Genomic DNA, 134720 nt, shown 5'->3' on the forward strand with positions numbered 1-134720 from the left:
AAATTCCTTCTTCAAAAAATCTGATGAAATCCGAGTCTGTCTGACTGCTGTGTGCAGTATGCACCACTGTCCACTGTATTGTATTGCTTAATTTATAACTTCATCGGCCCCCCCAAAAAAAGAACAGATCTATAAGGTGACAACGTGTCGCGACGCGACGCGTTGCTGGATCTGTAGATCTGTTCTTTTTTAGGCGAGCGACGCCTTCGTACCGACGAAGTACAACTCGGGCTGATCCTCTCTGCTACTGTACTGTAGAATGCATACAAGGCGAGCCCGTGCACGGGTGTCCAAGAAACCCCATCGACGAGACAAAACTCGCGGCGTGAACGTGGCAGCCATTTTACATCCTCAAGAGTGAATGACTGAAGCCGGACCAGTGCCGGGAGTTTTTACCACTTTTCTCTTATTAATTATCACATTTATCTTCCGAAATTATCAACACCATACGAGTTGGTGATCCATCGGCAGGTATGACGGAACGCTATTAATTGGTCACGTGATTGTCGCTTGATTGTTCGGTAAAAAGTGTTTGGGGAAAGACCGACCGTGTGCGGTGCTTGTTTCAAACAATGTGGTGAAACTGGTGGTTCATCCACACCGGCTTTTTGAAAATGGACTCTTCCTATGTGGCGGCACGTTGACAAAACCAACCGTCTTGCGAGCTGGACATGCAGCATTCAAAGGCCTACCGTTCATCAAATTAAAGTTTAGGAGCGTTATTGACGCCCATTGTCGACAAAACGACGTTATAACAACAATGGCCTCGGCTGAGGAGGGGGAAAAAATCCCAATCGAATTAGCATGCTAACGCGAGCTAGCCTATTTTGACAGATCGAGAAATTGACACGCTCATTGTCATTGTATGTGTGCTAACCCGTTAGCCCAGTTAGCTTAGCAAGGATTTTCCCCAGCCTTTCAGACATGTTTTAGTTTGACGTGTGAATAGCAAAAAAATACGAACACGTTGATGGAAAACGCAAACAGGTCAGGTTTGTTATTGTCCTTCTGGATGGCATTGGTTTGTTTGGTGCAGCGTTAGCCATGCAAACTAGCCAGCTAGCTAGCAGTCACTCCTTAACTTACATTTCGTTAGTTTAATTCTCGCAAATCTTTCAAATCCAATGTGTTAAGTGGTGTTGGTGTTACATTTGACTGTATTTCTCAAACAACCATTCAAACATTTTCTTTTGACCATAATATTAAACACGTGCTGTCTTGGGAATTTATATTGATTAGCAAACAGTAATGTTAAGTAAGTTCCGAGGGCTCGTTTGCATGTTATGTAGCGTTAGCCAACAGTTAGTAGCAGAGTTAGGCCAAAACCTTCCACGTTTTGTAAAGGCTAACGCGCTGTCAGCTTTAGATGAATGGAAAGCGATCGGATCCATGCTTTTCTGAACGCCCCAGTTTATGCATCGTGGTCTGAATGACTACCGGTTTGCTGTTGATCGGCGTGAAGCCTAGCTATTGAAGATTTACTTAAGAGTATACTATTTTGCAACTGTGTCAGAGCAGATAATAGTTCGGCATACATGCTTGATAGCTGGTCAGCCACCGGAAACTGGGGACACGTGTATGTGCTATCTAGCCAGTGCTGAAGTCAGCAATGAGAAGGTAAGCTAACATGTAATTTGGAGACCAGGCCAGGCCCCATGCTACCCCAGCAGAAAGGGTTTACATAGTGAATAGTCAGTGATCTCGAGTTTCTCGACTCGGTCTGTGCGAACTTCTTAACCAAAAACACAGGAGCGGGAGGAAATGCCACATGTGCAAGTGTAGTTTCAGTTTTGACAGTTGAATCGAGGATTAAATGCAAAATGTGTGTATTTGTTATGCGTGTATTGACAGTGCCTTGACCAAACTGAGAGCTGCAAACAGTGAAAAGTCACCTGATTGCAATGTACCACATGGAGTCGCTTGTCTTCTGCACATGCACATCATACCAATCATTTTACAGATATGTTTCGTATTCAGGATGACATACTGTCAAAGCATCTTTTCCACTGAGCACACAACTTTATTGCTTGACAAGTCTGAGACTGAACTCTCCTGAACGCATCCCAAGTCTCGCCCTTGACACAGGATTAATTTGGCTCATTGCATCTATACAGATTTCTGGAGACATGGCCACAGAACATATTAATGGAAATGGTCCAGAAGAACCAATGGACACCTCGGCTGCAGTTACCCATTCTGAGCACTTCCAGACTTTATTAGAAGCTGGTTTACCACAGAAAGTTGCTGAAAAACTAGATGAAATTTACATAGCAGGTAAGGCACAATGAATATCCCAGCATATTCATATACACAAATCTTTATTTCAAAGTATTGCATGTGCTGTCATTTTTTATCACCTTTATTATGAATGTGGGAATTGGGATCACCAAGCAACTTTTTGTGGTTTCCTACCAAAATGGGTACTTGCAGTGCAAGAAAAAAATACATAATATAAAATTTGTTTGAAAATGTGTATTTTTTCCCCTCACAAACTACTATGAAACCTTTGCTTGCATCCTCTTGTAGAGAGATAATGCTTGTATGCTCAACCGTACGCTCTGAGGGCAGGTGGAATTTCAACTCCATTTTCACTTGGGCCTACTTTCCCATCGACCTCGATGTCTATAAGTATTAACATGGGCGGGTTACAGTGGGACTTGTTTAGATTGTTATATGTAGAAAAGTACCGGTCTGGTCTATTTAGCCAGATGGGACCAAACCAGAAACAATGGCAGCAGCTGTCTGGTGTGTGCCTGCCTGGGACAGGTGACGGCCCCTCCATAGAGCAGAATGCAGACAGGCTCATTAGAAGACACAGTACAGAGGAGCACAAGCATATCAACTTACACCATCACATCTGTTGTGATTAGTTCTGCAAAAAAGTGTCTTGTTTGAGAATAAAATGCAGCCCGATTTACTGAATACATTCATATTTGAGGAGTTTATCGTCATTTTTGCTTTCCTTATGTTTTTCTATTTTTCTGTGTTCTCAATCCCCTTCCCACCTCCAGGTTTGGTGTCACACAGTGACTTAGATGACCGAGCAATTGAGGCTCTGAAGGAGTTCAACGAGGAAGGGGCTCTGCATGTCCTGTTGCAGTTCAAGGACAGCGACCTCTCACATGTTCAGGTATGACCTCTCACATGTTCAGGTATGACCTCTCACATGTTCAGGTATGACCTCTCACATGTTCAGGTATGTGACCTCTCACATGTTCAGGTATGTGCAACTCAAGGATTTAGGAAAAATCATTCTACATTTGATAAAATTCATACTGCATTCTACTATTATACTGTTTGATATTCTTCTTCAAAAGTTACTACACTATGGATTTGCTGGAATCACTCATACATGTTCTTTTAATTATATTCATAACCGTCAACAATTTGTTATGATCAACGGTAAATCATCAGAGAGTGCCACCTTAAAATGTGGGGTCCCCCAGGGGTCTATACTAGGACCACTCTTATTTCTGATTTATATGAATGATTTGGCCGCAGCTTTGTCCTTGTTTCCTGTACTTTTTGCAGATGATACCAATTTATTTATTTCACATACTGATTTCTCAGCTCTAATGGCAAAGGCTAATCACGATCTTGACAATATTTCAAAACACCTGTCTGTCTATAGGAGATGATCCAATTTCTCAGGTTACATCAACAACCTTCCTTGGTGTAATTATCCATGAAAGACTAAGCTGGACAAACCACATTAGCCATGTCTGTAAGAAAATATCAAAATCCATTGGCATTATTGGCACTGGTTATTTAAAACTGTCTCCCAACTCTTTATTATAGCTTAATTTATATATTGCAATATCATTTGGGGAGCTACTTATAATACACATCTTCACAAACTCCACATGTTGCAAAAAAGATTCTGCAGGATTGCCACATACAGTGATTGGTCTGCTCATTCTGCCTCTCTTTTCAAACAACTCAATATTTTACCAATCTTTAATTTAAATACATACCAAACCTGCAACTTTATTTTCAAAGTATTGTTCCAGCCAGTTTCATTTTCTTTGCCATGTAAAGACTTTTTCCAGTTCAACAGTGATGTGCACCACTTCAATACGAGACAGGCAAATAATTTACATCTCCCAAAGTTCCGTACTGGGCTGTGTCAGTTCTCCATCAGATACAGGGGTGCCCAGCTATGGAACACCTATACAGCAATCTCATCAAATTCTTCTTCATTAAAATATTTCTAACATAAGTTTAGGACCCACTTAATTGACCAGATCACTTAATTATTATTTCTTTGTATCATCTATTATTTTCTCTAATCATGTAGATAACCAAAAATTATAATCATGTTCTTGTGTTTTTGTTTTGATCATGTTTTATATACTGCAATCATGTTTTCTATATATGTTTTATAATGTTTCATTATAATTTATATAGGTAGAGGCCTCGTATAAGCCCATTGGGTTTCTTTTGCCTCAGCCTAGCACTTTACCCTTCTTATATTTATGATCTAAAAAAATGTGTTGTTTTTTACAGAACAAAAGTGCCTTTCTTTGTGGAGTTATGAAGACGTACAGACAGCGCGAAAAACAAGGGACCAAAGTGTCAGACTCCAATAAAGGACCAGATGAGGCCAAAATCAAAGTACGGTTTGACGCCACAGTGACGCGACAGAAATGTGATTGAAAACATAGCATTTAAGTTGTTATTTTACTTTCATATCACATTCTCTGTTCAGGCCCTGCTGGAGAGGACTGGTTACACACTTGATGTGACAACAGGTCAGAGGAAGTATGGAGGCCCCCCACCGGAATCTGCCCACTCAGGGGCACAGCCCACCATCGGGACAGAGGTACGAGTGATCGCACCTGTATGTTCAGTCCTGTAATTTATTTAAGGGACATCTTCATCGACTTGTGTCTTTCTATTGTGCGGATGCAAAACACGCAATAAGTCAGACATTTAACATTCTTCTCTCAATCTGGCAGATATTCGTTGGCAAAATCCCTAGAGACCTTTTTGAAGATGAGCTGGTTCCCCTCTTTGAGAAAGCAGGGCCCATCTGGGACCTCCGCCTGATGATGGACCCTCTGAGTGGCCTCAACAGAGGCTACGCCTTTGTCACCTTCTGCACCAAAGAAGCTGCCCAGGAAGCTGTCAAGCTGGTATGTGATCTCCTTGAAACCTGGGCTTTACAAATATTGTTTAGTGACCATAATTGTTCAATTCTGAGGTACATTAGTTTGCCTTTTTATATGGGATAGTAGAGGAAGAGGATATTATGCAACACAGGTCTCTATCCAGAATCAAGCCGGTGACGTTGCAAATATGTTGTCAACAGCCTATCCTGTCGTCAGCGTCCCTCTGAAAATACCTGACATTTTCTAATGTATGCTTACTATGCTAGTACTTGTGGCTAAACGGCAAGTTCAATGTAACATGGCTTTCTTTGAGAGCCGTGACATTCCCTCTGTTCCTTCTCTCGTCCTCCCACAGTGCAACAACAATGAAATTCGACCGGGCAAACACATCGGCGTGTGCATCTCTGTGGCCAATAATAGACTCTTTGTTGGCTCCATCCCCAAGAGCAAAACAAAAGAGCAAATTGTGGAAGAATTTGCAAAAGTTACAGGTAAGGGAACATCGACCTTTTCCTTGCACTGTAACAGCATTACAATTATGACTTGTCAGTTATATTTAACCCATTTTGACCTGAGATCAGATTCTAAAAATGTCTTCTGCATCCTGACAGTTTTCAGAAAAAGCTATGTTTCTATGTCAGTGGTTCTTTGATTTTTCAAAAATAGCAGACCTACAAGCTTGTGCCCTATGAGCTTGTAGATCTGCTATTTTTCAATAGCTAAAGCATAACATAATGCTAACACCAAAAGGGGTTCCCGCGCAAAATGGGGTTTAAGAGAGTGCTGGAAGTAGTAGACTAACTATAATACTATTTATTAACTGAAACAACATTTCCCCTTCGTGTCCAAATGATGACAACATAACTATCCTGGAGTAACTAGTTACAATGGCGGCTTTACCACTAAGATCTGACAGGACACTATAGTCTGAAAGCTTGGGTGACTGGCAGTTTGGAACGTCACCTGTGATCCAATTCAAAATAACTGTCTGGTTTTCATCAGGTTTTTTTTTCTCCCTGAATTGTAAATTAATGTCATACCCAATGTTCTTTTTACCCAATGTTTTTCTTCGGTCTGAGCAAACACTCAAACCTCCTGAGCAGACAACAGCAACTACTGAGCAAACATTACGTCACCTTGACACCAACTATCCAAACGTTAGATAACGCGAAGTGAGAGCCCCTCACTTCACACAGGTGTGACCTTTTTGGGTATACGAGTGAATCAATGAATAGTTATAAGGTTACGCAAGTTACAACACTTTTATTTATCAAGGTGGTAGGCTAGCAATTTTAGGAATATTCAGTTAGTCTTACTCTATATCAGTGGTTCTCAACCTTTTCAGGCTGTGACCCCCCCAAAGTAATCACATTTGAACTGGGGACCCCCCACCCAGACAAGCAACAGAATGGTTACACAGATAAATATTGTGAAAATAGCCGATCTACAAGCTCGTTGTGAACTTGTAGATTGGCTATTTTCACAATTGTTGCCTCTTTCTTGATTATTTAATAATCTGGCCAATGTTTGTCCAGTTTTTAACTTTGTATAGCATGGTTTGCTGATTACTTTTGATGCAGTAGTGGTATTCTTTTCTTTTAGAGCCTTTGAGGTATTACAAAAGTCTTAAAAGTCCTTAAATTGTCACTTCACTGTCATCTGGGGCCCCCCCCCACCCCCAATCATGTGGGGACCCACAGGTTGAGAACGACTTGTATATATATATACTCAATATTGCTTTACATGGGGGGCATGCGAAAACAGAAATAATTTATTGGCACACACACACACACACACACACATACTCTAAGACGAGTTTGTTGGTGTGTCTTTGAACTCCTAGTTTCTCAGATTGGCGAATGTCAGCAGCCCCTTTTGAATAAAGCTGTATTAACAGATTGGAGAATGACAGAGAGAGGTTCCATATGGGGCTAGACCGCTAGAGATTAACGTTATCTTCCACGTGTTTCATTCACAAGTACACAGGACTGGAGGCTTGTTGTGCTGTAGTGATAACCGTGTTAGCTAACGCGAAGCAAACGTTAGTCCCCCTCTCGTTGTTGCGCACAGCCGTGCTTTTCTCCACACTTCCATCCGTTCGCCTTTTAAATCTAAATGTCCCATCAACGCACGGGTCCAAGGCAACGCGATCTGATCTGGTTCTTGGGGTTTCATTAACACTGACTTTTGCCTTTCCTGTTTCTGCAGAGGGTCTAAATGATGTCATATTGTACCACCAGCCAGACGACAAGAAAAAGAACCGGGGGTTCTGCTTCCTGGAGTACGAAGACCACAAGACTGCAGCTCAGGCACGCCGTCGCCTGATGAGCGGCAAAGTGAAGGTGTGGGGAAATGTGGTCACTGTGGAGTGGGCCGACCCCATAGAAGACCCTGATCCAGAAGTCATGGCCAAGGTGAGATCAGAACAATTTGTATATCCTCGGTCCCAGGCTTACTTGTCTGCGAAAAGAAAAGCCTGGTCACAACGTAAGGCGGAGAAGCTATCGGCGGATGTATCCTCCGGAACAACCGTCGGATGTATTTCCCCCAGATACGATATTTTCCCGACCAATCGCAACACACGTTTCATTCGCGGAGAATGTAAACTGATTTTTTAAAGCATTTCCTTGGGCGATACTTGCGCTAAAATCCCGCAACTTCCGCCCAAACAAATAATAGTCTTTACAGTGTAGGTCTTGCCCAGGGTGGCAAGTATTTTACCTAGAACCCCTCTTTTACAGCTGACCTCTATAACATTGAATTTCCTTTCTCAGGTTAAGGTGCTGTTTGTGAGGAACCTAGCAAGTACTGTTACAGAGGAGATACTTGAAAAGGCCTTCAGTCAGTTTGGCAAGTTGGAGCGAGTGAAGAAATTGAAAGACTATGCCTTCATTCACTTTGAGGAAAGGGACGGTGCTGTGAAGGTACAGAGAAAAGAATGGTTGAACACTGACTGGTGCTGATATTACAGTACTGTCCTTGAGCTTCTGAATGTCTCATTTATATTAATCTTTTACAGGCTCTAGCCGATTTGAACGGCAAAGACCTGGAGGGAGAGCACATTGAAATAGTTTTTGCCAAGCCACCTGACCAGAAGAGGAAAGAGCGCAAAGCCCAGAGGCAAGCCGCTAAAACACAAATGTAAGCAAACGTTGTAACTAAGCTAAATGAGGCTTCAATGAATTCTAAAAGGCACCATGTTGATGTTGTTTCTCTCTTCCAGGTATGATGATTACTATTACTACGGTCCTCCACACATGCCTCCACCTGCTAGAGGCAGAGGACGGGGTGGACGGGGGGGCTACAGCTCCTACGCTCCTGATTATTATGGCTATGAAGACTATTACGATTACTATGGATACGATTACCATAACTACCGGGGCGGCTACGATGACCCTTACTATGGTTATGAGGACTTCCAGACCGCTGGGAGAGGACGGGGCGGAGCCAGGGGGGCTGTCCGTGGAGGTGCCACCCAGAACAGGGGCCGCGGTGCTGCCACCCCGAGGGGCCGAGTTGGCTTTTCCCAGCGAGGAGGAGGCCCTGCCAGCAGCAGAGGTATACACGGTGAATAGAAAAACATTTTACAACTAGAACTGCACTCTGTCGAGTGCATACTTGCTTGTTGCTGGCAAGCAGAGCGAGCAAGTACTTTCGACCGCTACAAACTGTCAATTCTCAGTAATGACTACTTGTGCCTGATACGGCAGTGGTGCCAGAATGAAACAATGGTAATTGTTTTTATACACTTCAGAAACATAATGTTGTACTATGTATATATGTATATGTAAGTTGATTAGTGGTATACTGTGGTTACTTTGTGCCGTACGCAGTCCCAGCCAACCCTCCACTTTTGATGCGTATGCACCGTCCCAGCAAACTGTGCCTGATACGGCAGTGATGCCAGATTACATACATGTATACACAGGAGCATTACCTTTAATCCTCCCAACACTAAAACATTACGTCACCATCGAAAACCAATTACACTCTGGCATTGGGTCCTTTAATCCACATTTCTTACGTCATCATTGAGAGCTAGTTATACATATACACACCATGTAATCTGGTCCCAGCAAATCGGGCACAATTTGCTGGGACAGTGCATACGCATTAAAGGTGGCGGGTTGGCTGGGACGGTGCATACGAGCCGGGCGAAACTATTACTTGCGCGCTCTGCTTGCGCAAGTAATGAAAATTTGCGTCAATGTGTAATTGCGTCAAGGTGTAATTAATCAAAAACTTCAGTGCTATGTCAGCTTATTAATTATGTATACACTCTGAGCTTTAAATATGAAAAGGTACACCTGCCTATTGGCTTCATGACTAATCCCTGACAGGTGTCGTCTTTCAGAGCTAGTACTCCAGTTGGCAGTTTGTCGGCACAGTAAACATTATAAAGAAGCCTGCTGAGATTGACACTTTAACAGTTTAAAATATTGGTTTTGTTGTCGATACGATAGAATTTGATTAAACCGTCTTATCGTAGAATACGTTCCGACTGATGAGAGAATGGCAGACCGGTGTCTGATTGATAGAATTCAGTTCTAATTTTAATTTGATCTGTCTTCTGATTGGTCCAGCAGGGAAACGCGGTCGAGGGCGGTCCTGACCTGTCACAGTGAAGACTGACTTGCTGTGTGGGGTTACACCGTAAGCTGCAATGGATGTTGACAAAAAAAACTCGACGAAAAGGTCCAATGATATTCCAGCCTTACAGAAGCATCTCCCCCCCCCCCCTTCTTTTTTTTTTATTATCAACTGCCACCTTAAAAAGATGACCGGAGGATTCTGAATACTTGCCACCGTTCCCTGCCCCAAGCCTCTGTACCTAGCCCCTGCACAATGTGCTACATATTGCCCCAACAATCTACCCCTGCCCTGTACCCCCAACATGCCATTTTTAAATAATTATTGAAGAATTTGCACTTTTTAAGTTTCTTAGGTTTGAAGTGGCTCAAAGGAGCTTGATGCTATTGTATATTTTTGTGCTAATCGCAATTTTTATTGTCGGAATATCCATGTTAATCTTAATCGTTTGATTTGGATGTTTGAAAGAGAACATTTGCAGGTTTTTAGGGTGTACCCACCTGGCATGGATAAGTCAGGCATTCCAGGAAAGTGGTTCTTTTCAGAACTTGTCTTTAAAGGGTTGGTTGACTACCTCAGTACAGAGGACTAAACTACCCGGCCTGTACTGTAAATAGGGAAACTATATTGATGAAAGCAGGGCTTGTTTTCATACAAAATATGCACAAGGGCAGCGGCTGTAAAAAACGATGTACTTAATGTAATATAGTCATTTTAGCCGCGGCTCTGACACTGCAAACAGTCAAACTGGGCATGCAACACAAAATCTCATATGATGAGCCTGAACAAGCCCTGCTTTTATCCTATTTTGAACTGAATTAGCCGCCTTGCTTCTTCAGATTATGTAGTTACTGGTTGTATAGTTTTTCGGAAAATGTTACTTTTGTAAAGGCTTCAACATCACAGGGGCATCCAACTGCCTTTGATTAAAAAAAAGCCCTGCAGTGTCCCTACTTGCCACGTAATTCCAGTGGATTTGTGTTTTATATATTAATACCAATAGAGCATTTTTTGAACGATGTCAGTAGAATTATGTAAAACACCCATCATAATCCATTAACTGTCCCGATCATGTGTTATCTTTGAATGATCCCTTACCAGTTCTGTGTGGACAGCAAATGTAATACTTCTATTGAGTATGATGATTGATTACCGAAATGCCATATTGCCCAGCCAGCGCATGTGTGCCTATTAGCTGTTAAGATCTGGTCTGGGATCAGTCATTTAGTGGTAGAAGGGCTACTATTAGCTGTTAAGATCTGGTCTGGGATCAGTCATTTAGTGGTAGGAAGGGATGCTGCAGAGAATGATTTGTATTTCCATGTATAGCAAAAGGAAACTGTGCTATTCAATCCCCGGTTTTGTATACAGTTAACTCCCTCTTCAATAAAATCATTACAACCACCTTTTGAAAAAAAGATGTTAGCAGTTTTAAAATATTGTTGGTGGCCAACAACATTTTTTGCATTCCTGCAAATAAATTGTTTTATACTGTAAAATGGAGGTGAGTGTAACTTATTTTTGTAATAAAGTTTTTGATTTCTATCTGTGTCTTATGTTTGGATGACATCTTACTGAGAAACGAATACTTGAAACTTCCATTTTACAATGTCTGGTTTAGAAATAATTTATTAATTGAAGACACTAATACACTACTTATGCTACTAAAGGGATTCCTTTTGATTGAAAAAATAAATACATTAAGGCGGCTTGATTCTAACGAGCCCACCCCCATCCAAAACGGTTGAGAAATGGCCGAGTGACCGACCGTCAGACTTGCTGACTGACTGTCGGACTTGCCGAACGACCGTCAGACTTACGACCGACCGACTTACCTGCCTAACAGCCGCCCGGTCGGACTACTGACCGACCGGGCGGTCGGGTCAAAGGTAACAAGACAACTCACCCTTTTTGCACCTCCAAGTGAGTTGTCCAGACATCTCACCCCGAAAGTCCGGACAACTCACCAATGCAATTGCAATTTTTGTCTCATAGGAGGGCTGTGGGCAGTTCAAATGGAAGCCATCGTTCTCACAATAATGAAAAACTAAATATTTTTGTAAACAAATGTGTTTAAAAAGATCTGCCTAATGATGTGATTGATGTCACTGGAAGACTGTTTCTAAACTGGCCACAGCCGTCCTATGAGACACAGACTGAGTAGAAAAAACAGATGCTCTACTCCTTACTTAAAACAGTGTTTCACCGGATTTTACTGTTAAGTAAATAAATAATTAGCTTGTGACTGCGCACAACTGTAGGAACCGATAGTTGGATCCGAAATTTATTTATTGTAGTGGGTGACAACTCACCCCGAAATGTCAGAAATTCACCGGGGTGAGTTGTCTGGACTTTCGGGGTGAGCTGTCCGTCCTTTCCCTTTACCAACTCGCCCCAGCGGAAAATACAGACAACTCACCCCGCCATGTCAGAAAGTGAAGACAACGGGGTGAGTTGTCCAGTATTCTTCATCAGACGTGTATGACCAATGTGTAGTTTAACAGCAGGTGTATTTTAGACTTGATATAATTCCAGTAAGGGCGAAATCCATTTGACCCGAATACTGGACAAGTTACAACTCACCAGTATTCGGGTCAAATGGATTTGTTAAACTACACATTGGTCATACACGTCTGAGGAAGGATTCTGTTGGGAGGGATTCCTGTTACCGTCTGGGTTTGAGAGCATCGTATTGCTGTGTGGAGCGGAGGTGACATCATGCGTAGCCTATCTAACGCCGAAAACTAGATCAAGCACGCATTGCTTCAGATCGCAGACAGTGACACATGACGGAGCACTAGTGGCCATCGTAGGCTACACAATAGTCGAATGAACATAAAGACTATGTTGGATAATTTCCACTAATCCGGTTTTGTCGACAGCAGCTGTATCATGTATCCATCATCGACTGTCCGGCTTGTTGGCTACAACCAATGAGTCTGCGTGATTAATTAGAAATGGCACTGCGTGCTAGGCTACATAAACAGTGAAATGACCTAACATATCGGCGAATGTGTCCACCGGTCATGGTAAGTGCTGGAGTAGATTAATTTAAATGAACGTACCGTCTAGTCTACTGGCTAAATATTACCTCTGGAAATTTCAAGACGGCAGCTGTATATCGTAGGCTATTATGTCGCACTCGCAGACAGACGGTGACAGTAGCCTGCTATAGCTGTCAGCTGTGTGTGCCTTTATTGATGGATGGTGGAACGGTTCACTCTTCGTTGTACTCTGCAGTAATAGATGAGTGCACTGCACACACAGAGCCGCAACAATGGGATCCGTCCGAGTTCACCTGCAGAAAATGAGACATAGACTGAAGCTGGACCTGCTGAGAGAGCTGGGCCGCCAATACCCGCTGTTCTGCTTTCTGTTACTGCTACTGCTGCTGTCCACTGTCCTGTTAAACAGGTAGGCTACGTGCACACGTGTGCCTGTCCCACACAAAATACTAATACTAATATCTTTAAGACGTGACCTATTAGCATCTTATTCTTAACTGTAGCCTTAATGTTAATTGCTAGTTTTTTTTTTAGACAACTGCAGCATACAGTAATTCCATGTGTTCACAGATATATACACATCATTATGGTATTTTGGTCCTTTCTGGCTGGCGTTGTGACTTTCTACTGCAACTTGGGAACCGAGTCACTGCTGCCCAATATTTTAGTGTCCATCAAGCCAAAGATTAAGGTGGGTCAAAGGTCATTGATGGAGGTATTATTTAGTGAATGTCAATGAGTAGCTAAACCTTCCAGTAATATATAATGTCATTACAATGAATGCTGGTGGTGTAATGGTGATGATAACTAAGGATGACTGTGATGATGTGATCTTAGGATCCCGTAAATGCAGGCAACTGCAGCCATTGGGTGTTGTTTTTCAAGTTTAAGGTATACTTTATTGCCACATGGCCTAGGTAGGGTGCAGCAATGTGGCAGGCAATTACATTGTTGTACTCCAAGGTCTAGTGTGCAAAATACAGATACACAAAACTTCATACAAATGGATAAAACAATGGCAAGAATAGCCTTGAACACTAATGTGGATATCTGAATGACTATATCTTCGGAGCTGGGTTATTTTGACTTAATTTACCTTCTCTTTTATCAGACATACCAGCAGGAGCTGTTTCCACTCGGTCACAGTTGTGCTGTTTGTGGAAAAATCAAATGCAAAAGGCACAGGTAAGTCACCTGTCTGTTACAGTACATGTACAGTACACAGGTAAGTCACCTGTCTGTTACAGTACATGTACAGTACACAGGTAAGTCACCTGTCTGTTACAGTACATGCTGGGAGGACGGTATAGTTCAGGGGTGGGCAACATTTTCAGGCACAAGTACTAGGCAAGGCAAAGCAACTTTATTTATATAGCACCTTTCATACTCCAGGTCAAAAATGCTCAACAGAATAAAACATTAACCAAATTAACCCTATTTCAAGTCGTACAATTAAAATTTGCAATGGTAAAAATCAGATTAAAATTTAAATCGGCCTACAGCAAATACAAATATATAATACATTAGAGATTAGACAGTGTAAAATAGATATGTTTTTCTTTGTCTTAAAAAGGCTCTAGTGGGGGCTTGTTTAATAATATTATGCCTGGGACAACCAGTCCCAGATGTCCTATAAGGGTCCTAATTCATATGGCACAAGCATTTCAGGTAACACACCTGGGCCATTTATATTATGCATATTAACCCAGGATTAAGCTCTCCAGTGTCTTTCTGGAGCTGATTCCAGGACCATGGATGCTAAAAACCAAAAGCCATCCCAAATTCTTGATGTTACACTCCCCTCTAGTGTTAAGAAAATATATTATTTTCTGTTACACAGTATATTACACACATATAATTTTTCTATTATGTTTTAACAGACCAACTTTATTGCTGGAGAATTATCAGCCATGGCTTGATCTGAAAGTTCCCTCCAAGGTGGATGCCTCTCTTTCAGAGGTAGTAGGTCACATCAAATCATTATTCTTATAAATATATATTGTGCACATATGTAGGTCTACTCTAGATATATTTTTCAATTATGATAAAATAATCAGATTTAAAGGTTGTTTCTGCTTTTGTTTTCTTGTAAAGATTCTGGAGCTGGTTTTGGAAAACTTTGTTTATCCTTGGTATAGGTAAGTATGGTCCTGCATTTCTTTGTAATTATTATTATAATTATTATAATAATAATAATTATTATTATATATTTCCCATACATGCTAGAAACAACTAATTTAGGCAGTATTTATTTGAAGGGACATGACAGATGATGAGGCCTTCGTTGATGAGTTAAGAGTGACTTTGCGTTTTGTTGCGGCTGTCTTGGTCCGTCGTACCCAAAAGGTAACAAACATCTATATGTCGGATTTACGTTGCTGACTGACCAAAAACACGGAGGCTTCTTAATGGAGAACATTATTTTCCTTTCAGGTTGATGTGGCCTCTCTCATCACACAAAAGCTACTTAAAGTTTCCATGAAACACATTGAAATAATCAGCAAAGCAAGGCAAAAAGGTAAAACAATTGTGCATCTTTAACTCTAACTCTATTTATTTATTTATTGCAAAAATAGTGAATTGCCTACTGTCGTTCTCTCTGCAGTAAAAAATGCAGAGTATCTTCAGCAAGCTGCTCTGGAGGAATATGGTCCTGATCTCCATGTCGCTCTCCGCAGTCGCAGGGATGAGCTGCTCTACCTCAGGAAGCTGACAGAGTTGCTGTTCCCGTACATTCTGCCACCCAAGGCTTCAGACTGCAGGTAGTGGTGTAGCGGTTTCACCAATTAAAAGTTTGAGGCAAGGAGACACCCAACAAAGGTCCCTGTAAAGTATAATATATATATAATAAATCAGTACATTTCAATACACATAGGAAATGAATGTCAACAACCCAAAACACTCAATCACAGTCAATAAATGCACACGACACAACAAGTCAGTTTAAGGATTGTATTATAATTGTAAATGTTAATGTAAATGATCGGATTGTTCAGTTCATGTCACAATTCACAACACCATATTTGAATCCCCTTCAAGGTTTTACCAAGAAAACTAAATTAACTCGGTCTAGGAAAAGAAAGAAAATAAAACAGCGTCCTGGCGCTTGTGTATGGATGTGTGTGCGCGCGTGCACTCTGGCACTCTGGCTCTGCAGCTAGCCTCCGTTTTCTGCTTTATCCTATTCTTAGATCTCTCACTCTGCTGATAAGAGAAGTCTTGGCTGGTTCTGTCTTCCTTCCCGCCATGGATTACTTGGCTGATCCTGTGAGTGTATACTATAGTCCCAAACGGATATCAACTGAGGTTCTCGGTTGATATCGCTTCTCTCAGCCCAACTTTTAAAATCAGCCCTTTGGTAGTTTGCACCATGTTAGTAGAAAGAACCCAAATGCACTATCCCAGTCACTAGTGACTGTGGATGTGTTTTTACTGACCCTCCGTGATTTTACATGATTTAATATTGTTTGTTGGTCTTATACAATTTCAGGACACAGCAAATCATTTGATTCATCTATTCATCGACAACTCACCTGTAAGTTATTATGTTGGAACAGTATATGGATGAATATATTCTCTACATGTAGATTATTAATTACATGTATGTACATGTAGATATCGCCGCTGTCAGGTGGAAACCATGTATGTCCAAAAGTACATTTCTACACTCCTTATCTTCAGGAGATGGAAAAAAAAATAACCTGTGTTATGAACCTGTGTTAAATGAATCCAATGTAGTTAGTTATTATTATTCACAAGCTCTTATTAATACTTTTCATTGGTTAAATATTTATCAAACACACAGAATCACATAACCACTTTCACTTTCAAAGCATTTCAAAAATAGTGAAAATAATTAGCAGGTCTACAAGGTCACAATGATTGTACTGATCAGCTATCTTTGCAACCTTTGCACAACATGACAAAGTATCAAAGTATGGCATTAATTTATAATTAAAACGAGTTCAAATTTGTTTTAGGTTTCTGCTCGACAGCAACAATAATTATGTTACTATAATTTCTAATATTTCTGTTGCCAGATTCAAAACTTCCACGTTTCCCCTCATTTGCTGTGTTTTCAGCCTGAGGAAGCCACAGAGCCAACTTCAACGTGGGTGCCTTTCCTGCAAAAGTACGCTGATGCTCGCTACAACAAACCCTCTGTGAGTAGAGTACCTCCTCCAGTCAGTGCACCGGGTTGAACTAACCACACACCTGAATGGACTTATAGGAAAGATTTGGATGAACAGACCCAGATGTCTTTCTCTTCCACTCTTCACCTTCGCTCTCTCACAGGTGCTGAAGTTGGAGTTGAAGGAGATCAGAGAGCAGCAAGATCTGCTCTTCCGTTTCATGAACTTCCTGAAACAGGAGGGGGCCGTCCATGTGCTCCAGTTCTGCCTCGCTGTCGGTATAAGAAATCCTCTGTTTCCCTAAAAAACACAATGATTTGTACTTTCTTTTGCTCTCTTGACAAGGAGGTATTTTAGATCTAGATCTCCATATATGGAGCTGGCCTGTTCTGACATCACAACATGTTCTGACATCTGCATAGACTCCATATTTGGGATTGCCTGACAAATAACTCGGGCGCCAGTCTAGTGTGTTTAAAGGACACCTTTGCTAATTTTGTTCCAACACATACGCTCTCAACACAGATGAAGTTGAGAACACTGATTTGAAGTTTTGCTGTTCTTAGAACAACGAGCTTGAGTAGTCTGATGATCCTGCCCTGTCCTTCACAGAGGAATTCAACGATAAGATACTGTGTCCTGAGCTAACGGACTCTGAGAAGCTGATGCTTCATGAGGAGGTGAAGAAGATCTATGAGACCTATTGTTTGGACGAGAGCATCGACAAGATCCGCTTTGACCCCTTCATAGTGGAAGAAATACGCAACAGTATGTATAAAGATCAGCTTTGACCCCTTCATAGTGGTTGAAATACGCAACAGTATGTAGAAACCTGTTAATGTTTTTGCAATAAAATAAGCAGATCATTAAAGATAAGTATGACACACTGTACCCCCTGTGTGATGTTTAATGATCTGCTTTACTTCTGTGAAGAGCTGTTGTCATTGTTAAATTCCTTAGAACATAAATGTATAGTAATAAAGCAATATCTGTGTTTCCCAAATTCTGATGTTGTGTGCCCAGTTGCTGAGGGCCCGTATGAAGAAGTGGTGAAACTCCAAACCATGAGGTGTTTATTTGAGGCCTATGAGCATGTCCTGTCTCTCCTGGAGAATGTGTTCACGCCCATGTTCTGCCACAGTGATGAGGTCAGCATCTATGCTTAATGACAACTTATTTGCTTCACACGTTTCCCCCCCATAGAGCACCGACGAAGACGTCACTGTCAGTAGAGGGCGTCAGTCCCCAGGTTCAGTACAACAGAAACTGAATGTTAATTACGTTTATTTTTATTTTTATTTTATTGATATTTAATGTTTCGTGGTTAGTACGAGTCGAGTCACCACCAGCTGAGCTTACGTCAACGAGGAATCTCAGGAACGCAATGTGTTGACAGCTGGGCGTGACGTATATTAGCAGCGACATTTCCTTCATATGTAGTTTCAAGGCTTTTGCGGCCACATTTTCTCCAGAAACTGGCTTTATCGAATATGAATGGACATCATAAACACAGTTCTTATATGAAGCGACCTAAAATCGCCCTATGGGGATTACATTGCAAATAATAAAATACATGAACCTGTGTATTGGCGCCCTCTACTGAAAGTGACGTCAGACTTCGGCGCTCTATTGAAGGCATCTAGTGTCATGGACACTGAACTCAAAATAAAATCCATTTACATTTTGTCTAGTTGGCTTTACCAAATGTGTTTAACCACTTATGCCCTATTTAATACTTTCAATATTTATTTAAACTAGCCAATATACCAGGTCACAACGCATCATGACGTGACACGTTATGTTGAACTCTTGCCATTTTTTGAAAACCTTTGAAAGTTTTGGCCTTAGAGTGCCCAAAATAGGGACACCAGGTTGAAAGTGGTTAAAATGTATTTTGTATTCTCCACTATCACTTTATTTTCATTGTGACACTTTTAAACCATAAGACTCTACTTGGTAAACAGGCATTAAAGGGGTGATTTGGATTTCAGGCTCTCTTGCACAATTGTCCTCTGATCTCTCCGCCACCAACTGCTTCCAACCATGTCATCAATACCGGTCACACACTACTGGCCAATGGCCTTGCCCTGGCATCATGCCAAGCTGCCAACCTGAATTTCACCCCTCACAAGTTCCCTCATTGAATACAGCTGGGCAGCCCAGTGAACGGCCATTGTCCACTGCGAGCCGCCGCCTTGCATGAATAGTGTCTGGAAAGTAGTGATATTCTGGATTGCATTGTTTCTGTGGTTTATTTATCAGTGCTGATGCGGCTTAGCTTTGATGTGTTCTAAATAAGGTTGACCTAACTAAGCCTCTCTGCGGGGTCCTATACCAAACTGCCCGCATTGCCTCTACTAAAACCCTTTCCTGTTGACACAGTTATGAGATGAGATGCTGTTCTTTTGACCAATTGCACATAACACCTGCCATCATTAGGCCTTGAACCCTACAGTATATAAAACCTCCACCAAAGATGAATGGAATAAATACATGGATGTTAAAGTAAAATAACTTTGAATTTGTCTTTAATTCATAGGTCACAATATAATGCGGACAAGAAAATGCATATCAGGCAGGGTTGTCTGCATTTCATATAAAACTAGGAGATTAACCCAGTACCTAGTACCTACCTATTGGGAGAATAGCGGAAGAAAGTGTTAGAAATAGCGAGGCTCCTGTTGGCAGGTACAGTATGTTGCTACTATGGGTGATGTTCTCTTTCCATGTTCTTCTGCAGTACTTCCGCCAACTTCTGCGAGGTGCTGAGTCTCCCGCAAGGAACTCCAGGATGAGCAGGTGGGTGCCATTGTAGTTTGTGGGTGTGTGTGTGTGTGTGTGTGTGTGTGCACACACGTGTGTGTGTGCACTGTGCATACATGCATGCGTGCATGTGTGTACAGTGTGTGTCTGACCATTTTGAAAAGAAACATCCCTAAAGGTGTTATATTCACCAGTGTGTTTGTGTAGTGTACTGACAAGGTACAGCTAAGCTTTGTGATTGTCCATTAAGCTCTGTTTTATAGATAACATTTAAAAAAATAGGGTAACCCCATAATCGGTCATAATGTGACAGGTGCCTACCGTATATGACCAAAATAGGGATGCCAAGTTGAAAGTGGTTTAAGGGCCTGTAAGTGATTCTAATTTGTTAAAATAAGTGTCAACTATATATTCCCATAATAATCAGTCCTAAGATATGTTTGTTCAGTATCAGGGGTCTCTCCACATCTCTCCAACATTTAAGTATACAGAAAATGCATTTTCAGGTCGGGATACCAGTTTCATTCAATCAGGAGAGACGGCTCATACAGGATACAGGTTAAACAAGTGAAATTGGAAGTGATGAAACCAAAAATGTTCAGTTTTAATTGGAATTGGAGCACTATAAAATTGAAGCTGCTGAATGGGTTCTTTCCCGATTGGTTGAAATTTTTCCTCGGTCCCAGGCTTACTCATCTGCGAAGAGAAAAGCCTGGTCACAACTTAAGGCAGAGACGCTATCGGAAAGTGAATTGTGCGGCCCCTGTGTCAGGATGGGCAACTTTGACGATGGGGAGGGCCACTATTTTTATACACTCACTCCAGAGGGACACGTTGCATATTTCTGTCGTAGCAAAAATAGCTGATCTACAAGCTCAAAACGTGGCACACCATGAAGCTATTTTTGCTATATTTAAATTGAAATACTGAATTATTCTTTGCTATTTCAAGAATTTCAAGTGCATAGTTATAGTTATGTTAACTTTATGAACTAAATATGTGGCCTGCAGTGGTGTCTGTGCGGGTTGTAATCATGGGGTGTGTGTGTCTGAAGCGGCCAAGGAGCCCAGCCACTAACTCCCTGTGCATGTTGTTCCAGAAATAGCCTCAGTATGGATGACATTCGGTGAGTACATGTCATCAGTACGGCCAGGGTTCGATTTGTAAAGAATAAAAGAAAAATACAAATAGAAATTAAAACAGAGGGGGCCATTTTTCTTTTACCACTTAAGCTCTATACTTCTTCGTATGACCGATAGTGTAAATGGACGATCTACAAGCTCATAACGCATCGCAACACTTTATGAGCTTGTAGATGGGCTATTTGTGCTATTCTTGAACTGACAATTATTATTATTTTGGACACATTTTGACAAACCGTGTCACAATTATGACTAAATTGTGACAAATTTAGAAAATGTCCCCAAAATAGTTACATCAGTGTTAATATGGTTATCGTAAATGTTTTATTACATCGTTAAAATGTGATATCAAACAGACTGTACATATCAAACATCAGTCTAAATTTCCCCACATTTATTTAATTCAGTCTGACCAGAAGCAGGGATTAAAACATATCCCTACCGCCGGGGAATATCAAATCATGGAGCCTCCCCCCCCCTCAGCAAATCGAACCCTTTGTACTGTGGTCCAAACAGTGACTGGCCAGGCAGCACTGCTGCACGCAAGATACAAAAGGCAGTGGTCAAGGCAGCATGAACTGTGGCTCTCAGATGAGGAAGACGAGACGGCAGAGAATGGCTCTTTCATCTGCGCCCCATACATGAACACAGTCCAGTCATCAGCCTTTCTAGCAAACCTATCTCCATGATTGTTGTCTCTGTTTGACCCCCCTTTACATTCTGCTCCGTCTGTCCCCTCTCCATCACCCTACCTATCGTTGCTGTGGACTGTCGTGCTTTGTCTGTGACTGTCTGTCCACCTTTCCCCATCTCCTGTCTGGCCCCGGCATCATTTTTCCGCTGCCAACCACCACCCTACTGCCTGCCCTGATATGATCCACGGTCCTCTCCTCCCCTCATGGGGACATTGGCCCTGCGCTGCCAGTACCTCCTGGGACTGGAGCCCAGAGTCTCCATCGTCCCTGTTCACCGCCTCCGGCAGCTCTTCACCTGCATCTTTTAATTCCCTCCATGCCCCGTCCACGTTCACAGCCCTCCCATATGGCTCGCTAACCCACCGCCACTCCTCACCGAAGTAAGTGAGGGTCCATCCGTCCGTAGCAGGGCACACCTAATTTACACACCGTTGCACGATGGTGCCATCCATGGCTGTCTGCGTTATATAGAATTATATTCTGTCTGCGTGCGACAGAATACAATTTAGGTGTCAGTGTGATGTTATGTACCCCACAGATCCTAGTCCCAGCCTGCCGCCTGCATGGAGGGACCTGTGCATGAAGCGCTTTAAAAAAAAAATATATATATGTGATGAATAAGCCTTTGTATTGAATCAGGAACTGAGTTGTGTCTTATCAAAATGAGATTGTGTCCAGTATGTTAACTATGCCATAAGTTGAACAGAACTGTATTTGCAGTGGTGGAAAGTAGTACAATCTTTACTGTACAATTTTGAGATACTTTTACTTGACTATATCTTTATACTTTACTTTATGCTTTACTCCACTACTATCTCAGAGGCAAATATTTTTTTACTAGAGATGTCCTGATACCGATACCAGTATCGGAACACTGCCCAGTACCCATATGCCCTTAGTTGGTCATATCGGGATCAGTGAATATGCCAGTCTAACCACCGATCCATCCACAGGGCATGTGGAGTTCGCTTTCGAATTGCCCAAACTGTAAGTGCATGTTTGAGTGAGGAGTCTGCTATAAACACAACACGAGATATATATATATATATATAGCTAGATAGTTACTATATAAACATAACACGAGATATATCTCTAAACAAACACCCCCGCTATGCTCCGTCTCCCCTTCTCTTTCCCTCTCCCCACACACAGTATAACACAGCACACACACACACACGTGCACGCAACACATACTCTCAAAAAGTTCATTAACTCTACTATGATATTCAAGTCTCTGTGTGTGTGTACTCTTGTAATCCACATAACTTGAGAACCGTTCGCCCCACCGACTTCAAATTCGACACACACGTTCCACACCACCACAGGGAGTGCGGTGCCCGGTGTCGAGTAGGTCGGACCCACAGTTGTCCAGAACCGCCCCAAAAAGGCCTCTGCCCGGGCTCTGGACAGGGCCCCTGCCCAGTGTCCATATATGGAGCTGGCCTGTTCTGACATCATTCTGACATTCTGACTCTGACATATTTGGGCATGCCTGACAAAGAACTCCATGGGCATAAAAGGGGCACAGACATAATATCTGGCTGCCGGTGGGGCATTCATTTCCGACTTGCATCGTTCCAAGTAGGCCAGTGCCCAACAGGCACCGCTGTAGAGGCTCCAATGTATCTAGTATTGCTCTAGTATCTTTTTAAAGGAAACACCCGCAGACTTTTGTTGCATGTTCCGCGCGGTTCTCTACTAGTCCAACGTGTGAAGAATGCAACACAGCTACACGGTCAAAAGCTTAGCATAGCATATGTGTCAAGTTAGACGAATGTCAACCCTTGACTTCCAGTTGGTGGACTTCAAAATACGATTTTCTTTTTCTTTTTTTATTGTTATTATAAATATTATTCTCTGGTATCGGTATTGGCTAACACAGAAATTGTGGTATCGGATCGGGAACGAACATCCCTACTTTTACTCCACTACAGTAATTTGAAAACTTAAGTCACTAGTTTCTTTCATGATAGATTCTTAAACCATACATTAACCACTAAAGCCCTATTTTATACTTTTTATATATATATATATATATATATATATATATATATATATATTTATACTTTTTTGCGATGCAATACTTTGTGATCTTGTAGATCTATTTTCAAAAGATTTAGAGCACTTGTACATGTATATTTTGATGTCAATACTTCCACCACTGTATATATTTACTCAATCTGACAGGCAGTCATGCAGAACACCTTTGACTTTGTGCTTTTGTGTTACAACTGGTTTTCTGGTTTCTGTTATTTATCACATGTTGAGTTTAAAATCTTTAACCATATAGACATTTCAGTATCTATTCATCAAACCACAAGCTTACTATATGTGCTGTGTATAATTAGTCAGATTTCTTTGCCTGATTAGTTACGCACTGGTGTTGCACACCTAAAATAGCAGATCTATGAGCTCACAATGAGTCACAATACGACTCATTGTGAGCTTGTAAATCGGCTATTTTCAGTGCATGACACTTGCGTGTAACTAAATATAACAAAAGATTTAGCCTGTTAGGCATTTGTCCGAGATGGCTGTGAAGTGGTGTTTCCGTTTGGCTAGCAATCCGCTTTTACCCCCTCGTGATACCTGGCTGCAGCCTCTTCCCTGCGCACCCATCCTTTTTCTCTCTCTCTTTCTCCCTATGCCTCCGTCTTCTTTGGATTCATTGTCCCTAAATTGCATATGCTGTGCTGAAGCCATGCGCTGCTCTTCTGTCGCATACATGTCTGTCTGTCTGAGCTGTTCTTTGTGTGACCTTACAGGAGCACGTCGAAGAGGGGCGAGTCCTTTGGGATTAGCCGCATTGGCAGCAAGATCAAAGGAGTGTTCAAGAGCACCACCATGGAGGGGGCCATGCTGCCATCCTACGGGCTGGTGGAGGGGGAGGACGATATGGTGAGACTGACCTAGAAACTACCCGTTTTCACACAGAGGTAGCTGACTATCACTAATTCTCAGGCTCTGTGGGAAGTATTATGTCGTAAATTCAAGAGTGGTAGACAAAACTGGAAAGGGCGCACACCAGTGTTGGTGAGGTGCTGGCCTAAGGCAGTAAATAAGTACAAATTAGAAAAAGGCCACACACGTAGCCACGATGCTGTACATTTATTATCATCCAACGTTTCGACCTAGGAGGTCTTCTTCAGGGAATTAATTCAAGAGTGAGCAGCACTAATGTAAAAACCTTGCATAGATGTTTGACGAAAAGTACAGATATGAGAGGAGCAGGTTTATCAAGTAAACGCCTCCCATCATGTTGATGAATTCGAATGAAGGCATATGACCACTACAGGGCTTTGTTGTATGTATTCATGTACGTTGTATGTTAGTCCTTTCTGTATGTATGTATTTACTGTATGTTAGTCCTTTTCATATTTCATCATGAAAAAAACTACTTTCTGGCCTTGACAGCCCATGCATCAAAACAATCATCACTATCTGATTGCATTAAACAACATTAAACTCACTTTGCCTGTTGATGTGCCACTGGATGTGCCATTCACTTTAAGCATGCGCATACCCTCTATACATGTTGGGTTACAGGTGCATAACATGTAGTGTTAGATGTGAGTGCGCCAACTAAGGCACACAAACTTCTAGTAAAGGTGGCTTTACACTAGCCTGAAATCTGAAATCTGCTAGCACCACACACTACAGGATAACCGGGCCCGAATATTTTATCCAATTATTTTATGCAGCACACACAACACGGTTTTAAAACCCGGGCGCAGCGCACCCAAGGATTCTCGGCCCCGAGGGAGTGGAGAGGAGAGGGGGAGAGGAGGCGGAGAGGAGAGGGGACGAGGAGAGGAGAGGGGGCTTGCGGGGGCAGAGCAAATATCAAACAACAGATCGGAGGGATTACGATTGGATCTTTTATACACTCACACTATAGACGATAATTTATGGCCGAGAATCGCTCCCGATTGAGTTGGGCACCCCCCGAGCGTCAAAAATGTCCGATTATCGGCTAGTGTACAGCCACCTTAAGTCACATATCACTAAAGTGCTCTACATACGGTGCAGCGTCCTCACATACAGAGAGAGATTCAGTTATTTTATTTCACAGACTGTGTAATACTGGTAGCCATGAATGATCTGCCAGCCCGATTGTTTTGGAGGTTGAGCACCCTAAACCTTCTGTCTGACTGACAGGTCGTATATACGTTAAATAGGGAATGTTTTACAGCAATCTTACTGGCCATATTGGACGTATGTATACCATATGTGAGCTTGTTGATCTGCTTAAATAATTGTTTTTTATATATAATTTCGGAAGAAGTTGGCCTATACTATTCCACTTCTATGGGGTCCCTGGCACAAAATATTTTCTGAGGGATATCCGTGGACATATATACATAAACATTTGGGGGTCCTTAACAACGCAATGTTTTAGAACCTCAATCATCATAATCACAACTAACATTTCTTCATACTCAAACAAAGCTTCTTCGTACCACCTTGATCTAGCTTCTCCCAGCGCTAACATGAACACTGAAAATGATTATTTACATTCCTGCTGCTGTCAGTAGTACCAGGCAGGAACTCTTTATGAGTAAGTACTTTCTTGAACCACAAGCTCTGCGCCAGTCAGATATAATGTACAGGAGAGAAAATATCATATATACATATCATCTGCTGATATGTGTGTAATGTCCCATTGATTTCAGTAGCTGTGAATTTTGTTAGCTGCATGTGTTTGAGTTTCTGGCTCCTCGATAGCTGATAGATCCCCGATTTTCTCTGTAAAGACTGGCAGTCCAACGGATGCAAAAGCAGCAACAGCTAGGCTGGTGACGTCACCTGTGACTTCTCCTCCAGTGCGGATGGTGGTGGTGGTGAGCCTATAGCAGGGCCGGTAGAGATACTGCTGGCGTGATTGCTGCTGGTGTAAGCGATGCGGTGCTGTGGTGGTAGCCTTTGGGTTCAGGCGTCCTCACGTGGACAAACCTTGTATTTCTTCCGGTGGTGCCATTGCTGTGTCTCTGCTCTCTCAAGAATCAATTGAAGACATTGTGTGTGTGTGGTGTTTATATGCCATGACGTGAAAACCGGTCCTGTGAATGGGGATGCAGGCTACACATTTCACACAAGAGAATACACATTTGGCACAAAAGACTCCAGACACACAGGAGGACATTGAGAGAGAATAGATAGTGTAATGGCTTGAGGGGAGGCACAGCGTAACCGGGGGGAGGCTTTTGCCTCTCTGTGCCTACTGTGCGTCCGCGCCTGAGTAGAACAGTATGTCAAAAATGTTAGAATTACAATTTATGTTTTCTTTATGGACTCAGCAGAGGTTCTTAGAAGAACAAAGATTGGTGATAGTTGTGGCTGGTTCCCACACGGTGGCAGTGCTGGGTAAGGAAACGATAGCCACACTGATGGTCAGCGCACACAATCATTTGGCCAGTCTTCCTTTGATAGTCAAAGTGCTAGTACTTAAGAAACAGTGAGAGGAAAAGGGCTCCCAAAAGTATTATATCAACATTATTATATCTGTAATAATATATTTATATATATCTGTTTTGAGAGGAACTTGCTAATGCATATTTAATTGCTCAAATGACAACTTTAGTTTGAACCTCATCCCCTTTGTAGATTGCATCTTGAGCCTATTCAATGTCCTCTGCACTTTAATGCATTTAAAATCTGTGTGCTATTTGAGCAATTAAACAGTTAACATTGTACTAAAGTACTTTTCCTTTTTTTAATATATAGTTTTTGCCACAGATGTGTTTGCCCTTTCTAGCTTTGAAAGAGTTGTTCACAACATTGACAAGAAGTGTTTGTACTCTACCAGACTTATACGTATATCTTAAACTTAGTCACTGAGGCTCTGTTTAAAAAACAAAAGGTGACTCGTTTCCTCCAGCTCAGGAACCACATGGCTGAGGGGACATCTCTCAACGGTGTTTGGTGTTTATCCCATTTTTCAAGTTCTTGATAGGCAAGTCTCTCCCTCTCTCTTCCGCTATGTTATTTACATTAGCGTTAGTTCGTTACGAGCCAGAGTGGAGACTTAGAAAGGGGTCTCTTGATTCAAGTTTATTGTCTGGTTCTAAAAAATGTGTCTGGACTGCTGTGAAACTCCTTGCGCGAGAACCTCAGTCAGTATCATCTGATACTGATGAAACTGACCCAGGTTGTCTATTATTTATTTGTTTATTTATTTACTTTTGACAGTTCTTAATCTCCATTTATTTACACCTTATAGTTGTGACTTTACATCAGTACTGCAACTTGTGAGTTTTTATCCTTCTTTAAAGCAATTTGTAACAGGGTTTTGAATCTTGAGGAGAAAGTATTTGCTATGAAAACACAAGACGGGCTCAAATAACAATGATTTAAACTTTGCCTCTTCCCATTGGGAGGCAGTGGCCAGTAAGAGTCTGGCAGTGTTTTTTTATTCTTGCAGTGTAGATCAGTTTGTGTTTTTCCTACATCCTGTGTTTCCTGCACAGCCATGCAGCTGTCTCACTTTTGATTATCCATACAGTTCTGCAAGGTCTCCAAGAGCAGGCTTCCATATCCGGCTCAGTGGACATTATCATTACTTAACTTGCTAGAAAGTGTGCCTCACTCTGCACGCAGTGCTTTATCTAAGCGCACACTTCCTTTGTTTGTGTTCCAGTTTCCCGTGTTTGTTGCTCAATCTCAGCAGACCGACCTTTCATTGATTCGATCATTTCCTCCAAGTTGCTGTACAAACTTTGTTTATGCACAATCTTAATGTTCAGTGTTGTTGCACGTTCTAATGTCGTTCTAGGAGTCGCTTTTGATGGCTGGTGCTAGGGCAGCCCACATTTTGGTGTCATCTGTCTGTCTGTCTGTCTGTCTGTCTGTGTGTACGCGCTTAAGGGCCAGTTTCAGCATGGCGAGAGTATTAATTTCAAGGCCTATTCAAGCTAGGAGTCAGTGTGAGCTGGCAAATGTGATTGTGGTACCAAGCTTGATATCTAAGCTTAATAAAAGAATAGATAAGATGTAGGGGTTCATTAGGGTCATTAGTAACTGCAGGGTTTTCACCTTGTCTCTGTCTGTCTGTCTGTCTGTCCCTGGAAATAAAAACGTCGGTTTCCGTCCGAGGCTAGTCTCTCTCTCTCTCTCTCTCTCTCTCTCTCTCTCTCTCTCTCTCTCTCTCTCTCTCTCCAAGGTGGAAGAGGCCATGATGGTCATGGAAGACGACTCGCCCGTGGAGGCAGCCTGCACTACACCCAGTACCCCCCGTAACCTGTCGGCCTGGGGTATCTCCATCCCATACATTGACTTCTATGATGATGAAGTGAAGAGGGAGCGCATTCCAGTGTTCTGTATCGATGTGGAGCGCAATGACCGGAAGGCGGGTAAGGCTAATTTCTGTATCGATGTGGAGCGCAATGACAGGAAGGCTGGTAAGGCTAATTTCTTCATAGGCCGACACTTCATTTTGGTTGAGTCTGGGGTGACCATGCAGTCCACACCAGCGCAACTACTTTCAACAAAACCGTTTTAAGGCCAGTTCTATGAGCCATTAGCTATTACATTATGAGTTACAACACCAGTCCTCACCAATGCAAATACTTTGAACTGCTATTTGGGGATAATGGTTGCAAGGAGTTGACGTGGACTGACCTTAAAGTTGGATAGTCTTTACAAGCAAAGTTTGTCCACACAAAGCAGGTACAGCATGTTCTATTTAGTTTTTACTAGAAGAGAACAAGAAGAGTCTAGCCCTCCTGCTAGTGAATGGCTTCCCCTCTTGTCAAATAACAAACGGTTCAGAATGTCTATCACTGGCCAATGAAATGTTTTAATTTCAAGTTCATGACTGTGTGCAATAGACAGTTATTGAACGAAGTAAGCTGGAAGAAGGACAAGCTTGTTCTGAAGGACAAAAATGGAAAAGAAAAACAGGTTGCCAGTCGCAAACTCGCAATACAATAGCCAAACCAAGGACAGCACACGTCTCTCTGCATGCAATAGTGAACGGTTCAGCACTACCGCTGATGGACAGTGACAGGCCAATGCGTGCTGTGACCTTGCATCTCTTTTACACACAGCATGTTTGTAACACACATGAATGACCAGCTATATTGCAGTTGACACATTTGTTGGGATTTTATACACACTCTTGCACACTCAAGTCATTTAGTTTAAATTGAACCCACATTCCTAATTTCTCTTTAAACGCAGTTAGTATCAGGCAGGCAATCAGTCACACGCACACACACACACACACACACACACACACACACACGCACACACACTCTCTCTTGTGATCCTTTGAATGTATCCATGTGTGTGCAAACTGAAACCATTTTGATAGACTTGTGAGTTAAATAGATGATACAGAGGATCCCTATAGAACCTCTTCTGATATGTCTGCTCTGTGTTTGTGTGCAGTCGGGCATGAGACTGAGAACTGGTCTGTGTACAGAAGATACCTGGAGTTCTATGTCCTTGAATCCAAGCTCACAGAGTTCCATGGTAGGTAGTTGCCAGATATATCTTCAGCATGTTGTATGTTGTATTTGTATGGTCACTATGCACTTCCCATGAATTTCATTACTCTACAGAGATGTACAGTAAGGAAGGAAGAGGTGGGGGGAAAAAGCACTTTTCCAGAACTCATACATTATTCCCATATGACTGTAGCAGTCCAGTAACTTGCAGTGAACTTCTACAGCATGTCCTTTAGGGACTGTCCGATATCGGCGTTGGGATCAAAGCATTGTTCCAGTTGGAAAGGAAGCATATTCCTTTCAGTCTTTACCGTCTTCTGTGTAAATTGTTACACCCTTCTAGGGTCTTTCCCAGATGCGCAGTTACCATCCAAGAGAATCATTGGGCCAAAAAACTACGAGTTCCTTACATCCAAACGGGAGGAGTTCCAGGAGTACTTGCAGGTAGAGATCTTGAGTCTACTTACTACACTTGACTCAGTTGCCAGTTCATTGGATCTGACAGGCATGTTGTTGCACATAGAATAGATCAATGTGTCTGTACATGAACACGAATAGGAAGGAGAGGAAGCCATTTTACATGTTAATGAACAAGAATAGGAAGAAGAAGAAGCTGTTAATGTTAATCTATTGATTCGCTGAGAGAATAATGGTGGTGACCCTAATTTATCAAGTACATAATATACTGTATCCTATATCCGATTTTAAAATGAATAGGTGTACATTTCCCAGCAAACTTGATCTCACCATCTCACAATTTTCATCTGTATTTAAATTGTACTCCTCATTCTTTATAATATATGTATATATTCCATATCTGAGAATACATTTTTAGTCTCCTGTGCCTTTGAAAACATCAAAAACATCTATAATGTACATACCTCAGCAAACGAGCAATACAAATCATTGTGTGCGTTCTTGCAGAAACTTCTGCAGCATCCTGAGCTGTGCAACAGCCAGCTGCTGGCCGACTTCCTCTCCCCTCATAGTATGGAATCTCAGTTCCTGGACAAGATGTTGCCTGATGTCAACTTTGGTATGTTATTTTTGTCTCCACCAGGCCGAAGGCATGGGGAGAAAGTATGTTTTATTGTTTTGCACTCTGTGCGTGTGCGTGTGCGTGTGCGTGTGCGTGTGTGTGTCCGTCTGTTACCAGCTAATCACCGCTAACCCGGTCGATGCCAGATTTTGCACACACACTCCCTGGATCCATGCCAACAATGAACCTTTGCCCCAGATTTTCCAGAACGGCCTGTTATAGCACCACCAGGAGGCCGACTTTTGCTATTACTCCTCCAGATTCTGTCCAAAAATCCCGTAAATCGTTACACACTATCTCTATAGTCATGTGTTCAAGACGGATCTGTCCGATATTCCATCCTAATTGGCTAACATTGGCTTTCAAAGTTTGCAGGATTGGCCGTTTTGAACAAAGCCTCAAATCATGAATGCAGCGTGCAATTTACGTGAAATCTTTCACGCCTTTTCGTACTAGGCTGAGGAATATATCCTACCCTTTTCACAATGGCCTGTTATAGCACCACCAACAGGTGGATTTTTGAAAACACACATTTTTGGAACAAAATGCCTCAAATCATCCAATTGCCATCCAAGGCTTAAGAAGAAATGGCACCCTTTTCACATTGGCCTAGTATAGCGCCACCAGGAGGCCACAACCTGACCTGCCCTGGTGGAGACCTGTGCCCCGAGGGGCACTGTTTCTAGTTGGATAATGCAGCGATTCCCAACAAGGTCCCAATCCCAATGGGACCTTGGCTTTGTGTCTGAAAATCACTGCTTGTTTCGTAATAACCTTCAACCTAATCCCTTACTGTAAGCCCTGTATACTTTGTTGTAGAATGAAATAATGAATAGTGGAATAGCTGATCTCAATGATCACAATGTGCCGCAGTGTGACACATTGTGATCTTATAGATCTTATAGTCACTGTTTTTCACCATTTTTGTCTGTGATGTGATGACATGACCGAAAATATGGATGCCATGTTAAAAGTGGTTAATGGTGAATAAAAGCCAGTCCACAGAATGACACACCCTTTGCCATATGCCCAAAAACATTTCACGTTTTGTAACTGTTGGATTACTAACCTAGAGTTAACATGGGGGGGGGGGGGGGGGGGGGGGAGTACTGTTGAAATCTTTGGATCTAGGCTGCAGGTCAAAGTTTACTGACGGATCATTCACCAGTCTGAACTTTGGTCCACAGGTAAAATCATTAAGTCTGTTCCCAGCAAACTGGTAAAAGAGGTGAGTAATGCACTATTGGTGTGTGTGAGTGTGAGTGTGAGTGTGAGTGTGAGTGTGAGTGCGTTGAAAACAGTGGGGATATCCTCAGCTTTCTTTATATCCAATCTCTCCACACAGTGCTTTCGCTCTTGTCACAGACACAACACGTCATTTCAGTATTGGATGTCTACGACTGTAAAACAAACAGACTCACATACTGTAGGTAGTGGATATGCAGGCATCGGACAGCACCGGTAAAAGAAGCGCTGTTTTGACGCCTGATGCAGGGCTCTAAACGTCCTCCCAAGATCCGTACCGTAAAGCAATCCATACGTTTAGGTCCTCCCGAAGGAGCGAGGTCATTTCAACTGTATTACCCACAAATCAAGTCTGTGTGTCCCCAAGGGGACGCCAAACCTCTAGCGCTCAGCATCAGACAAGAGGGATCGAATCCCCTGTTGGCCAGCAGAGATATTGGGCTTATGAGCTTCAAGCAGGGCTACTTAGTTATCAACCAGTAGGTGTCCTACCTGACACCAAGGACTGTCTAAAGAGGACGGGACACAAAGGAAAGAAACATGCGCAATGGGCTTTATGCAGCCAACACTTCCTCGTTCAGCTTCCTTGGTCTCAACTGCGCATGTTTCTTTCCTTCCATGGAGCACCATGTGAGCAACATGGCGGCGCCCTTACGGTCTTCGCGTCCCGTCCTCTTTAGACAAATAACATTGAATTCATTAAAATTAGTCCCTGGATTGCAGCTTTAATTATGCTAACAATGCCTTATGCCTAAACATTTTCTCACATTTTGTAGGGAAGATAATAACTACAATAATAACTTAAAACTGATATTCTGCTCTTCTAGAAAGGGCAGCATCTGGAGCCTTTCATCCAGTCGTTCTTCAATTCCTGCGAATCCCCCAAACCCAAACCCAACCGTCCTGAACTCACCATCCTAAGCCCCACCTCAGAAAACGACAAAAAGGTTGGTAATCATGCTGGAAAATAAATCCTCGCTATATGTTATGTCATAAACCTCCTATATTGCACCATTTCCATCCATATGATTCTACCAAATGCAAAACAAATGTTTATTTTTTGTTTATTAATTTCTTTCCTTATTTTCTATTTCTATTTTTTGTTGTTCGTCTTTGTTATTATTTTGCATTAATGTAAGATAAGTAACTCAAAAAGGATAGGCACTATATAAGCTACGGCTTCAGCCTACACCTTCTTCGGTCCAAACATGTCCTGTAAAATGCTTTTGCTGCTGTAATAATCATGTACATGTTGATTTAAATAAAACTATTCATTCATTCATTCATTCATTCATTCAAATTGCAGATCTATAAGCTCACATCTTCTAGATCTGCTATTTCCGTGCCGCCGTGCCATATAGAGAATAAATCGTGGTTTACACATAATGAATATTGTTTTTCCCCCTCTGTGTCAGTTGTTCAATGAGCTCTTCAAAAACAATGCCAACCGGTCAGAGGCGGCTGACAAGAGACACAATCAGAACTACTTCATGGAAATGATCACGGTGGAGGGGGTGTACGACTACTTCATGTATGTTGGTAAGTGAATCAGTCTAGTGGGGGTGTACGACTACTTCATGTATGTTGGTAAGTGAATCAGTCTAGTGGGGGTGTACGACTACTTCATGTATGTTGGTGAGTGAATCAGTCTAGTGGGGGTGTACGACTACTTCATGTATGTTGGTAAGTGAATCAGTCTAGTGGGGGTGTACGACTACTTCATGTATGTTGGTGAGTGAATCAGTCTAGTGGGGGTGTACGACTACTTCATGTATGTTGGTAAGTGAATCAGTCTAGTGGGGGTGTACGACTACTTCATGTATGTTGGTGAGTGAATCAGTCTAGTGGGGGTGTATGACTACTTCATGTATGTTGGTGAGTGAATCAGTCTAGTGGGGGTGTACGACTACTTCATGTATGTTGGTGAGTGAATTAGTCTAGCGCCTGAGCCTCTTTACACATACAGTATAGTCGCTGTCGAGCAGAAACCTTGTATCTCCATGTTTCAAAGGTTTTATCCCATTTTGACCTGAGATCAGATTCAAAGAATGTCTTCTACATCCTGACAGTTTTCTGAAAAAGCCATGTCTCTGTCAGTCGTTCTTCGATTTCTCAAAAATAGCAGACCTACAAGCTCGTAGCATACCACTCGGTGGCGCTCTATGAGCTTGTAGATCTGCTATTTTTCAATAGCTAAAGCATAACATAATGCTAACACCAAAAGGGGTTCCCGCCCCAAAATGGGTTAATATGTCATAATTTAATGCCCTACTACTTCATCATGCAAGTAATGTCTGTAAAATAGTGAAGTGAGGGGCGCTCTGATCATCGTACATCATCATGACGTAACACTTGCTCAGACACATGGCGTAAATTCTCCATTCATTATCAATGGGAATTTAATGTTTGTGTAAGATGAAAATCTACACTAATAGCTGAATATAGGAGGGGCTATAGCGCCCCTCAAAAATACCACATTATATAACTCCATATGGACAATCGGCTTTCTCCATAAAGGACTGTAAACTTCTGAACACATTACCAGTGGAAATGGAATTAATTCCTGATATGAAATGTTGTACAGGATAGGATAAGTGTTGGGATTGAATCAAAAAGGTATTGTGTTCTTGCGTATGTATTATGCATGTAATAATGTTTGAACAGTATTTTTATTGTTATAGCGTACATTGGATACATTGCAAACAGACCACTAGGGGGCGAGCCCAATTCGTTTTTGAAAACATTATGCCTTGCCATACCTAACATGGCAAGGCCAAAATCTTGATGGTTTTGGCCCGAATTCCCTCCCGGCTATGTGGATGGTTTCATGAAAATGAATATTTTAATTAGATTATATGCAAAGGGTGAAAATTAGCTATTCTCTCTGTGCAGCACATCAGTTTCTTCTCTTTACTGGAACTATGTTAATTTGCATCCCTATTCATTCCCTGAAGAAGGCAACGAAAAGGCAACGAAAAGGCTGAAACGTTGGAAAATAAAAATGTGATGGCATCGTGACTGCCAGCTGTGCGGCCTCTTTCCTTTTTCAGTCAAAGCTTTATCCCCTGCGGTTAGCACCTCCCCACTACTGGTGTGCACTCCTACTTTATTTCTCTTTTTATTTATTTTTTTGCATCCCTATAAAAAATAATAATAATCTAATTATCATTATGGAACATCGGTGTCAACACCCCAGATATGGCAAACACAGTCCTTTGATCACAGACTACCACAACCACACACACTCCCGTCTCTGTTTCTCTCTCATTTGCCTCTTTCTGATTTGGTAGGTCGTGTTGTGTTCCACATCCCTGACTGGCTGCACCACCTGCTGATGGGCGGGAGGATCCTTCTGAAGAACACCTTGGAGACGTACACGGACTACTACCTCCAGTACAAACTGGGACGGGTGGTCCAGGAGCACCGCCTCGTCTCGCTCATCACCCTCCTCCGAGGTGCAGAACGCAGAACCGGGAGATGTTCATAATGATTCTGATTCAAACAACAGAGCTCTAACCCATTTTGACCTGAGATCAGATTCTAAAAATGTCTGTTTGAAAATGACAGTTTTCTGAAAAAGCTATGTTTCTATGTCAGTCTTTCTTCAATTTTTCAAAAATAGCAGACCTACACGCTCGTAGCGCGCCACTCGGTGGTGCGCTATGAGCTTGTAGATCTGCTATTTTTCAATAGCTAAAGCATAACATAATGCTAACACCAAAAGGGGTTCCCGCCTCAAATGAGAACAGTGCTGAAATGTTTTGATGGTGATATTTATTTCTGCCAAAGGACATACATTTGTACACACTCAGAGTTATGAGGGTAATAGACAACATTCAGCTATACAAGATGTCACACTAAACCACCTCTGTTGATAGTTTGTTTCATACTACTACTCTTCTGCATGGGAGACCAGATCTGTACAAGTGCCGATACGCCCTATACAGGGACATCTGATTATTCCCAATTGTATGACATCAACACGAGGAATGTTTTGCGTCATGTGAAATGAGGTTATGTATTCTTTGCTCAACCAGATGCTGTGTTCTGTGAGAGCAGTCCACCAAGATCAACTGCGGACACGCAAAAGAGGGCGAAAAAGACATTTGAGGAGATGATGAAATATATTCCAGGTATCCATTCAATTTCTTTTTAAAGATATATTTCTAGGATGTCATGAATCCCTGATGTAGACCAAAGGGCATTTATTATGCAAACTTTTATTAGGGCCTGAGCACTGCACAGTGTGAGGCCCTATTGAAATAGCAATGATTGTTTGTTTGTTTGTTCCCCCGAATGAAGCCTCACGCCCCACAATTCGGTTTCACCTCCATACTGTATATGAAAATCGGTACACACCATCATGTCCCAACTTACAAAAAAGTCTCTTGGCGCCATGACCTAAACCGAAAAGGAAGTCGGCCATTTTGAATTTATTTGGGCGTTTTGGTGCAATTCATGCCATTTCCATGGGTTGCACTTTAACGAACTCCTAGCAGGATGCGTGCGGGCGTGGACAGAGCTTGCATGTAAACGGACACTTCTTCTGCCTCTCAGCCATTTGCTTAGTAGCCCCCAATAAACACACAGGGGTCTTTCAACACATCTTCTCTAGAGAAGATAAACAGGAAAGATAAACCGCACCTGGCTGTCCCTAAAGCTTACCCTAATTAGTAGTGATGGGCATTAATCGGCAAACACAACGGTATCGGCAGATTCTAGTTGTTTTTAGATCAGCCAAATGTCTCATCGGCACATCCCTACTAATAAGCATTTTTTAGGTTTAAAGGAATTCAGCAGATTTTGGAGAAATAGTTAAATGTACAATTATGACATTATTTTGGGAGGCATAAGCTATCAAAATATAATACAGTCACTTTTGGTGACATGATTCTCCTCTGTCCCAACTCTACTCTGCAGCAGTCATAACTAATAATTACTAACTATAATTAATTGGCCCCCTCCCCCGGATGGTTGGACCCCAACAGGAGAGAGCGTACTATCACCCATCTATTACCATGTCCTTTCACCCTCTACTATTTTGTTGCTGTCTGGCAAAATCCTCTCCATATTTAAAATGTTTCTTCAGCATGTCTGCCTACTTCTTTGTGCAAAAGTGTCGCACAAACCTAACAATAATAGGCAATCTATACACGAGAGAGAGAGAGAGAGAGAGAGAGAGAGCGAGAGAGAGAAAATATGATCCACCTGTTTATACACATTCATCCATGTATACTGCAGGTGTTGCTAATTGATGTGCTCATGCAAAACCTATGCAGATACCAATGGAGTATACTTTCACTCCAATTAATTGAATGTAGAACGGTCAATGGAAGCTTAAAACAAATCTGTTTTCCACTGCAAACATGCTCTTGGTGGAGCTACGCTCCACGAATAATATGTGTTGGAACTTGGAAAGCATCCTAACATTCTCGAATAAAACACATGTCAAACTATGTATGTGCTTGAGGGTTTAATAAAATCTGTCAGGCTCTAATACTTCATTTGCATTTCCGCAGATTTCTTAGGAAAGTGTATAGGAGAAGAGGCCAAGTATGAAGGAGTGCGCTTGCTTTTTGATGGACTGCAACAGCCAGTTCTTAACAAACAGGTACCCTGATACATACATACACACACACACACACACACACAATCCTTTGCGTACTAGTGGTATTGGCCGTGACTACTTGTGTTTACATTACGTGGTTCACATTATCTAAATCACTGCATATATCACATTCCTCAGCATGTCTGTTTCTTATCACTGGACCGCTTGTCTGACAGGCTTGGGTTAAAGGATTTTTCTGAAGGCTCTCTAACACAATGGTTCTCAAAGTGAGGTCTGTGGACCCCCAGGGGTCCTGGGGGGGGGGGGGGTTCAGGGGGTTTGATGCTACATTTAACATTTTAACAACCTTAGCGCCAGGCAGCGCCATAACCCGCGGCATCGCAGGTTATAATAATTAACCATTGAACGCCAAACCCGCGGCGCCGTGGGTTATAATAAGCTTTATATCAAAATAGACCGGCAGAAGCCAAACACATACATCTAGTGCTGCCCAGGTTGCTAGGCAACGCCTTCGTCCCTCCCGGCACAAGACGGAATGCGCACGCAACCAATAGGAATCCACTTACTGTGATTTCTTCTCTGCCTGTTTTCTCTGAAGAATACTCCAAAGTCCGTCTTTTTGTCAAATCCGTCCGGCGTTCAGATGTGAATATAGTGATTTTTGATCACATCGCGGCTGACATATTACCGTTTATGGCGAAAGATAAACATCGCTAGGTGCTAAGATTACAATGTGCTTTCGGTTTTGTCTCTGTGACACGGAGGCTGGGCTCATATACAGTTGATGTGAATCATGGCGCTGAAGTACCTAGACATGAACACTAGATGGCCGATTTCAAAGTGTTCACCAAATCTTGTATCATCCCTGACACAGATCGTTTTCAGATGGGGCTCTGCAGCTAATTGTCTCCACCAGGCCGAAGGCATGTGGGGAGAGTATGTTTTGCACTCCGTCCGTCCGCGTGTCCGTCCGTCCGTCCGTCCGTGTGTCCGTGTGTCCGTGAACAGCTAATCTCGGCCACCGTTAACCCGGTCGATGCCATATTTTGCACACACACTCCCTGGATGCCAACCATGAACCTCTGCCCCAAACTTTCCAGAACGGCCTGTTATAGCGCCACCAGGAGGCCGCTTTGTGCAAAACAAGTTTTTGCACAGTACACCTACAGATTTTGTCCAAACATCACGCAAATTGGTACACAGTCTCTCTAGAGCCATTCAACGAAACGGGTCTTTCAGATTTCTCAGACTCCATCCTGATTGGTTAAGATTGGCTTCCAAAGTTCACAGGAGTGCTCAGTTTCAAACAAAATGCTGCAAATCATGAACACATCGCGTGATTTCCGTGAAATTGTGCACCCACATTCCCACTAGGCCGAGGACGAAATGCCACATGAACAATTTCAACTCAGCCTCAAGGTGGCGCTATAACTGGCCGAAAAGTGTTTTTACCTCTAACTGCACGGATCTGTGGATAACCTGGTGGAGACCTGTGCCCGGAAGGGCACTTTTTCTAGTTACATCTTAATTTGGGGGTCCTTGACATGAAAAGTGAAAACCGATGACACTACAAATTCACCTGGACAGCTACGTCAACTTCCCTGCAACTCAAAGTATATTTTGTTAAAGCTCCTATGAAACAGAGAAAAAAGAACTACCATGATTTGGTTCAGTAGTTTTGTAAGTTAAAATGTTTTTAAACGCGTTGGAAGGACCTAAAATATAATATTCTTATATCCTGGTAGATCCACACATACATTAATATAATTAAATCGTAAATTAATTGATTGCTTTTCATGTTTTTCCTCTTTGTGTTTTTCTTCAGCTGACTTATGTGCTGTTGGACATTGCCATTCTTGAACTTTTTCCAGAATTAAACAAGGTAAACTGACCCTGGACCTGGGCAGCTACACTTTAGATCAATGTATGTATATTAATTCCTACCCCAAATAAGTAATTTTTTTTTTTTTTTTTTTAGATTTTTTTTTTGCGGCTTACGCCTTTTTTTTTTTTTTATTGATTTTTGAAGGGACAGACAGTAGGCTGACAGGAAACGGGAGAGAGATGGGGGGATGACATGCAGTAAAGGCCGTGTCGGGTCCGGGAGTCGAACCCGCGGCACACTGCGACTGGATTACCAGTCCGGTGCCCAGACCGTTACGCTACGGCCTGGGCCAATAAGTATTTTCTTAACACAGTCTTTATCTCTGATCTGATTATGCTTAAACGTGACAGTTCATTGTACTAAAATGTAACTACGACAAATGAATAGTGTACACATTTTAAACGTGGAATTAAGTTGACCAACACAATTATCATAATGTTTCTCTTGAGGATAAATTATGGTAAACAAAATTCTTAAAATACTGACATGGAGTGTACAAATGGCCAGGGTTCAATTTAACACACTTTCAGGATTAAATGTAGTTGTGTACCCTGAAGCCATAATATAATATGCAAAGAAGGTTCTCTGACTATTTCATTTAAGGAACTGAAAGTTTGCTTCCAGCATTTTAAGCCTCTGCCAACTGTGGAAGTGATTTGGAGCCGCACTCCAATGCAGCATGTTACTCTAAATCCAAGCCATGACAAAGTTTCAAAAACCAGTTATGACCATTTTTTGTTAATACCTCCAAAACACCATACTAGTACTTGATTTTACTGATTCCCATTATACTGTATATCCTCTATTAGGGCCTTGGTGTTGGACTGGGGTACACTGTTTGCGGGAACTGCCCATAGATCCGAAGTCCCGTTAGTCCGAACATGCATTAAGGTTGGCGAACATGCACTGCTCCCGTGCTTGCGGTTATGTTTAGGTTAGGGTTAGAGATAGGGATAGTAATTTCGGAACAATGAACCTTCTGACTACCTGTCTTCACCCATGCCATCTGTTCTTATAATTCTTGTCTTGTCTGTTTCCTCAGCAGGTACAGAAGGAGACGTCTATGATGCCTACATGGATGTAAAAGGGAACTGTTTCAGGCCTTCACTGTGATTAATGCAAAAAGAAACATAAACATTGAACTGGAGCCTTCCTTGTTACTAAAACTTGACATGTTGGCGTGCAATCATACTGTAAACCTTCTGAACAGTATAGTAGTCTGCTGCCATACTGTATGTGCAATATATTTTATTGGTAGCACTCCTCTGATCGTTTTATGGCAAGAGTTAATGCTGCTTTTTGTGACCCCGAAAGAGTGGAGTTTTCAAGGTAAAAAACGAATTAACAATGCCTATTTTGTATTGTTTGTAATGTAACTTGGGCTGTCAACAGTAAACGGGTTAATGCATGCTATTAATTCAGAACGTTCTACGCGATGTCAACCATGTCAGTGTGGGCTTTATTTTGAAGTGTACGACTAGGTGTTTTTGCATTGTGGCTTGACAGTGATCGCTGCTTATGAAATGAGACCAGACGATGTACTGTACCGTTTAGTTTACATTTGACTGTCAAATGAACTGAGCAGCTTAGAGTTGAGTCTGAAGACGAAAGACTGTTTGGAGAAGAAGAAACAAAAACAGTCTTTTGTCTTTAACTCAAATCTGTTATGAATTATATTTGTTCCATTAAATAATAATATTTAATTTTATAATACCTCTTGTGTGGATTCCTCATTAATGTGGTAGTCAGTAGTAATAGTTTTAAATATCCTTAATCTTAACTGTGATTGAGAAAATATGATTAATCACAATTAATCACAGCAATTCTTGTGATTGACTTTTTTATCGTTTGACAGCCCTAGGATGTAACATGTTTCACTTGAGGAGATAATGTGTAATGGTATAATTGTTACAACCTTTTTAGATTCAAAATAATATATTACATTTGCATATCCTCATGTATGCATTTAAGTTAATACAATATTTATATAATTAATATTAAAGAAATATCTTTTAACAACGTATTGTTTGTACTTTTTTTTCCTCTGAAGTCACCACCACAGCTGGTATGGTGGACCAAAAACAATAACAGGCTGTTGATATTCATCCACTGGAAGTACCGGTACTTTAAATGATACTTCCTAAACTTAATCACAGCAAACCCCATGCTTAAATTAAGGCTGCACAACTTCAGCAGTAGAACTTATTTTTCAGGCTTTATCTTCTTGGTAGATGGAGATACAACTGGGGTCACCAGAACCTCTGCAATTTATATCGTTTGATTGATTGCAGTTCAGGTTAGAGGTTTGGCACTGTCAGTATATTTTTGAATTTAACATCATTTCCAGTTTTATCTCCATCTCACAGGGACAGATAAAGCCTCGGAAATAACTGTAACCGGACGTACGGGAAATAAAGGGCTACATAATTGTCCAGCCTACCAGAAATTCCTTTAGCCGTATTCTACACTTTGAGATACTTGTTGTTACTTGTCCACCATAGGGGGCTGAATGTCCACTACCAAACTAAAATGTAATGTGCATTATTTTATGACAAAGTATAAGATGGCATTTCTTATTATTTAAAATACTATGGTAATGTAAATTGGGTGTTATTAACTGTGTAAGGTAGAATGAACATTGAGGTGGTCATTATTAAGAAATAAACCCAATAATAAAAAAATAATGACAATGGTCCGTCCAGTAGGCTACAGCACAGCCAGCTCGCAAAAATGCTGATCGAATATGAATCAAAAGTTACTGCATTGCCTGTTCCTTGCCAAAAATGTTTTTAAAAACATTATTATATTGTATTGTTTAGTTGCTAAAATGACATTGTTTATGGGGCAGCGGTGGACGAACGGTTTGCGGAGCGGTCTTGATACCGGAAGGTCGCCAGTTCGAATCCCTGGACCGGCACGTTAAAATGACCACCGCTGAAGTGCCCTTGAGCAAGGCATTGAACCCCTACCACGAAATGTTCTATGAGCAGGGTGTGGCTGTAAACAAGCATCTCGAGCTTAGTCCACTTCCCTGGGTAACCAAAGAACTTTGCTTTGCTTTGCTTACTTGCAGGGACAGGTGTGTGATTGAGTGGCTCAAGAGTGCGACGTGACAGGTGTGTGATTGAGTGGCTCAAACGGTTCACTAAACTGATCAGTGCAGTCAACCACACTGATGTACAGTAGGTGTCACCTTGGCATACATTTGATGGATTGAAAGGCCCCTCATTATCATACAGCTGTCATGGGGGGCCATGGTAAATGGTGCATTTATATATCACCTTTATCCAAGGCGCTTTACATAGATTGTGCATTACATTCACCCATTCACACACACATTCCTACACCGATTGCGGCGGAAGCCATGCAAGGTACCAACCAGCACATCGGGAGCAATTTGGGGTTCAGTGTCTTGCCCAAGGACACTTCGACATGTAGACAGGAGGAGGAGCCGGGATTCGAACCGCCGATCCATGGATCATTGGACGACCTGCTCTACCTCTTGAGCCACAGTCGCCCCATGAGGGGCCGGTGTCATACAGTGCAGTATAAGTGATCATGATATAATTTATTGTACTCGCAAACTTCACAAATCTGCAGTCAATTGTCATAACAACACAATCAGATTCAGATCACTAAGACATTACACCTGTGAAGCATTAAATACAGCTCTGGAGAAACTGGACTGGTCAAACGTCCTTAACTGTACATATACAGAAGAGGCCTGGTCTCGTTTTAAATCTGCCTTTCTATCAGTGGTTGACAGGCTGGCTCCCATGAAAGTCATTAGGGTGAAAGCGAGACCTGAACCATGGATGAAAAATGAGAAACAAGAGCTATGCCAAGTTCCGAAAAAATAGAGGGCAAACAATTGCGAAACAAGGTCAATGGCATGATTAAGACAGCCAAACAAACCTACTTCAAGGAACTGGGCTGTAACAGATCAGAAACCTCAATATTAAAATAAACAGCTCGCTCATCTCTGATAAGCTGAACGTGGCTAACTGGCTAAATGGTTTCTTCACAACCATAGCTTCCACACTGGTGGACAAGTTGCCCTCCCATTCAGGCCTTTATGGAGAACAGCATATAAGGTATTTTTTATACAAATCTTGGTGCTGTTGAGGACAGCTTTAATATCTCATCCGTAAAACAACAGAGGACGTGCTGTTAAAACTCAGCGCCTTACAGCCAACTAAGGCCTGCACTGGCCACGATGGCATCCCCACTAGGTTCCTCAGAGATGCAGCTGTTTCAGGTTTGTAATGTGAGCCCCCGTTGTGTCTCACATTACAAACCTGTAGGGTTTGTAGTGTGAGACATATGCCCTACATATTTGTAGGGCGAGACATATGGCCCCACATTACAAACCCTACGGCTTTTTTGTCCAGTCCATTTGGCAGTTTTTAAATGTCATTTTCTGTAATTTTCTTAAACTGCCAATGAAGTATTCTATCTATCTATCTATCTATCTATCTATCTATCTATCTATCTATCTATCTATTATGTAATAAGGGAATAAACAAATATATAAGCAAACATAGAGAAATAATATACAGTATATTCTCTTTTCCTTTATTCGCCTCATTAAAAAAGTGTCATTTCCTCTGGAACATCTGACATCTTTACTTTTTGCAGGCCACTTGCAATGATCACATAATCAACAGATGATATTAGCTTGTAGATTCATTATTGTACATTTATTGTAATTTATTCACTTCTTTTTGGTGCATTAACATGTAAAACATGTAACCAACCATACATTCTTCACTCCTGTATTCCTAGTATGTGTTAACGCTGCAATCAACATGACACAAAAAAAATAAAAAAGTTCTTACAAAACAAAAAACACAATTTATGACAACGTAATTATAAAAACATAGTTGCAATCTGCAACTATGGATTCTTTTTGACACACATTTAGGGCTGTGGCCGAATCTGCCATTCCTTCATGGGGGGGTGAAAACAACACAGCTTATCATTGGAATTAATTAGGGAATGCACACATTGTTACTTTCTTTTTCTCTTTTTATCATAGCGCAACATGGTGAAGTATTGTAGTGCAGGTAATTGCAACAACCACCGATCTAGTGCAAAAAGACCACCAAATATTCTAAACTTTCTGGGATTCTGCCAATAACCATGACATATTCTTTGAGACTTCCCCTGTTCGCTCATACTAGGACATGACGTATGTACTGTGTAGGCAGAAGAATAGCAATTGGCATGTAGATAGTGAACGAAGCATCAATGATGTGCTGACAAACTAACTTTGTGTGCTAATGTGCTACGGAGCTTGGCCTCGTGGTTAGGCAATGCACATAGCAGTGTGCGGTGAGCGCAGAGATGGGCGGAAATACGTCAAAAAGTACAAATAACAAATACTGGGTAAACATTTTTTTTATCACAATACAAATACAAAATACCGGTCTGAGAAATGTATGAGATACAAATAAGCATTTTGTCATTTGAAAATTCATTTTTTTATATATAAAAAAAACTAATGCAATGATTGGTCAATTCATAGATTGATTGCCAAATATTTAATTAATTGGCTATGTCAGACTTTCTAAGGATACATTGATCATACAAGCAGAGTGTTTTTCATGGTGTTTGAAGCAGGTATCCAAATGTTTGTGAGCGCAGGCCAGAGATATCTTGTTCATATCAGCTGAAGCTAAATATTATGGTATGAGACGCATGAATGCACAATCCTACACTGATAAGAGCTGCCTCGCCCTCTACACTTGTACTTCACAGACATGCAGGACACTGACCAGGATCCTGACACTAGGATACTGGCATCATGATACTGACAACAGGATATTGACCACGATACTAACACCAGGATACTCATCAGGATTCGGACGCCAGGATACTGACACATAGCATCACAAACAAGTAATGAAATATTAGGCTTGTCTGACCATTTTCGGGTTATGCAGAGATGTAGTTATCACAAAAGGATGCATACATTCACTAATTGAGGCAAGGTCATATTTATCAGTTCATATTATGAAGTCTGACTGACTCAAGACCCACCCTACCCTGGCTCTCATTTGTGGTCGTATTTGTTCTGACGGTGCGTAAGCCAATCAGAGGCAGAACATGTGTCAATTTGAGAATAAAATGACATAATACAAGTATGTTATGTATTTAAAATACAGACAATACATGGTAACAAGACAACTCACCCCGTTTCTGTTTTCCAGCAGACAGCAGACAACCATAAGTACAAATATCATTAATTTTATGAAAAGCTACTACAGTGTCTGTTAAGTCTGTTCACAGAAGTTGTTGTAGGATATGTGGGGATTACCTGACGAGGTACCATTTGATACAAATACTTCTGAGAGTATATAAATACTATAGATACCGAGAAACACTGTTCTAGATGGCTGGCCCCTTCGATACCACACCATAACAACAGCTTTAGCTTAGTAAAAGTAAAACACATGCCTCTGCTTCCTCCGGAATGTCAGTCTTTCTTTATAAATAGCATCTGTTGCTGTTTATTAACACATTTCAGAGCAGCTATACTAAACAAGATCTGTTGCACATTCTGAAGCTCTCAGAACATGAAGAAACTAGGTTGTACTTTGTCCATTTTACCAGTATAATTGATGTCTGAAATGTGGAAACAAGTACGTAGGTCCTTCCTTCAGTGCTTCATGTGCCCACAAGCTAATGTTACCAACGTAATTGTGATGGCATGTGAGCTTGTCTGTGTGGTTGAAACAGGATGGAAAGGCAAAGTCCCAGAGCCTGTTTCTAAAGTAGGTTCCGCTATCTATTTCAATATACACAGTCACAATCAGAGGATAATGGCCAGACACAGGATGAGAAGCAACAAGACAGGAATGCTAGTCCGCTCACGTACAGCTGAATTCCTGAACTTGATTCGACCTTCAACAGCAGGGTACACACGTTTGCGCTCCGAGATGTATTTGGATAAAACAGCAATGTCCATATCACCTGGAAAGAGGGAGAGATGGGGAATAATTTGGTTACTTGATTTATTGCCTTGCTTTCTAAATCACAGTGAACTTTCTGAAGGCCAGCAAGCTACGGATCACATAGAGGTGTTAATAACATTAAATAACATTTTTCAGGGATACAGTTTAAAAGAAAAATCTCATCTGGATCACACAAGACACACCATAATATTTCAATCACTACAACATACAAATATACAATACAAAAGCACAATACAATAGTTTTATACTAAAACCCTACAGTCTATTTTTGGAGTCAGTTACTTTAACAAAGACCCTGCCAATAAAATGACTTGGAAAAAGAAAAAAAGAAGAAAAGACCATGTCTTGTGCTCGAATGAGAACTAAATTAATAGTAGGGGGGAGAATATACATGCTGTTAATATACATAATGGTAAAATGGTGGTATTAACAGAATCAGGGACAAAACATATCTCCACTGGTGATAAAAATGTATGACATGGGGAATGACCCCCATCCCCTACAGCAAATTGAACCCTGGCTAATAGAAGAACTGACAGAAACAGAAAGGACTTGGCATCTGTACTTGGCAGCATGAAAAAATAACTAGTCTAGTGAATGAAGGCTTTCCCAAAATGTGTTGTTGATTTGAGTAAGGGAAGTGGTATTTATACAACGCAGTTTCGGGAGAAGAGACCTCCTTCTGCTTCACCTTAAACACTCCTCCCTCATTATCAACAACTCCTCCCTCCTTATCAAACTCACCTGCCTTTTATTATCACCCGGCCAATCCCAGGTGCAATCACCACAGTATAAATACACCTGCGATCTCTCAACCAAGTTGTTTGTTCTGCTCCACGACAGACCAAACATGGGTTGTGAGTACTGCACTTGTAGATCGGCTATTTTCACTATTCTTCAAATTCGCCATCCTCCTCCACCCCAACCTCCTCCTTCCGCCTCGATTCTCTAGGAATCTAGGGGGGACAGAGACGACCAACTGCTCATTCCGAGTAGAGCAAAGATGACTGTCAACTCCAGAGACTACGCCCCCACCCTGAGTCTCGACCCTACCTTCGGTTCCTCACTCCACTCCACATTCATCTCATTCTGTGTCAATAAACTGTTAATCTTGAGTGAAGGTGTGGTCTCTTACTAGTGAAACAATGGATAAACACATAGTTGAGTATTGGAAGCATATAGAATCCATTTCTATTTAATTTGTGAGCTTATAGATCGTTTCATTTCTGAAAATGTTATCCTATAATGACATGCCCAAAATAGGGACATCAGGGTTAATGTGTTTATGCTGTAAGGTGCAACACAAGTTGGACATTGATTTGAACACTGAATCCCTAGCATAGCGATTAGAGCATAGAAGGTACGCGGACCACTCGCCCACCACAGGGGGTGCATGCATCACAGTTTGGGAACCACTGGTCCTTTGCAAGGACATGCAAAGTCATAGTCGTACGATTTGTCACACACATTACCGCAGTGAAGTTTGTTCTCCACATTTGACCCATCTCTTGGAGCGGTGAGCCACAGCCGTGCCGCGCTTGGGAATTGTTTGATTAGTTGATTTGACCCCCCAATCAAACCCATTGATGCTGAGTGTCAAGCAGGAAGGCATTGGGTCCCATTTATACAGTCTTTCGTATGACCCGGCCGGGGGATTGAACCCCAACCTCACAGTTTCCGGGTGGACTCTAACGAATGTAGCAATGGGTTCCTGTAATGGGTTCAGATCTAAGTCAAGTCTCCTGCAGGAGGTGCATCTGAAGCCTGACCTGGACAGGAGTTTCCAGACGTAAAATATTAATAAGGAAGACAGAAATGGGACAACTTGAATATGAAGTGTTGTTGCAAGCTATTTATGTCTGCCAGACAGGGATGCTCAAGAGTATTTATTAGAGTCTTAAAATGTTGAGAAGATGCCTTGTTATTGCTGCCTAGGGAGACAGACCACAGCCAGACAGACACAGAACAAAGGTCAAATCAGCATCTGCAGTAGGTTACCCTGCAGGCTTTCATCGATATCAACTGACCTACACAGCATGCACACAATCCATTGCACGCCTTTTCCTCCACCTATTTGCTGTTAAATGGCTTGTTACGTTACAACCAGATAAAAGTGTACAAATTCTGACAAATTCTACATTCAGGGGCATATTTAAAAATTAAGAATAATGTTATTATTATTGTTTATCACCGCAACACGTCTCTTTCTCACCTGTATCATGCTTCAGTTTTTCTTGCAGGATCATGGTGAAGCCATCCCCTCCATCTGCTATGTAGGAAGGCATAACCAGCTTATACGTCTTCTCCAGGTCTAAAGGTTCATAGCGGGGAACACGACACTCTGTACAAAGCACAGACATGGCCACCAGACGCTGACCAGAAGGCCTGGAGAGGTCAAACGTCACATGGATTCCTAGGTGTAGAAAATACAATGTTGTTGGGGGACATTTTCATTATGGAACTTCATAAGCGTGGTTAGCATTTCTATAACTGCTAAGAACCCACAGAAAATAATATGACTGAGTCTGGGTTCCCTGTTTGATCACTGGCTCCTCCTAGCCTCGATACTAGTTGTGATACTAATAGGGGTGGGTGAAGTGTGGCTGTGCCAGGCTAGGCACCTCCTGCCATTGTGTCAAAGTGTTTTTGAGTAAGACACTAAACCCTTAAGACACTAAAGATCAGCTGGTAGATGCCTTGCATGGCTGGTTAATGTGTGAATGGGTAATTGCACATTGTACAGCACTTTGGACAGTGCTTACAGTTACAACCCCTGAAAAAAAGCTTATTTCCCAGAACAATCAGATACATGAACAAACTGATAACAACAAGAGCGAAACAGGGCAAAGGAAAACGCTAGTTTGGATTTGTCTTTGACTTAGGCAGGCAGCGTCATGTCCAGGGGGTGTACTTGTACATCAAGCTGCCTCACGCTACAGAAACAGGAGATAGGATCCTGCCCTATGGGCCTCATGGCTCGGCAAGGCTTTTACGTACTTAGACAGGCAGCCCTGTAGACAAATGTGCTAGTGTTTCCCGGAAATAAATACTGCATTTGTTTTATAGAGAAGATTGAGAGCGGCATGTTTTGGTGTTGCTGAAAAACATCTGTGTGCAAGATGTAAGTGAGGAGGTATGTAGCTGAGTGGATAGAGAGGCTGTGCCGGAAGGTCACCCGACTCCACATGTTGAAGTGTCCCTGCGTACACCGCTAACACCCGCCGGCTGTACTCTTCTGAGCAGCCATCTGCTTTGTTCATTTACCTTCCCCCAGGGACCAGTATATAGTCCCTTTCCATGTGTGTAGTACTATAAAAGATGTCCTTATTTCCTATTTCACAGGAGATCTGACCTTGTGTTTGGAATCATATAGAACTATCAATTATTTTCGGACAGAGACAGACAGACAGACAGACAGAAGAAAGAAAGAAAGACAGACAGACAGACAGACAGACAGACAGACAGCGTTTGTATAGTACTTTTCTAGACTTCTGAACACTGAAAGTGCTTTGTAATATATGTCTCGCTTTCACTTAGGCGCAAGTGACTATATGCACATCGACAATAGGTGCTGAGTCAAAAGTATACTAACGTTTAAAAACTAGAACCCGAACACCAATGCCGGTAAAGACTTCTTTATACACCAACAGTGGATGCAACCTGTTTATTGCAGTTAGGGGTTCAATATCTGTGATACAATATCACTGTTTCTACCACATTATAAACGCTCCACCTCAGTAATCCATCTTCCAGGGGTCTAGGCACCCTCATTCTCCTACTTACTTACTCTCCCCTATGGGCAACAGCAGTGATTACTACCCTAAAGACCCCAACGGCTCAGATAAGGTAAAAATCGATATCAATCTGCAAGCATATGGACTGTGAGATGGGGGTCTATATGGGGGTTCAAAGATCACATTCTAGACCTGAAACCTGTAGAAATTCTCCCGTGTAGCTGCCATATCTGCGAACGGAATGTTCAAATGCCTTTTTCAGCGTAGACCCGCTCAGCTGGACCGTATCAAAGGTTACTCCGAAGGGCAAGATGGATAGAATCTCCTCCATAGTTATGGTACCTGAAAATGGAAGGACACAAGTACAAGTTGTCAGGGATTTCTACCTCTCGAGTCTAGCTGGTCACAATTAGATTGTGAAAAATATACATTTGTAGACATTTTATAAAACTGAAACAATCATGCACACCGTTTTTATAGCGCTCGTCGATACCACTCCTTATGGCACCACTATTCAGCATACACATGCTCACGTGGTTCCACTGCTCTTCATCTGGGTACTTGATATTGTGGTTAACCTACGAATGGAAAATAAGCTTTATTAATTAAAGACGGCCAGTGAGATATACTGTACTGTTGGTAAGGCCAATCAAGCTTCCACCGTATCTACTAGTTCAATCTACTTGACTTGACATTGAGAAGAGAAACCCGTCAAAAGTACTCTCTGTGAAAATGATCATTCCAAAGAAAAGGCCAAGGGGCTCTTGTTAAGGCTTGAACATTTATCAATGGATAAATGTTCAAGCCTTCCCTAAAACAATGCTCTGTGGAATGATTGCACTTAAAACTGTTAAGTTAAAACACCAAACAAACAATAAAATAATCAAGTCAAAATAGTAAGCGTGGCACATGATCAGTAGGCTGAGAGCCAACTTCTGAGGTGGTTGTTGTAAAAAGGTTGAGAACCACTGATTTAACCATATTGCTGTTGTCCTTTTCTTAATTTCATAGGCTCAACATGCTTGTCTGGTTATCAATGGTATAACTTGTTTTATGTAATTAAATAGTTTTGCTTTAAAGTAATCTAAAAGCAACTGAAAGTAACCCCCCCCCCCCCTCCTAATTTTTCAATTGTGGTAATCGGATTACGTTACTGACTGCAGTTTTTAGCAAGTATAATTTGTAACTGTAGGGGATACTTTTTTAAAGTAACCTTCCCAACACTGCCAATCAAATACTTAGGTTCTCCTGCCTTAAATGCCTACATTGTAGGAAACAACTACTTTTTTGTGACACGCTGTGGATATGATTCATTGTATCTAAGGTGCATGCAAATGATATGAAAGGATGTAAATTAGTACATTTACTATGCAAGTCACTCTACAGCACATGCTTACCATAGCATCACAGATCATATTTCCAAGGTTACACTCCCGAAATCGACATTCTGCAAACGTCCCGTTAAGGTACACCACGGTCTGTCCCACATACTGAGCAGAGTACTGAGCCAGGTTAACCTTCCAACTGTCGACATCAGCCAGGATATTTGGATCTAGAAGATTTGAAAAACATTTTATGAAAACCTGAAATGAAAAGAATACTTGATTGGGAATAAGGTTTTGTTGTGGTTATGTGACGTACAATTCCTTCCTTAGAATAAGTTGTTGATAACATGTTGATCATTTCATCTCGGTATCAAAAGGCGTTTACTTTTTGTTGTTGTTGCTCAAATCAATTTAAGCAACAAAAAAATCAATCTACATAAAACTTACATCCTAAAGGGCCTCCCACAACGTCTGCGAACGGCCTGTGCCGCAGCGCTGCGCACCCGGTGTGTGCTGGGCTTTAGTCATCAGAAACATGCTTTTTAACCCATTCTGGGCGGGAACCTTTTTTGGTGTTTTATCCATTCTGGACGGGAACCACTTTTGGGGTTCTGTACAGTATTGTACAGTATTAAAAAAAATGATTCTGCTATATAAATATAGCAGAATATATATAGGTTTTTCAGAAACCTTAGGACAGGATTTAGAAGGCGTTTTTAGAAGGCCAAAATCACGGGCGTATCCACACCTGGTCCTACTTGGGCGTAGGCCCAGGTATTTCCGAACTCAGCCCAGCAAAAAAAAAATTAATACTTTTTTCTTTTTTCCCCCCTAATATATGATGACAGTATTGCATAACATAATGTGAATGCAATCACTGCATTCAATTTAGCAAAATGTGGCAGTGGGTGTATTATTATTATTATTAATTTTCCTATTAGGATCCGTAGCCACTGGCACTGCCTAGTTTGTCCATCTGTACCTTGCATGGATTGATTGGTCATGCCTGCCTGATGCCTGACATCATGTGCTTGTTTCTAGAATGTGGCAGATTTGTTTGTCTTCACCCCAGAAACTTGCGTCTTTGTTTATGATTAAATATTAATGAGAAGCCTCTCTGAGAGTATCCTAAATGTTAGCCTCACAATGCCAAACGTCTATTGCAAAGTTTTTGCAAAGAAAGGAAGTGAGCAGTCCCTAGAGGAGCTAGCCTACTGTAGGCCTACAACAGTTGTATCCTGAGGACTTCAGCTTTACTGGGGAAACTCCACAACAGCATCCACCCTTGATTATGGATTACTACATGTTTGAAGACATCAAAGGTCAGAATTGAATTGTAATGTTTGCTGAATTGAGTTTCATTGATTGTGCCCATGTTGTCTGCTGCTATGCTATGTGCTGGTGCTATCTCGCTAATTTGTCATTTGGAAGTGAGTTGAAAGAAACTAGCTGTTAATTGTTGTTACACTCTGCAGTCTTCAATACTCTACACTAATACTTCAATACCAGTAGGCTGCCTGGGAGAGTGTGCATGTTGTTTTTTGAGGAGCGCTCCTATGTCCAGCTTTGAGGGTTTGTGTAAACACAAACCTTGTGTAAACACAAACATTGAATGCCATTGACAATGGATGGCCAGCTTTGAATGTTTGTGTATTTTGTAGTTCTATGTCTAGACACTTGGTGATGGGCATTTGATTGACTTTGATTGATTTTCATTAGCATGGGAACAGAGGGAAGGGGAGCCACTGTTCCTATGAGCTTGTAGGTCTGCTATTTTTGAAAAATCGTAAAAATGGGCCACAAATCTTTGAATATATATTCTTTCAGAGCGAACGTTTTTCTTATTTCGACGTCAGGCCTAAATGGGTTAATGAGCTTTGTCCCTGTCAAATAAATAAATAAATAAATAAATAAATAAATGTGATGGATTGACTACCCAGTCAACTAACAGCTTATCTCATAGCATCATCATTTGACTTAGATTATTTTGAAGAGCATTTGTACAGCTTGACAATTCCAAGTTTAGTTTAGTTTAAAGATGGAGTGCCGTGATTTTTTTCCACACTTAAACATGATCATCAGGTGTATTTAGGTGTATATGAGGTATAATTTTTTCAAAAAAGTGTACAGTATTTGTTAAAATGATGGTTTTATGTGGACACACCCACCAGTTCATTAGGTATGCGTGAGTTTAACCATAGCACCACCCACCTAATCCAGTCCCTCCGCCTCCTCCTTTAAGACCACCCACTTGTCCTAGTCCCTCCCCCTCCATATAAAAGGACAGCCCATGGCTCTGCCCTTTTGTTTACAAAATGGCAAATTGGTGTCTGTAATGTAACAAAAACTCATGTTTTTGTGAATGTTAGAAGTGAACACTTCCAATATTTCTGAGATATCGTATAGGCACCATTATGCACTTATACTGCCACCATCCATGTATAGGCATATAATCCATGCATCCATACCATATCAGATCTGTTTTTTCTGATTTTTTATAATCATTTATTTATTTCCTCCAATTATATTGACCCTATTGTCGCAATCAGCTCAGCTCATCATCCAATTCGATCATAGTTTAACAGCAGAAACAATTAGTTTGATAGATCATTTAGCCTACAATATATTGTAGGCTATTGATTTCCTCCAGCTAAGCACCCTGGCATTAAAACTGTCCTTTATCTGACTGCGTTGAGTTTCAGCAAAAGTCGCCAGATTTAAAGAAACAAGCGGCCAGGTCCACAAAAATAAGTCACAGAAATTGCCGTGAATATTTATGAAAACGTTTCAACAACACCAATCCTTTTAACAACATATTAATCTGAGGGTCCTTCACATGAATCATTGGTCAAGTCAACCACATCTCCCCTGAAAGTTACTTATATGAAAACAAGCCCAAGTCGCTTGTAATAGCCAGACATGGCAACATGACATCCAGCGCGACACAACATACTTCTAATTCTTGACTTTACAGCCTCGTATAAGTATTAGGACCTACATACATATTGACTACAACAGCCAACAAGAATGCACACTGTGACACTACACTCTGTATCAAAGCCCGACCACTGTGATTATAAAAGAAACAACCTACTCCTTGAGAACAACAAGAGCAACTATACAGCAGAGCAGGTAGGCTATAAGACTGGTTTGTTGTGGTTTACTTCCTGAGGACCCGACGTGAACATTTACTTGCTTCCAATCTAACGAAAAACAGTCTGCTCTGCTGTGAACTGGTAATGTGTGAAATGACTGTTTGAAAATCTGCCACACAGTTAGACACACACAGAGCAGCAAAAGCAAACTGGCTGCGCTGTTCAGTTCACACGTGTGTATGTGGCAGGCAGCTCCGCCCACAGAGGTTGTCGTATTTAAAAAATATGTATAGAGGGGGAGGTGCGTGTGTGCGTGCAATATTTTTACGTCACACTATCCGTGTTTACTTCATTGGCCCGTTTGACCGTCAAGGGTTCAGCCTCCAGGAAGAAACCCTAAATACAAAGTTATTACACCATTGGACATAAAAACGACTCCAGGGTGTCTAATGAAGTACTGTCACCCCATAGACACATGAAAAGCTGGAAAAATGCAAAAATTGTGGCACTCCATCTTTAAGTCTACCTTGAGGTATGCTGCTGTCCATAAGTATAGGGTTTCCAACAGCTGTAACCACATTCCCAGCCTCATCAAAGGTGACTTTCAGGTATCCCAGGTATTTGCCAAATGCATAGGCCTGGACCACTGGGACATTTCTCCCATCATTAGACTTCACCATAAAGGGGTAGGGACCTTCCGGTATCTCACTGGATGGTGGTGTACCTTCAGACAGAAACACATGTTATCATTCATAGTTTGTGAGTCTTAACTGATGTGATGCTGTTTATTGATCCTATCATGGTGTTTTCATGAATTTGTTATGGTCAACACGTTAAACACAGCTTCATTCGTCATTCCATGCAAATGTTTTATTTCTGTGAACAACATCCCCAATTTTGTATCTGTTTACACGCCTGACAAAGAATACAGTGGAAGATTAAACGTACAATCTGGGACATATTGTAATTAGTTTGTATTTCTGCAGTGGTAGGCTAGGAGGTGGTCTCCCTGCTCTTCCATTGAGAAACTTTTACTACCCTGGTGTCAAGTAGGACACCAACTGGTGGACAATGTCAGTAAAGTAATTTGAAGCAGACTGGATTGAACACCACATATGCCACACTTATTATAGCTCAGACCTTGCTGCAGTTAGCTCTATGTCGGGAGAGAGAGAGAGAGAGAGAGAGAGAGAGAATGTACATGAAATGGTAGACTGTAGCTTTAACTTCTTAACCCATTTTGGGCGGGAACCCCTTTTGGTGTTTCAAGCATTCCGTTATACTTTAGCTATTGAAAAATAGCAGACCTACAAGTTCATAGCGCGCCACCGAGTGGCGCGCTATGAACTTTAGGGAAGATTTTAAACTCTGGCCCTTCACCTTCAACCTCAAGGAGGTACAGACAGAAAACCAGAGATCAATACGCGTTCATTTTCATGATTATGACAAGATTCGTACCAAAACACCTCTGGAATGAATACACACACAGAACCAATGAGTTATAATAAATATCTATAAGTTTTAATAATCAAAGCCCTATAAACTAATGTACAATTATGTTTGGTCCTATAGCTACAACAGTATAATTTGAGCCTAATACAATCATAATGAATCAAATATGGATGTAAACAATCAATGATACCGTTTACCGACAGAAGTCTCCCGATTAGACACCAGGAGACCCCTGGACCCTCTGCTACGGCAAGGTTGGTGAGAAGAGTGACCATTTCATGGGCCGACAGAGATATATATAATATTTACAAGTTGTCAATATAGCCAATCAGAGTTCATTTCTTCAGGGGCGCGCTTGGCCATCCCCTCATTTGGAGTGTCGCGTTGGTCCCTTCTTCCGGACTCTGCCCCCTGGGTGTGTGTGGGTGTATGTGTCGATGTTTTCAATTAAATGTGCCAGTCATTATGAGATCATCTTTACCGTATGTGTGTGCATTAAATAAGCCGGTCAGTATGTACTCTTACTAGTGTGTGTGTGTGTGTACCCTGTATGTGTGCCTCCCCTTGCCACTGCCCCTTGTTTACACAGTCGAGTTGCGTTGACCTGCGTTGGCGACCCGAGAGGGTGGGAGGGAGAGAGAGAGAGAGAGAGAGACAGAGACAGAGACAGAGACAGAGACAGAGACAGAGACAGAGACAGAGACAGAGACAGAGACAGAGACAGAGACAGAGACAGACAGACAGACAGACAGACAGACAGACAGACAGACAGACAGACAGACAGACAGAGAGAGGGGGGGGGAGAGAGAGAGAAAGAGAGAGTGCATGCACGAGCATGCACGCGTGGGAGAAAGATGCCTCTGTGTACTTTATTTTCTAATATTTACTAATTTGAATTTTAGCTTTTAGTGATGCCTGTTAATATTAAATAAACATAAACTTTTTAATAATCTCATAAAAAGCATAAAAAGCCTCCAGTCCCTCCCAAGATTTTTTAAAATTTACTTTTATTAAATAGTTAAATAGTTGGACTATATTGATCGTCTAAGGCATTTTATGTGCACACTCTTATAGGTGAACTTTCCAGTTTTTATTTTTTCTGTAGCATTTGTTCTATTTTATTAATTTGTTAGAGTTTTTAGTCCCAGACTGTCTTAAATTGTATATTATTGTATATATATATAATATATTGTATATTAGATTACACGGGGTTCTTCCCCTGACCTGAATAATGGCATTACCTGAATAGGGCTACCGGGAGAATTTTTTAAAAGTCCTTATCACTTGTTATTTATTCTATCAAAGCAGCATTGACCTTTGCCCTTGGCATGTTAGCATAATAGCTCATGTGAGTAATGACACTACGTAAAAAGTCTGTTCTACCTTAACTTTCAAATAGCAACACATATTTATTTTTTAACATGCAAATGTAACATCATTCTGTTTACCTACTTATCTAATGGCCAGGGATGAGGGAGAGATACTGTAAAATTGTTCCTGTCTGTGGATTATACACAGCCTTACTTTAAATTGATCACACACACACAATAGAATTATTTTTATTGTTAATATTAGTCTCTTGCTTATACCAAGAGATATATTTTGTTGAGTTTTGGAGTTCCCGGTTGGTTGGTTCACACCTGGTTAAAAAGCATCACAAAATTGCACCAACAAACCACGCTAAAAATTCTCTTTCCTTACTTACTACTAGCTTCTAAGTGTCACTGAGCTAGAAATGGCTAATCTACTGTTTACTGAGTGCACACACTCGTGCGCACATTTAATGTGTATGGGGCTGATGTGTAAAACTGCCAGATTTCCAATCTTTTCCTAAAAAAGGGTCAGATAACAGCAATATTTGACGTTCACATCTCAACATCCGCGTATACTGGGCCGTGGTTGGCTGGTCCGATACGCCTTGAAGTCACTTGATGAAAGATACTCCTTGGTTGCTGAGAAGGATGAAAAAGTACAATGTTCATCTTTGTTGTTGACACATGCCCCCCAAAGTTTGTCCCCACAAAGTTCATGTCACCAGAGTTCATGTGTTTGCTCCACCATAGTCCTTTCACTTTCCATTGTGCCGTTTTGCAAGTTGACTTTTATAGGCCAACTGAAAACTGAGTTGTTAAAGATTCAGCCTTTTTGGATGTAATATCATGTGAGCGAGAGATATTACTATACTTTGTACTTTAGTAGTGGCAGTTTTTCCTAAATATTTACTTTTGAACTTTTCATGTGTACCCTCTTGCGGGTCTATCTGTTTTAGATTGTTGAAATCATTGTGGCTCAAGGCTAATCTGACCTGTCAGATGTCAAATTGGTTATCTGAAACAGTGCACATACCTTTATAATCAGGCCTGTGGACACTTTTAAAGGAATTGTTGGTGCAGTTTACAGATGATAATCACAGATTTACAATATGGACACACAGTTTTATGTATACACTTTTGTCTTTTACTGTCTGGAGGCAACCCTAGTGCCTGGACCTGGTTACTTAGCCTATATATAAACATTATACACATGAGTGATTGTAGATTGGCTATTTTTCTTTACACTTATTTTAATATATAATTAAGCACGTGTAACAATTCACTTTACCTGGGGAGACCTACTTTTTGAATAAGGGTACCTAGGTTAGTATTTTTATTTCTTAAAACCGTTATAGTAAAGCATCCAATGGGTTAAATGAAAGATCCTGTTATTTTTATTAGTCAATTTGTATATGAGACATTTATTGTGCTTTTGACACAGACTATATAGATATACTGTATTTTTGTAAATGGTAGAGGGCACAATGCCTTATATTAGTAATGGTAGTAGGGATAATTAGATATTGTCACACAATTTATTCTAGAGTTAGACCTTAGTTTAAATACATTTATACATTTATTTCATAATAATTATCTATAGAGAATCTGATTTATTTTAGTCCATCAACTTTAAATTTGTCCAATAGTTAATATCTAAACCCTAACTTTACTATTTTGAGCCGGTAAATACCTTTTTTTTTTCTCTTAAAACCAATTCTTTCCAAAAATACTTGAGTAAAAGTATCCGTGGTGCCGTATTAACCTATAAGTATTTCAAAGTACTATTGATATTTTTTTTTTTAAACAAATATTCCTTCTTCCCGCTACCTGTCGCTCTGGCCCCCTCTCCCACTGGTCCTGCACCAGACACTGAGAGAGAGAGAGAGAGAGAGAGAGTTGCATTTTATTTGTATTTTTAATCCTGAAACCTAAATCCTACATCCTGATTTTTTATTTTTTGCTCCTCACTGTATGCTGTCCAATAAAAAGCCAGCTAAACTACACTGTTCTCTAAATCCTCAATCATACTTTTACTCCTACTTTACTTTTGAGTACAGCAGCTAGATAAACACTCCACAATCACACTTTTACTCCTACTTTAGTTTTAATTATTTAATTAACAATGATACTTTGTTTCTCAATTTTTCTCCGGACACAGTTCACACCAGAGATGAATATGGTATTTTATGGGTGTATCTCGGAACTAAGTGTGGTGAAAAAATACCCTTACACAAAGCCACTTATGGGGCACGCCTTAACAGCGTACAGCATAGATGACGGCGAATCAAACCGTCACACCAGAGATGGTTATGGTATTTTATGGGTGTATCTCTGAACTAAGTGTGGTGAAAAAATACCCTTACACAAAGCCACTTATGGGGCACGCCTTAACAGCGTACAGCATAGATGACGGCGAATCAAACCGTCACACCAGAAATATCTGTAATTTCGCCTCACTATTCTCTAAATTATCTAAGCCGTGTCAACAATTTCTGAACCCAGTGTCCGGTCGGAGCAATGATTGTAACAAGGGAAACCCAGCACATAATAAAACTGTACTATTTTATTCCCTGCACCGTGGCTCAACGCTCCAGGCCGACACTACATGTCCAGAAAGAAATGCACCACTCAAAATAACCACTACGTTCACCACGGGCACAACCACCGGTGGCTTGTTTAGAACATAATGACGTTACTAATTCAACGTCACACTAGAGACCGCTTTTACAATTCTTATCTCTGAACTATATTTGACAGTTTTAACATATAGTCAAACCCTACATATATATATAGCCACTTACGAGGTACACCAAACCTACGCCAAACTATCAGACTTAGACAGTCCTCCAAGGGTGGCCCAGGCTGGCGATCCACATAGATGACGGCAATCTATCCGTCACACCAGAGTTGGGGTTCCATTCTTGACCTCTGAACTACATAGAGGATAAATATCCTATTTACATAGTCACATATGCTGTTACCAACATTGATGACGGCAATTTTCCGCCACACCAGAGTTTAGTGGTCCATTCTTGACCTCTGAACTACATAGAGGATAAATATCCTATTTACATAGTCACATATGCTGTTACCAACATAGATGACGGCAATTTTCCGCCACACCAGAGTTTTGGGGTTCCATTCTTGACCTCTGAACTACATAGAGGATAAATATCCTATTTACATAGTCACATATGCTGTTACCAACATTGATGACGGCAATTTTCCGCCACACCAGAGTTTAGTGGTCCATTCTTGTCCTCTGAACTATAGTGGTAAATGACTTACAGTTTTAAATGATAGTCAGTCCACTATAGTCACATACGCTGTTACCAACATAGATGACGGCAATTTTCCGCCACACCAGAGTTTTTAGTGTTTCTCCATGTAATGACAACAAAGCCAATATTACATTTTTTAAATATACCTTTACTTTTATCTTTTCTAATTCTTGGCTCTTTCCAAGTGAGTATCAGTCAACTTTTGGGCTCATCACGAGAGCCTTAGACAGTTTAGCTAGGCTGAATAGATCTCATATACCCACTCACGTTTTTTATTTTTGGGCTGCCTTCAGCCGATTTTATTAACATGAGCACCCACACTCCCCAAGTGTAGGATATTTTTAAACCATATACTAGATAACCTGTAAAACCATGTTTCTAATATAATCACCATCCCCCCCGTATGGCTTTGACCTTTTTTACTCTTGATTTTTGACACCCCCATGGTGTTTCTGTTACCCTTTGTTACTCTTGATTTTTGACACCCCCATGGTGTTTCTGTTACCCTTTGTGAAATTAATCTGGCTAATGACTACTTTTGATCTAACCAGAATATTAGTCATCCATATTTGTTCTTTTAGAATTTAAACGGTAATCTTTTGGTAAACCGGAGTTGATTGATTGCAACTCAGATAGAATTTAGTATATCCAATTGCAGACTTTTTGTATGCATGGTACTTATTTTAGCCATCTATGCTTTTGGAAAAACGGTAGTGTGTTTTCCCTCAGATTCACTCAGATTAATTTAGCAAAAAATCCAATTATGATAAGCAGATAGAAAAATAGCATATCTGCTTACCTTATGTATGCCCGGGCCCCAGGCTCTGAGTTAGTCTGCAGGAAAAAAGAACACCGTCGACCTGGCGGAGTTTCCCAGACGTCCACTCCACCCTCTTTGGTCTGTTGCTGCCTTCCAGAGGTTCCGGTCCAAATCACGCCATAATCACGTCAGCAAGGTCACCAACTAGGGAAGATTTTAAACTCTGGCCCTTCACCTTCAACCTCAAGGAGGTACAGACAGAAAACCAGAGATCAATACGCGTTCATTTTCATGATTATGACAAGATTCGTACCAAAACACCTCTGGAATGAATACACACACAGAACCAATGAGTTATAATAAATATCTATAAGTTTTAATAATCAAAGCCCTATAAACTAATGTACAATTATGTTTGGTCCTATAGCTACAACAGTATAATTTGAGCCTAATACAATCATAATGAATCAAATATGGATGTAAACAATCAATGATACCGTTTACCGACAGAAGTCTCCCGATTAGACACCAGGAGACCCCTGGACCCTCTGCTACGGCAAGGTTGGTGAGAAGAGTGACCATTTCATGGGCCGACAGAGATATATATAATATTTACAAGTTGTCAATATAGCCAATCAGAGTTCATTTCTTCAGGGGCGCGCTTGGCCATCCCCTCATTTGGAGTGTCGCGTTGGTCCCTTCTTCCGGACTCTGCCCCCTGGGTGTGTGTGGGTGTATGTGTCGATGTTTTCAATTAAATGTGCCAGTCATTATGAGATCATCTTTACCGTATGTGTGTGCATTAAATAAGCCGGTCAGTATGTACTCTTACTAGTGTGTGTGTGTGTGTACCCTGTATGTGTGCCTCCCCTTGCCACTGCCCCTTGTTTACACAGTCGAGTTGCGTTGACCTGCGTTGGCGACCCGAGAGGGTGGGAGGGAGAGAGAGAGAGAGAGAGAGACAGAGACAGAGACAGAGACAGAGACAGAGACAGAGACAGAGACAGAGACAGAGACAGAGACAGAGACAGACAGACAGACAGACAGACAGACAGACAGACAGACAGACAGACAGACAGACAGACAGACAGACAGACAGACAGAGAGAGGGGGGGGGAGAGAGAGAGAAAGAGAGAGTGCATGCACGAGCATGCACGCGTGGGAGAAAGATGCCTCTGTGTACTTTATTTTCTAATATTTACTAATTTGAATTTTAGCTTTTAGTGATGCCTGTTAATATTAAATAAACATAAACTTTTTAATAATCTCATAAAAAGCATAAAAAGCCTCCAACTTGTAGGTCTGCTATTTTTGAAAAATCGTAAAAATGCGGCACACTGAATAGGTATATATTCTTTCAGAGCGAACGTTTTTTTTTTTTCGACGTCAGGCCTAATGGACAATATCCAAAACATCCCTCAGCTGTATGGAGTAGAGTAGAATAGTGCAAAAATACCTGAGTATAGGAAAGTATTGGTGTGTCCTCCAATGACGACGTCAACCCCTCTCACTCGCCTGGCAATGTCTTTATCCACTTCAAAACCAGCATGACCCAGAGCAATGATCTTATTGTATCCCAGTGTCACCAGTTTATCAACCTGCACTTGGAGCGCTTCCACTTCATCTTCAAATGTTAAGTGGGGCCCTAAAACACAGGAGTCAGAGAATGACAAACTATAATTAAAAAGCACAATGTAGGTACCCTCACAAAAAACATGCAGTAATCCTGGTCTCTAAACTGCCTCCCCCTGGTTGGAATAACGTGTTCCTTCCACGCGCTATGTCCAACCAGGGAAACTCCCCCCTGTCAGGTGTAAAGGAGCAACTTGGACACTTGGACATGAAGGAAGCATGAGTTCAAGTCCTGTGCTCTCCCCATGTCCCCCATATATGGGGACTAGGTTGGCGGAGGGGGTGTAGAGCCCAGGATCACATTAGATAATTGACACAGGGGTGAAAAATGGGTTACAAAATCGTTGGATAAAAATTATATCAATTTGTTTTTTAAAGCACAATGTTTGGCCACTTGAACCCTAGCATCCCTATTTTTGCAGAAAATAGATTATCTAAGTCCTGACGTCACTCATTCATCCGCTGGTTCACAGAAGTAATTATTTTATGGAGAATAGCATTCGGTCATCTTAGAATCGTCTCATATAAGAATTGTGGTCCAAACAAACTTGTCCCTGCGATATTGTCAGGGAGGTAACTCTGTGTTCTTTGCACAGGTCATTAAAATACCTTTTCTGACCATTTCTCACCATCATTCATTTGATGCTTCATATCCATATGAGTGAAATCGCTGTGCTCATTTGTTTATTTTTGAATTTTGAAACGATATTAAACAAGTCTATAGGAATTCTGAATGGGAGAAAGAAACGTGACCCAGGTGGTCTATGTGTAAATGTGTCTTGCTCAAGGACATTTCAACACAAAGCCAGAAGGCAATTAGAATTTCTGAGCCAGTGACTTGGCAGCCACACACAGCCACACACATTGCAGGACACACACGCACACGCACGCACGCCCGCACGCACGCATGCACGCGCGCACACACACACACACGCATGGGCCATTACATTGTTTAACAATATTTTTATAGTTATAGTTGCAGTGCTCAAAGTGAACTATAGACGTGTAGGTGTATTGTGTGCACATATAAACTGCTGTACCCAATACCCATGCATATGCTACAAATGTACCGGTACATACAAACACAAAGCTAATTGTGTCACATGTAAATACATGTGACATTGGCCCGGGCGGCTGCCATAGCCGTCTGAGCACCTTGATTTGGTAATGTCAGACTGGCAGTGTGCCGCGGGTTCGACTCCCGATCCTGACGGCCTTTACTGCATGTCACCCCCCCCCCCCATCTGTCTCCCCATTTCCTGACAGCTTACTGTATCCCTATCCTTCTATAAAAAATAACATAAAGGCGAAAGCCACAAAACATATCTTAAAAAATAAGTGAAATTACCATCATACTGACATAATGTTGGGAGGGACTAGAACAGATCAGACATCTTATATGCCATCTTATGGGGAGATGTTTGGGTGGTGTATATTAATGATCGTGGATGGATGGTCATTACTGTGTAGGTACCGTAATACACTGTAGGGCTACTGTAGAGCAGGGTGAGGGTGCGTGCTACCAGTTCATCATCCATTGGGGTACACAATCCAATAAGGAATAGGCCCAGGGTTTGGTGAACACAGGCGGGTCCGGGAAGATCAAGAAAATCAGAACCAGAGTGAGGTCTATAGGGAGCTGAATGCACAAAACAATCTGGCAGGGAATAGGGACCCCAACTGCTAGGTGAAATGGCAAGGAGTGGGTCTGATTGGTAATGATCTGCAGCTGGTGAGCTAATGAAGGATCAGGACAGGGTGAGGTGAGAGAATTCATGACACAAACATCTGGAGAAGTGAAGCCACCCCATCGTGTTCATATAGACAGGAGTGTCTCGGCTTTTTGTCTCCACCAGGCCGAAGGCATGGGGGGAGAGTATGTTTTGCACTCCGTCCGTCCGTCCGTGTGTCCGTGTGTGTGTCCGTGAGCAGCTAATCTCGGCCACCGTTAACCCGGTCGATGCCAAATTTTGCACACACACTCCCTGGATGCCAACGATGAACCTCTGCCCCAAACTTTCCAGAACGGCCTGTTATAGCGCCACCAGGAGGCCGCTTTGTGCAAAACAAGTTTTTGCACAGTACACCTACAGATTTTGTCCAAACATCGCGCAAATTGGTACACAGTCTCTCTAGAGCCATTCAACAAAACCGGTCTTTCAGATTTCTCAGACTCCATCCTGATTGGTTAAGATTGGCTTCCAAAGTTCACAGGAGTGCTCAGTTTCAAACAAAATGCTGCAAATCATGAACACATCGCGTGATTTCCGTGAAATTGTGCACGCACATTCCCACTAGGCCGAGGACGAAATGCCACATGAACAATTTCAACTCAGCCTCAAGGTGGCGCTATAACTGGCCGAAAAGTGTTTTTACCTATAACTGCACGGATCTGTGGATAATTTACTTTTGTTGCCCTTTTATCCAACCACCAGATGAAGGCAAGCTGCAATGTCCTACATTCCTATCCTGGTGGAGACCTGTGCCCAGAAGGGCACTTTTTCTAGATAGATTTGCTTTGAAAGAAGGTTTGAATGTATTGTTAAAGGATGTAACCTGACCTCTGAGGCAATGCTTTGGTTTCAGCATAATATGGTTTCAACATAATGTCATTGTAAAATGGAAAACGCCTAACAGATTTATGGGTTGATAGTTGCCAACATACAACCACAGATTACTCACAAATTTGTAACTACTCACAGAGTTTCAGTATAACTCTGAGAATGTCCAAATGAGTTGACAATGACTTGAATTAACACTCCTCTACACTACAGGAGTGCATAATGTTTAGGACTTGATTATTATTATTGTTTAGAGTGCACAGTTCTGTACAAATATTTCGTTTGCTACAACATTTGGATGATTGATAATCTGCACATGAGTGCAGATTACATGTACGCCTACAGCAATCAAGGCATGTTTCATGCTTGGTTTTATAATAAAAAAGTTAATAACAATTTTTGGATACCAAAAGGGTCACGAGAACAGGTCACATCTGATGGTTGTATGTAAAAGAACGCCTTACAAAATGTTCAGAAGCAGAGATAAGCAGTTGCTCATTGCTGAGACATGAATAAGGCACCAAATGAATCACTAAGTAGTACCGGTATATAATGGTATAATGGTATACTTTGTTTTCTTCAGATGTCTGTAGAGATCTGTCTGTGTGATATGTCTTGTTGCACATTGACCCACGTTGAACCTAGTGATTCAACGCATGGAATTCAATGGCCCAAACCACACCAAAGGGTCGAGACGGTTTTCAGCTCCGGTGGTCAGCTCACCACCGAAAATCCAGACTATGAATAGGCCTTTAGGAGACGTAAGACATTAATCCTTTGTCCAGCTCTGCCTTGCACACAAACTCCAAATAATCATGCAAATGAAATGCTGAATTGCACAAAGTGCCATCATACCCATTAGGGTACATCACACTCAATAATCAATAATCACTCAATACTAATCCATATTATACTATACTGTATATAATGCATATTTTACCTGGTAAGGATAAGACTGGTGTCTCTGCTGTGGTATATCCGACCACAGCCACTTTTTCAGAGCCAACATTAATCACTGTGTATGGCTTGTAGTAACCGCTGATTTCCGGGGCCAGTGTTTTGTCAGGTTTGATGTTGGCACTCAGCACAGTGCAGTTTATATTATGAAGAAAGGGCTTGATGAGCCCTTCCACTCCATTGTCAAATTCATGGTTTCCAAATGCCTGAGGAGTAAAATAAGTTTTGTCTTATTATTTAACCCATGTAGACCTGAGTTCAAAACATTCACTTTGAAAGAATACATATTCAAAGATTTGCGCCACATTTTTATGATTTTTCAGAAATAGCAGACCTACAAGCTCGTAAGCGTGTAAACAGACTCAGACCTACATACAAGACACGTGCATACAAACCGTGTTAACATGATCATAAGAGTGTCAGTAGGTCTACACATAATATTTATAATATATATATATATATATTTTTTTAAAGTCAGTATTTATTGAGAGGATGGCTCCTTGAGATGCAGCATCTCATTTTAATATTCATGTGGTCAAATGCAGTGACCAACTTTTATTCAGGGAAACGGCAACGTTTCGGCCTATCAGGCTTCATCAGGCTATCTTTGTACAAAAAGTACAAGGCCGAGACGTTGCTGTTTCCCTGAATAAAAGTTGGTCACTGCATTTGAAGACAGTGTGCGGGTGTTTGTTCCTTTTTCATTTTTGGGCACCGTACCCTCTCCTACGCACCTGTCGCCTGTAGGTGTGCAAAAGCCTTGCTTTTTATAAATATTCATGTGGTAAAAGCTTAAAAAATGGCAAATCCCCTGATGAGAGGAGGACAGCACTGTGCAGCGAGGAAGGCCCCTGCAGCCCCTCACCCAGGGACTGGAGATGCCAGAAGCCTCAAACCCACATCACTGGGCACGCGTATACGTCTTATGCCCAATAGGTCTGCTGTGGGACGGGGCATCGGCACCCTGCGGTGGAACCTTAACACCAGAATCCACAGGCCACTGCATTTCTTGGAGGTTTTTGGAGGCATTTCTAGGCTTCGTGAAGCATAGTGGTTCTACAAGCAAGTCTTTACATTAGTTGGTTTTCAGGGAATTGCGAGGTTCTGTAAATGCATTGTGATGTTTGTGGACATTCCCTTTTTAAGTGGTGCAACCACTTCCTTAAGTGACTGTGTGGGTGGGTGGGTGGGTGCGTCTGAGCACGAAAACAGCATGGTTGTTTTTCACCACCTTGCGCAACCTAACACACACACACACAAACACACATATTAACTGTATATAGTGATTTTGGGTGTGACAGTACAGTAGCCTACAGTAGAGGGTATACAGTAGAGGGACCCCCACACGGTAACTCTGTCATTTCTCAACCGTTTCGGACGCGGGCGGCTCGCCGGAATCGGGCCGGCACCCTGGGTGTGTTCCTGTGGGTCTGGAACCCCCCCCCCCCACACACACACACCATTTCTCTGCAGCTCAAAATACATACTTTGGAAAAAGTATTAATGCTAGATGTGATATATTTAATATTTTACTAACAAAAATGTAGTAACAGCTGCCCTCCCTGTACAGATCAATAGGTAAATATTGCCTCACTAACTACTGCTAAACTAGGTCATTCACAAATACCCAGAATGCCTGAAGACTGTGGGGCAGTTGTCCAAAATCAGTTGTGTTCCCCTCCACTTTAATTCTTAGTGACCTACCAAACATCAATGCTTCTTTGTTTCGGCAAATTGATGTAAAAAGGTGCTTTAGGACAACAAGATTCAAAGACTTTGTGCATGCATGTGCACACTACAGTAACCTAGTGCTGTGAAATATAATATAGTAGGCTATACTATGATGGTAAAAGGTAGCCTATACTATACAGTATGCTGTAGGTCTACACACATACAGTGTTAGCCATAACATATAGTAGGCATACAAATGTGTAGGTAAACCTATACAGTATTAGTATATGTAGCCTAGAATATATAGAGGTAAAAGTATTATAATACAGTGCAAATGATAAGCTACTGGTAGAGAGAGCAGTATGGTGGATTCAGTGATTTATTTGTCTCACTCATACAAGTGTAACTGTTGATGTAGCCATGCTCTACCACCAGACTGTGCTAACAATATCACACAGTTGTAATAAAACACATTATATATACACGTTATATAGGCTAATAACTGTATAATACAAAGTGATATGAAAAATAATGGCTGCCTTTTATTGCTTCACCCCAGCAACAACAAAAAAAATGTCATCATGGGTATGAAGGATATTTTCAAATTGCAGGCACTATAAAAAATGATTGCTTAAGAATAAGCATTATTAACAAAATAATTAACACATAGGCCTAATTCACATTTAGACATTTAGCAGACGCTCTTTTTGGGCGATCTTGCAAGCTATAGTTTATTGAGCTCTTTGACATTTAAAGACACAATGCACTTACCATGGCATCATAACCAAGTTTGTTCATGAAATACGCCGCCTCGGCTCCTTTGTAGTAATTGAACCAGATCGTTCCCTGGAACTGGTCTCCCGCATCCAGTAACAACACATGTCGCTCCTTTTCTCGGAGTTCGGTTATTTTCGTGAACCTCCTGGCGACGCCGGCGAAGCAGGGTCCCTTTTCTGGGCACTTTCCCGACTCTCTGCTGGTCTCTTCGATCCGAGCGTGATTGTCGTTCGTGTGAAGCAGTGTGACTTCGAAAGTTGACACTTTGTCTAAATTGTTCAAAAGGAGTTGCAGAAGCACACAGAATGAGGTAACGCGTGCTCTCAGAGTCGGCATCTCGTCGTGCGAGTGGCGAGTGAAAGTGATCGCCTACAGTTGGGTAAAGTGATAGTCACATTACATAAAGGTTTGAAGTTCAAAATGTGTTGCCTGAGTTTATAGCCTGCAGGACGAGCTCTCGCTTCTTCTGCACACCGTTACAGTAAGCAGCTACACTACAACTTAATCGTCTGTCTGTGACTCTCTGTGAGTCTGTGCCTACTACTGTATTGGCCCAAAACCTGAATTCCAACAAGTAAAACGAGACGTGCCTGGATCCGTTTTAATCTGCGTCCTTTTACAAACTGCACAGTTTCCATTCACATCTCAAATATGAAGGGTCGATCTGAAACTGTGCAATTCTGTCTCAATTAAATCCAAATTAAACAACAGGAAAATAATTCAAACTAGATAAAGTGCCCCTCGGTAGTTTAGTAACAGTTTAGTTTATTAAGGATCCCCATTAGTTCTCTACACCGTAGTGGAGACTATTCTTCCTGGGATCCATGCAAAAATGACATCACAATACAAATCATAAAATGCAGTACAGTACAGCAACAAACACACAAACCTAAAAAACAACATTTATAACAGTAAAATTAAAAGAAAAAGATTTGTCAGTCTGAAAATACAAAAAATACCTTTATTTAATATAATTTCTTTTCTGATTATTGCTGCATTGAGTTTCCTTTTGAAACAAAATCTAGGTCTATTTCTTGTTAGAGTCAAATGTGGGGGGAGCACACGCCAGTATGCAATGTTTTCTTAAGTGCATTGGTTTTGGCCAGAGGGAAAGTAAAGTGACCAGTGCATGGTATTGTAATCATGTCTTTCATTTGCAGGTAATAGCTGTAGAAACAAACTGGAGGGTTTCTGTGAGGAATGCACATTCTTTAAAAACAGAATTAGGCTGTATATGCCAGTCTTTCATTCACCCTCATCCATGACAGCCTGGCATGCATAGCCAGTTGAGGAATATTTGGGGCAGCGGTTTGTCGTTGGCATCCAGGGAGTGTGTGAAAAGTTTGGCATGGATCATCGGGCAACGGTGGCGGAGATTAGCTGGTAACGGACAGAGGAAAGGACGGACATATGCGCGCACACACACATGATGTATCTTTTCTTACAGGGGTCCGTGGATTATTTCCTTATTTTCCTAATGTAGCACGGAATGAGTTGCGATTCCCAGGCAAAGTCCATCATTTATTCAAACAAAGCATCTTCCATATAGTTACGTCAGGTTACCAGCATAATGGAGTCATCTTTCCATAGTATAGCACATTAAGGCCAGGCCAAGCCTGTCCATCATGGTCTCCTCCGTTCTCTAACTCCCAACCCCCAACCTCCAACCTCTATTGGTCAATAGTGTGTGTGTGTGTGTGTGTGTGTGTGTGTGTGTGTGTGTGTGTGTGTGTGTGTGTGTGTGTGTGTGTGTGTGTGTGTGTGTGTGTGAGAAATGCATAGAGACAACCTGTAGCCTCCAGTCCTACCCTAAAGAATGGCTCTGTCACTTATCAGTCAATCAGGAAGGCCAAAGCCCCAGGTGGTCTATTTTGAAAGCATCCCTGAGTGATACAAGATGTTCAAAGAGACCCTAAAGATAATAGGCCTATCAGACCAAAGATCACTCACCAAGAATTATCTTGAGAAGTCAAAGAGGGTAAAACCTACAATTTGGAATGACTGTCTCTCAGCCATAGATTGGCGGCTGTCCACCTCATGAACAGCTCTCAGCGGGTAAATGGGGCTGGTCAAGGTCTCAGGTATTTTTGATTTTCCCTCCTGCTCCTGGACTCCCCTGGGGTAAAGGGGTCTAAGAGGCACTTTGGTGAGACACTGGAGGGAGATGCAGGGAGAAATGGCTTGCAGAAGTTAAAGTTATATGTACAATTATGACTAACCATGTAGTTATGAATATGCTATATGATTCATAATACACGGACGGAGTGTAAAACATACTCTCTCCATGCCTTCGGCCTGGTGGAGACAAATACTCTCCCCCCCATGCCTTCGGCCTGGTGGAGACAATTACAGACACAGACATCTGTTTAACAGATGTGTATCTCGGCTGTGGTGCTGTTTGTTTATTCTACTATACACAGTCAAATCCTCAGTGTTAATTTAACTCGGGTCTGGAGTGGTCTTTCACTCCTCCTCCAAATGAACCTCCCCCTCCCCCCGCCCATGAAAAGTCCCCCATTGACTGTGCCGTTTTCACCAGCACCCCCTAGTGGATATGTGAAGTAAAGTAAAACATGGGACTGAAGGGTGCTTGATTGATTGATTGAAACATGTTATTAACAGCTTGTAGAATGGGTACAGTTCAACGAAAAAGGCCTACAGGTCAATACAAAATGGATAAAATCAGAAAAAGCACTAAGACTTGTTTACATCAGTGCATGTCCTCCATCCAGAAAAAAGGGAAAATATGTACAGTATAGAAATATAGAGGGGACTTACAGGGGCCAGTTTTGAATTGCAGCCTCAGTTTAGGGATTCACATTCGCTGTTTGTAGGGCGTTCCACATTTTAGTGGCATAGGAGCGAAATGAGTTTAACCCCTTGTTTGAGCCGAATCTGGGTTGAGGCCTGACGTCGAAATAAATAAAAAGTCTTCTGAAAGAATATATATTCAAAGATTTGGGTCTCATTTTCACGATTTTTCAAAAATAGCAGACCTACAAGCTCGTAGCGCGCCACTCGGTGGTGCGCTATGAGCTTGTAGAGCTTGTAGAGCTTGTAGATCTGCTATTTTTCAATAGCTAAATAATGCTTCGTTAAAACACCAAAAGGGGTTCCCGTCTAGAATGGGATAATATAAGTCAACCTGTGATCCTCGTCTCCTGCACACAACAAACCACGAGAAACACATTTTCTTTACACAGATCTCGCATCAGCTTAATGCAGTCACTCTTATAGTCAAGTGGGAATAGCGTGGAGGTGGAATTGTAGTGTTCCTTCTCATTTTTAAATCCATTCTAAATAATTGGGTTGCCCTAGCTGAATTATTTGTGTGTTGTTATGGGGATAAGGTTCCCTTCCTTTTCCCCCCTGTGTACTGCCCGGGCTATGAGTACAAAATTGAATTCAGGCACAAATTGAATTAAGCCAACCCGACTCAAATAGCAGCTTTATGGTGTTTCATATTTTACAGGAAAACTTGCAGAGGATGCAATAAGAATTGGTTAAATCCAAATAGCCTGTTTATTGTTTTCATATTATGGTCTCACACTTCGTCACGTCTTATAGAAAATGGACAACCAGGGAGAGAGGAGGGGGGGGGGGGGGGGGGGGGGGGGGGGGACTGCATGCATGCGTGCGTGCGTGCGTGCAGGGAGAGTGTATGCTAAGTGATTGGGATGTGCCATCAACATCAGTCCATAAAACAAGCCATCACTTTCATTTGAGGTGCATTAGTGCATAAAGGTTGAATCGTATGGAGTCAAATATCCAGCTCAACATTATTCTTGAATCAGTCTCAGCAGATCACTGATCACTGACCTTTTGTACCCGTAAAACATCTCTCATGTGGAGGTTAGGTTAGGTAGCCTGTCATCGTAAACTATAAATAACGTTGTTTATATCACTGGATCTCAAAAACCCCAGGGCCCTTGAGGGGGTCTCCATCAAAAAGAGGAAAAGTTTTAACTCTTACAATAAGCTAACCTTTTTTTATTTTCAGCTATGAACATAGCAGATGTATAGGATCACAACGCATATATTTTTAAAATAGTTTGACAAATCTTGACAATCTTCAAATCTTCTCTTATAGATAAATCTTTTAAAATGGGGGTCTGTGGCAAAATATACAGTATCAATTTGGAGGTCCTTGACATGAAACTGTTAGAGGAGGTGCTCACTCCATTCAGACTCTGTGTTGACAGTGACACAGATGAAAGCTATCTTGTCAATTCTCCTTCAGGCTTTGCATGTGATTGAGGAATGAGACTGATTTAATTATCGTATTTACCATTTGCAGTTGTGAATCTTATGTGGTCTTATTCATGGTTTTGAACACTACATGCCTGGCTGTCCTGCGTTTGGGTCCTTACCTCACCTACACGTGACCTCCAATGTGATTATCCACAGCTTTAATTTGAATAATGAAGACAGGGTGGGGAAATCAGTGGAATTTCAACTGAGCTTATACCTCTTTTTGTTTGTGAGCCAAATATCAACCCCGAGCCTCTGTTGTAAACACATGGATGGGTATTAAAGCATTGAATGTCAGAACAGGTCAGCTCCATATATGGAGATCTAAGGGTGTCAGTGGGGGCAGTGTCTTGAGTGTACAGGGTTTGATGAGGGCCTTCATTTTCGGGCCTGTTGAGAACGCTAGTTTTCGCCGGTTGCCGGACGCGGTTGCACTAATAACTTTGGGGCGAGCCCGTCTAGAGTTTGAATTGACAGGTATCAGTCAAAAGGGAGACGTCGAAGAGGAAGGATGGGTGGGGCAGGATCAACACATGGAATGTCAGAACAGGTCAGCTCCGTATATGGAGATCTAAGGGTTTGAGGTCAGATGTAGAGTTGCTAGGTGATGATCCAGTCTTCTCCATGTATGGCTATCCAGGGTTTGATGAGGTCAGTGTTGTGATCTTCATATATGGAGACGGCCATATATGGAGCATGTCACGAGGTGTGACGGACTGACGACCATATGTGGTGGGTGACGTGTGACGGACTGACGGCCATATATGGTGGCGTGACGGAGTCACTGACAGGTTTTGCAGGTTTTCATTAGTAATCTGCGACCTACAGCATTTGGCATCTTAAACTTTAAGATGCCAAATACTGTAGGTCGCAGATTTGCGACCTACAGCATAACTTCGTAATGGATACTTTTGGTACTGGATACTTTTGGTACTTTAAGACTTAAAGTACCAAAAGTATCCAGTACCAAAAGTATCCATTACGCAGTATGTCGTGTACAGAATTATTTTGAAAATAGCAGATCTACATGCTCACAACGCGTCGCAAAGCGACCAGCTTGTTCATGGAGATTTTTAGGTTATTGCATTATCGCATTCCGAAGCCAATAATTTGATGACCAATAGAGACGAGCATGAATTCAAGGCTTCACGGGGTGTTTAATTGATAGAAAATAAGTCCTTTTGCCAGCCTGATGGAGGGGAAAGGAGCTAGTTGGAAAAACGTGTTCCTTCCACGCGCTACGTCCAACCGGCGAAACTCCCCCTTGTCATTTGAAAAGAAACGGCTTGGACTCCTCTTGCATTGAATGAAGCATGAGGTCAGTCCATTGCTCTCCCCAGGTTGGCAGAGGGAGTGTAGAGCCCAGGATTACAATAGATAATTGATTGGATACAAAATATTTGTTTTGGTTGAAATACTCCTTTAATGTATGTTTTGTAATATTAAAAGTCTTCAAACTAGTAACTCAAGTTTTTATAAAATTGTAGTGCAGTAAAAAGTACAATACTGTATACACAGTACAATAATTGAAGAGTAGTAGCCTACAGAACATTGTACAGTACAGTACTTGAGTAAATGTACTGGTGTATCCTGGGTAGGACATAGGACACAGCATACAAGCTATAGTAGCTACTGATCGCAGTAAAGAACTAGATAAAGTGCCAATCGGCACAGGTCTCCACCAGGATTCTTCCTCAGCCTAGTGGGAATATGCGTGCACAGTTTCATCGCAATGGGACGCTGCGTTGAGGAGTTGTGGCCATTTGCTACTCCTGAAAACTGTAGGAGCCAATCGTGGCCAATCAGGATGGAATATGAGAAATCAAACAAACCTGTCTTGATCACATGACTATGGAGATCATGTGTACCGATTTGCGTGAAATTTGGATAAAATCTGAAGGAGTAATAATAGAAAATGTGTTTGACATATGTCGGCCTCCTGGTGGCGCTATAAAGAGCAGATGTGAAAAATTCCAGACAAAGGTTTTTCCTTGGCCTCTAGGGAGTTGGCATACAAAGTTATCCACAGATCCGTGCAGTTAGAGGTAAAAACACTTTTCGGCCAGTTATAGCGCCACCTTGAGGCTGAGTTGAAATTGTTCATGTGGCATTTTGTCCTGGGCCTAGTGGGAATGTGGGTGCACAATTTCACGGAAATCACGCGATGTGTTCATGATTTGCAGCATTTTGTTTGAAACTGAGCACTCCTGTGAACTTTGGAAGCCAATCTTTTTTTTTTCTTTTTTTGCGGCTTACGCCTTTTATTGATTTTTGAAGGGACAGACAGTAGGCTGACAGGAAACGGGAGAGAGATGGGGGGATGACATGCAGTAAAGGCCGTGTCGGGTCCGGGAGTCGAACCCGCGGCACACTGCGACTGGATTACCAGTCCGGTGCCCAGACCGTTACGCTACGGCCTGGGCCGGAAGCCAATCTTAACCAATCAGGATGGAGTGTGAGAAATCTGAAAGAGCGGTTTCGTTGAATGGCTGTAGAGAGACTGTGTACCAATTTGCGTGATGTTTGGACAAAATCTGTAGGTGTAATGTGCAAAAACTTGTGTTGTACAAAGCGGCCTCCTGGTGGCACTATAACAGGCCGTTCTGGAAAGTTTGGGGCAGAGGTTCATCGTTGGCATCCAGGGAGTGTGTGTGCAAAATGTGGCATCGACCGGGTTAACGGTGGCCGAGAGACACACGGACGGACACACGGACGGACGGACGGACACACGGACGGACGGAGTGCAAAACATACTCTCCCCCATGCCTTCGGCCTGGTGGAGACAATTTTGAAAATAGCAGATCTACAAGCTCACAATGCATGGGGTTGTGGATCAGCTATTTTCGCTATTTGTTGTAAAAAGGGTCTAAGTGACTAACACCTCCTGTTTTCACTAACCCATCACTCCCATCATCACCAATGATGTGCGCTAACAGCACTTTGCTATATCCTTTGGGCATTGGTCCAATCATTTCCTCCCATTCTCACTATTTCACTGCACACAACACCTACACACAACACACAACACACACACACACACACACACACACACACACACACACACACACACACACACACACACACACACACACACACACACACACACATGAAAGTTGTTTTAGAGACCTATATCTCACCTCCACAGTGAATAAAGTGATACTGCATCGCTTCTCATCTCCTCGCCCAGATATTCCCACCATTGGTGATCAATATAGGGCAGGCTATGACTGGATTGTCGAAGTATTCTCTGAAGTCTCAAATGGATTCAAATGGATCCAAATAGATCCATGTGCATACTTCCTATAAGAATGTGGACCACCTGGAACCCCCTCAAGGACCCTTAGGGGTCCCCGATAACACGCTGAGAACCAGTGTTATAGACACAAGTATAGGATATTTCTATGATTGTTAGGAAGAAGCCACCGCTAGATGTGCTTTCCTTCTGCATCAAATCTCTTTGCTAAAAATACTATACGTTTACAATGCATTGCAAGTTCACAACGTGACATATTGTATGCTTTTAGATCTGTACATTTACCTGAATGCTCACCATAGATTATGACTTGCCCAGAATAGAGTGAAAGTGTTCTATATGCCATGAAAATAGAGTGAAAGTGCAGTTCTATATGCCATGCAAGGACACTGTGGACTGAAGAGAATGTTGGCTGTACGATGCAAAAAGGTTTCCATGTTTGGAGGATTAATGTCTGCTTCAGTGTGATGATAGCCGTTGCTGAGTGGGTAGTTTGGGAATTGAAATGTCTCTGAGCAAGTCCGTTAAAAGGGGCACTTGAACGATTCTGCACACATTGAGGACATAATAAACATGATGTACCTCCTGGTGGAACTTTTAGACCAATCTCCCAGATCCAGGTCACTCCGATCTGACAGCCAGTTGAAGTCTCCATGGTCTAGCACAAAGGTCAGGCGACCGTACCTTTGCTCAGTTTGCTGTGTTGGCAACGAAGTTGTGGAAGGATCAAAGCTGCCCTGCACCCTAGGGACTTTTAAAAACATGCTTTCACTGCAGAGGACTCTTAGGTTCACTCGCTGTTTTCAGTTTCTGTTTTGTGGGTTGTGTGTGTGACGTGTGTGTTTAGCCTCCCACAGACTGAGCTCTTGTTGTCCTAATAGTCTTCTTTGTCTTGTCCCATGTTTTTCCTCTTTCCTTTCGCTTTCTTCTGACTGCGCCCCGGGCAAGTGTAATATCTGAATGGGGGGGAACCTATGAACCTATAGTTCCAGTCAGACCAGCTTCTCCAGCTGATGTCATTCGACTTCGGCTCTTCTAAGGTGTCAACTACCTTGACTATTTTATTTTGATGCCATTTTTATTGTTACTCAAGTACAAATAGTGAATATACAGACATTTTACTTGTAACTTCAACTTGAATTTCTAGATGGGGATATTGTTACCTGACCTGTACTTAAGTAAAGAAATGGCAGTATTTCTTCCACCACTGACCCTAACTGCTCCTGTATTAATAGGCTACCAGCAAATACCAGAACAACAACATCATTAATAATATAGCCCGCACTCCTTTTTGCTACAGTATATGTCACTGTACAGTATATTTGCAAATGAGGTATTTCCATGAATCCATCACAGAGCAGTGGACGCTAACCTCTAACAGCCCCTCGGGGAGCAGTTAAGAGGTTACATTAAGTGTCTTGCTTAGGGATACTTTGACACATTGCTGAGGCCTGGAATTGAACCTGGGACCCTTGGCTTCCCAGGCGGGCTCTCTAACCATTCAGATATGGCCACCAGGTATTGACACAGCTTACCATTACCATGGTTTGATGAATCAGTTCTATACTGTACTTGATTTCTCCTCGGCACTTCTGTTGGTATACAGGTCCAAGCTACAGAACCTGCACCAACATTCAGAAGCGCTGATTCAGCTATATATAGAGAGAGAACACTTAACTGTTCTCAGTGGATTTATTTTCCAGTCCTCCAGCAGATCCCAAATGGATTCTGCAATTTCCGTTTCCACACAGTTCCATCATCCATCATCACTCATTTCCTGTCAGTCACATGATCCCTTCCGGGAGATACTAGCGCCACTCCGTGTGTAGTCTAAGGGGAGAAAATGGTCTCAGGATCTCAGGCAGGATGAAGTATATCAGGACACAAGACTCATCTCAACGGTTTCAGGCATCTTTCTTTATTTTCATGTTTCCAGTCAGTTTACAGCAAAACAACAGCCTCCTTGCATCGCCGTCCCTTTTTCCCTCCATCCCAACCTCCCTCATTTTATTCCCTCTCCACCCAGTTCCAACAAATAGCATTGACAGTCAGTAACAGGTGATCATACTAAAACATGTCCTTTCTTGGTTTGTGGGAGGAGAGAGAACAGGATATATGTGGCACCTACTATAGGAAGTAAAAAGGTCCTATTCGAAATGAGATAGTTACACAAATACAGTGGTATAATTGTAATGTAATGGCAACTGACAGGTGTGGGTCACGCACTCCATGAGCTTCATAGAGAGAAGGAATGACTCTATTCTAGCAACATAGGTGCTACTTGTTCCCATTTCTAGAATGGGGTAGGTACATAGCTACAGTGGTCTAATTAGACATGGTGGCAGCTTGAGTGTCCGAGTGACAGCTGCCGGTCACTTGCAAATTAGGCTCAATGGTGAAGAATAAACTGGTTGAAATGATAAGATGGTAATAGTAGTAGTGTGTATATTTAATTGTATAATTGTCTCTACTGTGGCATTCTAAATATCCACCACAGTAGTACTGTACATTCACAGCAGCAAATGATCCCTGGTCCTTCTTTCTAGACAACACATCATCTGTGCTGGTATGGGATGCTCTGTCAAAGAGTAGAGATGAAATACTGTGAGCTCATAGAGCAGATACTGTATCTTTGGCACGTGCTGCACAGCTTCGTACAACAAGGTATAAAACCCTGCATGGTGCCATGGTTCGAAGCTCATCTCAGCAACAACCTTTCTCTAAATGATTGACTTGATAATACTTCTTTGTGCCAGTAGCCATCAGGCTCCACAACAAGGCTGACCTCCATATGTCTGTTCTGTTCTTTTGGATTACTGACTTGACTGCTTGACACAGTGGAATATACATGTACTACACTATACAGAACCTTGACAGATGCCTGTCAAGGATAACTGTTGTGAGACTCACTTTTATTTACCAATCAATAGATTGTATATATACTCAAGAATCACTGTTGATATACACTTGGTTTTCAGTGTATAGACTCCCTCAAGTAATATAAAAAACGGCCTATATGCAGTATAGTATAGTCACAGTATAGTCCTGTGCTTTCATAATATGGTGAGTGACTGAAGCTTGTTAGATACCTTATTGCCTAGATAAAAATAGCACTTTCGGGGCCAGTGCGAGATTGAATGCAGCTTGCTACTTTGCTGTGCTGCACTATAATGTATTTACAGGATGACGGGGAGTCACACAGGCGTGTGCTGCGTGGACAGTGAAAAGCAGTTTATTTTTCTCTCTCTGTACATAAATATATGCAGGCCTACACATGCAGCAAAATATGATTGCAGTGGTAAATCTGTGCTACTTTGCCAGTAATAAAGAACTGTAGAGGTGCATGTAAAAAGGTATGAATTCTATCTGAGGCCAACAATTCAGATTTGAAACTAAATCACAGTATATAAATTTGTATTTTTGTGTGTTTTCCTCTCTTTAATATTGATGATACATTTGCGGTTTCTCACAAGGAACTGAAAGAGGGGAACAGGTACACAGGACGCTGGTTGATACTATGTTCTAGCCCACCTCACCTTGGGTTGTAAATTTGTACCTGTGTGTGATGTGAGCGCGTACGTGTGTGACATAGACAGAGAGAGAGAGAGAGAGTGAGATGTCTTGAGTTGTGCCCGATGCCTGTGTGTGTGTGTGTGTGTGTGTGTGTGTGTGTGTGTGTGTGTGTGTGTGTGTGTGTGTGTGTGTGTGTGTGTGTGTGTGTGTGTGTGTGTGTGTGTGTGTGTGTGTGTGTGTGTGTGTGTGTGTGTGTGTGTGTGCGTGCGTGCGCGTGTTCAAAGAGTCTTTGAAAACTCCGACCTGTTGGCTAAGACGAAGCTCCTTGTCTATAAGGCAGTTAACCTGCCCACGCTCCTATATGGTGCAGACTGACACGGTCCATGTCAGTCTGCACCATATAGGAGCGTGGTCCATGATGGACCACCTACAGCAGACACATAAGAGCCCTGGAGTCCTACCGCCTGCGCAAAATCCTGCGCATCGATTGGAAGGAGAGGCGCACAAATGTGAGTGTGCTCGAGGAGGCAGATATTGACAGCATTGGCACAATCATCTGTAAACACCAGCTCAGATGGACAGGCAATTTTGTGCGAATGCCAGACACTCGCCTGCAGGTCCTCTACTCAGAGCTAGCGACTGGTCAGAGCAGAGAACTCCTGGAGGTCAGAAAAAGTGTTAAAAATCCAATTACATATGAACGACTTTGACCGTTTTGTCCATTTTGTTTTCTCCTCCCACTTTATTCTGTCGGTCTGCGTTTGACCTCGCTGTCTCTCTTATCCAGTGAAACCCCATAAAGTTTAGACAGATGGCTCATTAATCACAATCAATTTCCACGGGTGAGATACCTTCATGGCATCATGCTGCCAAGCTCCAAATGGAACCTGAGTGCTTGATGTATGCTGTCGGCTGACTGTTAATTACATTAGTTAGCAAGGGAGCATTGCCTGTAACTCCCTCAAATCATGCCTTTTTGTGCCATGCAGATCAGAGCGGATATGATTTATTGTGTATAGATATACATTGACTGAGCGTATCCAGTCCAATACAAGCTGTGACTATTGTCACTCCCTCCTTACTGGCCTACCGGCATATGCATTTAAGCCTCTCCAATTGATCCAAAATGCCTACTTCTTCTTCTGTCGTATGTCCTTAGTTAGACCTTCATCACCGTTGCAGCAAGCCAGTCAGAGTCCAGTGTGTCGTTGTCTAGGTCAATTAACCCACGATCACCATTCGGTGGCCGGTATATGGAGCAGCTGGTCAGCACGTGTTCCACTTGTTCCAATTTCCCTTTTTCCGCATCTCTGATTTTCTCGCCTGTGCTCATCTTCCTGCTGTTCTGTGATGTCTCTACAAAAACTGAACCAAACAGTGGCGCTTATTAAAATCAGTAAGAGTCCAGTGGTCAGTGGGGGACATCATGGTTGAGGCTGAATCAAATGGCTGTCAATATTGGTAGGGAGCTGAGTTGAGGTCAGTCTTTCACCAGATTGACAGAATGGATAAAAACTCTAAAGAGTTAGTAACATGAGAAATAACTGTTGAAAAGCAACTGTAAATACGGTCCCCTCCCACACAGTATAGCCTCAGCATTTTAATTTCACACTGTGTACAAAATAAATGCACGTCTATTTGGTTCCATTTGGAGTTATATGGATAAGAGGATTTTACTGTGCAGCTGCAGGCATACTCAATTACTCATGGCTGACTCGTTGTTCCTTATCTGCTATTCTGAGTAGTGGAGAGGATGATAGTTCAGGACGAGGCCAGATCACAGCCCGTATGGGGATGATCTTTACGTCCTAATGCTTTGGTGCACTGCCCCTCCTGTTGAAGAGGGGGAGGCTGCATGGATGTGAGAGGAAGGAAGTGAGACCACATTTTCATGACAGATTTTCATGACTATAAAATATCTAAAAACACATCTTACACAACTATCTGCTACAGAATTAAGCAACACAGCTGTAGGTCATTCCCCATCTCCAATGATTAAACATGTGCTACTTCAACCACTTTAACCCTACAAATACTTTTGCTATTTGAAAATAGCAGATGTGCAAGCTCACATGTTGCGATGCGAGCTGCGTGTGTGTGTGTGTGTGTGTGTGTGCGTGTGTGCGCGCGTGCGTGTGTTCTGATTGGCTGGTACAGAAGATTTGTGCCTCATTTTGCCACAATCGCTACGCCGATAACTAATCTCACTAAGAAGACTGCTTCGTCCCACCTTCCGTGGACTGACGAATGTGAAGAGGCCTTTAAAAAGTTAAAGGAGCTATTATGTCAAGATCCTGTTCTGAAGAGTCCTGATTTCAATGACAATTTTCTTGTACAAGTGGATGCCTCTGATGTTGGCTTAGGTGCTGTTCTAGCCCAAGGAGAGCCTGGAGAAGAGAGGCCCATTCTGTTTCTGAGCAGAAAGCTGTTTGACAGAGAAAGGAAGTACTCTACTATTGAGAAGGAGGGACTCGCCATAAAGTGGGCAGTGGATTCTCTTAGGTATTATCTGCTCGGACGGGAGTTCACTCTTCAAACCGACCATCGAGCCCTGAAGTGGATGCACTCAATGCAGAGTCAAAACTCAAGAATATTGCGCTGGTGTCTGGCTCTTCAGCCATACCGCTTTACAATTGAGTACTGTCCAGGGGGTCGAAACATCATAGCTGACTATCTGTCACGTTTACCAGGTATGCACAACCCAGAAGGAGAGGGGGTAAGAAATGTGACAGAGCAGCCTCTGTCAGAGTAATGTAATGTACAATATACATTCATTGTCTTGTTGCTGTATATTGCTGTATATATATAACGGGTTGATTCTCAGTCCCACAGAAGGTGCACATTCTGCTGTGACATGTGAATTAATACTTGTGTTTATCTATGCAGATGCTGTAGTTGGGAAGCTGCCTTGATGGCCTGAAGAGAGCTATGATTGCTTGTGTTGTTAAATGCCTTGTGATTCGCTGACTGCTTAGCCAGGGGTGGAGTCAGGAGTCTATATAGAGGGGAAATGGCTCAGTAGTTTTTCTGCTGCGATGGGGAGAGGTTGACACCAGTACCTCTCTGTTCACAGTTAAGTTGTGTGTTATGTTGTTTGAGTTGTTTTGAGTTCTTTCTTTTCTTTATTATTCATTAAGTTCCAGGCCTGGACAACATAATGAATAATAAAGAAAAGAAAGGGGGCTGCAGTGGCTGCAGTTTCTCCCCAGTGCCTCCCCAGTGTCCCCTCAGTGCTTCCCCAGTGTCCCCCCAGTGTCCCCCTGAGTGCCTCCCCAGTGTCCCCCAGTGCCTCCCCAGTGTCCCCCTAAGTGCCTCCCCAGTGCCTCCCCAGTGCCTCCCCAGTGCCTCCCCAGTGTCCCCCTGAGTGCCTCCCCAGTGCCTCCCCAGTGTCTCCCCAGTGCCTCCCCAGTGTCTCCCCAGTGTCCCCTCAGTGCCTTCCCAGTGTCCCCCTGAGTGCCTCCCCAGTGCCCAGCCGAGTGCCTCCCCAGTGTCCCCTGAGTGCCTCCCCATGCTCCCCAGTGTCTCCCCAGTGTCTCCCCAGTGCCTCCCCAGTGTCCCCTCAGTGCCTTCCCAGTGCCTCCCCAGTGTCCCCTCAGTGCCTCCCCAGTGTCCCCTCAGTGCCTTCCCAGTGCCTCCCCAGTGTCCCCCTGAGTGCCTCCTGAGTGCCTCCCCAGTGCCTCCCCAGTGTCCCCCTGAGTGCCTCCAGAGTGCCTCCCCAGTGCCTCCTCAGTGTCCCCCTGAGTGCCTCCCGAGTGCCTCCCCAGTGCCTCCCCAGTGCCTGCCCAGTGTCCCCCAGTGTCCTCCCAGTGTCTCCAATAGCAATACAAGAGCAATAATACAAATCAATCTTGATTTATTAATCTTATTAATTAATTATTGAATAAAATTAATTAATTAATCAAAATGTTCGACGCAAGAAGGCCCCCCTGCGGCCTGCGCCCAGCACCATGCCAAAGCTTTTTCCTGCAGGAAACACTGCTTGTGGTTGTAAATATATTGTTATCTGTGTTGCGAGGATGAGGGGGTACCTGGAAAAATATCTACCCCAAAAGGGGTACCTGGTCCAAAAAAGTTTGGGAACCCCTGGTGTACAGGGTTTGATGAGGGCCCAGGTAGGGCCTCATTTTCGGGCCTGTTGAGAACTCTAGTTTTCGCCGGCTGCCGGGTGAGGCTGCACTTTGGGGGCGGTCCCGTCTAGAGTTTGAATGGACATGCATCAGTCAAAAAGGAGACATGGAAGAGGAAGGACGGATGGGGAAGAATCAATATAATGGAATGTCAGAACAGGTTGGCTCCATATATGGAGATCTAAGAGTTTGAGGTGAGATGTAGAGTTGCTGGCCGGCTCCATATATGCAGATATGGTGATAATCCAGTCTTTTCCATGTATGGCTATCCAGGGTTTGATGAGGTCAGTGTCATGATCTTCATATATGGAGATGGCCATGCAGCGTGTCACGAGGCGTGATGGACTGACGGGTGGCCATATATGGTGGCGTGACTGACGGAGAAACAGGTTTTGCTTTTGTTTAGTAATCTGCGAACTATACAGTCGCAATAATCATATTTTTTGAAACATTGTAACAAGTCAAATCATGCATGGGGGTCCCTAGTCTTACACAAACAAAAAGGTAGGAGCGCACACCAACAGTAGGGAGGTGCTTACCATGGGAGACAAACTTTAAAATAGAAAGGAGAGGTCGCACAGCTCGTACATCATACTTTTTGGTAACCCAATAAAAAGTATCTTTGGCATCGTGACTACGAGCTGTGCGACCTCTCCTTTCTATTTTAAAGGTCCCTGTAGTCCTATACAACATATTTTGAGATGGTGGTCCATCCACGGCCAGATTAATGTGGAGCTCCCTGGTTTATAAGAAAATGTCCTTCTGCACATGGACAGGTGCGTCGGATAACTGGAACTGAGAAGTAGAGAAAAAAATCACACCCGTGTGAACCGAGTGGTGCAACTCCCCTCTCTCTCTCTCCCCCCCCCCCCCCCCCATCTCCTCTCTCTCTCTCTCTCTCTCTCATTAGCAGGCAACAGTGCAGCACTGTCTCTCTCTCTCTCTCTGTTTCTGGCAAACAGCGCCCCTACTGGTACTCATTATATGATGCTCATCAATAGGTGAACACATAGGTGAACACGGAAACACGGACATTGCTGTTCCTTGGAGTGGTTGCACCACTCAAAAATGCCTGATGCCTGATGAGGGTCTGAACAACCGAAACGTTGCTCAATAAATCTAACTCAACTGAAGACAGTGTGCGGGATCCTTTTTTCTCTACTTCTGAGCCTCAGCCCAGCAGTGTTGTTTTCGTCGACTAAAACTAAGATGAAAAATGTTTGTCGACTGACTAAAACTAAATAAAAACAAATCTATGATGACTAAAACTAAGACTAAATATACTGACAATTTCGTCAACAAATAAAAACTATAGACTAAAATGTTAGTAAGGGACTAGTGGACAAGAGATCCAGTTTTATGCTGGGTTGCATGCTGAAAATAGCAGATACAATCTCACAACGCGTCGCCAAAGTGTAAAATATGTCATTACGACGACATCAAGGCCTGTCAAAACACATTTTAGTCGACTAAATCAACTGTAGATTTAGTCGACTAAAATCGTATGACATTTAGTCGACTAAAACTATAGACTAAACACTAGAACATTCCAGGTGACTAAAATGTGACTAAAACTAAGTGAAAACTATTCAAGAGACTATGACTAGGCCCAGGCCGTAGCGTAACGGTCTGGGCACCGGACTGGTGATCCAGTCGCGGTGTGCCGCGGGTTCGACTCCCGGACCCGACACGGCCTTTACCGCATGTCATCCCCCCATCTCTCTCCCGTTTCCTGTCAGCCTACTTTCTATCCCTTAAAAAATCAATAAAGGCGTAAGCCGCAAAAAAATATCTTAAAAAAAAAAAAAGAGACTATGACTAAAACTAAAATAGAAATTTGCTGCCAAAAACAACACTGCAGCCCAGGGACCGCTGTAACTGCACGGTGACGGAACTGCTCACCACTCCTTCACCTATAGCTGCAGTCGTTGTCCATGGAGCTGAAATCTTCCGCAGCCACTGTCCGTGGTCCTGAAATAGTGTGTAGTCACTGTCCATGGTGCTGAGATCTTTCCCTATTATGCTTCTCTTCCCATGCAGTGGCTCTCAACTCGGATAAGTCTACATTCATTCATACATTCATGGCAAAAAGAGAAACCTAATGCAAAACCAGTTGAGGACCACATTGTTTGTCCATTGAGACTTTTAAGTCTCTGCTTAAAACCCATTTTTTCGACCTATAGCTTTTAATCACAACCTAGTTTAAATTCCAACCTTTTATTTTGAGCACCTCTTATCTTCGTGTCTTATATGTACCCACTTGATATTGATGTATTGATTTAATTTGATTGTATTACTGTTGCTATATCTTTTTCTTGACTTGTACAGCACTTTGGTCAATGTGACAGTCGTTTTTAAAGGTGCTTTATAAATTAGATTTGATTTATTTCGATAAGTTCTAAATAGTTTATTATTGTTGTTATTTATTATTAATATTATAATAATAATAATTATTATTATTATTTAAATGTCAGTATATGCACAGCGCACTTTGCATTGTGTTTCAATTGTCACTATATAGTCCCTGTCTAAAATCCATGGAATAGCCTATAGAAGATATTTTTTTATTTTTTATTAAATATCTCAGAGCTCATTAGTGCTGCTTTTTTAATCATCGATTGAAGCTTCAGATCAGATCCCTTGCAGTTGATAATGTGACAGACAGGTAGGGAACATTGGGCACTATGACCCAGCGCAGCTCTCATGCTCTCCAGTAAAAACTCTTATGTGATCAATGCTGCTTGTTTGATGTCAAGGCTAGAAACTGCTCGCCTCGTCTCGCCGTATATAAAACCAAGGCTGAGTTATCTCACCATTCAACTATACAGAGGGCCTGAATTGAGGCAGGTCCTGCAGAAAACTTACACTCAAACGGATTACATGTCACAAGATATCTCGGATAACATTGCCCGGATAAACTTGCGAAGTGATGGGTTATCTCGTATCTGATGCTCATCAATACAAACGTGGGCCGTCTTATCGTTGTCTATAGGCTACAACAGAGTTTTAAAGACTTATTTGGATCTGCGACCTCTGAGAGAAACGGATATTTGCTTCGTGGTCTGATTTATTTCATTAACTTTGGAAACGACTAATGCCAAGAAAGAAAATGAAGAAACGAGTATACTTTTTCGTTCCCAAAACGATTTTCTACCCAGATGGAACGTTTTCAATGGAGATAAACCATTGCACCCCTCAGGAAAAAAAAAATCCATAACAAGTTATACGCGTGAAATAAAAATCTAATAGAATGAATCATAGCGCCTAAGATGGAGCGACCAAGTCAGGTCGAAACAACTCCCGGGTCCATCGGACAAACGGCGAACGCCACCAACGACTCTTTTTTCACTGCAGATCCGTCGAAGACAGACGAAAGTGCAGAGTCGCTTGTCTATCAAATCACTTTGGCAGCGATTCTCTCCATTATCACACTCGCCACCACTTTGTCCAATGCATTTGTTGTTGCAGTCATTTCTCAGTCGAAGAAATTACAAACTCCGGCGAACTTTCTCATAGCTTCTCTTGCCATTACTGACCTTCTGGTATCTATTTTGGTGATGCCAATATGCGTGCTGTACACCGTGATTCACATTTGGACTTTGGGACAGGTCATTTGTGACATATGGCTCTCGTCAGACATAACATGCTGCACCGCGTCTATTCTCCACCTGTGCGTAATCGCCTTGGATAGATACTGGGCAATCACTGACGCCGTGGAGTACTCCAACAAGAGGACGCCGCGGCGCGCGGCGGGAATGATCGCCACAGCCTGGGTCATCGCCATCTCCATCTCCCTGCCCCCGCTCTTCTGGAGGCAGGTAAAAGCGGACGAGCTGACAAACTGCGATGTCAACAAGGATCATATATTCTACACCATCTATTCAACCTTTGGAGCGTTCTACATCCCCACGTTCCTTCTTATTGCTCTGTATGGAAGGATATACGTCGAGGCGCGTAAAAGAATCCTTAAACAGTCGCCCAAGAAGGTGGGTAAGAGGCTCACTTCGGCACACTTGGTCACGAACTCCCCCGGCTCGGTGGCTTCCACAACGTCCTCCTCGCCGTGTGTAAGACACCAAGACACTCCGTCCAGCGACAGCGGATCGCTGGCGAGTGAGAACCAAGTGAAAGTAACAGTGTCAGATTCTCTCTTGGAGAAAAAGCGGATATCGGCGGCCAGGGAGAGGAAAGCGACGAAAACACTGGGGATAATTTTAGGCGCATACATCATTTGCTGGTTACCATTCTTCATCTACACGTTAGTGGTGGCCACGTGTGAAACATGTTTCTATCCAGAGTTGTTTGACTTTTTCACCTGGCTAGGGTATTTGAACTCGTTAATAAATCCAATTATATATACCATGTCCAATGACGATTTCAAGAAGGCTTTCAATAAACTTGTACGCTTCAGGTGTTGCAGATCCTGAAAAACACAAGCATCATTACGCATACATTACGCATGCCGAGAAGTTTTACGCGCATGAGGAACGCATCCTCGTGGAAACTGGTACCCGGGTTCGTACAAAAGGCAACTATGGGCTATATAATTATGACTGTTAGTCATGTTGACAAATTCACATAAAATATTTGAACACATGTGTAATTGTTTTTATTTATTTATTTTAAATCGAAATTTCTGGAAAATCATGGATCAGTGATATTTATCATTATGGATAAATTACTTGATAGACTTTGATGGCTCACATTATGTGAGTATATTCCATGTGAAATGATATGCACACAGCTGAAGTAATAATACATCTGCCTGCCTGCTGCAATGAGCAGAGGTTCATAATATCAGTGTCAAACAAAGAAACAGTCTTTACTGTGGGTGTTATTTGCAGTTGAAAAGCTTATGGTGCTGCTGAAGTTCAATTTAGCTGAACAAACATCACAGTGGTTTACTACTGTGTAGCCATACATGTGTGTCTATTTGCTCCTGTATTTAGTGTCTCATGTCTCCATGCATATTTGTATTTCAGAGGCGTCTGATACTGACTCTCTAACTGCTTTTGAATTGCAAAATATTAAACTTGGACTGCAAAGATCAAAACTAAACGCTTGCTTTGTCAGCGAATACATTGTTATAAGAATTGCTGTAGCTGTTTGGAATTCACCTGTTCACAATCACTCAGAGAGATGCCACAATCATGCTCATTATGGATTACGGATTATAGTGGGGTCAATGGTAAACATGTTACATGGTGGTTTATATGTGTCTAATAATTTGAATTCAATAAACAATTGAGGTATAGGGGAAATGTTTTTAAACGTCCCATATACTTTCTTTTTTAAATCATCAGGAATCAGTATATAATGTGAAATGCACAACGCTACACTGTAAATCCTGAGTGTTCATTTAAATCTGAGAGTGTATACACATGGGATGAGATGGACCCTTACAGGTTCATTTGGTCTCAATACAGGTCAATTCAGACCCCGTGTTAATATCATTATTTAGTGATTTGGCTCTTGATGTGTGGGGTTTCTGACCGTAAACACAATAAAACATTACTTTAACTTAACGACTCCTTCGTATGCAATCCAGTTGTATACACAATCCTAGCTGACATGAGACTCTGGGACTGTGTTATGGAACGTGTGCAGAGCAGAAGAGGTTCTCTCTGAGATGTGAAGCTCCTCCACGCCTGCCTGCATGGTTGCATCGTGTCACCCGATCTGGAGTTGTCACTATTCTACACATTACTGTTGCATGGCTCAGTGGACGGACCACTGCACCTGGTGCGTGGAATCTGCATCATGCACCAGTAACTACCTACTGCCCACGCACGCACGCACACACGCACACACACACACAAGCGCACACGCGCGCACACACACACACACACACACACACACACACACACACACACACACACACACACACACACACACACACACACACACACACACACACACACACAAAGTATAGCGCATTATGGATTTTCCAACCATGCATGACAGATGATTGCGCCTGAAAAGATAAATCTTAAGTGCAAATATTTGCTTGGCTTTCTTTTCTGTTACTATGTCTTACTGTATGTATTTGAATTACAAAGAAAGCACAGGCATGTACAGTCTATGATTTATTGCAATAATACATAAATACCCTTTAAAATATTAACTGGGTGGCTATGCTATATCACAGTAATGAAGCAGTAAAAATAAACAAATATGAATATAGTAGTATACTCATTACACACATGCTTATGTGAGAATGGAATTATATTACTGCTTATCTTATTTCCACCATTGGCCATAACATATTCTGACTATTAGTTTTGGATTGAAATCTCTCAAACTATCTGCTATGTCATATTGTAAGAGGAGTGTGACTGTGTTTAAATAAGTGCTTAAACAATTATAAACTAGCAGACTAAAGAATCTATAAGGGTACCACTACAATAAGGAAATTTAAAAGGTTAGGGTTAATCTGTCAGGGAGCGTGAATGCACTGCACTCAGCAGGTTTCATGGCAATTCCATCTAATGGTGGCACTGGAGGAAAAGCCATCGTTAGCAGAGCTAAACTGCAACAATTGTATGAGAACCCAGATTAGGAAACTCATACAGTGCCGGACTGCAGGAGAATTAAGAACATTAAAAACAGAGATGGAGAAGTGACTTGCAAGTTGCTTCGCATGGCTCACACAAGCTGGAGACTCGTATTGAACACAGCCCAATTCATCCTAATACACGCATATCAAATCAATATCTATAAGCAAAACAATAAAAATAAAATACATGAAACTTTAAATCTTTACAATTTGAGAACACCACTGTTAACATGGCCTATGTTAACACTGTTAACATGTTAACACTGTTAACATATAGTTAATGTTGTGAGTTCCCTTTTTGTTCAGTTTCGTTCCCATACCAGGGGCACTACATAATCTTTGCTCCATAAACGAGATCTATTGGTAGAAAGTAAAAATCTAAAAGTTCGACACCTGTCATCCTGCAGTATTATAATCAGTGGTCAACACCCCCACTTTTGGTCTCACATTGTTAACTCAACAATAGGTTTTACCTTACAATAGTTCTACATCTGTACATCATTATGTTCCAAACATAAATGCAGCAAACCTAATCAACTAAAACTTGGTTGCAGGCTTTGTCATTACACCTCTGCAGGGACGGCTCCAAGGGGACGGCTCCAAGGGGGGGCTTTAGCCCCCTCTGGTGGAGGCTTAGCCCCCCCCCCCCCCCCCTAAGCCCCCCTCAAAACAAGCCCAATTGACTGACTTCTATGTAAACCAAGATTCATTAGCCCCCCCTCTAAATAGCCAGCTCACCCATAGCACCCCCAGTCACAATTTTCTGTAGCCGTCGCTGCACCTCTGCTAGCATTTCGGCAGTTGGACAGTACTCTTAACACAATACCATCATTCACAGTCGACCTAATGTGGGGACCGCTCTCTGGTGAGTATGAAGGTGCACATGCAGCAAAACATCCATGGGAATTGAATTAGTAGTTTTCGAGATAACGATATCTTGTGTGAGAGTCAAGTGCATGGAACTACCAAACATCTGAACTATAACCACATCACAGCATGTGCTACTTTGCATGACCCCAGAAATACATTAAGAATTGATGTATTATATGTTCTACCACATTACCATATACAGTAGTATAACATGAATGCGAACATTGCTATAGTCACACAGATCTTTCCTCATATTAGAGAATGTAAAGACATGATTTATGAACATGACTGCATGAGTACATGACTTAGCCCTAATGCACCAGATACATTATTTTATAAAGACTTTTGTGGCAGATCATTTCACCGCTTTAGGAAATGTTGCATGGTTGCTTTTAACTGTAGAATAGCGAGATAGCACGCATTTTAAAATGATCACTGTCAGTGTCACATGTTCATTAAAGGGATTGTGACATTAAAAAAAAGGTTTTGGAATTGTTCTTGTTTTTTTTAGGTTTTCTAATCTCAATTGCACCCAAAAAACATGAACTTTTAACATTCAGTAGATTTTCTGTGATCTGGGGTTTTCTGGCTCAAACAGGTGCTCTGATTTGCCGGCAGGAAGTGACATCACTTACTGCAAATCCCATATATGTCAATGGGATTTGCCAGCAGATGTCACTGTTTCACTGTGTTGCATGTTTTCATTGTAGCTCAAAAGGCCCAAAAAACCCCAAAGAAAACTTCAGACCACAGAAAATCCACTGAATGTTCAAAGTTCAGGTTTTTTGGGTGTAATTGAGGTCATAAAACCTAAAAAAAAAGAAGAAAAAAAGAAAATGAATGTCATAAAACCTTTAACAGCCTTTTGATTGACAGCGTTATTGTTTTACCCTACGTTCTATGAAGGTTCTGTAAATTAATTAAGTTTGTTTAACATTTGACCTTAAGAGAGAATAAATGTCAGTATATAAACGCACACTAATTCACACTAATGACTGATCAAATACAAGCAATTTAGCAAGTTCTCTCTTACTCTTGGATTTTGTGACTGTTATTGTTTTACCCTCTACGTTCTATGAAGGTTCTGTAAATTCATCACCTGACAATGGGGGCATTTAGCTCCAGATTGTTGTCAATAAATTATATTAAGTTTGTTTTAACATTTGACCTTGAGAGAGAATAAACATGTCAGTATATAAACGCACACTATTCACTAATTCACACTAATGACTGATCAAATACAAGCACTTTAGCAAGTTCTCTCTTACTCTTGGATTTTGTGACTGTTAACAATCACAGTGTTAGGGTGCTCCCTTAATAACTCCTTTCGCTCACAGTTTGGCCCAAAATGAATACACTTTGCATAAACGATTAAATAAACCAATGATGTCAGTCATAAATAATAACAATAACAGAAGAACAATAATACACAATGTTTCATTTTTCTGAAGGAGGCATGCAGAGAAGTTTATCTCTTGTCAAATGCACACCCCAGCATGCTACAATACATTTTCTGTATGTGCTATATACAGGTAGACTGTAAATTGACCAATGCAATATCAATTATTATCGATACAGCATACAGCTAATCTCCGGTCGATGCCAAACTGCCACCATGAGGCTTATTTTTGCAAAACACATTTCTTTATATTGGCCTACTGGTACACATTTGATCCATACATCACGCAAATCGGAATACACTATCTCTACAGTAATGTGTTCAATACGGACTTGTTCACAGTATTTGTCCATTTCCAACAAAATGCCTCAAATCATTAACGCAGCGTGCGATTTCTGTGAAATTATGCACACTGCAGCACACACAACATGAGGCAGATTTTGGCAAAACACATTTCTGGACAATACTTTTACATATTTTATGCATACATCACGCAAATCAGTATACACTATCTCCATAGTCATGTGATCAACACTTATCTGTTTGCTTTCCACTTTCCACTGCTTTCCACTTCCACTTTTTCATTCTGCTACACCAGTGGGTCTCAAAGTGTCCTTGAGTGGGTTCCAAATGGCCCCGTACGGGTGTGTAACTCTGAGAGAGTACAACGGAGTACACTTGACTCTCTGAGTTATGGGGGTCCTTGAAATTAAAAAAGATTAAAAACCACTATACAATAAATGGAACAGAGCCTTAATTTAGTACGGGTGTGTAACTCTGAGAGTGTACAACGGTGTACACTTGACTCTCTGAGTTATGGGGGTCCTTGAAATTAAAAAGATTAAAAACCACTATACAATAAATGGAACAGAGCCTTAATTTAGTACGGGTGTGTAACTCTGAGAGTGTACAACGGTGTACACTTGACTCTCTGAGTTATGGGGGTCCTTGAAATTAAAAAGATTAAAAACCACTATACAATAAATGGAACAGAGCCCTTAATTTAGTATCAACAGTAACACCTGTGAAGGAAGTAGGCACGGATGTACAGTAGGAAGAGTTATTGTGTGTGCATATAGCTGGTCTTTCCTCCATGCCTCACCACTGCCTCCTCATAAATATAAGTTTTCCTCGATCCCTCCAGGCGAGTTAGGATTGTGTTAGTGTCAGCGTTGCAGTTTCAACATTACGGCGTTTCAGCTCACAGCACTCCGTCGCCTTCCCTGATTAGCGTTTCCTATAGTGCTCACTTTTGCCTAATAATTTATTTGCCATTCTGAATTGCAAAATATGGAATTCTCTCAATGATCCAATTTAAGAGATTACACAACATTTGCCTTTAGCTATAAACCCTAGTTAATGGAGTGAAGCAATCTCACCATATACTGATGATTGCTATACTGTAGTGGCTGTGCTTATTACTTACACATGTGGAACCATTGCTATGTGAACTCAGAGAATATGCACTATATATGCATTCACACTTGAAATGCAATATAGCCCCTATGGAAGAAGTGTGGTGTGGTGAGGTGTGTATTATGGATGTATGAACCAAAAATAAGGCTTAAACAAAAAAGATAAATTAATGAATTAATGAATGGTCTACTCTATTTGCTGGTATAGCCAATAAAGTGTCACGAAAGCAAGTTCCAAACCACATCTCTATGACAATCTCTATATCAGAGTAAAACCTTTACATTACTTTAGAAACAAGATCATGGGAAGTTCAGCTCTGAAGGTCAGTGTAAGTGTAAACTCAAACTCTAATATCATCATGTGGATGTCTCAACCTGTATTGCAGCTTCAACTTCAAATGCCCCCTGCTAAATGAACAACAGTTACCAAACCCTGTCAACAAAAGGTCTTCTTTAACTAATCAAATATCTTATAGACTGGGTTCCAGCCTGATTCGCTGCATTCCGTGATTTGTTTTGTCACTTCGCTTGACAAAACAAATCACGGAACGGAACGAATCAGGCTGGAATCCAGGCAAAAACATATTCAATTGTATTTTATTAGTTACACAAAGAAAGAACTCTCAAACTTGTGGGTTATATTGTTTATTCTGCATGCTTGCCTTGTGAATTATTCAGCTTCATTTCTCTTTAATCTGTTGTCCCTGTCTTCACCTTTTTCGGCTTCCTTTCCCATCTGCTCAATATGTCAAGTCCCTCAAGCTCCAACACACACTCTGTGTGTGTGTGTGTGTGTGTGTGTGTGTGTGTGTGTGTGTGTGTGTGTGTGTGTGTGTGTGTGTGCGCGCCTGCCTTTCTGTAAGGTCCACAGTTTTTTTATGATTCAAATTCAAAAGGGAATAACTGAGAATGTACATATATAATGTCCACTGTTAATTGACCCCAGCTTCCTCTAATCCAGAAGAATTGGTGAACTGTGCTCTATCTGGCCTGTGTGTGTGTGTGTGTGTGTGTGTGTGTGTGTGTGTGTGTGTGTGTGTGTGTGTGTGTGTGTGTGTGTGTCCTGCGGTCCTCTATCTATCGCAATGGTTCCCAGACCTTATAGCTCAAAACCCAAAAGAGATCTTACCGGGACCCAAACTAGTGAAAATTGCAAATCTATAAGCTTTTAAGATCTGCTTATTTTCACTACTTCTTCCCTTAGTGTTTTAATTTTGAAATAATAATTAAAATCACACCCGTGTGAAGTAAGTGGTGCAACTCCGTGTGGGGGTCCCCACACCAGACCCACAGGAACGCAGCCAGGGTGCCGGCCCGATTCCGGCGAGCCGCCCCGCGTCCGAAACGGTTGAGAAATGACAGAGTTACCGTTTGGGGGTCCCTCTACTGTACCCTCCACTGTACTATACTGTCACTGTACTGTACTGTACTGTACTGGCACACCCGAAATCACCATATACAGTATACAGTTAATATGTGCGTGTGTGTTTGTTTGTTTGTGTGTGTTAGCCTAGGTTGCGCACAGGTGGTGAAAAACAACCATGCATAGTCACTTAAGGAAGTGGTTGCACCACTTAAAGGTATATTCAGTGATTTCACTCAAAAAACCTTAGGTTTTGTTTTTGGCTGTGGGACCCAGCCTTTCGTCCAATCAGGATCATAGACTGTAAAAAATATGGACAAAGCGTTCCCCGGGTCTAACATGAACGTAAAATGAAGCCTGTAATGATATGCTAATTCCTGATGTAAGGCGCCATCTTTTGGTACCAGCTGGCCATTGGCTGGCTCCGTTTTGTACCAGCTGGTCATTGGCTGCCCAGACAACGAGGCGGGACTTCCCCCCTTCTTCTCCGTTGGTTTTTATTTTGACTCGAGTGGGAGGAGAAGACTCTTGAGTGGGAGGGGAATCCCGATCATAGACTGTAACGGTAGCCACGCCCCTCAGAACATACGCGACTTTATGGTCATTTTTTTTATTAATGGGACCATAATTTTCCAAAAAGAATATTATGACATTAGAAATGAGACTTTAAACTAGTGACTGGAAGAAGAAAGTATTCATGACCATGTTTATTAAGGTAATACAGTCTAGGTGAAGTTGGGCCAAAATACATGGGCCTCTATGGAGCTATGGGGCTTTTTGGGTCCAGTCCAGCGCCACAACAGGCCATTATATGAACTACCGATTTCAAATGAGGCTTCACGAAATATCTGGCTGACTGCCCCCCTGATCAGGATAGAGAGTCAAAAACGAAACTTAAGGTTTTTTGACCCCCAGGGGTTAACTGGGGACAGGGAGGAACTCCTTATATGGCCAGCACACTCTATAGTAGGGAGGATTATCACAACAAAACAAAAAAATAAGTGGTATTTGAATTAAGTGAAATCACTGAATATACCTTTAATAACAAAATCTAGGAAACCACTGTTTGGGAATTGGATTCAGACATCTCGCCTTACCTCTCGGAGTGCGACTGTGAACACAAGGAAAAAGACTGTGAACACAAGGAAAAAGACTGTGAACACAAGGAAAAAGACTGTGAACACAAGGAAAAAGTAAGAGGCCCTTAAACTTACCAGTGGACCATTATTATCTAGGAACAGAAAGGCTGTCTTTCAATTTGGGCACGCACACGCACACTCACACGCACACACGCAGCAGACCTTTAGATAAAAGTACGATACACACACTCACCACAGTGAGAACAAAGGAATTAGGTGCAGGGTTTTTCTGACACAATTATTTCATCACTTTTGTTTGAATTTCAAACATTCATCAAAAGCTTCAGATATCATCACCAATAGGAGAAAGGAAAAAGCTAACCAAGAGGACAGTTCATTCCCAGTTGTATATATAGCATTTCGTCTTAACAGAATATAAATTAGGGATTTACCCCCACCTGAGAGATAAGCCAAATATTGTCTATTAATCCGTTTTTAATTTTAACCAACCGTGGGAATCAGCATTCACTCGGAAACTTGACTGGCAGGTCAAGGTTATCTTTGAAAAACAAAGAAGGATCCCGCACACTTTCGGTCGATTAGACCTTCATCAGGACAGACAATTGTCAGTCCTGATGAAGGTCTAATCGACCGAAACGTTGACCAATAAAGAGCAACATTCCTGGCAAGTTTCTGACAGTGTGCAGGACCCTTTCTTTGTTTTTCAAAGATAACCTTTTTAAGTATTGCCCTACGCACCTGTCACTAGCCTTCTGAGGTGTGCATCGGCCTTTTGCTAATATGTGAGTAATTCTACCATTCTCCCATTTACAAGCAATAATGACATAAAATGTCAGTGAACATATTGACGTGTAACCTGTGTGGCCACAATGTAACCACATGAAACCATAAAAAGGAGGCGGCCTAGTAGGCCCCTGGTGTACTCCGGTATTGGGTTTAAGTCCTTCATTAAATCCAAATGTTTGTTTATGGTCATAAAATACAGTAGAACACGAGCACCCAAACACCTCATGAGAACACGAGAATACACAAGAATTCACAAGAATTCTAAACACTAAATGACTTTAAAAAGTGTTACCAGCAATTAAACATGTTCTTCTGTATTATAATCTAAACACTGTGACACGTTTAAAAAGTGTTACAAATAAGTGTTTAGAACCTAAATGTTTGGATTTAGTGTGAAGACGGAGGTCTTTGTCACTCCGTATTGATGATGCTTTTGGGTCTCCTCTAAAATAAATCCCTATCAAGCCCCCCGTCTACTGTACAGTGTGTACAGTACACCCATGTCAGCTAAACAGACACCGTCTCAGTATTTAAGTCCATGCTCAAGGACAATCATTTTAGTGTGGTCAAATCTACCTTTCCTACATAATGTCCAGAGTTTTTATTTAATGCCCAAGTCTAAGACTGCAGTAAAGAAAAGTATGTATACAGTATGTGCCTTTATGCACAACTGTACCCAAGCAGGTACAGTAGTATACAGGAATAGTAGTATATGATATCTCACTATAGGTTAGTCGTTGTTTCCATGGTTCCCTGTGAGAACCGTAGCATCCCCATGGCCTCTGAACAGGTGTGGAGCTGTCAAGTGCCACTAGCTACAAGTAGGCTACCACTAATCCCCCATGGGCAATAACACCTGACGGGCTGTCACCTGCCCTGACCCTCATCTCATCTGTCACTATCCCGTGTTCCCTCACCCCCCCCTCCCCTCCCTCTCTGTCTCTCTCTCTGTCGCTCTCTCTAAACGGTACATTTTTGCATTTACAGGTAAATAGCATCTTTATCCAAAGCACATTCACACAGAGGAAACCATGCAAGACACCAGCCTGCTCCTCAGGAGCAGTTAGGGGTGAATGATCTTGCTCAAGGACACTTTGACACGGACACACAGGGGGACTGGGGAGTGTATCAAACTGGAAAGCTTCTGCTTCCCAAGCGGCAGCTCTACCTCCTCACCTACTGCCACCCCGTGATCTTCTAGATGCAGGTGGGGAAGACCCAACTCACTATCTATCCCCATTCCTTTCCTATAGAAAGAGTTTAGAGTTTTATTAGGATCCCCATTAGCTGGTGCATAGCAGCAGCTAATCTTCCTGGGGTCCACACAAAGGTGTTTTTCTTTCTTTCCCTATCTCCCCATTCTTTCTACAACTCTGCCCCCTTCCCTTCCTGTCCCTGTCAGGTAAATTAAACCCTGCCCACGGGGAACATGATAGATGGGCTCCATTTTATATGCCAGGAGCCACAGTCCCATCTTCTGTCTCCTGGTGAGCGAATACAGTCTTTTAGCTCCTGTTCATCCAGTACAGCAGGGTGGCCTTTTAGGCGACTGCTCTGGTTCCTCTACAAAGTTACACACCGATTAATCTCGGGGACTCCTCCTGTCAACGACGGGGCACGTTGAATATACAAGAGGACATTTCATGGCCTCTCTATTCTCTAATGACATTCAAATTCATCACAATGCTATACATGCTTGTTTAAGCCTCTCTCTTCTGACCAAAGGCACTTGTACATATTGCAGTTAGCATGTCACAGGCTGTATAGGCCTTTAAGGTGACCTTATTCCTTGAAAATCAAGGCAATATTTAATCATACATATGTAGAGGTGACTTGTTCACGAGTGATGGCCCTGATTCATGAAATTACACGCACGATGCCTCTTCAGGACACCAATATCTTATCATACATGTATGATATGCAGACGGCTCAATCATCGTCTTTACGATTGATGGCCCTGATGTTTTCAATTACGTCTGAATTTGATGTAATCAGTGTCTGATATTGTCCATCACCCATGGGGTTATGGATTGTCTCTTCAAGTGCCTTTAATCCTGATTTATACTTAGCTGCACGTAGGTGTCATGCACCGAAAAGAGCTGATCTACAAGCTTACAATGCATCGCATTGCAAGCTCGTAGATCTGCTATTTTCAGTGTGTGAGTTTTAGTTTTAGTTTTCTTTTTCACACAAAAAAAATCATCACACCATTTCATAGTCTGGAAAAAAAAACGGTATAGACTGAAGCATAAGCTAATTACGTCTACCCTTTTGTTATTTAACGTTTAATGTTCTACTCGACAATGTTCAAATAAAAATTAAAAAAAATTCTATAAACAATGCCACAATGCAACAATGCAATAATAGCAACAGTAATAGTGTCGGCGAGTCGGTGCTCAACCAGGCATTGCTATCTGTAGACTGCATAACATTACAATGCAATCTGCTTGTTATAAGATTAGCTTGACAGAAGGGCTCCTGCATCCATGTTCATTTGAGGATGCTCCATTTATTTCCCCTGTTTACACGCATGATGTTGCATTTTTTTTGCAGAAAATCTGTTACTTTGGATGAGCAACATGGCTTAAGTCAAGGTAATTGTCTGCCTGCCCTCCCTCCTCGCCTTGCAGTCGACTATTTTATCTTAATGAAATTGTAATGTGATTTTTGCAGCCCTGTGAGTGATTTGGGGTCAACTGACTGTATGCGAGAGATACATTCATGTTTGTTGAACTGTCATGTGGTTATTGTCTGGTGTGTTTTCCATGGGCACAAGCAGCAGCACTGTGGAGCAGATCTCCAGCCAGGCTGGGTTAATTGCTAGGGCTTTGATGTCACTCATGGGAACCATCAGGACACGAGATCTCCCCTCTCGCAAACATGGCCCATAGTATCCTGTGTTTAACCCATTGAGGCAGATTCTACAAATGCCTTCTAGTTTTTACTTTTTCATGCGAACGAACAAAGCAAAGCAAAGCAAAGTTATACTATGTTTACCCAGGGTAACTAGACTAAGCTCAATAACTTGTTTACAGCCAGGCCCTGCTCATAGAACATTTCATGGTAGGGGTTCAATGCCTTGCTCAAGGTAATTTTAACGTGCCGGTCCGGGGATACGAACTAGCGACCTTCCGATATCAAGACCACTCCGCAAACCGTTCGGCCACCGCTGCCCCAAAACCACAAAATCATATTGTATTTGGCCATGGGTGTTAAGTGGTGAGTGATGTAGTCAGGACGACGGCAGATAGAGACTAGAAAAAGTGCCCTTCTGGGCACAGGTCTCCACCAGGAGGATAGGAATATTTAGGAGTAATATAAACATGTTTTTTGTTTGTTTGTTCCAATCTTTGCCAATCAGGATGGAATATGGGAAATGGTGCAGATCCGTGTTGATGGCACGCATGCACAATCCACCTGTTGGTGGCGCTATAACAGGGCAATGTGAAATGGGTGGGCTATATTCCTCAGCCTAGTAGGAAAGTGCGTGAAAGATTTCAGGTGAAATTGCACGCTGCGTTCATGATTTGAGGTTTTTTGTTCAAAACAGGCCAATCCTGCAAAATTTGAAAGCCAATGTTAAGCCAATTAGGATGGAATATGAAATATCAGACACATCCGTCTTGAGCACATGACTATGGAGATACTGTGTAACGATTTGCGGGATTTTTGGACAAAATCTGTAGGTGTACTGTGCAAAAACTTGTTTTGCACAAAGCGGCCTCCTGGTGGCGCTATAACAGGCCGTTCTGGAAATTTTGGGGCAGAGGTTCATCGTTGGCATCCAGGGAGTGTGTGTGCAAAATGTGGCATCGACCGGGTTAACGGTGGCCGAGATTAGCTTGTCACGGACGGACGGACGGACACACGGACACACGGACACACGGACGGACGGAGTGCAAAACATACTCTCTCCCCATGCCTTCGGCCTGGTGGAGACAATAATACATGACATCATTTCATGGCCACGGCGAGGAAAACCGTTGTTTTCAGAAAATTAAATTGAGAAAATATGAAATGTCTGCCTGACAGTGATGATTTAAAATCCAGGTAAAGACAAAAACATGTACTATTCTGCATTGTGGTACATGTTGTACATACCATTAAAGTTAGTTACCATTCGTTGCACAGCTTTGTAGCAAAAGTTTGCCACATTTAACATTTAACATTTAATTTATTTGTACGATTTGTGGAAAAAGCTTTTAACTTTTTTTCCTGCCTTGACGCCTTAAGACATGGCTGTCATGGTTTGCAGCTTGTGAGATTTCTCTAATTGGCTCAATATATATTTTTTACCAGTTTGCCAGTGATAGAATGTGACCTTCTCACATGGTTTGAAAAGAAAAAGTAAACGAACCTATAGACCATATTCACACGGCGGGCGTCGTCGGCCATGTTGGCATTTTGCATTGAAAAAGCAGGGTGACAATGGCCGCCGTGTGAATATGGTCTATTGAGGAATTTGTTTGGTGAGAAAGGTCAAAGTTCAGAGAAATGTATATAAGTTGTGTACGTGATTGTGTACGTGATTGTACATTATATTAATGGGACCCTGGTCAACAAAGTACTGCACTAGGGTTTAAAGTGGTATCTACTGTGTTGGAGCTAGAGCACTTGAAAAACTTAAAACATTTGCATGGACTATCACACTTGCTGCCCTCTGTTGGTGTCCTAGCATGCTATGAAACACTGTTGACACCAGACAGTGGCCTTGTGGTAGAGTGTCAGCCCTGCAACTGCAGGAGGTTGGGGGTTTGATCCCCGACTGGGTCATATCAAAGACATGGGACCCTGCAATGCCTCCCTGCTTTGCACTCAGCATCAATGGGTTGGATTGGGGGTCAAATCAACTAATGATTAACGAGCGCGGCGCACGCTGCGACTATCTGGGTCAAATGCGGAGAACAAATTTCACTGCCGTAACGTTTGTGACTAATCGTATGACTTTGACTTTAATGCTGAAAGTTTGAACCTCATTGGCAACTTGGGTAAAATGAACTTGCAAGGTTCATTTGAGGATTGCAGTGGCTTCTCTCCACTGCCTGCAAGTACTGTATGGTTCAGATGTTGGTTTATGATTATGGTATGCTGTTTTTAAATGGGCTGGCTCCCTCCGACTAGCGAGATAAAGCATGAGATAAAGGATGAGGTACACGTAAGTTTGTTGATCTGGTATTCCCCCCCCCCCCCCCCTCCTCCACCAATTAGGTCCCCCGAGGTTGAATCTAGAGGCTTTTATCTTTCTCGCATCACACTCTGAATTAAAGAGAGGTAGCTACAACAGAGTGTCGCAGTCCTTTCAGAACGATGAGTGGCCCAGGAAATAAAGGTCCATATCAATGAATGAGTTGGCATCCCAATTCATCTTGCTTAACGCTTACCCATGAAGATGAAGAAATTTGGCCCATTTCGACCCATACAGGTAGTTTAAAACTACTTCACGTGATCAAGATTGATTTCAGGATTTCAGTAGGCAATGCGTTACGCCCCCCCCCTAGTGAGACACTGTCGGGTGGAAAGAAGATGTTGGCTTGACGGCCCGGGTATCGGAGGAGACCTGAGGCTTTCTTCACCCTCCCAATGACTGATTGTGGGGGTTAGCAGAGATGGAGTACTTGTAGAGAGGCTGGGGAATTGGGAATTGGCTATACAAAATTGGGGAGAAAATGTTTTTCGTTTTTCTTTTGTCTTGAAGGGCCATGTTTTGCACAATAACAGTCTTCTTAATATGTCTGCCCACGATCTCTGTGATTTATACAGTACGTCTGTTTACCCCACAGTCACTGATACTAAAATCGAATGTTTTAATTTTAATTTTTCTATGAATCTGTGACTTGACACGCATACTGTTATAAAACGAAAATAAAAAGATTTTGAAAAGAGAGGATTTCAGTAGGCAATGAAATAATTTCTCTTCATTAATTATTCATGAAGAATGACACCATGAAGGTTATGTCCTCAGAAGAACAGTTCCATACATTTACTATTTCAACTGCATATTTATATTGTCTGTTTGTTTATTTGTTTTCACTTACAAGAGAATTTAAAAATGATACAGAAAGAGTCGGTAAAATGTGGAAGGAGAATGCATAAAAACCCTCCAGGGGCTTGAGAGGTGGCATTCTCCAGGAATATTTATACATTCATAGGATAGAATTAGATCAATTTGGAATAAACACATTGTGACCGACTCGTCACTACCCAGGGCAAGGAAGTTTGTCGCTTTATTCCTCCATGTCAAGGGAATAACAATTTGAAAGCATCACAATGTTAGTTTACACAGGAGAGCAGATGGCTCTCCCCTGTCCGGACCGAGGCTCTCTCCTCAGTGTTCGTGTAGATGACTGATTTAACCTGTTGTGCCTTGATCAAGTCCATGCACAACAGGTGCGCAGCCACACCCAGCTCTGAGTCCAGTTCTAGTTTGACTCAGGCCAGGTGTGACTGCTTAAATCAGTCATCCTCCCTCTCACACACATCTATTACAAATAAAACGTTAATAGCATGTCATACTGATGGGGGGAAAAAAATAAAGTATGGACAGTATAACAAAGAAAACAAACAGCAAAAGCATATTGCAATAATAAAGGTCAAAGGTATAAAAAGTACACCTACAGGAAAAATATTGAATTTACCCAGGTTCATTAGGCAGACCATTATGGAAAGTATTTGGTGGCCAAGAGAAGCTATTTCAAAACCTCCTTGAATTGGTGAGAAGACAACTCCCATAGATGTAATGGCAAAGACTTCTATTATTTTAGACCCTCTGAAGCCTAGATATTAAACTGAGTTTAGACGTACAGTCTGAGGTTATTAGCCACGTGTTGAGTAATTATTGACCTGAGAATTATATCCAAATATATTATGAAAAAAGGGGGGACATATAAAGCTGTTGTAAGTACAATTACAGTGTTTCCCCTATAATGAAGTTGTAGCTGCAGTGGTGAATAAGTGTGCGCGAACAAATATTATGTTGGTGCTCAAAATGTATATGGCGCTCAAACACATGACTTGTTGACTTGTTGCACAGCCAGGAGTAATTTGTGTTTACATATGAATTGTCTAAAGATTTAGGAAACTAATGATGACGTCAACTCCCACGACACAAGATGTATTCATCTTCCATCATTAAAAACGTAATAATAATAATAAGTTAATAAGAAAAAATAATAAGAAAGTAATCAATTAAGAGCTGTGCTCAAATCTCAGCTGCAGTGGCACATCGCTGTTAAATGCATATGGGAAACACTGAATTACAAAATACATCTTCATATAAAGCTCTGTTAAAGGTATATTCAGTGATTTCACTTAATTCAAATATCACTTATTTTTTTGTTCTGTTGTGATAATCCTCCCTACTATAGAGTGTGCTGACCATATAAGGAGTTCCTCCCTGTCCCCAGTTAACCCCTGGGGGTCAAAAAACCTTAGGTTTCGTTTTTGACTCTCTATCCTGATTGGACGAAAGGCTGGGTCCCACAGCCAAAAACGAAACCTAAGGTTTTTTGAGTGAAATCACTGAATATACCTTTAAGTACAGTTATACACATAATCTTCATAAAGCTGTTAAATTACAAACTAGCCTGATACCCTCAGTCTCAGCCTAAGAATCTGCCAGGGATAAGAGGTGGTAAAAGGGTCAAAAAATTACTTCACAACGTGATGAGAAGTTGTTCATGAAGTTCAACTCAAAGTTCAAGCCTATGTTGTATGCAGAGATGGGCAGTATTTGAAATACATGTATTTGAAATACGTATTTGAAATACTTTTTTGTATTTTGTAATTTGTATTTCGCTGAGATGGAAGAAATGAGATGTATTTTGTATTTAAATACATTTTTTGACCCAGTATTTGTATTTTGTATCAAAATACATTTTCAATATATTTTGCCCATCAGAGATGGGCAGTATTTGAAATACATGTATTTGAAATACGTATTTGAAATACTTTTTTGTATTTTGTAATTTGTATTTCGATGGGGATGGAAGATGTATTTTGTATTTTGTATTTAGATACATTTTTTGACCCAGTATTTATTATATTTTGTATCAAAATAAAATTTCAATGTATTTTGCCCATCTCTGGTTGTATGAACCACTGGCATCTGCAAGACCCCTTTAACCGATCCAGTTATCATCAGTCATCTAAGGACAATCACTACACGCACCTCTCTATCCCCCAACACAGGGGATATCTCATGCAGACAGAGTAGAGGTAATAGGTAGAAACCACAGCCTGCCACTTTGTCCCTTTCCACAGGGAGGGCTCAAAAGCTCATCACCAGAAAACGACCAGAAAACATGAATAAAGGCCATTGTTTTGCTGGTTGCTGGTTATGACAGCAACCTCACTTGGCAGCAGGATCAGTGAATACTGGGGGGCACAGATTAGTCTCCTCTCCCTCGACGGGTCAGTGTCCCGGGAGAGGAATTAACCCATTCTGACATGAGATCAGATTCATACGAGGTTTCCGCCGGACACACACTGGTCTGATGAACCCATTCTGACCTGAGATCAGATTCTAAAAAATGTCAGTCGCTCTTCGATTTTTCAAAAATAGCAGACCTACAAGCTCGTATCGCGCCACTCGGTGGCGCGATATGAGCTTGTAGATCTGCTATTTTTCAATAGCTAAAGCATATAACATGATGCCGACACCAAAATGGGTGCCCGTTCAGAATGGGTTAAGGACTAGGATGGTTGGAGGGACCCTGTGAAATTAGAGAGAGAGAGAGAGAGAGAGAGAACAAAGGCACAGACAGTTCAATAGAAAACTACTGAGGCAGACAGGAAAGACGGAGAGACTGAGGCTATCAGTAAGCCAGTTACAGGTGACAGGGGAGTTCTCACACGTTGGTTCAGGCTGACAGATGAGGGTCCAGAAGGCAGCTAACAGGATGAGGCTATAGCTGCCACGTGGCCCTGCAGGGATTATACAGAGCAAGACGAAGGTAAAGGGATTATACTCAAAAACAGAACCTGCTTTTTTAACCTCGTCACTGTTGTCACACTGGCAGTGAACGGAGTGTGGCTACTCAGAATTCCATCCACATCTCCCAACTCACTCGCTCGATCGGCCTTTTCATCCCTCTATTGATCCATCCATGCAGGCGTCAATGCTGTGTACTGGGATCAAACACTGGGGATCAAAGTAACTCAATCTGTCAATGAAGTCCTGAGCTGGATTGGATTGGAACTGAGTCAACTGACAACCTCTTTTTGGATGCACGACACATTGAGGAGGAGACTTTTGGGACAGCTTAATAATGGACTCTAGATAAACAGATTCTGGATTTTATTATCGTTTTCTACACTACCTACACAAATGAAAATCCTGGGCTGGACAACGGCATAAACTAGTCCATCATGCTATTGAAATCAGGACTATTCCTCCCATTGCTGTTTACTCTCCAAGCTTTTCAAATCAAAGGTAAGGACTCACCTTTGCTACCTCCCTACAGTGGGGCTGTACTAATGACCACCTGTGTTGAGATGCTTTATGCCTATTGCTCTTGTTCTCTGACAGGAGAGAGATAGGTTAATTGTTTCTTACTTTTACCCAACGGATAGTTGCTTTGGAAGGTGCATATACAGTACAGTAGAAGACACAAAGTTCTGATAACCAAACCTAATTAAACAACTTTCACTCTGACAAGCCCTGAACCACTTGAGAAGGATCTTGACATACGGTAATTATCATTTCTATTTTAGTATTTTTCAGGGGGTAGGGCAGTTGTGTCACAGACTGTCTTGTACATTAATGTAGATCATCATTACTGTCATATCGGAAAATATTTTTGGGTGCATGTGTGCAGTCTCGGGTAATGATACGTTTTAATGAGTTGTGAACACGTCATGAACCACTTGCGTAGGTGCAAGCTCAAGGACAGCGGGATTTACTCCCCTGTTATGTTAGAAGCAAAATAGAAAATGCTAGCTCATGCTACCCGCTGAATCTATATACTTGCTTTCTTTTTCAGCACCATATCCACAAGCCTGTTTAAGATTATGATTTATGAACAGGCCTACTCACAGTAAAATACAGGGCAATAACCTTCCGCAATTAAAACCCACTGAAATAGACAGTGTAATTAGTGCCTGCATTTAGCAGTGGTTGTGCCGTTCAGTATGATGTGCGTGAGTGAGTTCATTACACTGAACAAAACAAAAGCTATTCTGTTCCCAATGTAGCGAGACGCTAATCTTTTCTGGCTTGTAACTCTGCTGTGAGGCCCTTACTGTTTTGTTGGGCATTAAGGCCCATTCAAGCATTCCATCGTCTATTTTAGGCCCTGTCTGTATGCATGCAAACAGGCTTCCTGGTTCGCATTTCATATTTTTTATCTGAATTGAGCAAAACACAATAAACATTGAGCAAAACACAAACCATTCAGCAAGAGTTCAAGCTCAGTGTGGTGGGTCAGTAAATGTCTGCCCTGGTCTGTAGTCTGTACCATAACAAACTGTAAATATGCAGCTAATACAATGTTCATAATAGGTCACTGAGTCAAAGTCTGTCTGTCTGTCTGTCTGTCTGTCTGTGTACAGTATGTCAATTTACTGTGTGTGCGTGCGCTGTAAATGCACTCCCTGTCTGGCAACCCAACTGTCAAGTCAACAACAGTGTGCATGTCACTTACATCAAACTGTTTACATGATGTTTCTTTCTATGGCCTGCTAATGCCAACATATAGACTGCTAATCTAGTCAATATTGTTTGGTCGCTGGGTCTGATTAAACCACAGGTCTTTGTTTTGAAGCTCAGATATCTGTCTAGGCTTATTGTCTTAACGAGGCTTCAGGGGTTTGCCAACTCCCCCCCCCCCCACACACACACACACACACACGCCCACCCCTCACTAATTATCTCATTCATTGTGGTGAATGGACTGGACTTCACTGTGTTCGCGGGCCTATTGGACTTGTGTAATGCGATGGCACTACCTCTCTGCGAGGCCTCAAACTGTGTCCTGACATGACTGTAGCTTTGCCTGGTTTCGGTCTTGAGGTCATCGGTTTCATACCCATTGCTGGAATTAATGGAAATGAATTGAAGGTCTGTACTTTTAAAGTCTTGGTAACTAACAAGTTACAACATATCTCCAAGCTCCAACTATCTATGTTTTCGATACAAGGTTCTCTCAGCAGACAGACAGACAGACAGACATACAGACCTTATTGATCCCCTTGGGGAAATTCAGGTGTCGTAACTGCACTGCAGTATGCATTATACAACTACTGTAAGGTTAAAAGTTAGATTAAGAAAAAAGTATGTATAAATAAAAAAGTGCTACCTGACCTGTACATATTTTATATTAAAATTGGCATGTGGGTAAACAGGGCTCTATTCGGCTTTAAAAACTGTTTAAAATAGCGATAGAATGTCACTTTGACTATTTGTACTATATATCCAAGGTGTGTGTGTGTGTGTGTGTGTGTGTGTGTGTGTGTGTGTGTGTGTGTGTGTGTGTGTGTGTGTGTGTGTGTGTGTGTATATATACACTGTATATATATAAAGTTAATGTACTATCCATTTGCAAATGTGTCAGAGTATGGCAGGAGTCCTCTTCATCCATCGTTTAAACACGTTAACGTTACCCTGGCAATCCATCCCTATTTTTGGTCATTACACTGTAGGTGATTTTTTTTTATATAAAAATAATAATCGTCATATACACTGTTAAAAAAGGGAAAACATGTGCACTGTACAGTATAGAAATAAACTTTAACCTTTTACAGGGGCCAGTTTCATATTTCAGACGATGGCTGAATGTTGCTCTTTACGGCTTCACATTTAGACATTTACACTGTCAGCAGGGATCTGCCCAGTACAGCCAGCGCTCCAGAGCTCTAGAGTTGGTCGCAGAGCAACAATGTTAGGGCCTAATTGCTCAGGGTTACCTTGGCTTGAGAACTGAGTCCATGGTCCCTATTTTCTGTTGAGTTTTGAACCTTCTAGTCTAGTCTCTCAATGTTTGAATTCAAATGTCCCCAAACTTCAGCTTCCGTTGTTTCCAAACTATTGTAAGCTAATTCATCATTCCTTCCTGCTCCTAATGGAGTCCAGAGTGTGTGCGTCCAAAAGAGAGGGGGCATACGCATACATCTTCTGAATCCCAATCGGGGTGCTGTTTGTACACAGTGTCAGTGCAAGGCCAGAGGCCTGTATACAAGCCATTAGATAATGACATGCACTGTGCACAATGTGGAAATTGAAGTGCTCCTTGGCATTAATTATCTTGTCTTATGAATATGCAGGTTATAACTAATGGAATGGTTTCTCTTGCAGACTTTCGCAACCAAGGATACTCAGGACTCAAACATGTTAAATACAGACACTTCCTGGAAGCATCCGGATCAGACAAACAAATCCCCGGCATCAAAACAGCAGAGGCTGGACATCGGACAAAGAGATCAGCACTCTTTACTACTGGTGTGAAAATATGTCCCCAAGAAACAATGAAAGGAGTCATCACTAGCCATCAGGCCTACTACAAACTCAGAGGTAAGGGGAAATACATTAGTCCGACTATGCACACTTTAGAGTATGTACTGTGCCGCCAATATTTAGGACAAAACAAACAAACACTTTGGAGGGTTCTTTTTTTTAAAGATTTATTTATTGATAATGCAGATATTTACAACAATGAATTACAGAATCATGATTTCTTTTTCTCTTTTTTAAACAAGACAAGACAAACTCAAAAAAGAAAAGACAAAAAACAGTAAAAACAACCCCCCCCCCCACCCACCCCCCACCCCAACCCCAGAAAGGAAAACTACACAGCTCTCATTACTCTGTATTGTACACAACACCTCTTGACAGCAACAACTCGGATAAATACATGAAAATACTTTGGAGGGTTCTGACTCAGAACTTCTGAGGTGCAGCATATTCATGCCGGTTCTAGCAATTAAAATGGAATGAAGCATTTTCTCAAAACCAAAACAATTCAGACGGGTAAGCTATGCCCCATGATTTACGACTCATACGAGTCACAAGAAGCCCTAGTCAAACACCAGCTCTGGGGTCCAGTAAAGATATTAACAAGCCTGTACAGTCTTGTAGCAAATTAAGGCTTGTCAATAATCTGATGTGAGAAAGTACACAAGGACCAACACTCACAAAAATAAACTTTACTTGTATTATTTGTGGAAAAATCGCTCAAAACTAATTGCACTCTGCACTTCTTTTACACGTAAAACTGTGATGTGACAATAATGCTCATTCTGATTCTGATAAGACGCTTTCACAGTTAAAATGTTAAAACATTTCAGCTTGTAGTTCTGCTAATTTACGACAATGTATACATTATAGCAATGCTTGTTTTGTCATAGTCAACTTTGAAATGGCTTTGAAGCTGATCTCGGGGGTTAAGCTAATAAAATGCAGTATATAGACCTTCAGCTGGTTTAATATGTCACTATGTGTGTTATGTCACACTCTGTGTGTTATGGCATGTTTCACATCCCCTGCTGCAGTCAAGTGAAGCTGACACATATGAATTATGTATAGTTATTACATAACTGCAAAAATGTGACCCATGGAGCAATCAAGGTATTGGACAAAGTGAAACTGGTTCCATGCAGAGTCATGCTTTCATATTTTCAAATGTCAGGGATATATCATTTGCAAACGTAATAAAATAAGTGTATTCTCTTATTGTCATTGACTTTGCTGGAGCTTCAGCCTCTAAATCAGACAGATTATAAATACATTATCGTTGATTCGTTGCTGTCGGGAGGAAACTCTATTTTGAGGTTCGAAAATATTGAACCAATGGAAAGTAATAAAAAAACGCTTTGGACAAAACCTCTTAACTCCATTGGACCCTCAAACTGTCTGTTAAAGCAACTAACTCCACACCTCTCCCCCTCTCATGCAATTAATTGACAATATATAAAGTCAGAATACCAACTTTGATGAGACGGTATTGCTTTGTTTTCAAAATGTAAGGTTTTCTTCATTTCCTGAAAAATGAACATTTTGGAGTTAGATGGTTTCTTCCCGACAGCAGAGATATGTAGGACTGCATGTTTATTAACCCATTCTGACCTGAGATCAGATTCATACGAGGTTTCCACTGGACACACACTGGTCTGATGAACCCATTCTGACCTGAGATCAGATTCTAAAAAATGTCAGTCGTTCTTCGATTTTTCTAAAAATAGCAGACCTACAAGCTCGTATCGCGCCACTCGGTGGCGCGATATGAGCTTGTAGATCTGCTATTTTTAAATAGCTAAAGCATAACATGATGCTGACACCAAAATGGGTGCCCGGTCAGAATGGGTTAAAGCAAATTACTTTTTGATTGATTGATTGATTAATTTATTAACAGTACAAAATGTATTCTACATTAGCCTATCTGCAAGCTTGACATGTTGTGAGCTTGTAGATCGGCAAATTTTCGCGGAATATTCACCCCCAGAATACGGACGCTGCTGTTCATGCACTTACTTCGTGTATTCTGTTCAGTTTGTCAGGAGGCGATCTGGGAGGCGTTCCACATCTTCTTCGACAGGGTCCCTAACTCAGAGGAGTACCGGGCCTGGGTTCATACCTGCCAGCATGAGAACATCTGCATGGACGACCTGGCTCGGAACTTCAGCAGCTCACAAGAACACCTGGACCTGGTGGCCAGAGTGAGTAGCCTACATCCGCACGCGTCGATTCAGTGACTATAGTCACTCTGGCTTAGCCCATTCTGACCTTAGATCAGATTCTAAAAATGTCTTCTACGTCCTGACAGTTTTCTGAAAAAGCTATGTTTCTATGTCAGTCGTTAATTCTTCAATAAAAAATAATAATAGCAGACCTACAAGCTCGTGGCGCGCCACTCGGTGGCGCGCTATGAGCTTGTAGATCTGCTATTTTTCTGCTAGATCTGCTTTTTTCCCCTTCATGGCCGTTAAAATGATAACACATTATGTAACATGTATGTAGATTTCTCAAGCTGCCAAGCTGATTAATGCTACCTGAATGTGATATGGCATTATCCTATAGTCCGGATGGCATCTACCTATTATGCAGATACTCAAGAGAATTTATTGTGTTCACTTAATAGACGCAACACTCTGGGTCCAGAGACTCACCAAACCCTTGAGCTTCCGTTAAATCTGGGCCTAAGAGACAGATGACCTTAGCATCTACACCGGTATTCTTTTTCCATATTGGAACTACAACTCCCATGCCTCAGAGAGAGCATGACCTATCTACCTCTAACCTAACCATTCTTTATGCAGTATCTAACACATCTTCTTAAACCCTCTATGCCATAGAGGATATCTGTGGCAAAGAGTATGGACAGAAAACCAGTCCAAGTAGAGTTACTGTATGACTCAGATCCGTTTGACTAACTATAGAGTTTTTTTTTTTCCATCTACACCACATCTCTTTGCCAAAAGATATCTGGTCTACAAGCTTTCAGATTGTAGAAAAGAGCGGACCAAATGTGACTAAATTTGACTGAGGGACTGCCATTGGATTTTTTTGAATTATCATGTTATATGAAAGCAGGGAATCATAGCTTCAAATTGACATATTGGTTGTTCAGTTTGGCCCACCAGTTTTGGAGATATGGCTTATAGAGTAATGTCTTGCAGAAAACAGAGAGTTGAGAAAACAGGCTTGAAAGGTTCACTTCTGTGGTCTCTAACATTACACCTAGCTACATGTTTGGGTATTTATTTCGTATAACATGTCGATTTCAGCTCTGACACTTATTTCAGACATGCTCTAGTATGTGACGAGTCTGCCTGTGCTATTAACTAATTCTGGTGAAATGCTGTAATTTGCGCGATGGCAGTCTCTCAGTCAAATCTGGTCACAAATATAGAGCTATGCAGGATGCCAGACAAGTATATAGGGTTAATTTGGTTAAATAATTTCATTGCAACGTTTTCAAGAACAGGAGCTGTTCTGAAAGACCTTGAAAGATGGTTTAGGTAGGATTACCAATGACCATCACAGTACAGAACTGATCACTTGCAGCATTGGCAACAAAATAAGGAATATACACATAATTCACATATCTCTCAGAAGAGATACTTAGAATGTGATAAAAGATGTGTGTCACATAGTTCCTATACTGTGAGATGTGATTGTCCTTTTCTTGGCTTACAGAGAGTAGCTGAGCTGGGAGAAAGTGAAGGGTATGTACAAACTATATGTCTTGAAAGTTGTTATTATTAATGACACAGTTTTAATTTAGTATTTAACTGGCACAATCTTTTGCACAGGTCCAGTAATTGCTATGATATCCTGTACATTTCAAACAAAATATATCCATTGTATTTGTGCTGTTTTCTTGAAACTGCAAAGTGTGAAATCTGCAAGCAGCTTAATTTCTGTTTATATTCATCTGCTTTGGCTGTGGGTTTTACAAATGATGCTGATATAACAGTTTATTTCAATAGTTCATCGAAAACTCATATGGAGCCAGAGGGATATTGACTGATTATACTACACTTGAATATTAGCCTATCATGCATATCCAATGTGGGCACTGGACCTGAACTCATTAATCAAGTCGTATAGAGACGTAGACGGCTAAAATGTCAATATTCACCCCCAAGTATTATGTGGCTGATTACAACAATAAAATGTATAACTTTTTTCTCTTTAGTTGTTTTTTCCCACTCAGGGTTGTCTCACACTGAGAATTCAGTTTGATGTGATATTCCTGACATTGTGAGTTAAGTTATTGATTAATAACACGTTAAATTATTTTACAGGGGGGGAGTAGCAACACCTGGTCCAGGAAGACCATGTAAGTTACCTACCTCTATGCATCGATGCTGTTGAATGAAATCAAACAAACAATAACACAATAAATCAAATGTGTATCAAGGCTGTTAATTAAACAAATTTACTAAATGCTGAAAGCTTTGCTCTTTTGTTTCAGGTACATGGACTCCCCCATTGAATCTACTTCCAACTGAAGAAGTGGAGGTAAGGATTTTTCTTACCAACAAGAACCAACAAGACTTCAAGTTTTCTTTCTCTGAAAAGTGACACAAGTGAACATAACGCCTTCCTTTTGTAAACAGTTGCCATGAACATATTCTGTAGTCTGTCTGTCCGTCCGTCCGTCCCCAAATCACTAATAGCATTAATATAGTATTTTACAACTAATATCTGGTCTTCAGGCATAGCACTGAATTAAAACAGGTTTTACGTAGAACTAAAGATATACATTGGTCAATGAGGAAGTATGCACGAACGTTGAGTGACGCAAAACAAGTGCCTCACCCACCGTCATTAACACAATACGTAGGCCTATAGGTCATGTCAAAGATGAAGTGACTGGCTTTTTTTGTTTCTGTTCCGTTCATGCAAGCATGTCCTCTGTGGATATTGCCCAATCTTATTGGACTTTTGGAAGATAAAACATAGCCTATACATATTCATAAATGCTGTGATACTAAATGAGGGCAAAGATAGAGCAAAAAGGGGCCCTTTAGGGATGTTTTTGGTGAGAGAAAAGAACTGAACTGGTATACTGTATGCTCTTTATTGAACAGAGTATGATCTTTAGTAGACAATGATTTAACCAATTAAACCCTATAGCCTACTTCATAAACTAATACTCATGCCGTTTATTTTGTGTTGTTCCACCCAGAATAGAGATGCTAGGGTTCAAGCTGTTAAACCACCCCGGTCGAGGCTGACATGTGGACGGTGACTTCAGAGGCCCGTGTTTAATCTGTCGTTTTACCTTGGTGTTCTGTCTGGCAGAGTGAGGACCAGAACATGCTACCAGGGGAGTATGAACACACCGTTGAGTTCAGTGTCACTGTGGTGAACTCCGAATACAGTGAGCTGCTCAGTGACCCAGAGGATCCACGGTACCATGTCATCACACAACACCTGACGGAACAGGTAAGAGCTATCTTCAGGTATGTCTGCCATGAAATGTAATTTATACTTCATCACACAACTGTGTCACTCAAAAAATATATATATATTTTTTGGCATTAGCCTCTATAGAATAGAGAAAATGTAATCAATTGATATCTGTATTGACCAAAAACTAATTTAACATTAAATTCCCATTGACAATGAATGGAGAATCTACGTCATATGTGGACGAGCACATCGGTATGTTTGTCCTACACAAAGATTAAATTCCCATTGACAATGAATGGATTATGTACGACGATAAGAGCGCCCCTCACTTCACACCGGTGTGATTTTTATCCCCACATTCCTCCCTTTTCTGTCCTCACATTCCGTCAGTCAATCAAATCATCACTATGGGGTACACACAAACACACAAAGCTGGGCCTTTGGCACGCACAATACGTCATAGTAAAAAGTCCATAGACTTGGCTGCCACATGATGTCACGGGGGGGCCACACACAAAGCCAGGCATTGGAGGGTCTAGCGCCCCTCAAAAATATTGTATTATGGGTATAATGGAACCAGCTTACAACTTATGTGATGATTTTTAATTAGGTGCAGCAGCTAATCAGCCAGCTTTGGAAGGTTTACATTTAACAATAGAGCTAATCCTCTTAATGATTGTAGGCAAAATGCTGCAGGGTTTAAAAATTAGTCCTTTCCCCATGCAGCTTTTGAGGGGGAAAGACATTTTGTTCTGGGTGGAATTGAACTGGAAACAAGCATATGGTCGGTGGTGCGTTCACAACCGCTCGTGTGCCACAAAATGATGCATCTCCAGCTGAAAAAAGTGTTGATATAGGTCACTTGTCAAAAGGAACTGTGCACCAGCATAAATTATGCCTATAAGCATTTAAAAAGAAATTGATTTTGATGAATTACTCTGTATATAGTTCTATTCTAGTTCTGTTCTATGTTGCCCTATGTCAGCACAACTTAATTTCTGCTACGTACATAATTAATGTATGTTGAACTGACACAGCTCTTGCATTAGGTTGAAACTGAACGATATCGTTGAAATAGTGTGTTAATCATCAAGCTCTCTTCTCTTTTACCAAGGCATTGCACATATCATTATGTACTTAACCTTTGATTGTTGTTGGTCCTTGAAACAAGAAGTGTAGGTCTTTGTGGGATGTCAAATGTCACACAAAGTAATTATAATCACACCGGGTAAATAGGAGAATTACTGATTGAGCTAATTGTAGGGATTTGAAACACAACAGGGGGCCTCGATCTGTCAATCCCACAAATGTGACTGGAGCTTATAAAAGGTCAAAACAATGTAAAACCAAGAGCACACAAAGCTTTTTACACCGATTTACAATCTCTGTGGAGCGCACATACTGTAGCTCATGCAACAAATGCATTTGATATGCTTCTTACACACCTGGTTATTTATTTATTCTTTTGCAGATGTTTCATATTTTTGAAAAAGTTCCGGGATTTAAAGAAATTCGTGTTCTGGGATTTCGGTAAGTATCAAGTGAGAACAGGGGAGACCAAAAAACTAAGTATTATTATTATCTTTTGAGGTACGTAGATGTTTCCTCTTGAAAGACATTTATTTCCAAGTAATGCTTAATTTATGTGGAAAATACCATGGAAAATAGCTGATCTACAAGCTCACAACAAAGTATACATCAGGCTTAAGCTGTACATGATGAGTCTTTCTCACACACTGTACTATCCATGATGTGATAATGATGACTTTGTGACGATGTGTTGATCAGATCAGAGGATGTGGCCGTGCGTTATGCCGCCGTCTTCGATGGAGACATAGATCTGGCCCAGGAGGAGCCGGGCCAAGATGTCAGTGGATCTAAACTGAAGCACATTGTTGCCAACGCCTTAAGTCACGGGACATCACTGCCACTGGACATCCAAACTCTCAGCTTTGGGCCTGGTAAATAAGATATCATGACATCAAATAGATCAGGGTAGAATTTAACCCATTTTAACCCAATCATGACAATTTTCTGAAAGATTTGAGGCACATTTTAACGATTTTTCAAAAATAGCAGACCTACAAGCTTGTAGCGCGCCACTCTGTGGCGCACTATGAGCTTGTAGATCTGCTATTTTTCAATAGCTAAATTATAAGATAATGTTTAAAGCACCAAAAGGGGTTCCCGCCCCAAAATGGGTTAAGATTGTGCAGCTGACCAATTTGAAAGGTTAAAGGAGCATTCAGTGATTTGGAGAAAAGAAACCCTCTGGGGAGAAACCGAATGTTTTTTGACCCCCAGGGGTTAACTGGGGACAGGGAGGAACTCCTTATGGTCAGCACACTCTATAGTAGGGAGGATTATCACAACAAAACAAAAAATAATTGATATTTGAATGAAGTGCAATCACTGAATATTCCTTTAATAACAAAAATAAATCAACATTTGGTCTTCATCTAATGAAAGTATCACCTGTCATTTCAGAAACCACAATTTACAGAGTCGACGAAATGCGCACGAATCCCCATGTGACACCTCAGAGCATTGCCTCACCATCACCGACGGTTGGAGACAGTGCTCTGGGTCTTGGCCTCTTACCCACTGTGTCCGTCACAGATAAACCAATGGAGGCTTTCACAGTCATCTCAGAAACACAAACCTTTGTGCCGTTCATGCCCAACATGCTCCCAGAAACAACTTCAGGAGTCAGTGAGGAGACGCCGGCAGCAATGGCAGCAATAGAGGAGTCTGTGGAGGGTAATATTGAAGGGGCTATAGATGTTATGCCACCCACTCAGATGACTGCAGAGAAAGAGGAGGGGGATGTGTCTAGTAGTAGACCCGAAGAAGAGGTGTCAAGCGGTACGTACTGCACATCATAGACCCTAGAATCAAAACCCATTATGATTTATGTCCACTAACCACTATTGCTTTCATGATAGACAAAAATATGTTTTAAAATTGAAAGATGCCTTTGCAGGAAGTAGGTCTTTTTCTTCTTGTGTATGTTTTTTTATGTAATGTTATCTATTATATATCTAAATTATCTTCTTTTTTGTTCTTCCTTATCATAATATACACCAGTTGAGGTGGTTAAGGAAGAGCCACAAAATGAGGAAAGTCTCCAGTTATCTCCAGACGTGGAACCTATGACTACTACGACAGGCCTTGAACCAGCAATGTTGGAGCCAGAAGTGGAAATAGGGGCAGGGATTGAGGATGTGGTATTACCAGCATCCACAGAGAGAGGAGATGTGCCGGTGCACAGTGGAATGACAGCGGCGTCAGTGGACATCCCTTTTGAGTACCCAGACCTACACGAGAGCTCTACAAGGACGGAGGTGGAAGTGACAGAGTCCCTGGAGGTGGATATCAGTGGCAGTGGATTCAGAGATTCCTCAGAGTCTGAGGAGCAACCATATGAATCAACCGCAGCCCCGGCTAAGAGGCAAATGAACACCCCACTGATGATGACCGCTGATAACAACAAAGAATTAGTAGTGTTCTTTAGCTTGAGAGTCACTAACATGCTGTTTTCTGAGGACCTGTTCAACAAGAGCTCCCCTGAGTACAGATCATTGGAGAATACCTTTCTTGAGCTGGTAGGTAAACAAGCTTTTGCGCTTGATGTCATGCTTCTGCACACCTTATTCTCATTCTTACTTTTGTAGGACCATGCAAACGTCTTGAAGCATTACATATTCACATTGATGCAGTGTGTATTTAACGTGAAATTATAACAGTAAGGGCAACCGCCAACAGCTCCAAGATGACACTTTATGAGTCTTTGTATGCTCTATAAGTGATGATTCACTACACACTATACAGCCTTATTTATCTTCTGCTGCTTTTTTCCCCTTCATGGCCGTTAAAATAATAACACATTATGTAACATGTATGTAGATTTGCAAGCTGATTAATGCTACCTGAATGTGATATGGCATTATCCTATAGTCCGGATGGCATCTACAGTATTATGCAGATACTCAAGAGGATTTATTGTGTTCACTTAATAGACGCAACACTCTGGGTCCAGAGACTCACCAAACCCTGGAGCTTCCGTTAAATCTGGGCCTAAGAGACAGATGACCTTAGCATCTATACCGGTATTCTTTTTCCATATTGGAACTACAACTCCCATGCCTCAGAGAGAGCATGACCTATCTACCTCTAACCTAACCATTCTTTATGCAGTATCTAACACCATCTTAACCCATTTTGACCTGAGATCAGATTCTAAAAATGTTTTCTACATCCTGACAGTTTTCTGAAAAAGCTATGTTTCTATGTCAGTCGATGTCAGTCGATTTTTCAAAAATAGCAGACCTACAAGCTCGTAGCGCGCCACTCGGTGGCGATCTATGAGCTTGTAGATCTGCTATTTTTCAATAGCTAAAACATAACATAATGCTGACACCAAATGGGGTTCCCACCCAAAATTGGTTTTAAACACAGCACTTCTAACATTGCTTAAGGAGTTGTCTCCACTTTTTCGCTTTCGCTTTCGCTTTGCACAGAAATATTCTCAGTTGCTTTTGCATTCTTTAAAGTTCAATCTTTGAAAGTCTTTGTGATCTTAATATCTTATCTTATGTTGTTTGGCTAATATGCTGCCTTAATTCTTCTAACAATTTTTTTGTATCTACCATATTAACCCATTCTGACCTGAGATCAGATTCAAATGAGGTTTCCACTGGACACACACTGGTCTGATTAACCCATTCTGACCTGAGATCAGATTGTAGAAATGTCAGTCGTTCTTCGATTCTTTCAAAAATAGCAGACCTACAAGCTCGTATCGCGCCACTCGGTGGCGCGATATGAGCTTGTAGATCTGCTATTTTTCAATAACTAAAGCATAACATGATGCTGACACCAAAATGGGTGCCCGTTCAGAATGGGTTAATAGCCTAATATTACAAAATGTGTGTTTGGCAGAACTTGTAGATTATAACAGGGAAATATTTTTTCGGAATTAAATAGTTGTGTTAATAGTTTAAATACCGTAGAATAAGCCAAACATAATGTTGCCATTCCTTTTAAAATATGTATATGTGATGAGGGCAGCAATTTACAGTTTTCTTAATTTTACAGTAACTTATTAAAGTATATTTTAAATTATTATATCTATGTGTAATTGGGCTGTAAATTAAAACAGCAGAATTAGTATTTAGTGACACTTTAAGGTGAGATATTTATTTGGAATGTCTTTCTGCTTATTATTCATGAACAAAAAACACATTAAAATGTATTTTTGTATTCTGCTTATGTGTATAGTATGATAATATCGACTACATTTTATGCACTTATACATTGATCAGTGTGATAATGTATGCGAGAGTGAGAATGAATGATAACTTGGATGGATGGATGAATGTTTAAAGTAATGAATAGTTTTTGTCGAGCAACATAATAAGTGTTGCTATTGAAAAACAGGAAATGCACAATATACTTTATATGAGACCTGGTTCTGGTTTACTCATAGCCCTGCATGGTCCAGTGCTTACAGCGAGTCTCTCTCACTGACACCCATCCACTGCTCACTAGCAGCTTTTCCCACTGCGTGCGAGGGTTTACAATTCCCCGAAAATAAACAAAACAACATAACTACTCACCGACACAAAGCCTGCTAGACCTTGGTAAAAGTCTATTCTCGAAGCTGGGAAGCATCTCAGGTCCACAGCTTCTCTCTAAAATGCACTCTTTTAGTCATTAAATAAAATGAATCAACCAAATCCGCGCAGGCAATTTGTAGAAGAAATGACTCCGGTACATTGCTGTATTAAAAATGGCACAAAGTGCGTTTTAGAGAGAAGCTGGGGACCTGAGATGCTTCCCAGCTTCGAGAATAGACTTTTACCAAGGTCTATCAGGCTTTGTGTCAGTGAGTATAGTTACGTCGCTTTGTTTATTTTCGGGGAATTGTAAACTCTCGCACGCAGTGGGAAAAACTGCTAGTGAGCAGTGGATGGGTGTCCGGCAGGGCGTCAGTGAGAGAGACTCACTGTAAGCACTGGACCAGGGCTAGTTTACTCAGTGTACAGGTCCACTGTATACATCAAAGCTTTCTGACATGGGGAGAGTTAAGTAATATTGGTTACTGTTAAGATGTGTGCAAAACACACATTCTGCTCAACATCTGACAATTATTTGTGCATTTTGTGATTTGCATGGTCAGTGTTGAAAAGTAACTAAAGTAACGTATAACTTAAGGTAATATTATTTCCTTTTTCCAGTAACTAGTAATATAACTAAACTAAAGTAACTTTTCCAACACTGTGCATGTTTAAGTAGTAGTAGTACAGTAGGCTATTATTGGGTTGTCAGATACTATACCATTGTGCCTTTGTAGAGTAGCCTCACCTGGCCAGCCCTCCAATATTGCTCTACTTCAAATCGAGGCACTCTCATTGCAGAGTTCAACCTTTCTATGCACTTTTAACTTGAACATTCTCCAGGCTTTTCTTTCTGAGAAAGCAAACGTGGGATCTGAGGTTAGTGCAGACGGTATACAGTACATGAGTACAACTATACTCTACTATACTTTGTAGCCTACTGTCCTCAACTTAAAGGTCAAAATCTGCAATATCTGCAATCACAAATATCACAAGACTCCTTTGAATGTGTTGCATTAGGGTGGTGAGAAGTTAATTTATTTAAACACCGTTTGGAATAATTTTTTTTAAAGAAAGATCGCCTCTGTTGAAAGCTTGACCTCCCTATTTAGCTCTAAGCCTTACCCAGGGGTTGACAGAAGGTTAGTCTCTCACACATAGAAGAGCCTTGTGCTCAGTAAAGTCCTCTGCCTTGAACTGAAGCATATCAATACAAATTGGATTGCGGCTGCTGGCTGACATGTCAGCTGCCAGCTCCATCAGAGCAGAGGGAATGTGTAAGCGACTAATAGGAGGCTGGTTTTTAAATGGGCTATGAATATAGGGAACAGTTTTAACATTAAAACATAGTGTATGACATTTAGGACAACTGAAAAGAAACATCAAGTGATTGTGATTGCCAATATTCGGCCCATTTAAATGAAAACACTGGTTGAATACGGAACCCCATGTGTGATATTGTAACTTAACCACTTAAACCCAATATGGTTGAGCGTAGGCCCTCAGGGCTCTATGCTAGTAACCTTTCTGTTTTCTGTAATTGTGGGTAAAGCTTTTGCTGAAAATAGCTGATCAATTTGTATTTTCAGCAAAAGCTTTCCCCACAATATAGATTAAGTGGATAAACATAAGTCTATCCCTATACTTTCCATTCAACACTCTGCTCCGTTACGCCTGTACGTACTGGTTTGTGTTAGACATGGCATTTAAAAAATTACTCTAATGAAATTTAGTTTTAAATAGTAATTATGGAAAATATGTTTGACTGGACATTCCCCAACAAGAAGTCTTTAACAAGTAACAACCAAATATAATGCAGTATAGGCCTACTGACTGTTATATAGGAGAAAAAACACTCACTTCACACAACTGTGTGTGTGTGTGAGAGAGAGAGAGAGAGAGAGAGAGAGAGAGAGAGAGAGAGAGAGAGAGAGAGAGAGAGAGAGAGAGAGAGAGAGAGAGAGAGAGAGAGAATCTAATAGAGAACAGCAAATAGCTCATGACACGCAGTACCACTGGTCAAGATTTGTTTCTGGGCCATCCATTTGTCTCAATGCAGTATGTCAAGTAGGTAGTTTACTTTTGTTGGTCAAGCAAAATGCCTTTATGGGTCAAGGAACAACAAAGTCTTTCCAATGAAGCCAAGAACTTCATATTGATATTCTACTCCACTATAGCCTGATGCAGCAAAGTAGTTTGAGACAAAGTTTGGCTTTTTAGAAATCATTTAGAGTGCCACTATTTCCACTCTGTTGTTGTTGTTTTATCTAATTATTGACTGTAGATGAGCAACTGTGTAAAGTGAGGGGCAATCTCATAATCATACATCATCTCATTCTGGCCAATCAGAATTTGCGTGCTCACCTTCGTCTTCAATGTTTGTGTTATGCAATGTTTGTGTTTACATGAACACTCAGAATTGTCCATTAATTGTCAATGGGATTTAATGTTTGTTAGGACAAAGTTTATGCACATACACCAAAAGCTGGACATAGGAGGGGCTATCGCCCCTCAAAAACATAACATCCAAAAAGCAGGTAATTGTGATCCATATAGAAATGTAACTCTTACAAACAAGCCTGAGAAGATATGCACCATCGAAATGTAGATCAGGTGTGCTTCCTTTCATAAGCTTCTTGGCTGTGGTGATTGCTCATCTACAGTCAATAATTAGATACAACAGAGTATACAACAGAGTGGAAATAGTGGCACTCTAAATGATTTCTAAAAAGCCAAACTTTGTCTCAAACTACTTTGCTGCATCAGGCTAGTGGAGTAGAATATCAATATGAAGTTCTTGGCTTCATTGGAAAGAATGTGTTGTTCCTTTGCCCACAAAACCCCTGCAATTAGTTGTATCCCAAAGGGAGCAGTACGTAGTTCAGACAAGTCATTGGTTGCGGATAAATGTCGGACTTTAATGCCCTGTCTGAAAAGTGTCCACCCCACGTCCCGAAAGGCATTTTGCTTGACCAACAAAAGTAAGCTAACCTATTTGACTTAGTCAACATACTGCATTGAGACAAATGGATGGCCCAGAAACAAATCTTAGCCAGTGCTACTACATGTCTTGAGCTATTTGCTGTTATCTGTTAGATTGTCTCTCTCCGTGTCTGTCTCTCTCTCTCTCTCTCTCTCTCTCTCTCTCTCTCTCTCTCTCTCTCTCCACTTTTAGAGACAATTAACCATTGTGCGTACACTGGCCCTGACCTGCCTGCTAGTGATAAGTGGAGTAACCTTAAGAGCTCCTTAAGGCCTCTTATCTCCTGCTCTGCAGCCAGGCACAGAACATATAGCTAAGGCATCGTAATCTCCACCACTCACACTCCAGTGGTTTGATGCTGACCTTCCGTAGCCAAACTCATCTGCAGGTGGAACACACATAACAGATACGATCGATAAACCATGATGGAGGTCTCTTTGTTCCAGCTGGCCTCTTCCTCCTGACTAATCATCAGTTCAAGTCCAAAGCCAGCCTTATTATGAGAACCTGGCCTCAGTCAGCTAACCTGCAAGTCATTGGTGTTTATCTTACCTTATTTTATTTTAGGGATATTTCACTTTCAAATAAAATAAACACCCAAAGAAATATATAAAAATAAATGAAAAAGGATTTATATAGTAATAATATATTTTCATACTATCGGCTAACTTTCAGCATTTATCTTCTCAATTTAACTTGCCTTATCATAATCTTTTTAAATATCTCCAAATTAGGCACTGGGTCAGAGAAAACTACAAGGATTTCCTGTGTAATGCTAATAATTCACCCCTGGAGGATCAGCACATTGATCCTCTCCACCAGGGGATTAATCTCTTCCATATACAGTTTAACCCATTCTGACCTGAGATCAGATTCATACAAGGTTTCCGCCGGAAACACACTGGTCTGATGAACCCGTTCTGACCTGAGATCAGATTCTAAAAATATCAGTCGCTCTTCGATTTTTCAAAAATAGCAGACCTACAAGCTCGTATCGCGCCACTCGGTGGCGCGATATGAGCTTGTAGATCTGCTATTTTTAAATAGCTAAAGCATAACATGATGCTGACACCAAAATGGGTGCCCGTTCAGAATGGGTTAAACGCAAATGGGAAGCTGATTTAGAATGTACCTACTGTATGATGATGGTGATTGGCGAAACCTCTTAGGAAGAGCTCAGACAGTCCTGATCTCTACAAAGAAAATGCAATTGTTTTGCAATATTTATGCAATTTTTTTCACATTACTTATTTACTTAGGCTACATCAATGTGTCAGAGGTGCAAGATAAATGAAGGTGATTTTATTTATTTATTTCTCGATGACTCCTCTTGGGTGATGTTGTAACAAATTGCTGTTCCTGCGAAGGTTGTTGTAGTCAATGTTGAATATTGTGTCATTCTGGGGTCAGTGGGGTGGGGGAGGGCTTGGTGTGAAGGATTGGTTTTTCTTGTATTTTTGTCTAAAAAGAAAAATTGATGTTTTGTACCACAAAAAGGGGGGGGGGGAAGAAAAAAGTAATGGAAACATCACAGCCGTGATTTGTCAATTACTTTTTTTCATTTATTTTTTATATATATATTTTATGTTTTGTTTGTTTTATTTGAAATTTAAATATCCCTTTAAATGTGACACATGTATATCACTTGTATGACGGTATAGTAGTGCCTTTAACTGTGACTGCATTAAGAGTGGATTTTGGCAGGTTCAGTGTATCTGCGTCTGCCTGCGTACAGATACACAGAATAATTCTGAACAGCATAATACTGAACTGATTACATAATACTGCAGCTTAATGTATACTCTGAGGTCTTGGTATATATAGTTAGTACACTAAGGGATATACAGTAAGCATTCACCAAACGGCATGCGTGATGTTGAGCTGGTTTCAATTCGAGATAGCTGGTGTCATGTAGGCCATTTCCAACTGTTTGACTCTCTTCATAACTAGTGATCACCATTTCCTGTATTCAACACTTAAACTTAGATTGATTGATTGATTGAAATATTTATTAAGAGTTTGCAGAATTACAGTTTGCAGTACATTTCAAGCACAAACTCAATACAAAGACTGTTAAGTGTGAGTGGACGACCCAATTAAGCATTACACTTGGGGTGGGCGGTGGGGGATTCAGATTTTACGTAGGTGCCCTTTGAGAGCGGTTTTGAAGGAGTCAAGGGATTCGCATGTCTTAATGACTGTTGGTAGGACGTTCCACATTTTGGTGGCATAGGAGCGAAAATAATTTAGTCCCTTGTTTGTGCCGAATCTTAGCCTTTCATTTGAATCCATATAGTGCATTTAATGTATGGTAACTATGGTTTCATGCTCACACATTTTTATGACATTATTATTCATTGCATTTGCACTAAAACATGACATGCTTTACCAGTGACAGTCTCTCACTGTGTGGATGTAAACTTATTTCCTGTAGTCTTCTCTTGGCTCTATAATCTTGTTCTCAGGAGGACAGCCATATATAGGCTAGCGTTTGTCAAATCAATCTAACTTTATTGCATCTATTAATACTATAGGGCTTTGAAGTGGGAGGGGATCCAAACCTTTGTCAAATCAATCTAACTTTATTGCGTCTGTAAATACTATAGATCTTTGAAGTGGGAGGGGATCCAAACCTTTTCCTCCTAGGATCAAGAGGGATTCATTATTCAATCCCATAGGATGGCACCGTCACCATTTGGAATTAGCCTCCCTTGAAAATCCTAACCCCACTAACCCCAGAAACTGATTTGTTGTTGAATGTATCGATGAGAACACAGAAAACGGATTATAGTAAAATGAAACAATACAAGAAAACATTACCTCTACATTCACTGGAATTAGCACATCTACAATTTACATCTACAAGCGCAACGCATTTTGAGCTTGTAGATCTGCTATTTCTGCAAATATATTTGGTATAGAGTGGAAGTACAGAACCGACTTGTGTCAGATCAAGTGTACAATTATAGACGGTCTAAAATGCAGAGCAAAAGTCCTGGCTACTTGGTAATTCCACCCTTCTTATCCTTTCTCTACAGCTCCTGCCATATCTAGAGTCTAACTTGACGGGTTTCAGGAAACTGGAAATCCTCAACTTCAGGAATGGCAGTGTTGTAGTAAACAGCAGAATGAGGCTGGACCAGCCGGTGCCATCCAACGTCACCCAGGCTGTGCACTGTGTGCTCGAAGACTTCTGCCATGCTGCGTCCAAACGGCTAGACATAGAGATTGATAGTCGTTCCCTGGATATAGAACCAGGTACAGTAAGAGGATTTCATGGAGTTGTTGTTGTGACCCTTATTATCTGCACGTGTGTGCAGATAATGTGTGTGTGTTAACCACTAAATAGCCATCTGCAAGCTCACAACCTGTCACAAAGTGACACATTGTGTGCTTGTAGATCTATTTTTATAAAACTAGACCAGTTGATCACCGGCTTACTGTGGAACGGTGCAAGTCGGGAACGATCTGCGATCTGGACAATCTCCATATATGCCTATATATGGGCATATCGTTTAGATCGGCTATTCGATCCGACCAACACCGGCACACTCCCGCAGGTCATGTGTTCGACGAGTTTGAAGTCGGTCGGCCAGAAGGTTATCATCAAGATACGTGAACTATTTTTTTACGTTTGTCTTTTATATAACTAGAGCGGTGCCCGTTGGGCACTGGCCTATACTTGGAACAAGGCAAGTTGGAATATATGGAGTTATTTGTCAGGCATGCCCAAATATGGACATATGTGCGATGTCAGAACAGGCCAGCTCCATGGAGTCTGGGCAGGGGCCCTGTCCAGAGCCGGGGCAGAGGCCCTTTGTGGCGGTCCTGGACAACCGTGCGTCTGTCCGACCAACTCGACACCGGCCGCGTGTCGAATTTGAAGTCGGTGGGGCGAACGGTTCTCTGGTTACGTGGATTACAGACGTACACACGTCCTTTACAGTTTGTGGATGTTGTGCAATAGTAATGTGATAACTTGTTACATAATGTAAGAGAATGCCCTCATTAACCACACCTTTTCACGTCAATCAAACTGACCTTAATTTCTCCTCTGAATGTGCGATGCAAAACAGGTGGCCAGCATTTCATTCATGTTAATGAGTTATTCTCTCCTGGTTGTTTCACCTCTCTCGTCCTCTGCTGTCCACCCTGTCCACACCCTACTCTGTTGTCCCGTCGTTCCTACTATCTTCTCATGGTTTTAGCTGAACTGGTGGACCCGTGCAAGTTCCTGGCCTGCAGTGGGTTCTCGCGGTGTGTCGTCAACAGCTGGACAGGAGAGGCAGAGTGTCTGTGTAACTCTGGCTACAGAACAGTGGATGGAGCTTGTCAGAGCACCTGCACCCTGGAGCCTAACTTCTGCTCCAATGGAGGGCTCTGCGAGATAATCCCCGGCCATGGTGCCACTTGCAGGTACACTACAACCAACAAGTTAACGCACAGAAAAAACAACATTGACTGCATTGTTCTTCATCGTGTTTTTAGCAGGGGGGGGGGACAACGACGACGACAGGTGATTAACCTGTGACATTAGTCCTCTATGATGTCAGTCGTCTATGACGTATATAGCCTTGGAAACCCATGACTTATACGTCATATAGGACTCTAAATTTGTGCAAGGTTTCAGACTGGTGATCACAGCCCTTTAAGCTTGTCTTCCATTATACAATTTAAGTTAAACATTTCAAATTTAACTTAAATTAAATATTTATTTATTGTCACATCAAGTAAAAGAGTGGGTGAAATTGGATTTTTGTTCCCATTGTGTCGTTATTCCAAGAAAGAAATTAAAGGAAGCAGGGGGAGTGGGGGGAGGTCAAGGCAGGATTTTTCCACAAATCGTACAAATAGGCCTATGTGCTTTCCCACGTTAGATGTTGCTTTTTGCACAAATCGTACAAAAAAAGGGCTTTCCCACATTAGATGTGGCACACCTTTGCTACATATACAGGCCTGTAGGCCTATCAAAGAAAAACAACAACAGGGGATGTATAATACAGTAGAGTAGCCTATACTACTCTGGCCTGTTGGCAGTGTTTACATGAAATGTGGTGCTGATCGGTTAAGTGGTTTACACACACACTCTCTGACCCTCTTATAGAAGGCTAGCCTCCAGCAGAGCCACGCTGTAAAAGGAAATCCAAACAGTAATGTTCCACAAAATACATTTCTTTGGGTTACATTTGTATACGCTCAGAGTTATATTAACTTTCATAAGGTTGTTACAGTGTATAAAGGGTTATAGCAGGGGTCAGCAACACGTCAGTGAACATCTGCAGATGGTAGCATTGATACTATAACCGGGTTATAGTATCAATGCTACCATCTGCAGATGTTCACCTTTCACCCACCTAAAACATGATGTCAGTCTTTACTTTTGGAACAATCTCCCAGCCAGCACTGTCTCACACACGCACGCACGCTCATGCGCACACGCATGCTCATGTGCACACACACACACACACACACACACACACACACACACACACACACACACACACACACACACACACACACACACACACACACACACACACACACACACACACACACACACACACACACACACACACCACCTTGGTTGATTTCCAAATGTGTACAGGCAGGGACTGGATGAATTAAGTTACTTTTTAAACAAAGGTCAAGCCACAGTTTATCTTGTATTGTTTGTGAATATTAACGACGAATTATGCAACGTACGTTGCATAATTCAGGGTGACCCTTCCTTTCTAACCTAATGTTTATGTTGTGGATGGTTCTTTTTTATAGATGCCCTGTGGGCACGCACTGGCACTACCATGGAGAACGCTGCAACGAGGTGGTGGCAGCGCCCCTTGATCGTTCCGTTATCGCAACTAGCCTCGTGGGAAGCCTCTGCCTTGTTTGTGCCATTATTGGCATTTTGATATTCATAAAAAAGAAGTGTAAGCGGAACGGAAAGGCTGAGACATTGGTGTAAGTGAGACATTTTATTATATACTTTGTCATATGAAGGTGTATTTCAGAAATAGAGCATTGTAATGTATCCAATCAACAGATTTTCACTCACACTCAGAAGTGGTATTATAGTGACGAGTTTGGACAAAAGGCTCATACATAGTCTGGATTTTCGGTGGTGAGGTGACCACCGCTCCGGTGGTGAGCTGACCACCGCTCCGGTGGTGAGCTGACCACCACTCCGGTGGTGAGCTGACCACCACTCCGGTGGTGAGCTGACCACCGGAGCTGAAATAACGTTGAGCGGTGGTGAGTAAAAACAGAGAGAAGGGCTGGGGCGGTGGCGGTGGCGGTGGCGGTGGCGGTGGTTTGCTCTTCACCGCGGCTCGTGACGTCATGTTGTAGTTCGGTGGTCACCTCACCACCGAAAATCCAGACTATGTATGAGCCTAAAATCAAATCAATCACAAAAAAATTGTCAATCGTTTGTTGTGTCATTTTTCAACGCTTCCGGTATTCCCATGCACTGGAATGCAGTAGGGCAGTGGTATTATAGTACAGAGTGATATTCTCAAGGCAACACATTCCTACATGTTGTGAGCTTGGTTATCTGCTAGTGGTGCTATCTTTTTAAGATTTTAAGAAAATGTGTCAAGATTTTTGCCTATAGGCCTAAGGATCATAGGCCCAAAATAAGTTTAAAGTAATTATTCTCACTAAGACATTGTTTGCACTTGATGTTCATAATTGTTTCACAAACCTGCATATTCACAGTTCAATCATCTTTACATTTTAGGCAACCCCCTGCTCCATATGCCTTTGAGAATACATTGAGACAGAACCCCGTTTTTGAGAACGATGATGGTGCCTTGGCTGAAACGTCCACGTTACAATGTCCAAGTTTCAGTCAGTCATCAGTGTCACACTCTGAGACCTTTGCCTCAATTGAAAATATACATCTAAGCATTGAGGTAACCTGTAGTCCTACTGTACTGTACCACACAGTATGGCTTAAAACATTAGTGTTACTAACCATAACTATTCAGTCAACTAATCCTCTAATAAACACACATGACAAGTCGACATTTCAGTTTGCTTGCATGCATAAACTTCACTTCCAAACTAATCCAATTCAATATAAAACAATACTAATATTGTTTTATAGATCAAATAAAATATATTTATTTTGAATGTCAAAATATTAGACATTGTTTACAGTTGGCTTGATGTAAAGGGAGAATGGTGCTTTCAGAGCAGGACAGTCTATGTGGCCCAGGCCGTAGCGTAACGGTCTGGGCACCGGACTGGTGATCCAGTCGCGGTGTGCCGCGGGTTCGACTCCCGGACCCGACACGGCCTTTACCGCATGTCATCCCCCCATCTCTCTCCCGTTTCCTGTCAGCCTACTTTCTATCCCTTAAAAAATCAATAAAGGCGTAAGCCGCAAAAAAATATCTTAAAAAAAAAAAAAAAAAAAAGGACAGTCTATGTACCCAGCATTGTGCAGGTAATCAAAAGAGGCCAGTCTATGACAGTCACAGTCACCTATATGGCATCAGTAGGCCTGCATATTCGTATTTTGGGCAAAGCCTCTCCACTGAATACCAGTGTATCAAATTAAAGTTGTAAAGATTAATTATATATGAAATTTTAAAACATTTAAAAAAGGTACCTGTGACCTTCCCCGGATCATAACACAGCACTGGGATAGTGGATTTATGCGCATGCATAAAGTGAATGTCAAATCGAGTGGCAAAGTGACAGGCAAAGTGAATCCAACATCGTTTAATGTCGTTTAATGCAATTAAATGATGATGTCACACGCATACCCTCTATTAATAGCCCAGTCTTACTACATGTACATCCTTTAACCCATTCTGACCTGAGATCAGATTCATACGAGGTTTCCACATGGACACACACTGGTCTGATTAACCCATTCTGACCTGAGATCAGATTCTAGAAATGTCAGTCGTTCTTCGATTTTTCAAAAAATAGCAGACCTACAAGCTCGTATCGCGCCACTCGGTGGCGCGATACGAGCTTGTAGGTCGTAGGTCGAGCTTGTCTTGCTCAAGGACACTTCGACTCTGGGGGAGCCCGGGTTCGAACTGGCAACCTTACGGTTACCATCCAGGCACTCTACCCCTGAGCCACCGCTGCCACCACAGCAGAAATCTAAGGGTTTCATAGAGCTGTGCAGTTGTTGACGTACAACGTTTCTTGTTTCTACTTGTGTCCACGGACAAATGCTTGCTTGTTTGCTTGCCTCTCTCTTTGCTCACCCATTTGCTTTTCAACCATGTCAGTGAATAATATTAAAGGTATATTCAGTGATTTCACTTAATTCAAATATCACTTATTTTTTTGTTTTGTTGTGATAATCCTCCCTACTATAGAGTGTGCTGGCCATATAAGGAGTTCCTCCCTGTCCCCAGTTAACCCCTGGGGGTCAAAAAACCTTAGGTTTCGTTTTTGACTCTCTATCCTGATTGGACGAAAGGCTGGGTCCCACAGCCAAAAACGAAACCTACGTTTTTTTGAGCGAAATCACTGAATATACCTTTAACAAGAGATTAAATTGAATGTACAGTTGTGGCTGTCTTCATCTTTTTCCACAGATCCCCAGGCACCTCTACACAACAAGATCTGAAAAGTTAGTCTCTGAAATGGTTGACTTCCACCAGTGCATACCACACAATGAGGTGAGGATCAATCGGGAACGAGGACACGGTACCATTCAAAGTATAGGCGACAGACACTTGGCAGCATTTTCAAATCAGAACGAGTCATCCTGAATCATGCAGTGTAATACTGTCCCATTGATATTCAAAAACAATACAACAAAAAGTTACTTTCAGGCGAGTATCTAGGCTACTATTTTTTCTGTTTCTTGGCTGATTCACTATGCAGCTACTTAATACGTAATTATAATTACTTGTTTAGGTTTAATCTATATCCTGTCTTGTTATCTTCTCGTGTTCTCTTTAGATGTGGCGATCGCCGAGTGAGTACAGAGCAAGTTGCCTTTTAAGGTCAGATAATGACTGCTTTGAAGTAACTGTTCTGTGACAACCACCTTCTGCGCCAATTCCACCTGGCCACCTGCTGACAGTGCACCACATCACAACACACTGCAAGACAACGTGACTGTCAATCCTAGCCTAATTTATGCAACTTCACACTGTAGGAATCAGGTTTTTACTGCCAATAGCTTACTCACTCACAGTGTGATAGCAGCCTGAAATGGCAATAATCAAGGTGACAATGTTAAAAGTGATTGAGGTTAACTGTTCATTGTATTGTTGTGTCTTGTTAAGGCCCAGGCATACTCCAGTTTTTAGCTGACACGCTAAACAGAGAGATTTACAATTTACAATGTAGGCATTTAGCAGACGCTCTTAATCCAGAGCGACTTACATTAAGCAAAAACAAAGCATGGCATACATCACAGACAGTAGTTATCATAAATCATGTATAAACTAAGAACGTAACAGTGGAGTATCTATGTAAACTATACATATACTATACTATATTATATATTATACATGTGTACTATAAAGTGCTATGACTACATACAATGGAATTCTATTATCCTAGTGCTGTCTACATAACAAGCTATAAGTCTGTTTAAAATACTAGTCTGTTTAAGTCTACAATTACATAAAGTACTATCTAAGGGGCTAGGCTAGGGCAAGTGCTACGGGCCATGGTGGAGTCTGAAGAGGTGGGTTTTCAGACCACGGCGCAAGATTGGGAGTGAGGCTACAGTTCTGTGTTGGGGTGAGCTTACGTCACTGTGGCGTGACGTCATGTTGTAGTTTTGTTTTCCCAACCACTCCACCGTGGAGTAAAACTGGAGTATGCATGAGCCTTCAGACAGAGCTCCATGCATGCATGGCTAATGCATGAGGTGATCTTTTCTGTTGTGTTTAAGTGGAAGCTATAATGTTTGCATCATACTGTGTATTGAAGGTTAGAAACATTTGCTGTAAACCCTTGGGCCGTGGCAAAGATTTCAGATTTCCTCACAATGAGGTATTTATTATTTAGAAACAGATACATGGTGGTGGTATCATAATTAGTGTTGTTTTAACGCTCTTCTTAACTTTTATGTCCAAAAAAGAATTGAATGTATAAGCTGTTGTCACTTTGGTCATTACATAATGGTATTGACCAAATAGTAGCAATGTTAATTTTAGCTGGACATATTGGCTAATGTATTTTCATCTGTTGAATAACACATCCTGACCCTACTAAAAAAAGCAACTATTTCCACCTTTTTTGTGTTTAGGAAATGAGTGCTGGGGATGACCATAACTCACTGGTGTCCTGCAGACGTGTGGACATTGTTTGTATGGCATGGAGCCGAAGGGGCCATGGCCCTCTAGAACAGGGTTTTGTCTGTATCCCTGTCTGTATCTATTTCTGTCTCTGCAAAAGTAGACCAATGCCAGGGAATCACAGTTAAGCTGACACTGCTGCTACGTATATATAGAGTAAACCACAAGGCCAAGCTCTGTAGCATGTGATCAA

At 41.6% G+C, this 134720-nt stretch overlaps 5 protein-coding genes across 16 annotated transcripts; 4 read left to right on the top strand and 1 right to left on the bottom strand.

The window, feature by feature from the left end:
- Positions 1–331: 331 nt before the first annotated feature.
- On the top strand, positions 332–11246 carry LOC310877874 (heterogeneous nuclear ribonucleoprotein Q-like). 6 transcript variants are annotated; one of them, XM_083791855.1, is made up of 12 exons: positions 332–471; positions 2115–2274; positions 3012–3130; positions 4507–4614; positions 4709–4822; positions 4959–5135; positions 5467–5602; positions 7320–7525; positions 7886–8035; positions 8131–8252; positions 8335–8678; positions 9695–11246. In XM_083791855.1, the coding sequence occupies exons 2-12, from the start codon at positions 2127–2129 to the stop codon at positions 9721–9723; spliced, it is 1653 nt and encodes a 550-aa protein (XP_083647981.1). In that variant the 5' UTR covers positions 332–471; positions 2115–2126; the 3' UTR covers positions 9724–11246. The 6 variants fall into 6 exon arrangements, with proteins under 6 accessions (XP_083647981.1, XP_083647982.1, XP_083647983.1 ...); XM_083791856.1 differs by having other exon boundaries at positions 9698–11246; XM_083791857.1 differs by having other exon boundaries at positions 8335–8669.
- Positions 11247–12476: 1230 nt separating this feature from the next.
- On the top strand, positions 12477–41529 carry LOC310878134 (sorting nexin-14-like). Of its 7 annotated transcripts, none has more exons than XM_083792272.1 (31): positions 12477–12730; positions 12942–13115; positions 13277–13397; positions 13818–13891; positions 14587–14665; positions 14801–14844; positions 14965–15052; positions 15140–15224; positions 15312–15468; positions 15898–15973; positions 16197–16241; positions 16789–16869; positions 17003–17117; positions 17452–17607; positions 17863–17987; positions 19580–19638; positions 21670–21819; positions 24205–24337; positions 28599–28788; positions 29828–29911; positions 30230–30330; positions 30811–30922; positions 32113–32153; positions 32998–33117; positions 33586–33709; positions 35461–35625; positions 36208–36303; positions 37690–37781; positions 39565–39621; positions 40434–40515; positions 40667–41529. In XM_083792272.1, exons 2-30 carry the CDS (start codon positions 12979–12981, stop codon positions 40479–40481), a joined length of 2955 nt encoding a protein of 984 aa, XP_083648398.1. In that variant the 5' UTR covers positions 12477–12730; positions 12942–12978; the 3' UTR covers positions 40482–40515; positions 40667–41529. The 7 variants fall into 7 exon arrangements, with proteins under 7 accessions (XP_083648398.1, XP_083648400.1, XP_083648401.1 ...); XM_083792274.1 differs by having other exon boundaries at positions 40670–40734; XM_083792275.1 differs by lacking the exon at positions 40434–40515.
- Positions 41530–45922: 4393 nt separating this feature from the next.
- Positions 45923–69754, bottom strand: LOC310877550 (snake venom 5'-nucleotidase-like). The gene is made up of 9 exons (XM_083791457.1): positions 69154–69754; positions 66695–66917; positions 63018–63206; positions 55282–55479; positions 51733–51887; positions 50805–50913; positions 50528–50677; positions 48814–49014; positions 45923–46599 (listed from the first exon to the last, which is right to left on the bottom strand). Exons 1-9 carry the CDS (start codon positions 69493–69495, stop codon positions 46439–46441), a joined length of 1728 nt encoding a protein of 575 aa, XP_083647583.1. The 5' UTR covers positions 69496–69754; the 3' UTR covers positions 45923–46438.
- Positions 69755–87572: 17818 nt separating this feature from the next.
- htr1b (5-hydroxytryptamine (serotonin) receptor 1B) lies at positions 87573–88730 on the top strand (the record flags this gene model as incomplete). Its single annotated transcript, XM_083792855.1, has 1 exon — positions 87573–88730. The coding sequence occupies one exon, from the start codon at positions 87573–87575 to the stop codon at positions 88728–88730; it is 1158 nt and encodes a 385-aa protein (XP_083648981.1).
- An 18428-nt stretch (positions 88731–107158) lies between these two features.
- Positions 107159–133256, top strand: impg1b (interphotoreceptor matrix proteoglycan 1b; the record flags this gene model as incomplete). The annotated part of the gene is made up of 15 exons (XM_083792856.1): positions 107159–107222; positions 110082–110297; positions 112272–112438; positions 115533–115676; positions 117115–117173; positions 117432–117604; positions 118263–118508; positions 118731–119248; positions 119663–119752; positions 127283–127502; positions 128453–128660; positions 130017–130202; positions 130981–131155; positions 132806–132889; positions 133176–133256. 15 exons carry the CDS (start codon positions 107159–107161, stop codon positions 133254–133256), a joined length of 2631 nt encoding a protein of 876 aa, XP_083648982.1.
- Positions 133257–134720: the final 1464 nt, after the last annotated feature.

Source organism: Protomyctophum parallelum (assembly GCF_964188405.1).
Source record: "Protomyctophum parallelum genome assembly, chromosome: 20".
Taxonomy (NCBI): Eukaryota; Metazoa; Chordata; class Actinopteri; order Myctophiformes; family Myctophidae; genus Protomyctophum; species Protomyctophum parallelum.

Excerpts from the sequence above, each read along its gene's own strand:
- LOC310877874 (XM_083791855.1), top strand. The coding sequence starts at position 2,127 with ATGGCCACAGAACATATTAATGGAAATGGTCCAGAAGAACCAATGGAC. Across the intron at positions 2,275-3,011 it reads AGATGAAATTTACATAGCAG|GTTTGGTGTCACACAGTGAC; the intron begins GTAAGGCACAAT and ends TCCCACCTCCAG. Across the intron at positions 3,131-4,506 it reads GCGACCTCTCACATGTTCAG|AACAAAAGTGCCTTTCTTTG; the intron begins GTATGACCTCTC and ends TGTTTTTTACAG.
- LOC310878134 (XM_083792272.1), top strand. The coding sequence starts at position 12,979 with ATGGGATCCGTCCGAGTTCACCTGCAGAAAATGAGACATAGACTGAAG. Across the intron at positions 15,053-15,139 it reads TGGTCCGTCGTACCCAAAAG|GTTGATGTGGCCTCTCTCAT; the intron begins GTAACAAACATC and ends TTTTCCTTTCAG. Across the intron at positions 16,242-16,788 it reads TATTCATCGACAACTCACCT|CCTGAGGAAGCCACAGAGCC; the intron begins GTAAGTTATTAT and ends CTGTGTTTTCAG.
- LOC310877550 (XM_083791457.1), bottom strand. The coding sequence starts at position 69,495 with ATGCCGACTCTGAGAGCACGCGTTACCTCATTCTGTGTGCTTCTGCAA. Across the intron at positions 66,918-69,153 it reads AACTTGGTTATGATGCCATG|GCATTTGGAAACCATGAATT; the intron begins GTAAGTGCATTG and ends TTTACTCCTCAG. Across the intron at positions 55,480-63,017 it reads CAATACTTTCCTATACTCAG|GTACACCACCATCCAGTGAG; the intron begins GTATTTTTGCAC and ends TTCTGTCTGAAG.